This window comes from Geotrypetes seraphini, chromosome 6 (genome assembly GCF_902459505.1).
Source record: "Geotrypetes seraphini chromosome 6, aGeoSer1.1, whole genome shotgun sequence".
NCBI lineage: Eukaryota > Metazoa > Chordata > Amphibia > Gymnophiona > Dermophiidae > Geotrypetes > Geotrypetes seraphini.
Window position 1 is genome coordinate 156,883,202 of NC_047089.1, and position 144,158 is coordinate 157,027,359.

Here is a 144,158-nt window from a genome sequence, read left to right on the forward strand (position 1 = left end):
AGTGGATGCTGTATAAAACAGCAGCATAAAAGGCCAGCCAAAGAAGCATCTCTGGAGTTACTCAGTGGCTCAAGCAGCTGGCTGTATGCCACAGCTGCTTCTGTGGCCAGTTGCATAGCACACCATCCACTGCCACAGCTGTGGTACTACAGAGTCTTCTGTGGACACCTGTGTGGAGACCTATGCAACCACTTAAGTTCTCCAGAGATACCAGCAGCTGCTGGGATGGTACAGAGGCATCTGCAGACACCTTTGTGGGGTGCAGCATCAGCAGCCAAATATATGATATAGGAATATTAACGGTCAGCTCTGTGATAGTGCTACAGTTTCAACAGTGGCTATGTGTTTCTGAATGGTGTGCCTCATTGGCTAATATTGTGGCAGTCAGTTCTGTGGCACAGATATGCTCGTACCCTTCTCCATAGTGCTGTGATAATGACATTTGACTCGACACAGCTTCAGGGGCACCCAATCTTATTTCTCTTAGCTACAGTAGTAACCTTTAAATTCAGCTACAATGTTAGCCTGTGCTGTGCAATGGGATTGCAACACCTACCACTCCTATCATGAACATAAGAATAGCCATACTGGGTCAGACCAATGATCTATCTAGCCCAGCATCCTGATTCCATCAGTAGCCAATCCAGGGCACAAGTACCTGGCAGAATCCCAAATAGTAGCAAGATTCCATGCTACCAATTCCAGGGCAAGCAATGGCACCCCCCCCCCCCCCCCCCACTCTCCCCCATGTCTATATCAAAAGCAGACTATGGACTATTCTTCTAGAAACTTGTCCAAACCCTTTTTAAATCCAGATATGCTAACCACTAATTGATGACTTTAAAAAATATTTCCTCCTCTTTGTTATAAAAGTACATTACATTACATTAGGGACTTCTATTCCGCCTATACCTTGCAGTTCAAGGCGGATTACAAAAGAGCTAACTGAACATTTCCAGTGAAGTTACAACAGTTTTGGGGTGGGTTTTTTTTGGAGAGGTACCTGGATTAATTCCGGAAGAACTTGCAAATTGGATATTAAATTGACTGTACGTTACTTTGTGATATAACAAATAGATTACAGTTAGAGTACAAATAAGATTACGTTACATTTCAGGGATCTGAATACTTGGTTGGTGTTTTGGGGAGGAAGAGATTATTTAAGTGGAGGTTTTGGGGAGAATTTATCTAGGAGGAGGGGGAAGGCAGGGACGCAGGCAGTGACATACATGCTGCGTACCTGACCCGGAACCTTCGATGTCAGAATTGATGTCAGAGGGAAGGCTTGTGGGCCAGCCATATGCAGTGTGTGAATCGCTGCACGCGCCGTCCCTGCACAGAGTTGCTGCTGGGGGAGGATGGAGCAAGTCTGGCTCCAACAAAGTAACAGGGTCGGCTTCAAGGGTGGGGGGTAATGTGGCAGGCAGGGAAGGATCCCTGACAGTGGCTTCAGCAGGAGGTGGGTAGGCAGGGATCCCCGGCGGTGCCTGTGACTTTTGTGGACAGGTCGGCTTTGGGGGAGGGAGGTCCCCAGCGTGCAACTTAATTTTGGGACAAAGCTGGAAGGCAGGGAGGGGAGGGGGCATGAACACGACACAGAAGGAAGGGAATGGGCATGAACATGGGATAGAGGGGAGGGAATAGAAAGGGAAAATTGATGGGCATGTGTGTGTGAGAGATGGTGCACATGGGGAAAGGAAAATTGGGCATAGAGAGGAATGAGGTAGAGATGAATGGGGAATAAAAGGATGAGAGGGAGAAATGTTGGATATGGTGGTGGAGAGGGCAGATTGAAGGGGATGCAAGGGAGTGGAATGTTGGACATAGTGATGGAGGGAGAAATGTGGTATTGTGCTGGAGAGGGGTGATAGGAGAAATGGGCATGGGGCTGGTGGGCAGTGCTGAAAAATGCTGCACATGATCTGGGGGATGAGAGAGGGAGAAATGTTATATGTGGCAGTAGAGGGAGCGGGAGAGATGCCTGGATCTAAGACATATGGAAAGTGAGAGGGAGACATATTGCCAATAGAGGTGGAAGAGAGAGGAAGAAAAGTTGGACTCATGGAGGGACAGAGAGAGAGAGAGATTTTGGTTGGGGAAAGGAATGGGGTCCAGAGGAGAGGAAGTGTGCAGGAGGCAGAAAGAAATAAATATTGGATGCATAGTCAGAAGGAAATGCAAACAGAGACTCATGAAATCACCAGACAACAAAGGTAGAAAAAATGATATTATTTCCAATTTAGTGATCGAAATGTGTGTTTTGAGAATTTATATCTGCTGTCTATATTTTGCACTATATTTGTCTATTTTTCTATAGTTATTACTGAGGTGACATTGCATATTTTAAAGTCATCTGCCTTGACCTCTTTGAAAAAAAAACCCCTGAATATTAATGATAACTAACATTTTCTCTGTGTAGTGTGCTTTGTGAGTTAAAAAAAAAAAAAAAAATTTGTAGTTACCATTATGTATTAATAAGATTATATTGTGTGTATATGAAAAATGGATGGAAGAAATTCCATGACAATTAGTACTATAATTATGGGGGTGGGGTCAGGAGCGAAGCTTGGCCGGAGGTACTCGGTTGATATTTGTTAGGCTTAGGGGGTATTTGGCTTGAAAAAGTTGAGAAACACTGCTCTAAATCATCTTCCATCCATGGAAGTGTTTACTTTACTGAGCAGCAGTTTCTCATCAGTATGTTGTTTCCCTTATTGCTGAAATTAAGCCTCCTTTTCTCATTAGTTTCTGTTTACTGTTTATTTTAAAATTTGTTATACCGCCTAATCAGGTTTCTAGACGGTGTACATTAGTCAAAAAAACATTCAAGTTAAACATATTTGGGGATACAGTTAACTAAACAGACTTATACAAAAGGAGAGAAAGGGTCGAACTACAGTCTTATAGGAATGAAATACTGAAGGAGAGAACAAAAGGTAGGGGAGAGGCTTAAAGAAAGGGGCTCAAATTGTCCTTAGAAGGGCGATTGCGGCTCTCGAGGACTGGAATTGCCGACCCCTGGTCTAACTTAACAAATGTCCAAACCTTGCTTACTGCTTTTCTTCAGTCGACACATACCTGTAGTGATGCTTCAAACTCTTCAGCAGCCTTGTTGACTGTCTGGTGTATGCACATTCTTTGTATACTGATATGCTTCAGTTTCTACACATGGTGTTATTTCTTACCCTGTTCATTTGGGCTGCATATCTTCTTTTGATGCCAATTCTGGGGTTATCTTTTATTGCCTTAGTTAGAACTGGAGGCTGATCCTGGCCCTCCCACCTTTCTGATTCTCCCTTGTAGATAGGAATTCTTTCCTTTTTTGCTATGTGGGCCCAGGGCTCCTGTGCTGGTTCATGTTTGGATTCTATGTCAGAATACAGTTCTTTGGAAAACTAGGTATTTCTGGCACCTCACAATCCACCAATCTAACCATGTTTCAACTTTTAGATCTCAAAATCATTCCTTGCATTTAAGATAGCATTTCTAATTTACAGCTTCCAATTTTTTTCATTAGTTCTGGAATCTGTAACACCTCTAAGCCCATAGAGGGGAAATGTCATAGGGTGATTCTTTGTCTTGATTTCCTATTGCCACTTGTTGGACACTGCTTTGTTACAATCTAGTAGGTTGGAGTGGTCTGGTATGGGAGGAAAAACGATCTTACCTGAAATTTTTCCTTCCTTTAGTCCTACCAGACTAGTCCAGAGCCCCACCCTGATTGATAGGTTGAATTTTTTTTCTATATCGTATTCCTTCCTATTGGTCTTCATTGATAGATTTCATGTTTCATCATTTCAAGCTTCTTTAACATAAGAACATAAGAATAGTTTTACTGGGTCAGACTAATGGTCTATCTAGCCCAATATTCTGTCTTTATGGTGGCCAATTCAGGTCACAAATACCTGGCAGAAACCCAAATAGTAGCAAGATAAAGACTTGAATGGTCCATCCAGTCTGCACTGTAATTATATTGTCTTTTTTATTTGTTTCTTCTGGGCCACAGACCTTAGACGTCCACATGTTTCCCTTAGGTTCCAACTATTAGAGTTGCCATTGAAACTCACTCCAGCTGATCCAAACCATCTCCTTTGTGGAATTCAGACTGTGAAAGTTTTCCATTCATTGGAAGATTAGGTTTATACCTTTGATAATCTTCTTTCTGTTAGTCCCTGGAGGATTCCATATGTTAGATGTTCAATCCCAAACTGCAGTCCAGGTGTTACAGAAATCCACATCTTTTCTGAACACATGCTCCACCCCTTAGCCTGAGAGTTGGTAAATAATCTCAGTTAAGTTCTAAAGCTAAACACATACCTACAAATCCAGGACATTCTTTTAAGTCCCTTCCAGATTCCATATGCTAGGTGATGTACCAAAGCAATGGTAGCTAGGGAGGGACAGAAGAGCCTGCCCTCAAACCCGAGGTCCCGAAAACAGCATCAGAACGCGCTGCCACAACAACTCGGTATAACTGGACAAAAGTATGAAGAGAGGACCAAGAAGCCACCCCATAAAATTCATCAGGATGAATCACGAAGATTCCCCCCATGATTCAGCCACCCGTCCTGTCAAATGGGCTTTAAGCAAGATTGGCTGCTGCTTGCCACGGGCAAAGGAAGTCACGGAAATGGCCATTCTAATCCATTGAGGACTTGGACGCTGACCTACCACGGAGAGGCACAGCAGTGAGAACAAAAAAGTGATCAGACAGCCTGAACTCAATAGTCCCTTCCAAATAAAGGAGCAAGTCCCTCCGGTCATGTAATTCACCCAAGATATGATCTTTGCACTCTGAACTTGTTGGATGAAAATGCAGGCAATCTTACCTCCTGGTGGACTTGGAAAGCTGAGACCACCTTTGGCAAGAAGGAAGGTACAGCACGGAAGAAAACACCCATGTCCATAATATGGAGAAAGGGTTCCCAGCACGAAAGAGCATAAGTTCCAAAACACCGTGCTGAGACAATGATGACCAGAAAAAAACATCTTGATCATTAAGTCCAGAAGAAATTAATTCTTTAGTGGTTCAAAAGGGCCTCACCAAGGCCCAGCAAAATGAAGGGAAAGAAGACACCAGGGAGGATGCAGATGAAGTGCCCCCTTCATACATCTGGTCACATCTGGAAGAACAGTAACCTGCAACCTGAATAGTTCAGGGAGGCCACTGCCAGACTTTTGTCTAAACCATCCTGAAGGAAAGCCAGGATTACCTAACTGGGATCCTTCCAGGCTGTGGCAGAAGAAGCCATAGGAGAGGGTTACTTCTAGCACAAAAGAGTTGAGAGAACTACCTCCAAATAACAGGTTCCAGCATCCCAAAGACTAAGAGGCATTGCAAAATAGCTCTGTTACAGTCAATTTGCTAGAGTCCAAAAACCAAGCCAGAGGTAGGCAAAGGAGGACTAACAAGCATCTGATGAAAGTTGAGTCCGCTCCTAACAAAACTGTAGACGACAGCCTGCGAGGGAGGAAGTCATGCCTGACCCCTGGTGACACTGACACTTTCTTCTTTTCTTTTTTTTTTTTGTGAAGCATAGCCACTGCACAGAAACCTGAGGATGCCTGGAATTGGAACTGTGGAAATGTGGGCATAGCTCTTGGAATGTTTCTAGAAGGAAAAAACCTGAGTATCCCTGATAACACCTGCAGGAGGAACGAAGAGAACTACAATCTCCTTCTGAAGTCCAGCGAAACTGGTTCACAGGAGCAACGTAGGGTGGTGTTTGCAACACCTGAGTAGAGGACATCCAGACCTATACCTAACAAGAATCTGGCTCTTAAAAAGGTGGCTGCTGAAGGTGATCCATGAGGCAGCGTCCTCATCCAAAGATGAATCCAAGAAGTCTAGCACTCAGGCACTGCACCAGCAGAGAACGTACTAAGAACTCGAATGAGATCATAAAGGGTGCCTCCACACCAATCAGCACCAGTGGAGCACAGGCATGCACCTTCACAAAGGATGAATTGCTGAGGACAGGCATGCACCTTTACAAAGGATGCACTGCGCAGGCCAAAATGACAGGCATGCGCCTGGAAGTGGCCACTGCCACTCGGCTACCTGAGGATGCTGGAAGGAATAATTTGTAACATAGCATCCACCCAGCGATCCTGAAACCTCACCCCCATCACGGGGGGGGGGGGCTGTGTGCTGGGAAACCTGCACCATAGTGGAATCTACCTCAGGCTGTTCAGATCTGCCAAAAATCAGGATTAAGGTGATAAAGCATAGACATAGCTTTAGCAGATCAGTAAAATCTTTCCAGGGATCACAGTATTCTGAAATCAGACCATGGAGCTGTGGACTGAATGGAAAAGGCACAGAACAGACCGAATCCAGAGAATGGGAAAGTGGAAAATCCAAATGGAGCTCTTTCAGAACATCAGCCATAAAGAGGCGGAGAATAGCCCGCTGAAAATGTGAAAAAGATCAGTACCTCCAAATCCGGATGCTCAGGGCGTGTTAGGAGACCAGTCTCAGCAAAGGCATCAGCCAGATTCAAATTAAAGGTACACCGTCATTTACACACAGAACAAATGCGCAGTCAAATACATGGTGACAATTGCACGCAGAACATTTGCACGCAGGACAATTGCGTGCAGGAGATATAGGTTTTAGAGGGATAACTTATTTCACAAGCTCATCTTCCAGGCTTTGCTAACATGTACTCTTTACCTTCTATTCAGGAATAATCTTTGCTGGTCTTCTGTCTGTTTCCTTGTGGGGTTGTCATGCATGGAATTGTCGGCGCATAATTGACTGTGTGCATTTGTCCTGCGCGGAATTGACGGGAAACCAAATTAAATTACAGGGGTCAGAGACAGAAGCATTATAAAATCTGCATGGCAATTACTGCAATTGAGATCTGGCATGGCAAGACAAGAAAGCTCATGAACAGAAAGCTTTGCCACAGACCGAAAAGGCCCCGACGCACTCACAGGCTGCATCAAATGAGTGGGGTCTGAGGATATGCCGTTCAGAGGAGCTGAATAAAATCCAGTGAAAAGGCCCACTCTGCAACCAGGGCAGGGCTCTGTTGAGGTACATGCGTCTCATCAAAAGTCCCCAGACTCAGAACACAGACTTCCATACTCCAGAATGGCCACTGGGTAAGATTTTCTTCATAAGGCACGGACACAGGTCGGCTTCCCAGCCCATGAGAACATGGAGGAGGCAAAGTCTTCTCCCGCCCCCTCCTCCAATGTGCTACAGTATGTGGTACAAAATTGCTGATCTGGCACCCAACCGGCACAATAGATTAGGGGCTGGGGAGCCAATCCCAATCGATTTTAAAATCCATGATGGCCATCTCACGAATTTGCACCATAAATGGCAAAAATAAACAAAAACTGAACGTAAAAAATAGCAATTTGGGGTCTGGGGAAGTGGAAGACCTGAACCCTACCCACAGAAACTGTGAAAAACAAAGTTTAAATCGATCCACAAGCCATCCCCAAAGTTCCCACAGGAAATAATGGAGGTACTCAGAGTTTCTGTAGTGCCTTTGCCTGTTTTTAAAGCAGCTGAATGGAGCAAAAGGACTTTCTGCCTCAGAAACAGCTCCAAATGCACAGAATTGAAGATCTTTGGGCTGCCAGCCAGCCAGAGATCAACTATAACCTCTGCCCCCACGGATCCTCTGCCACGTGGTCGGGGGTGGGAAAGGCAGCCTGCGCTTTGAAACCTGGGAAGGTTTCTGTCCAGATGCACACAGCCTGCACTAGAAAACTGTGACAGTCACCAGCCAGCAGACTCTCATGGGAAAGGACCCCGGGTACTTGAAGAATGTAGCACACAGCAGGCTGGCTCCACAGATCCACCAGAGTTTTTCTGTGAAGCAACAGTCTGGCCCCCCCAGGACTGCGTCCTTTTCTCTGACAGAGGACCACTGGGAAGGGGTTTCAAGGCATTGAAGCCACCAAAATGAACTTTAAGCAAATTTTAAGCAAAAAAAAAAAAAAGAAACCGAAGCAGAGCAAGTACAAAAGGCTTCTACACAGACTGCTTGCAGAAATTGAAACTGGGATTGTTTATTAACTCTCAGGCTAAGGGGGTGGAGCATGTGTTTAGAAAAGATGTGGATTTCTTCAACTCCTGGACTGTGGGTTGGGATTGAACATATGGAGGGGTCCTTCTATAAAAAATTAAATAGCATTCTCACTAAATTTATTTGGCGGGGTAAGACTCCTAGAATTGCCCTAGTATCTTTACAAAAACTAATTACGGAGGGAGGGGTAAATTTTCCCAATTTTTATAGGTATCATCAAGCCTATATATTTGCGCCAAGGTATGTACTGGCTCCTCCTGGATCCCATTGAAAATATCCCAGATTGGTTATGGTTGGAATGGTGACTCATATTTCCTCTGCGATTATGCCATGTTCTCAGTATCAAAATGCCTAGATTATATAAAGAAAACAGAATTCTAGTAGATACATGGATATACGATATGTCAATAATTTAACACCTATTCCAATTTACAAATCAACAAATCAAACCATTTGGCTAAACTCCAAGATTCAAATTGGTGGATTTAAGGTCATCTGGAAGCACTGGATGATAGCAGGAATACGTACTTTAGAGGATGTCATATCTAATGGTAAGCTGCTTGACTTTTCACAGTTGCAACATAAATTTGGACTTAATAAATCACAAAGTTTAAGATGGTTGCAATTGAAGCAGGCCATTCAGGTGGGGTTCCCTGAATGGAAAAATTTAAATAAACAATATAGTTTGGAATTCTTATGCTTTCAGGTGGACTTTCTGGGACATCAGGCCGCACAGTGGTATAATTGATAGCTGGATTTATAAACAAGAAACCAAAAACTGGGCTTAGGGACATTTGGAGTATTGAGATTAAGCACCAAATTTCTGCATCTCAATGGCCACAAATCTGGACTTTGAGGTTGAGATGTACAATGTCAGCATCTATGAGACAAACTTGTTTTTTTTCTGTTACATAGAGCATTATGGACCCCTGTTCGTTTACCAAAGTTAGATAGCTCTAAGTCAAATAAATGTTGGCATTGTCATCTTGAAGTAGGGACTTTAGATCATTTATTGTTCTATTGTCCACTTATTTTGGCTTTTTGGAAATCAATATGGGATCAAATAAATTGTTTATTAGAAAATCATGTGGCATTATCCTACGATACTGTGCTATTTGGTGTATCAATGAGAGCTAAAAGTCAAATATCAGCTAAGAACAACAGGCTTTTATTAATAATGACAGGAGTTGCCATACAGCAAATTACAAGCAATTGGAAGAATTGGAAAAGACTTAACTATAGTTTTTGGTGAAGTTCATTGTGTCATATATATAAAATGGAAAGAACATTAGCCATTCAGAAAGGAAATTTAAAAAAATTTCAAGAGACCTGGGAGCAAAATATTGTAACATCTAATATTGTTTTCCCTCATAAACATGCACATCTGAGAGGGGGGAGGTTGGGGGTCTGATAGGATAATAAATTTGGATATATTAGAATGAGAGTCAATATAGAAATTTTATTTGTTGAATATTGTGATTGTTTAGGAGGGGGGGAATTAATTCTGAAACAGATATTAATAGAGTATTAAGTGTGGTATTGAAGAAAATGTTATATTTTATTGTTACACTTATTGTAAGTTTTGAAAATAATAAAGAATTGGAAAAAAAAGCAAAAAACCCCCAAAACGTCTAAGTCCACTATTGACCTAAGCCTCTAAACGCTGAAAGTAGCAGCTGGGAAAATGTCCATTCTCAAAAAAAAGTCCAAAATGAGGTTTTTTTTAGAATGGCCTACCTCTACGTTCAGCAGTTTAATCACCCAGAACACCACTATGTCTAACCTTAGAACACATTATCAACCAAAAAATTGCCCAAGTTCCAAACACCCAAAACAAGACCTTTTAGGCGAAGGAGGGGCCAGTCCTTCGCCTAAAAGCTGGATTCTGTAACCGGTGTCTGTCAAAAACAACACTGGTTACAGAATCCCTCCCCACCCCCCCGCAACAATCGCGGCAGGAGAGATGCCCAATCTCTCCTGCCAGCACCCCAACCCTCCCGACAATACCAGCAAGGAGCCCAAGCCGTCCTGACGAGGTGCAAACCCCTGAACCCCCCTGACAATACCGGCAGGAGGGAGCCCATCCCCTCCTGCCGGAAGGTGATCCCCCACCCCCCCTCAAATGCAGGCAAGAGGGATCTCAGGCCCTCCCACCCACGGCGCAAAGTCCCCGAACCCCCAACAATACCGGCAGGAGGGAACCCAAGCCCTCCTGTCAGAAGGCGACCCCCTCAACTTACTTTAAGTTGGATGGACGGGTTTCAAGCCCATCTAGCCGGTATGCCCGCCATCCTCCGAATTGCGGGCCTAGGGCCTGATTGGGCCAGGCACCTAAGGACCCACCCATAGGAGAGGCCTTAGGTGCCTGGGCCAACCAGAATTGGCACAGTTGCCAGGCCCTCCTGTGGACGGGGCCTTAGGCACATGGGGTCAACCCACAGGAGGGGCCTAAGGAAAATGGGACAATTCCAGTTGGCCCAGGCGCCTAAGGCCTCTCCTATGAGTGGGGTCTTAGGTGTCGGCCCAATCAGACCATAGGCCCGCCATTCGGAGGATGGCGGGCCTGCCGGGCTTAGTACCCGCCCAACATAAAGTAAGTTGAGGGGAGGATGTCAGGGTTGGGAAGATGTCGGGGTTAGGGGGCCATTCAGGGGTTTGGGGTGGGCGATCGGGGAAGTCACAGGGGAGATGTGCCATGGGCAGAAGGGCCTGGGATCCCTCCTGCCCCTATTTAAGAACATAAGAATTGCCACTGCTGGGTCAGACCAGTGGTCGATCACGCCCAGTAATCCGCTCACGCAGCGGCCCCCAACCTGTGCCTAACCGAGACCAGCTCTATCTGTGTTCGTTCCGGTTCAGTAGGGGGTTTGGGGGTTGCCTTTTGACAGGAGAGGTTGGGCTTCCTCCTACCAGTATTGTCGGGGTTCAGGGGGGTGTATCGTGATCGCGGCAGAAGAGATTAGGCATCTCTCCTGCCGCGATCATTGCAGTGGGAGGTGGGCAGGTTGCCGGGGCTGCTGAGCTGATTGCGGTAGCTGCGATCAGTTCAGCGGCCCCTATTTGGGACTAATACCTGTTTTGACTTGGTCTAAGTCAAAACATATAAGTTCCGACTGGGCAACCTTGTTAAACTTTTGGTTATACTTGCTGTACAACTAAGTCTAGGTCAGTCCACTTCCCGCCCTTTCCCCTCCACTAAAAACACCAGATAATAAAAATGAAATAATTGAAATAAATAGAAAACTAGGAGAAATCAAACATTAGCTAAACTCAAACATGTTAGCCCTAAACATCCAAAAATCCAAAGCACTATTTTTCCCTTGGAAAAAAGATATAAATTTAAATGCTCCATTTACTTTAGATAATGTACAACTAAACCTAGTAAGTTCCTTAAGAATATTAGGAGTCATAATTGATGATAGGTTATCTTTCCACGAACATATTACTAATACTGTCCAGAACATGTTTCTTTAAATTGCGCATGATCCGATCAACTGCTAAATTTTTAGAGCCAAAATCATTAAACATACTTATTCATTCATTAATTATTTCAAAACATGATTACTGTAACGTTTTACTAATAAATATCACCCAGAAAGAGAAAAAACGTCTTCAGATAGTTCAAAACACAGCTATAAAACTAATACACAATTGCAAAAAAATTTGACCATATCACACCACTCTTGATTGAATCACACTGGCTTCCTATTACTCATCGGATTACTTTTAAAATATTACTTTTAGTTTTTAAAACACTGATTACAAACGAACCCCAATTCATCAACAGTTTACTCATTCCATATAGTACTTCACGCTCTTTAAGATCCACTGATCAAAATCTTTTAACAGTTCCATCATTAAAAATTATTGGAACTCGTCGCACTGACATTTTTTCTGTTATAGCCCCTTAATTATGGAATAGTTTGCCCCAGTATCTCAGAGTAGAAAATGATTTGAAACAGTTTAAAAGTAGTTTAAAAAGTTTCCTTTTTAAAGACGCGTTTAATGTATGAATTTAATTTTATTGATTCTTTTTCTTTCCACTTTTTTATTTCTCTGATATTTCCCATACCTGTTGTTTTTTACCATTAATGTTCTTTTAATATATACAATTGTAGTTCTACCCATTCTTTCCTTATGTGTCCGTTAGTCTGTATGATTTTATTTATTAGTTTTAATGATAATGTATCTAATTTTAATTAATCTGTTATATATATTTTTATCTGTAAATCGCTTAGCAAATTAAATTAAGCGAGCCAACAAGTCAAAAATAAACTTGAAACTCTTTTCGCTCTAGGCATTTAGAGGCAGGGTAAAGGCCTAAGCTGGTTTTAGATACATCTAAAACCAACTTTGATTATCAGTACTTGGATGATCTGTCTTTTTGATCGTCCAAGCACCGATTTATGCCACTTTTTGAACTTTTTTTATTATGAGCCCCCTAGCGTATGGAATCCGGAAGGGACTTAACAGAAATTTTTGAGATCCTCTGGGTTCATTCCACACTTTTTTGAATTCTGTCCCCATTTTTCTCTCCAACACCTACCTCGGGAAGGCATCCCAGACATCCACCACCCTCTCCATGAAAAATTATTTTCTAACATTACTCCTATGTCTACCATCCCTCAACCTCAATTTATGTTCTTTTGTTTTACCAGTTTCCCTTATCTGGAAAATATTTGATTCTCTATTAATACATTTCAATAAATATATATATTCAGCAGCATTCACCAGTTATATGTTGTTGAATATTTGCATTGGACCCTGTCAGCGAGCGTTAACTGGAAAGAAGCTACTCCTACCTGGTTAACTCCCATTGAATATCAACCAAATACTGTACAAAATATATTATGATTGATATTTTTAATTTAATCAGTCCATTGATTAAACAAACTAATTTACATCATTCACATTACTTTACATCCCACAAGTTTTCCATACTATTTTTGAGGATGATTTCAACTAATGTCAAAAGATCTGCCCACATGCAATAACTTTAGTATAACTACTTAATTAGTAAAAAAAAATACTTACAAATCTGATAGATTTCTAACTTTATGAAAAATGTTCAGAAGAATGTATTTGTATTCTACCTTTAAATGACCTTAAACCTAGTGGAAAAAAATTGAAAGGATAGTTTCACTGGTCCTCTGAAAAAAACCTCTTTATTATTATTATTATTTTTTTTTTTTTTTACTACATTCAGAGTTAAGTTATGGGAAAATACAATCAATGTTCTTTTTCAAGTGCAGGACACTAAGATTTTATAGATAATAAAATTCACAGTTTAAAAAAAAATTGTTGAAGTTTAAAATTTTGATGGTGATATCTATTCTCCTCTCACATTGTTCCTTCTAGTTTGTTCAGATAGAATACTATTCTTTCTAAATCATATTCCATAGGCATGAATGTAATTTCCATGCTAAAATACATACATGTATTGCAAATGTCATCCAAGGTTTAAAATGTAGTCCCAAAAGCAGATAGCATGTAAGAGACTATGTCCTTCATATGCTGAGGCATTTCATAGCATCAAAACAGTTCCTTTGTTTCTGAATAAGGCTGGTTTTGTCTTTGATGAGTTTTTCATAGGACATGGACTTAGGACTTTGACATACTATTTTTGTTTCCGGTGATGAGAAAGAAAGAAGATGTGAACTGGCTAAAAAAAAAAAAAACAAAACCCACGAGAATCTGATACCAATGGCAACTGACTTAACAGCTAGAAAGTGAACTCCCTAATGCCATTCTAGGGAATCTGCACTCAGTTATTTTAAATATAACAATAAAACTTACAATGTAAAAGGCAAATGAGTCAATTATAAAACAATACAAGGAATGGTAATTTATACTTACTTGCTACAACAGTGAACCAGTAGGTAATGTAAAAACAATGAGGTATTGACATTGGCAATCATGCCACTCACAAATGTGCAAAGCCATTCTGTTAATGCTAATCACGGGACAAATCGAATATGCCCTGAATTCAAAGGATGCAGAGTTAAGGTTTTGTTTACTTAACTGCTTTGGAAAAAATAAACAAAAAAGTATGGTCTTGTTTGTGAAAACATGAAAAGTTGTTAAATGTTGCTTGGGAAGTGTTGGAGGTATTCATGGTCAGGGTAAGTCTAACAAGCTATTCAGCCACTGTAACTATGGATCAACAAGGAGTCTGCATCTACTCAGTGGTAGCACATTCAGTGCTTGAGCAGGAGTGTGTGCTGTCTTCACTTTAAGGTCACCTTTCAAAGCTCACTATTGCCAGTTCTTTCTATAGCTGGTATGCTTGTAGAATGTTACTGTAATGCTGTAAAATGTTTTATAGTACAACAATGAAATTTTATGAAGCTGCCACTCTGTTGTACTTTGTATCTTCACTCATTTTAGAGCGCCCGCTCTCCCCGCTGAATTATCTGCTTCATATATCCTGCCACAGACATCATCAGAGAATCACTTGCTGCAGTTGTAAGTTTTACTTGTAAGTGTTGTATGTGTTCGATTGTGAGCTCCTGGCTGGTATAACTGCATGGCTGGACGATCCTACGTAAAGAAAAGCATTCAGTGATTTTTTTTCCAGCAAAATAATAAATGATAAACTGCACATGTTTGGGGGGGGGGGATAATTTTATAAACAGGATAGGATGTTTATAGTCTAAGAAAGCACATATTTTAAGCCTATTTTAGAAAGGCAACACAGATGCTTATGTGCCTTTATGAAATAGATTGCACATTCAAATGTACAAATTCACATCTGTTCCAAAGTTGGAGTAAATGTGTGCATATATTCTATACATTGCAAATCTGCCTCTGCTCTACCCAACTGTGCTTTCAGGAATGAATACAAATGGTTCACATAAGATAAGGCACATTGTTTTCGTATACCTACTTTTTACATGCCTATGCAGATTTGCAATTTTACAAAACAAGTTTTACATATGGAAAAAAGTTAAATTAGATCTTACCTGCTAATTTTCTTTTCTTGAGTCGCTCCAAATCAGTCCAGGCGCTTGGGTTATTCTTGCCTGTCAGCATGTGGAGACTGAGAATACTGAGTTCTGGCATCACTATATAGTATTATGTGTTGCCCAGTAACAATCAGTATTTCTTACAAAGCAATGTACATAAATATTTCCCATAAACTAGAAGAAACCTGACACCAAACCAACTTGTATTATGAAGTCTACGTTAAGAAAATTCATCCTTCAAACCCAATCTCCAATTATAAATATAACTCTAATCTCCAAATTTATGTACAACTATGAAAAAGGGTTGGTTCTGGACTGATCTGGAGAGAAAATTAGCAGGTAAAATCTAATTTAACCTTCCTTATCGTCCCTCCAGACCAGTCCAGATACTTGGGATGTACCAAAGCAGTAAGATTCTAGGGTGGACATCCAATCTGTAATGCTTCACAAAGGAATACAAGGACACCCAAGTCACAGCTTTACAAATCTCTTTCTACAGAATCAGCCTGTGTTCTACTTAGGATGTGCCTTGAGGATAGTGGGAACTGGGCTGCCTGTCAAAATATATGCCAAAACGATCTCTTCTTTAATCCAGTGCACTACTGTACCCTTGGAGGATGCTTTTATTCTTCATGGGCCTACCCAATGAAATGAAAAATCTATTTGATTTCCTAAACTTACTGGTTCTTGACAAATAGCAATGGAGATATGCTCCATCTCCAATCTATGGGGTCCTTTTACTAAGACATGCTAGCCGATTTAGCGTGCGCTAAATATTATCACGAGCTAAATGCTAACTTATCCATGATAGTCTATGGACACGTTAGCATTTAGCGCGCGCTATATCAGCTAGCGTGCCTTACCCCCTCTTCTATTAAACTGTTCTAGCAGTTTTTAGCGCAGAGAGCTGCGCCGAATGCTCTATGAGTGTCGGGAGCAGTAAGGGCCATTCAGCGAGGCTCATTGCGCTAAAAACTGCTAGCGCAGTTTAATAGAAGAGGGCCCTAGTAAAAGAACTGATCTACACTCCATCATCTGACTCCTGAAACACCAGTATGGAAACCAACTGATTCAGATGAAATGGAGTCACAACCTTGCGAAGAAAAGATGGCACAGGTCAACAGACTATTTTCTCCTCAGAAAAGGTCAAAAACAGTTCTTGATGTAGATAGCAGGCAATTTACTTTTTTTAAAATTTATTTATGCAGTTTTCAATTATTACAAGTTTACACTTGATAAAGAAAATAGATAGCAGGCAATTTACTGAAGAAAAGATCAGTTAAACATGTGCCTAACATGGCCACATTTTATCTAAAAATAGGCTGCATCAAGAGCTTATAACTGTCAAATGAATACAAATACTTAAAAAACAAACAAACTGAAAAGAACAAATCATATGGAATCATTAAATAAATTAAAAATAATCAACCTCTAAAAAAATAATTAAACACATAAATGAATCCATAAACAATGATAAAAGAACCACAATGATAAAGTGATAAAGAACCACAATAATAATTATTAAAAGACAGACAAAATGATTAACATTTAAAATTGCTCATATAATTACTAATGTAATGTGAGCCTAAATTTTGAGCGTTATTTTGCTACAGTAGCTGAAATGAGTGATATTTCATTTCATTAAGTGCCAATTTGCAAAAATGAAATTCTCTCTTTTGACATTGTTTCAGATCATTGATTGAACCATATCCATGTCATTCTCTTCTTGGTTGGGATGAGAACATTTCAGCAACCTACCCAAGAATGTGAACATAGTGCTAAGTTTTATGAAGTGTACAAGTTGACAATACTTAAGTAAGCGGAGAAGTGCAAATGAATGCCACTTACCTAGAGTTAACAAAGGGGTCCTTTGATTAAGGCATAAGAACATAAGAAGTTGCCCCGCTGAGTCAGACCAGAGGTCCATCTTGCTCAGCGGTCCGCTCCCACGGCGGCCCATCAGGCCTAGTGCCTGAACAGTGGTCCCTGATTAATTTTGTAACTTACCTCTAATCCCATCCCTATAATCTACCTTTACTCTTATCTGTACCCCTCAATCCCTTTAATGCACGCTAACTGATTTAGCGTGCATTAAATGCTAAGGCGCCCATAGAATATAATGGATGCCTTAGCATTTAGCGCGTGCTAAATCGGTTAGCGCGCCTTAATAAAAGGATCCCTTAGTTTGGCTAAATCTAGAAATGCATAAAGCAGCACAATTGACTCATAAATCTGCATGTGAGCACAGTTAGCAACAACAGATAATTTAAAAAACATTCTTTTTTATTGACAAACAGTACTCAAAGCCACAGTAATCACAGCAGGGATCCATACAGTGTATTAGTAGAAGTAAAACCAAGCTTACTTGCCAAAGATAAGCCCCTGACATAGCCTGTTTCTAGGTAAAATGTGGCCACATAGGACACATGTTTAACTGATCTAGACCAGCTAGAAGACCCAGGGCACACATAGAGAAAGCAATGTTGCTTACCTGTAACAGATGTTCTCCATAGATAGCAGGGGAATGCAGCCACACTTGCTGAAGTCCTGTGACTGAGCCCGCATGTGGGAGCTCTCCCCTAGAATCAGTAGAATTTTTTTTTTCTTTCTACTGAGCATGTGCGGATTTCCTTGCCGCTGGGATTTCTGTCTTCCAACTGTCAGTTATGTAACTAGCTAAAAGAAATAGTGAAAAGAGGGATTGGTGGGTGGGCAAGTGTGGCTGCATTCCCCTGCTGTCCATGGAGAACACCTGTTACAGGTAAGCAACTTTGCTTTCTCCAGACACAAGCAGGGGTAATACAGCCACACTTGCTGGCGAGTCCCTAGCTGAAAAGTGAGATGGGTGGAGGTAAATCCTCTGAATCCATGGTTTCAATATCTGCAGATTCGGTTTTTCACTATTTTTTTTTTTTTTTAGAAACAATTTCCTTTTTTGCGCTATTTTTTAGCTGTCTGAGCCTCCCTGGAACCTTACCTGGTGGTCTAGCGGTGAAGCAGGGCAGGAGCGATGTTCCTATGCTCCTGCCCCATGCAGAGCCATCACCAAAATGGCTGCCGTGTGTTCCTGTTGTAGTCTCGAGACTACATAGGCATAGGAACATCACGCTCCTGCCCCACTTCACCGCTAGACCACCAGGTACGGTTCCGGGGATGCAGGAGGGAAGTGGGGTGGGTCAGAGCCGGCTGAAAAGTTATTCGCGGGTTTTCACACTTCGCGGTTTGGCCAGGGCAGGATTAACCAATAGGCCAAGTAGGCACGTGCCTAGGGCCCAAAACTGTCAGGGGGGCCCGATGAAGGAGGGCATCAACATTTTTTCCAAACGGCGATGGGCTCCTCCAGCATCGATCGGAAACGTGGGTCCTCCCAATCGGCAATGCGTAACCCACCCCAATCGGCAACGCAGCCCCCCCCCCATCGACAGAAAGTAAGGCAAACAAGTAATACGGGTAAGAAAGGCAACGGGAACTGTAATTGTGCAAGTGGTGCTGCTTGCCCAAAGGTTCCCTCTGACGCAGCTTCCTGTTTCCGCCTGGGTGCATGGTGGGGTGGGACAGGGCGGGGCAGGGGGCCCAGTGTACTTGTGTGTCTGCGGTCCCTCGACGAATTAATCCTGCCCTGGGTCTGTTTCTGCACCTAACCCCTGCGGATACGGAGGGAGATATGCAATGCAAATACATTTTGAAACACTGAATGTCCAAATTTTGTATCTTGTGCTGAACTGTGATCCAAACAATAGTGTTTTGTGAAGGTGTGAACAGAGGACAAAGTTGCTGCTCTGCAGATATCCGCTATTGGAACTGATCTTAAATTTGCAACTGAAGAGGCTGTAGCACTTACTTGATGTGCTCCAACTTGACCTGGAGGTGATAACTGAGCCCTAACATAGCAGAAAGAAGTGCAATGAGCAAACCATGAAGAGATACTGTATTCCCTTGAGTAGCTGAATTAAAGGAGACATAAAGCTGATTAGTCTTCCGGAAAGTTGCAGTCTTGTCCAGATAATAAAGCAGTGCCCTCTTGCAATCCAGCATGTGAAGACTTTGTTCAGCAGACAAAGAATGAGGCAGAAAAAAAAAACCGATAGTAAGACTATAGATTGATTAATGTGAAATCTAGTTGCAACTTTTGGGAGAAACTTGGGATGAGTGCGCAGGAGCACTTTAGTTAGAAAAAATTTAAGGTATGGAGCATAGATGACCAATGCTTGTAACTCGCTAACTCGTCTTGCTGAGATAAGAGCTACTCGAAATGCTGTTTTCCACATAAGGAAAGATAGTGAAGAAGATCCCAGTGGTTCAAAGGGATATTTCATCAAATTGTCCAAAACCACATTGAGGTCCCAGGGTGAAGGTGGTGTACGAAATAGAGGATGAAGGTTGTTGAGACCTTGCAGAAATCTAGATAGTAATGGATGTTGTGACACAGGTTTTCCATTTATCCAGGAGTGGTACTCAGAGATGGCTGATAGATGGAATCGTACAGAATTAGCTTGGTTTTCTGAAGAACCTTGGAGATCAACGTAGTTGGCGGGAAAGCGTAGAGCAGGGTGATATTCCATGGTATGGAAAATGCATCTCTAGTTGGGTAATTATATTGGAGGAGCCATGCTGTCTTATGGCGCATTTCGAAAAGAAATCAAGACTATACAATTTGATAAATTTATCTCCTAATTCAAAGTTTTATTTATAACTTAAAAATTTTACTGTCTTTTTTAGCTGACATGTTGTATTTACTCCATTAATATTTTGCATTTCGCTGATTGTCCAGTTTCTCTTTTGTGTAAACCGCCTAGAATTCATTTGATTGTGGCGGTATAGAAGAATAAAGTTATGTTATGTTATGGTGACTGCATGAGGAACAGGTATTAGGGAGCAATACTGGGTACATTGAGCATTGGTTGCCAATGCAAACAGATCTATCATGGTAGTACCCCACTGGTGAAAAATGTTGTGCACTACCTCTGGGTGCAAAGTCCACTCATGAGGATCTAGTTTGCAGCTGAGGGAATCTGGAATAGTATTCATTTTCCCTGGAATGTTTACTGCTTGTATGTCTATGGAAAGAGAAAGAGCGAGGGTCCATAAGTGGTAAGCTTCTCTGCAAAGGGGTAGGGACCCTGAGCCTCCTTGTTTGTTCAGATAGAACATGGCCACTTGGTTGTCAGGTCAAATCAAGAGTCATGTGTTGCAAATCCAAGGAGCGAATGCTCGAAGTGCATAATAAATTGCTCGAAGTTCTAGAAGATTGATATGAAAATGGGTTTCTTTGTCTGACCATAGACCCTGAGTCTGGAAGGAGTTGAGATGTGCTCTACAACCTTTGTTTGAGGCATCTGTTGTGATGGTGAGTAGCGGTGGCTCAGACTGGAATGGACAACCTTGCTTGAGTCATGGAGAATGTATCCACCAGGCAAGAGAGTCCTTGATCTTGGTTGGCAAAGGAATTAGGGTTGCCAAAGATTGAGTGCTCTGAGTGGTTGAGCTTGAGATGCCATTGTAGAGGGTGCATGTGAAGTCTGGTATGTGGGACTAAAGCCAGGGATGCTGCCATATGGCCCAGAAGCTGCAAGACTGCACGTGATGGTAGCGTTGCAACTTGTGTCATGTGCTGCGCAAGTGCAATAATTGCCTGAGCCGTTCTTCTGGTAGGTAAGCTCTGGTTGAGACTGTGTCCAAGCAAGCTCCTATGTACTTGAGATTGTGGGTGGCTGAAGATTGGATTTCTCGAAACTGATTTTGAATCCCAGCTGTTGTAGCGAGTGCACTGTGGCTTGAATTGTAAGAAGCAACTGTTCCCTAGTATGTGCTACAAGGAGATGGTGGATGTGACTGAGCAAGGGGGGTCATCAGACAGAAGAGGAGACTCTGGAGCCTCATACCAGTCCTGAGTAGGTGATATCTGTTGTTGCGATGCATGGCAAATCGAAGACCTTGGAGACCAGGCCATATCTGTGGTCGTGGTCATAAAGTCAGTGCTTAGTGTAGCTGGAACAGGTTGCTGTTCCACACACTCAAAACAATGAGATATTAAGTCTGATGTTGCCATAGAGGGAGAAGGATGAGAAAAAATAGAAGCACTTTCCCTCATTAAATTTTGGAACACATTGAAAAACTGTGTCATAGAAGCCATAGAAACCATTTGTTGCGGGGGCTCTGGATTTTCCAGCTCAAGAGGAGACAATGCTCTTTTTGAACATTTTTTATTAAACACAGAAGATAAATTGGTACCTGCAGTATCCAACGCTGTCTGAGAAAAGGACTGTGAGGCAGTACCAGTGCCAGCAGGAGGCCTCTCTTGTACCTGATGACAAGTTGAAGCAGTCGCTGGATGCTTGTGATGGCTCCGCACTACCTTCGATGGAGCTGGCGGGGGAGGTGTTTGGCAAGCCCCCAAAGTCAGTTTACACTTCTTTCTGTTAGCTGCTTGTCCCTTATTTTTTTTGTTTAGTGGCAACTATAGTGGCATCGTCGGATTTTTCTTCCCCGGCGGTACCTTACCTGGGCCCTGAGAGGGAGGAGCCGTGGATGATGTTTTTGCGGCTGGCGAACTCTCTGCCGCCGAAACTCACTGTGCCAACATCGGGGCTATCTGTTGAATCATAAGCGTCTTCACGGTCCAAGTGACCGCCGAATTTGAAAAGTGCTGGCGCTCTGATGTAAACTACAAAGGCAAAAACTGTTGTGAAAGGAGCAAAAACAAACTTGAAAAACCGGCGTTTTTTTCTTTTTTTTTTCTATTGTAGCTTGTTTTAAATTTAATATGGAGTCAGGTAAAATATTAATTCTACTTTGATCTTTTTTTTGACTGAAGAGGCAAGGAGAGGAGAGAGCCACAACTTGCACGACAAATGGTCAAAGAAAAAACTGACAGTTGGAAGGCAGAATCCCAGAGGCAAGGAAATCTGCACATGCTCAGTAGAAAGAAAAAAAAAATTCTACTGATTCTAGGAGAGAGTACCCGCATGCAGGTTCAGTCAAAGGACCTCACCAGCAAGTGTGGCTGTATTACCCCTGCTTGTCTCTGGAGCACAAGGCAATCCTTTGCTACAAACTGAAGGCCTTAGTATCCTTGAAGGCTAACCCCCCCCCCATAACTTTCTATTTTTATGTCACTCTATCTCTTCTTTGTTTGATTTTTTTTTTTTTTTTACAGCTAGAAGCCTTAGTAAGGGGACTCAAGGCCCCCTCCCAGAACCAAGGAGGGGGGACTGAGATACAGAAGCTTACCTCTCAATAAACGAGGGAGGACAGGGCATAGCATCCCAAGGAATGAAATTAAACCCAATTTAAGTGCAAGTCCAAATAGGTTTATTTTTAGGATCTGGCCTATCTGTCCAGACAGCACAGACTATTTCACTTACCACCTGCTGAAGACTGAGAACAAACCACTGTTACTAGGCAGCATAGAATACTATATATTGATGTCACAACTCTGAGATTCTTAGTCTCCAACTGCTAGCAGACAATAATAATCAAGCATCTGGAATGGATTAGATGGATGATTAAGAATCTTTATAAAATAACCACTATGGTACCCATAAAAGCTCCTGTCAATCAGTAGAAATGCTTAGTATCTGCAAAAAAATGATGTACAGAACCAAACCTCTCAGTGCCAGAGCTGTTTATTCCTGTGTCTAATCATATACAGTCTCCCTGATATTCAGCCCACAGCAGTAATTATGTTTTTTTAATGCCAGCTGCCACAGGCACTGTGATAAGTATTTCGCCATGATCCAGATAGCTTATCTGGATACAGTTAGGGCTGCTTTTTTTTTCCTAAAAACAAAATGGTGCTAAAAATCACTGCTAACTGGACAACTTTGGTCTCTACCCTGAACTGCCCTGTCCTTATAGTGCCACAACAGTCTGTAAAAATTTTAAGTGGTATTATCCAGATAGATGCTGCTAAAAAAGATATTCAGGGACACTATCTGGGTAGCAGGTGCTGTTACTTAGATAAATCCTTTTTAATATTGATCCCACTAGACAATGACATGGGGCAAATTTTCTCCATCCCCGCAGGATCTCTCTATCCCGGTCCCATTCCTTTGAACACTGTCCCTGCCCCATTCCTGCAAGTTCTGACCTCATCTGCACAAGCCTCGAACACTTTAAAATCATAAATGTTCAAGGCTTGTGTGGTTAAGGCAGAGCTTGCAGAAATAGGACAGAAACAGGGACAGAACTTGTGGGGACGGATTAGTGCTGCCCGATTCAGGAAAAATTTTTTTGATTCGATTCGATTCAGCCTATTGAATCGATTTTTCGATTCGATTCAATTTTCCTGCCCAATTGGGTGGTTTTTTTTAAACATCCTGGTGGGTTTATATGATAGCCTCTTCACCCCCTTTGCCTTCTCCTAACCACACTGGCACTGTGGTGTAAACAAAATAAACAAAACAATAAATTTTTTTCCTCTCTCTATTAAATCCTAGCTCACGTTTGCGGTCCAACACCAGCTTTGGAAGGATACACATTTCAAATCTGACATATTGTAATCACAAAACAGAAAATAAAATTATTTTTCCTACCTTTTGTTGTCTGGTCATTTTTCAAATGGTTGTCTTCTGATCAGGCTCTCCTTCTTTCTTCTTGCTAACCATCCATCTTCCATCTCTGTCCTCCCCTTCTGTTTCCCTTTCCTCCCCCAGAGGTCTGGCATCTTTCCTTTTTTTCATTTCCATCCCCCCGCAGCTGCAGCGATGGACACTCACCATCCACAGATCCACCATTTCTCCTTTTCTTAACTACCCTTTCATCCAGCATCTCTCTTCTGTGTCCCTGTCCCTATTCTCCTCTTCAGTACTGTCCCCGTTCCTATGCTCCCTTCATGCCCAGCATCTTATCTCTCCCCATATCCAGCTTCTCTCTTTCTTACCTCTTGTATCCCCTTCCCCAGGTACAGGCTTTCTCCTACTATCGCTCCTGCCATCCTGAACTCTGCCCACCTACTTTGGAGCAGTATCTATCCCTCTTGTACCCTTCCCCTTGTGATCTTGCATTTCTCTCTCCCTCTCTCCCTATTAGTCCAGCACCTCTCCTCTACTTTCCTCCCCATCTTTTTGGTTTGGTCTCTCTCTTCCCTTCACTTCACCCCAGGTCTGGCATCTCCCCTCTTCTCTCTTATTCCTTCCTTCTCCTCCCTCTGCACAGGCCTGCCTCCCTTCCCTGAAGGCCTGCTTCCCACCACGAAGACCTGTTCCCCCCACAAAGGCCTGCTCCCCCCAGGAAGGCACTTCCTTTCTTCCTCCCCGCGCGAAGGCCTGCTCCCAACACGAAGGCCTACCCCCCTGCTGCGAAGGCACATTTTCTTCTCCTCCCCGCCGCGAAGGCCTGCTCCCCCCGCAGCCTGCACCTTCCCCGCTCTTACCTCCTTAACGCTAATAAGGCAGTCTGCAGGCTTGCTGGTAAGATAAGAATTGCCGCTGCTGGGTCAGACCAGTGGTCCATCATGCCCAGCAGTCCACTCATGCGGCGGCCCTCGGTTCAAAGACCAGCGCCCTAACTGACCATTTAACCCTACTCTCTGTTTGCTACGTATCTTTTAAACAGATCTTAATCCATAATAGAACATTACCTCCTATCCCATAACTTTTTAAAAATTTCCTCAGAAGTCTTAGAAACATAGAAACATGATGGCAGATAATGGCCAAATGGCCCATCCAGTCTGCCCATCCGCAGTAACCATTATCTCTTTCTCTCTTTGAGAGATCCCACATGCCTATCCCAGGCCCTTTTGAATTCAGATACAGTCTCCACCACCTCTTCCGGGAGACTGTGGAGACAATAAGGCGATAACGCACCTATAAGGCCATCCTAAGGCCCAAGCTCCCGTAATAAGGCAGCGGCATGGCTATAGAGCCCAGTACTGACCGATGGTGACTCTCTGCAGTCTCAGTACGTCTTCGGGGCTGACTGCTCCCCGCCTGCGCTGCAACTCCTCTTCCTCGGTCCGTGGCAGCGGTGGGTTCCCGGAGGAGCTGCCGCCCTTCACCTGCATGTCCGTGGTGCTCTCCAGTGCCGGCTCCTGCGGCCTCCGGCTCCTGGCCAGAGAGTCGGCAGTACTGGGAGACGAGCAGCTCATCCTCCGGGCCTGAACCTGCCTCCCGGGTCTTCTTTCAGAGGGGGGTAGCTTTCCAGGGCTCGGGCCCAGCAGAGAGGATGCTCTCCCGCTATAACGCTCCGCCCTGTGTTATAGCGATCACTGCAGCTGCCCGTGGTCCTCAGCGGCAAGTTCTTTCTGCCGTGATCCTGCCCCTGACATCAGAGCAGGGGCAGGATCGCGGCAGAAAGAACATGCCGCTGAGGACCACGGGCAGCTGCAGGGATCGCTATAACACCAGCGAGCCTGCAAGCTGCCCTATTAGCCTATAGGAGGTAAGAGCGGGGAAGCTGTTGGAGGCAAGAGCAGGCAAGCTGGGGGAGGCCTTTCTGACCGACCCTCCCCCCCTTAAGCAGGAGCAGCAGCAGCTCCTGCTTTAGGAAGGCAAGGGGGAAGAGTCGGCCATTGAATCGGGAGGCTGATTTTTAAAAATTGAATCGATTCACCTGATTCGAATCGGTGAATCGATTTGAATTGTGAATCGGGCAGCACTAGGACGAATATTGAGATCTCATGAGGATAGGGACAAATTTGTGTCATTCTCTAAGAACCTTTTCTAAAGCATGAGAAAAATACAAAAACACTGGATATCTGCAGATATTCATCCATTTATATGATAGCCCCTCTAGTTTAGTAAAACTATATCACACAGCAAGCATTCTGAGCATGAGAAGCTAAAAATAAGAGGGTAAATCAAAAAGTAAAAGCAAAATACAATCAACGGCTTTAATAGAAGTAACTGTGAGCAATTGAACATATCACTTTTCCACATGGTCCCCATGCACGACGACATATTTGTCACGACGACAACTAGCTTCTGCATTCCTGCAGAGAAGTTTTTCAGTTGCTCTTTAAGCCAGGTGAGCACTGCTTCCTTTACTTCATCATGCTTTGTCTTTTGCTCTTCGGGTTGCAGTGATATACTCATGTCTATTCCCAGTGATAATTCTCTCCAGAATACTTGGATCTTCTTCCTACTGTCTCAGAATCTGGGTCGAAACCTCCACACACCGTTCCTCATGCAGATCAGTAAGCTGGTTTGGAACCCATCGTATGCACTTTCCTATAGCCCAAGTCATCATGCATTATGACAAATGCAGATCCATAGCTGATATCCAAATTTGCAGCTAATTAAGACACCGTTATCCGTTGGTCTTTTCTAATCAAGGCATCCACCATGTCAATGTGCCCTTGTGTGCACGATGTTGATGGGTAACCAGAACGACTTTCATCAGTTACACTTGTTCCTCCCACTTTAAAACTTTTTACCCACTCATAAACCTTTCATTGATTCATGGTGCTATGTCCATACTGGGTCAATATCCGATGATGAATTTCCACAGATTTCACTCCTTCTGCCCAAAGAAAGTGCACTACTGCATATTGTTCTTCGATGATGCAATCTTGCAATGTAGTATCCATGTTTCTGACCTCATGGCTGCCACCTGACTAAAGGCTGAGTCCTGCACTGTGCGTGGACAAACTATCTAACAGGCACTGTATGAGTACATATATTGCATTTCACAAGCTCTGTTCTGGTTACAGCGTAATTTAACAACTGCCTTTATTTTTTATTTACCCTCGTATATTATGCTACTTACCTGTAACTGTTTTTATCCAAAAGTACTATTGCCATGGATTCACAGTGAGGGTTGGATGCACAAAGCTCTGGGTAACCTAGCAAAGAAAGCCAGGTTGGTAGCGATTTTCTTTTGCTGGGCTATGTTCAGCACAATAGCATGCAAATCATATGCATGCTAATTGTGCAGAATACCCTGATAAAAGAGGGGCAGAACCATGCCTGGTGCCTACTCAGAAGAACAAAGCATTAGTACAGCTTCCCTGCATTCCTCCTGTCACAGCTTTTTTTTTTTGCTGGTTCTCCTGCTGCTGCTGTTCTCTTCTGCTGGCTCTTCTGATCAGGGTTCTAGAGCAGCAATCAGCTGAACAGGCAGGGGAAGCCGTGAACAACTGAGCTGCCAATCAGCTGAGCCGGCATGGGGAAAGAAGAGCTGTGATCAGCTGAGCCGGCAGGGCAAGAGCAGGGCTGCCGACTCAGCTGCAGAGTGTTTTTTTTTTAAAAAGCAGCTGATGTGAGTGTGTTGTGTGAGTGTCTGTGTTAGGTGCAGGACATATACTCATACAACACACAACAGTTATGGCAATCGTAATCCAATTTGACCAAAAAGAAGCACCAAAAGTAGAAGAGACGCTGACGCGTTCATATGCACAGTTCGTAGCACTTTGCAAGTTTATAACTGTCCCCTGAGGAAGGCAATGGTATTGCCGAAACTTGGATCCTAGTCGGGACTTTGTTTTTTGGACCTTTGCTTGTTTTAAGACTTGTTATAAAACTTTGATACAAACTGCAAATAAAGGATTTGTGACCATAGGTTGGATTTGACATCTCCAGTGCCTCTTTATGTTTGTTCTGCTTTGCCTCGAGGCTTGGTACCTTCTTTCCCTTTCAAAGGTTTCCTAACCACTCGGCACTATGTGATACGTAAGAATGGAGAACTTTCTGATAGTTGGCAACCTCCAAGCAGGGTCTCCCAAGGATCATCAGTGTTCAACTTCTTAATGGAATCCTTGGGAGTCAACCTAGATCTCACACAAATAAAACATTTCACTTATGTGAATGACATAACGATCATACTACTTGTAATGGCCACATTAGTCACTACCCTCGCCGCTGTCAAAAAATGTGTCCGTATCATGGAAAACTGGACCTTGACCCATTGCCTCAAACTAAATAAGAACAAAACCAAATTCCTTCGGCTAGGACCCTCAAATGACCCATGCTATGCTCCAAGGATCACAATATCGACACAGACTCTCCTTAGAATTACAATCCCAAATCTTAGGAGCAGAAATAGATAACCACCTATCCATGAAAAGCCATGTACAATCGATAATAAAACAATTTTCCTTGTGATGAGAAAGCTAAGATCCATCAGAAAATACTTCAAAATAGAGGCATTCAAAACTTTAGCGCAATCCTTAATCCTATCTCGACTAGACTAGATAAGTCCAATAAAAATACTCAAAATAATTGCATGTCGCTAAAAGAGATTTCTGGACAAGACTTTTGCATTTGCATTTCAGTTAGGAAAAATGAATTTCTGGTTAAGTACTCTGATTCCACAAGCACAATCATATTATGCTCAAATCAAATGGAATGCTCTTCTCCCCTACTAGAAATAAAACTCTTGTTTCCTCCATCTATCTCAAGTCTACCCCTCTTCAATTCACCAATAATACTAAGATCCTTGGAGTTATCGACGATGAATTATCCTTCCATCAACAAACTAAGAATGATTAGATCAATCATGATTCTACTAGAACCCTCCTCACTCAATATTTTACTACACTCTCTGGTAATATCTCAAATTGACTACTGTAATTCCCTATATCAGGGCATTTCTCAAAAAGAAATAAGAAGACTCCAAATTATTCAAAACACAGCAGTCAAACTAATATATACTGCAAAAAAATTTGATCTTGTCACTCTCCCCCCCGCGCCTCCCTCCCCCCCGCTTATAAAATCACATTTGGCTTCCGGTCAATCATTCAATCACATATAAAATTTCACTACTTATCTACAAAACTAAGTTAACACATTCATAGATAGGCTTCTTATCCCACACTGCCCAACTAGAACACTAAAATCTAGCAACCAGAATCTTCTGGTGGTCCCCTCCCCACGGCATTTATTCTATGATACCACAAGGAAAAAAATCTTCTCAGTTACTGCATCAACAATATGGAATTCCCTTCCTTCTCACCTTCGAGAAGAGATCTCACTGGACAAATTTAACAATAACTTAAAGACCTTTCTTTTTAAAGATGCATATGACAAGTAGATTCTAGATCGCATATAGAAGGAAGAGCATATCCCCTTCCCAGTGTGCTGACCTTTTACAACCTTTCTTTCCTATTATAAGTTGTATTTCCCCCTTAATCCAATTCGTATCTTGTAAGTCAGTAAAGTCTTGTTATTTGATGTCTTCCCCCGGATTTTAATAGTCTTAACATTGTACACTGCTTTGACAATTTATTTAAAGTGGTACATCAAATTTTAAATAAAACTTGAAAACTTGAAAAGTTTGTAAATTAATATTGTTGTATCTCTGCCTATATGTATATTTCACTGATTGTACAGTTCTTCTTTGATGTAAACTGCCTGGAACTCATGGTTGGGTGGTATACAAGAATAAAGATTATTATTATTATTATTTCTGTAATATAATGCTAGACCTTTGCTCTAAAACATTACTATCGCGTCTACAACTAGCTCAAAATGCAGTGGTAAGACTCATATACGGACTATGGAAAGCAGAACACCTGTAGCCCTACTATATGAAACAACATTGCCTGCCGATAAGTTGGCCATCCTACTCCAGGATGCCTCCCACAGATAATCAACCAGAAATCTTTTCCAATTAAACTCCCCAATATAAAGTCTACCAGGCAGATTACCCTATCCATCTAAGCGATCCAAAGCTCTATCAGGACGCTAGCGGCTGATGTAAATGGGAAAGTTTTACTTCACTTAAAGTTCCCCCGACCTTGATAAAGACAAGCGAAATGTGTCGGGAAGGGGAACCCACAGCGATAAAAGCTAAGTTTTGATAAATAATATGCATTAAATCACAATTTGATAAAATAGAAGTGAAGCTATAATGGGAATAATGAAGAATAACACCACCAGAAACATTATGATCTGGGTGGAAATCTGAATTCCCTTATAGTCTTCCATGTATGAAATTGAAAAAAAAGTGTTCTGTTTGAGTGTTATGGTGAATTAATTTATATTTTTGTGAACTGAATTGACTTGTATGAATTTTTGCGGATAACATATGACGTGCTGAAGTGCATTGAAGGGAGGATATTGTTTAACTTAGGTGAATGAGATTGTCCACTCTCTGCTTTGGAACAAAAGCTCAACCCTGAGTAGTAGCCAGGAGAGCTCCTATGAACCCCTGTGTCTGAGAAGGGTGTAGATATCACCTTTGGTAGCTGATGGCAAACCCGAGCAGCTCCAGAAGACGAATTGTTGAATTGATATAATGCTGAGCTGTTTGTAATGATGAAGCCTTGATCGTCTAGTCTAGGTAGGGAAATACATGAAACCCCCATGTGCAAAGGGTTACTACCATTATCACTAGGCATTTTGTGAAGACATAAAGGGCTGAAGCCAGTCCGAAGGACAAGACTTTGCACTGAAAATGTCCAGATCTAATGCGAAAGCCAAGATACTTTCTGTGAGCAGGTAGGATGGATATGGGTCATTCCATGGCAAGTGGTCCAGAGCTTCCCACTCAGCCATCTCAGAAATTGATGAAATTTTTTCAGGGTATATGTTGGTACCTCTAATGAAGATATCCAGTTTTGGGGCATGATCTCAACTAGGTCCAGAGGTAGGAGCTCTTTATTTGGGCCACTTTTTAATATCCACAGAAGATGTTGAATGGGGATCCTCCTTGCAATTAGACCAGTTGACATGGAATTACCCATATGTGAGTGTAGGCCTCTGAGATCTAGAGAGCATAGCCAATCACCTTTTTCCAATAGATGTATAAGGGTTCCCAGAGAGACCATGCAAAACTTCTCCTTCAACAAGTATTTGTGAGGCCCTGGAAGTCTAGAATTGGCCGAAGGCATGTGGTCTTTTCTGGTATCTGGAAATACTTTGAGTAGAATCCTGGCCCCTCTCCTGCAGAGGAACAGATTCTATTCCATTTAGCTGGAGAAGGGCTGAGAGTTCTTAGTGAAGAAGGGTCTTCTGAAGGGAGTTGAAAGAAGACTCTTTTATTGGGTAGTTTGGAAATTTTCTAATCAAGCTTAAGTTATAGCCCTAAGACAACTCGAAGCAACCATTGACAGTCACAAGGAGCACATGGGTCAGAGTAAGGTATCTCTGAAGGATATTATCAAAATGAAAGTTAGGACATCCTGATAGAGAAGCTGCAAAAAAGGCAAAAGTCAGTCAAGAGCTTTTAAGGGGGAGAGCAGAGTAAAGATTGCAAATAATTCATGCCAACTGCTTGTATATAAGATATATCCTTAATCTATAATGTTCCATTTAAAAGCAAATCGGTAACCAACTTTGTTTCAAATCCCTGCAAAACCTGCCTCACTTCTATTTCTAAACTTTGATTCACTAATCCTGCCATTGGTATATTGCCCCCATGCTCTGTTGGTTGTGAAAATGGAGATTCAAAGGTTTTCCCAGCTTCCTATTTTCCACAAGGACTGCCCCCAAGCTCTGCTCAATCATCTGGCTTCCTTTTAAGGCAATCAAAAAGCATGGCTCCCTATTACAAAAGTTGTGAACTTTAACAGTGATGGCAAATGCAAACAGCCATAATCATTTTTGCTTCACTTTGTTTTTAGAAAGTCCTATATTCCACTACTGTGGAATGCATCTGTTTGCTTTTCTTTCTGCCAAGAGAAAACCTGTGACCACCAGGTATATTTTACTAAATTAAATTATCCTCAAAGAATAAAAGAACCTTATTTCTTATGCGCTCCTTTTTGGATGGCATGTCATCACACTTGTCCTCTTTACCCAGTTTGTCTACTGTCTCCACAGTGAAGCTGTAGCTGTGGCTCCCTTTCTTCCCTCTGTCCTGGTTGTAGCTTTTCCCCCATTTCAGCTCATCTTCATTCCTTCGCACAAACTTCTCAAACTCATAATGAGCTCTGTGCTTTCTGCTGTCATCCATCCGAAACCTTTGTCTTTCTGGTTCTTTGTCTCGAAATCTTCTCTCCAAATCCCTTTGTTCTTTGTCACTATCATTTTGTGATCTGTGTAAAATGAGTCAATATGTTAATTCTACTAACTCTAGTAATAAAAAAACATTTTTGTCTGAAGTATTCTTGGACTGACATTAAGGGCTTGAGTTTATAACAGGAAATCTATGTGAGAAGTCCAAAAGGCACATATTTTAAGCTTAATTTACAATAACATAGGTACTTCTGGAAAAAGTGTCGGGCATGGTAGGTGCCTGAAAAATGGGCACCTACCGCATGTCAATCACCGGTAGGTGTCGCATCCAGAATTGCATCTATTTTTTGTACAGACGCCTTAAATGTAGACCAGTGTTTTACAGGCCTGCATTTATGACATCTGACTCATGCCTACAGAAGCGCTTAGGCACACTTATGGACACCTAAGGCCACTTCTGGTGTAAACCATGTCTATGCAGGCCTTAGGCATCCGTAGGTGTGCCTAGGCGCTTCCATAAGCATGAGCCAAATGTCCACATTGTAGGCATCCTTTGACATATCAATTTTTTTTTTTTTTATGTGACCCCGATTGGTCTGTTAGATGGTGATAGGACACCTACCGCCGCCTACAATTGGGACGCTATTTTGAGAATCAGGCCCTTGTTTTTATAAAAATAGGCTCCCAGAACCAGCTCCAACAGTCAGTACACAAATATTCACTTACTCCGAAAAAGGTATAAATTTGTGCATACTCTGCATGTGTAATGAGCATTTTATAAAATATGCACATACATCATGACTCTACCTTTGCTCCACCCAGACTATACTCAGGATCACATAAAAGCATAAATGCACTTTCTCCCAAATTCTACATATAACGCTAAAAATTGCATGTGCAAATTTAGGCATGCACCCAATTTGTGCACATAATTGTATGACGAAGCAATTAGTGCCATTAGTTGCGCTTTAACAATCAATTATTGTTGCAATTGGAATCACAAGTTATGCGTGCATATTTACATGCCTGGATCTATGTGTAAAATTTACATGCAGCCCCCAAAAGGGGGCATGGCCATGGGAGGGTCATGGGCAGATCAGGGGTGTTCCTGTACTTTATGCACACTCTTACAGAACAAGGGGGATCTGAGCCTAATTTAGGCATGAGGATTTATGCCAGGATTTAGTTACATATAGAAATGTAATAATGACAGTAGATAAAGACCTGAGTGGTCCATCCAGTTTGCCCATTAGTTACATTTATTATCAAGACAATGTTGAACCAACAATCCAGTATATTATTATATTTTACTTACTAAAGTCCATTATAAGATGTCTTCCCCTCCCACTGAGTTATGCTCCTGATCCATCCTTGTCATTTTCATGGATCAATCCGTAACAAAGGGCTCCTTTTACGAAGGTGCGCTAGGGTTTTTAGCGCACGCACAAAATTACTGCACGCTATAGCCGAAAATCTACTGCCTCCTAAAAAGGAGGCGGTAGTGGCTAGCGCGCTCGGGAATTTAACACACGCTATTGCACGCGTTAAGGCCCTAGCGTACCTTTGTAAAAGGAGCCCAAAGTCTGCCTTGTACTAGAGAGCTGCACGGGAACGGGGATGACGGGAATCCCGCGGGACCTGCGGGCATCCCGCGGGTTCCCCCTTCGGGTCACGGGGATCCTGTGGGGATGCCCCTAGGGTTGCGGGGATCCCGTGGGGATGCCCCCTAGGGTCGCGGGGATCCCATGGGGACGCCTCCGAGGGTCGCAGGGCTCCTGCGGGGCTGGATGTACTCAGTCGCGCGGCTCTTCTTCTCCCTACCTTCTCTGTTTGCAGCACAGAGCCGAACGGAAGTCTTCCCGACGTCAGCGCTGACGTCGGAGGGGAGGGAGGGCTTAAACAAAGCTTAAACAAAGCCCTCCCTCCCTCCGACGTCAGCGCTGACGTCGGGAAGACTTCCGTTCGGCTCTGTGCTGCAGGCAGGGCAGGTAAGGAGAAGGAGAGTAGCCTCGCGGTTCGAGTGGCTACCAAGGGAGGGGGCGGTCCGCCCTGCCCCGCCCCGGTTGCAGCACAGCCGGCCAGGTCCCCTTACTTTTATGGCACTTCCCCGACCGACTGATAACAGCCCGGGTCCAACAATCCTCCCTGCCCTGTAGCCGCGAATCTAAATTACCTTCTTACAGCAGCTGTAAGAAGGTAATTTAGATTCGCGGTTAAGGGCAGGGAGGTTTGTCGGACCAGGGCTGTTGTCGGTCGGTCGGGGAAGTGCCACAAAAGTAAGGGGACCTGGCCGGCTGTGCTGCACCTGGGGCGGTAGAGAAGGAGGGGGGGGGGAGAAGGATGCTGAAAGGCCATGGTGAAGACAGGAGGGGGGGGGGAAGGACTCTGAAAGCACTTGAAGACAGAGGAGGGAGAAGGACGCTGAAAGCACATGGGGGAATACAAAGGGGTGGAGAAGGACGCTGAAAGGCCATGGGAAGGGCGGGGGGGGAGAAGGACTCTGAAAGCACTTGTGGAAGACAGAGGGGGGAGAAGGATGCTGAAAGCACATGGGGAAGACAAAGGGGTGGAGAAGGACGCTGAAAGGCCATGGGGAAGACAGAGAGGGAGAAGGACGCTGAAAGGACATGGGGAAGATGGGGGGGGAGAAGGACATTGAAAGGAAATGAGGAAGAGAGAGTAGGGAGAAGACGCTGGCAGGGAAGAAGACAGATGCCAGACTATGGGGGGAGCGGAGAGAAGAAGATGGGTGCCAGACCAATTTGGAAGGGGGAAGAAAGGGAGAGGCACAGTAACAGAGCAAATGGAAGATGCAGAAGGAAGAGAGACAGTGGATGGAAGGAATTGAATGAGAACATGAGGAAAGCAGAAACCAGGCAACAAAGGTAGGAAAAGAATTCTATTTCTTTTTTTTTTTTTTTTTTTTTTTTGCTTCAGGATAAAGTAGTATATTAGTTGTGTTGATAAAAATTTATAAACATTAGAGGCTCTGGTAGAAACCCGTTTACAAAGTATGTATTCTTCCCAATTAATATTTTCAAATTAATAAAGTCTTTTTGCTTATTTGTAAATGGGTTTCTACCAGAGCCTTTAATTCAGTAGCATAATTAAATGAAATAACTATTTCTGAAGTTTATAGGGACGGGCGGGGACGGAGGGGATTCCTCGCGAGGACGGGTGGGGACGGAGGGGATTCCTCACGGGGACGGAGGGATTCCTCACGGGGACGGGTGGGATTCCTCGCGGGGACGGGTGGGACTTTGGCGGGGACGGGTGGGATATCTGTCCCCGTGCAACTCTCTACCTTGTACTTCCCTACTTTCCTAGCTACCAAGGAGCTGTCAAAACCTACTCCAACCCCTCCTGATTTGTCTTCCCACATATGGGACATAGACCATAGAATCCAACGGGCATGGGCTACACTGCCCCACTTCTGGAGCTTCTATTTAAGTATCAATCCTGCATATCGTAAATGAAGTTATAACTGTTAATCAGTCAAGTTATGTTTTGATACTATCCTCTTTCTATTTAGGCAGCCTTTGTGTCTATCCCACACATTTTTTAAACTCTGACACTATTTTTGTCTCTACCACCTCCTTTGGGAAGGCATTCCAGGCATCCACAACCCCTTTGTGAAAAAGTCCTTCCTGACATTATTCCTGAGTTCATGTCCTCTAGTTCTACCACCTTCCCTCTTCTGGAAAAGGTTTGTTTGTATATTAATATCTCTCAAATACTGTATTTCAGGGGTATCAAAATCAGTTCTCGAGGGCCGCAATCCAGTTGGGTTTTCAGAATTTCCCCAATGAATATGCATGAGATCTATTTGCATGCACTGCTTTCATTGTATGCTAATAGATCTCAAGCATATTCATTGGGGAAATCCTGAAAACCCAACTGGATTGCGGCCCTCAAGGACTGACTTTGACACCTGTGCTATATTTGAATGCCTGTATCATATTACCCCTACTTCTCCTTTCCTCCAGGGTGTACATGTTCAGGTCATCAAGTCTCTCCTTGTACAAGTTTCTCCTTACCATTTTTGCCACCAGTTGTTGTAAATGGTTCTGCCTAAAGTTAGGTACAGTTCTCAGCGCTAAGTGCTATTCTATAAATGGCAACTAATTTTGAGCACCTTTTATAGAATAGCACATAGTACGTTTTTAAGTTGGTGCTGATTTTTCAGCACCATTTATAGAATTCAGTCCTTTGTGTTTATACTTTTTGCACACAGATGCAGTCAGTCAATTTTACAAAAACCCTTTTTATGTGAGGAAAATTTCTATGCAGTTCTACCCAAAACATGCCCATGGGAAGGTCTCTCCTCAATGATCTAAAAGTGCATGTGTTGTGAAATAGGGCATACACTTTGATATACTTAAGAGCAAAGTTACTTACCTGTAGCAGGTGTTATCAGAGGTCAGTAGGCAGATATTCTCACATGTGGGTGACTTCATCCACGGAGCCTGGTATGGACAGTGCAAAAGTGTACTATCACTTTTAAAATGAAAAAATCTTGAACTGCCCGTACCGCGTATGCGCGCATGCCTTTCCGCCCACTGCCGGCATGCAGGACCATCAGTTAAGTTACAAAGCTAAGAAGCCAAACGAGGGAGGTGTGTAGGTTGTGAAAATACCTGCCTACTATCCTCAGATAACTCCTAAGAACATAAGAATTGCTTTACCTGCATATGTTCTGGTTCAGCAGGAACTTGTCTAACTTTGTCTTGAATCCCTGTCAGCCTCCAGAAGAGCGTTCCAGTTTTTTACCACTCTCTGGGTGAAGAAAAACTTCCTTAAGTTTGTACGGAATCTATTCCCTTTTATCTTTAGAGAGTGCCCTCTCGTTCTCTCTACCTTGAAGAGGGTGAACAACCTGTCTTTATCTACTAAGTCTATTCCCTTCAGTATCTTGAATGTTTCGATCATGTTCCCTCTCAGTCTCCTCTTTTCAAGGGAGAAGAGGCCCAGTTTCTCTAATGTAATCTATTTATGAAATATCAACATTTTTTAACATTCTGCAGTTTATGCATTACAAGTTTTACATCTGAAGTCCTAAATCAATTTAAAATGTGCAGGGTGATAGAGCATAAAATTCTGAACACATCATTATACAACATGCAGCAGTAGGCGTCAGAAACACCGCTGTGATCCAGCAAGAAAGACCGAACAATGCACCACTTGGAGGTGATGCAAAACTTTTGCACGGCTCTGTACATAAAAGGTTGTAACACTAAGTATAAAAATCTAGTATAAGAGCTCATTTGATCATTAATAGCTGTAAAAAAAAAATTGTTAAAATGGGAGAGGTCCAACGGCCCCCAGATCTTCAAAAATTTATTGTAAGACCCTTTCTGCAAAGCAATTGCTCTTTCCATCTTATAAATATAGCATAATGAATTCCACCAGAAAGTATAATTAAGATTAGTGTGATTTTTCCAATTGTTGGTAATATGTTGAATGGCGACCACTGTCATGATCAATAAAAGTTTATTATTACTTGATGATAATTGACTTTTTTTCCTCATAGCCATACCAAACAAAACCATATTATATGTTAAAACAACATGGTTTTCTAAGAGAATTTACTTGAGACCAAATTGAATTCCAGAAAATCATAATACAAGGACAATAAAAAAGTAAATGATCAAGTGTCCCTGCTTTGAGATTACAGTGCCAGCATCTATTAGATTTAGAGCTATGGGTAGACATCATTTTTCCTTAGATAATATGTGTATAATTAGGGGGGGTGGGGGGTTGTTTGGAATTTTTATTAAATGCTTACTTCATTATATTCTTTTAGATATGTTTAACTGAATTAATTGCAGTAGGGTGGGTGGGAATGGGTAAAAATTCAAGTATGTATGATATTATTAGAAAGATTTTCAGGTGTTTTAATTTGTTATAATGGTATATTACTGTACACTTGTTACAAGATTTAACATGAATAAAGAATTTTTTTTTAAAAAAAGGGAGAGGTCACAAAACAAGTCCCCCAGAAAAGTTCCACAAGAACAAAACACAAAGCAAAAAGTAATTTTGCTTTATCCGAGGACAAGCAGGCAGCATATTCTCACATGTGGACCTTCCTAGCTGCCAGTAGCATGCCTCTGAGAAGAGAGTTATTGACAACTACCATGAGCCTAGTGAAACCAATAGGGTTGGAGGGTTGGAGGCTTCTAAGTGGAAAATAAATTTTCTAGAACTGTTTGGCCAAACCTGCTATCCTTTCTGGAATGAATCTCCAGGCAGTAGTAGGATGTGAAGATATGAACTGAGGATCAGGTAGCTACTTTACAGATTTCCTCAACGGAAATGGAACATAGATGAGCTACTGAAGTCGTCATTGCTTGAACTTTATGTGCCATAACATAGCCTTCAAGCACCAGCCCAGTCCAAGCATAGCAAAAGGAGACATAGTCAGCCAATTATGTGGGACTGGTTCTTTTCGTGACAGGAATGACTAGTCTGTTAGATTGGAATGAAAGGAACAGTTGAGTTGAAGTCCTGTGAGGTTTGGTACAATCCAAGTAATAAGCAAGAGCAGGTTTATAATCAAATGTATAGGGAATGTGGTTTTGTAAAAAAAAAAAGACAGGGAGGACTATAGATTGGTTTAGATGAAATTCTGAGATGATCTTCAGGAGGAATTTCGGATGAGTTTGAAGAACTACCCTGTCATGGTAGAATTTTGTATAAGGTGGATCTGATACAAGTGCTTGAAGTTTACTGACTCAACAAGCAGACGTGATAGCAACAAGGAATGCCACTTTCCAAGTTAGATGTCTCAGAGATGAAGTTGAAAGGACTACATCAGAATTGAAAGTACAGCTTTAAGATCTCAAGCCACTGGAGAAGGTTTAATTGGATGCCTTGTATGGAGAAGGCCTTTCATGACTCTGGAAATTAATGGATGTAAAGACAAAGGACTTTTGTCTAGTTGAGTATTTTAGTCCAGAGTCAGAGAGATGCAGAAAGCGGTCTAGGATTGATGGAAGAAGACAGGAGATTGGATCTAGTGATTTGTTATTGCACCAGACTGTGAAATGAGTCCATCTGAAATGAGAGCAGCACTGAGTAGATGGCTTTTTAAAAGCTTCAACCATGGTTAACACTGGTGCCGATATTGCTAAGGCATTTAGTGGCTGAGAAATACCATGCTGTGAGAGCCAATGAGCGTAGATTGGGATGGAGAAGAGATCCTTTATTTGAAGTGTGATGGGTTTCTGAACACTGAGCTGTAAAAGGAGAAGGAACCATAGTTGTTATGTAGAAACAGAAATATGATGGAAGATAAAGACCAAATGGCCCATCAAGTCTGCCCATCCGCAGTAACCATTATCTCTTCCTCTCTCTAAGAGATTCCACGTGCTTATCCCACGTTGTAGCCACCAAGATGTTATTAGAATCTTGCTCTTTGCAAAGTTTGAGTAGAGTTTTTTTGATCAAAGGAATCGGAGGGAAAGCATAAAGGAATTTGTTTCGCCAGTTGAGGAAAAAATCATCCGACTCTAGACAATTGAGAGTGCTGAGTCTTGAACAAAAGAGTGGAAGTTTGTGATTGTAGGGGGAAGCAAAGAGATCCACTTTTGGGGTCACCCAAGTCAAAAAGATTTATTTTAAAATTTCTATACCATTTTTTTTCCAAAACAGTTTACAAAATGGTTACATACATAAAATATTAAAATAGGTCAGAACAAATAGAAACATGGAAGCGTCGGTTGTTAACATCTTTTGATGCAGTAATGTTTGAAATAGCAGAGATAGCCACCACTGAAGACACTATCACAGTTGGAAGGTTACTCTGATCTGTTGGGATAGTAGACCGGTGGCTTGAGACCACTGGGTCAAAAGTGTCAATTGAAGCTCCCTGAGATGTAAATGGGCAAACAAAATTACATGTTGTAGCATTTGTTGTGCTGTTATGGGATGGCATGAGGAAACCCTCTGGTATATTTGAAGTAGAGTATTGAGTCTCTGTTGAGGCAGGTAGGCTTGAGTTTATGTCTAAGATGGCTCCAATGAACTCCAGAGTCTGCGTGGGTTCTAGATGTAATTTCTTACAGTTGACTGCAAATCCTAGAAATTCCAGCAGATGAACTGTTGCATTCATGGCTTGGTGAGTCAGCTGAGGTGTGGAGGCCTTGATCAACCAGTCGTCTAGGTAAGGGAACACATGAAAACTATGTGAGCGAAGGACTGCAGCCATTACTACAAGGCATTTTGTGAATACTCTGGGTGCTGATGCCAGTCCAAAAGAGAGCACCTTGTAAAGATAAGTGTTATGCTCCCAGTTAAAAAGGAAGATATTTCTTGTGGGCTGGGAGAATGGGTTTATGTGTACAATATAGGCTTCCTTGAGGTATAAAGTATAGAGCCAGTCATTCTTTTCCATTAGAGGTAATAGGTTCCCAGAGAGTAGCAAGCAAAAAAGGCAAAGGAGATGTCTTTTCAACCAATGATATAGTCTTTATTGAGAAGATAATAGTCCCAACAAGGATCCCAGAGAGACCATTCAAAATTTCTTCTTCACCAAGTATTTGTTGAGGGCATGGAGATCCAGAATTGGACAGAGACCTCTGTTTAGGTATGAGAAAATACTTTGAATAGAACCTTCTGCCCTTATCCTGCAAGGAAACCTCTTCTATGGCATTGAGCTGGAGTAGGGCTGACAGCTCCTGGCAAAGGAGGGTCTTTTGTTGTGAATTGAGAAGAGACTCTCTTAGAGGATGATTTGGGGTTGTTGTTATTTTTTTGTAATTGAAGGGTATAGCTTAGACTCGCCACTTGAAAGACCTAGTGATCTGAAGTTATAAGAGTCAAGCATTGATGAAAACAGGTGAGTCGTCCTCTGACAGGTAGAGTCCGAGGTGAAAGTTAAGATATCTGCAGCCAATCTTGTCTGTGCATTGCAGTGGATTCCTATGGATGTGTTAGCATTTAGCATGCGCTAAGACGCACTAGCGTGCCTTACTAAAAGGACTCCTACGAATGTCAATTTAAGTTGCACTATAGTTATAAGGAGATCCCTTATTTGGACATCTGACAGGGGGCAGTTTTTCATGCCAGAGCCTACTTTTTTTTCTAAGTTTCCCAAGCCAGACCATATTTCTCTCATCCTGGTCTCAAGCAGGATGCCACTACGCTTACAAAAGCTCAGCATTTACCGTTTTCTCTTCCTCTAACCCAGGGGTGTCAAAGTCCCTCCTCGAGGGCCGCAATCCAGTTGAGTTTTCAGGATTTCCCCAATGAATATGCATGAGATCTATTTTCATGCACTGCTTTCATTGTATGCTAATAGATCTCATGCATATTCATTAGGGAAATCCTGAAAACCCGACTGGATTGCGGCCCTTGTGGAGGGACTTTGACACCCCTGCTGCAGAGCCTTGAGAAGTAATATTGAAGGTGTCAAATGTAGAACAAGCCATGTAATTCCTTGTCTTGAGGAGATCATTAACTAAATGATAGTACAAGTGAAAATGTTCTGATGGAATATATTGGTCATGAAAAGATATCTTGTGTGGCGCTACTTGGACATTAAGAGGAGATTCTCAGTTATTTAACAAAGCCTCTTTCAAGAGGTCATGGACTGGGACTTTTAGGTAGTCTTTAGGCCATTCTTTGTAGTCAAGTACATCTATATATTCTGCTTGCATCTGTTTTTCAGATTCCATTTTTATAGGCAATGCCTGCCCCATTTGTCTGATAAACATTGCAGATGAAAGACTTTCTGGGGGTGACCTGTAGAGTGAATTCAGCGGTGTGCTGTAAGAATCTTCTACTGACAGATCTGGACAGCTACAGGAAGAACAGATAGATAAATCAGTCTTATTTCTAGACAATAGATCTTGGAGATTGAGATGGTATGGGGGAACATAGAGAGTATTCAATCTTCCCATCCCCATGAGTTCTGTCACATTCCTGCAAGCTCTGCTTAAACCGTACAAGCCTCAAACACTTATGATTTTAAAGTGTTCAAGGCTTGTGCAGATGAGGACAGAGCTTGCAGGAATGGGGCAGGGATGGGGACAGAGCTTGCAGGGACAAGATGTGGATAAAAAGATCCTGCAGGGACGGGGACAAATTTGTCCCCATGTCATTCTGTATGTAATACAATGAACTCTGTTCCCTTGATGTGGATGCATGCCTTAATGGCGATAATGGACACCTATGACGTGCACCAACGTTATGCATTGATGATGAACACACACGATGTGTGTCTGTATCATGTGTACTTCAGCATCATGTACCAATGGATAGAGGTGATGTGCCTCGACCTTATACACCAATGCATTGAGGATGGATGCATCTGACGTGCGCCAATGTTGTGCATTGATGTCGGTGCTCGATGCTTGGACTGAACAAAGGCTTGGCATTTCAAGGCAGGAATTTGCACAGCATGCACCTGCAACAGCCCAGTTCGTCCTTCTGCAACAGTTCTCTGAACTGACTGTGCAGTGATGGCGCCAGTACTGATACTTGCAAAGATACCATGAGCGCAGGTTGTGTCAAGTGCTGAAGCAACTGTAACTCTAAGACATGCTTCATAGGTGATTCAATCTCAGTATGTTGGCACTTAGAGCACTTTGATGGTGAAGACTATGTGTATAGAGACCTAGAGGGAGAAATATGTTTATGCTTTTTTACCGGATTCCCATGAGGTAGACAGCACTAGAAAAACAGATGTTTGACCCTGTGCGTTGATGTCTGAATTTTCAGATGCCCTAAAGCTGACCCCCCAATTTTTTTGTATCTCAGCTTTCTAGCTTTAAGCGACCTCTTCTGCAGTTTAGAGCACAGCATGCAAGAAATGTCCCAGTGTTCAGGATCTAGGCCAGGGGTGTCAAAGTCCCTCCTTGAGGGCCGCAATCCAGTCGGGTTTTCAAGATATCTCCAATGAATATGCATGAGATCTATTAGCATACAATGAAAGCAGTGCATGCAAATAGATCTCATGCATATTCAGTGGGGAAATCCTGAAAATCCGATTGCGGCCCTCGAGGAGGGAGTTTGACACCCCTGATCTAGGCAATGGACACACCAGTTGTATGTGTGAAATGGTCCTTTGATATCAAGTGCACCATTTGAACCCACTTAAAACCTTGGATATGGACAGGAAAACTAAAAAAAAAAGACTTAATGGTGAGGGAGAGGTTGAGTAAAAGATAACCAAAAAAGGGCAGATGGTTCCCGCTGAAGAACAGGTTGAAAAAGGGGCTGTAGGCCTCAAAAATAAAAGTTAGGCAAAATCAAAAATTTTGATATCAAATGATAGGGATAAGAAGAAAATTAAGTTATGAGTAAAAGATGGGAAGGCACAAAAAGTATGCTTACAATATACGCAATAATTATGCATAAAAAAGGCACCCTTAGAGAAACTCTAACTCCCTCTTTTACTAAGGTGTGTTAACTGATTAGCGCAAGCTATTTGAATTAGTGCATGCTAAACGCTAACGTATCCATAAACTAACATGAACGCGTTATCATTTAGCAAGTGCTAATTTGATTGGCCTAAGAGTGTCTTCTTTGCTCCATGAAAAGAAAGAACTGATGGTACTGTGAGCCGGCAATGGATGTAAAGGCACTGGTGCATGCGCGGTATTGGTAGTTCAAGATTTTTTTTCTTTTTTTAAAAGTGACAGTACACTTTTTCACTGTCTGTACTGGGTTCCGTGGATGAAGTCACTCACATGTGAGAATATATGGCTTGCTTGTACTTATATAAGGGGAAGTTATCCACGTGGGCTACCATTAAGATGGGTTATTTTACTGTTAACCCAGGTCATGAGTAATTAGATTTCACCAAATAAAATGGGATCTGTGCTAAAATATCATGAGTTGTGGTACAATTAGACATCTTAATGGTAGCCCATGTTGATAACTCTCCCTCCCCCCAGTTACTATTAACCCAGGTTAACAGTAAAAAATAACCTGTCTTAACAGTAGCCCACATTGATAATTTTCACCCTAAATGTCTTTGAACATTAACCTAAAAAGCAAAGCTGCAAAACATTATTCTTAAGTCCTTTTCTAGAAATTGCCACAGTGAATTCCAGCAGGGTTTATTGTTTAGCTCTTTAAAACCGTGCAGGGCTAGATGAATGAAAAATATATCTACAGAAAACCTTACAACTCTGCCGTAAGTACTGAATTAGTTTAATTAGTTATACTATTCCATTTTTCAAGTTATTTGGCAATGATATGCTTAAATTCAGTTCAGCCACAGTTTATCTATTGGCAAATTAAAATGCTAGCATAACTATGTAATACAGAATACCCTCTCATTCAGAAGAGTATATATTTTATATTCTCTATCTCAGTTTATAAATTGCCTTTGTAGCCTTTAATTAAGCCGTGTTAGGTGCTAACTTGCGCCTAATGCAAAAAAATGGACTACTGCAAGATGCGCCACATGGTATATTTTGAATGTGTGCTCTCTAACCATGGATTAAATAATTTTCTATGTTTTTTAAGGGCATTTTAGGGTAGAAAATGGGTGCTGCTGACCTAACCAGTAACTGCATCTACATTATTACTCGCTAATTGTTTAGTGCATGGATAATGTGGGAGTCTTTAACACCTACAAAATAGATGTTGGTAAGTGCTCCCTTGGTAATTTTACAAAATGGCTGCACACTAAAGGAGAAATTAAGATCTTACCTGCTAATTTTCTTTCTTTTAGTCCCTCCAGATCAGCATAGACAGCTCCTCTGCCAGCAGGTGGAGACTGAGAAAACACTGAATTCTTAACAGTACATGTAGGTTGTGCAGTCCCTCATAGAATCAGTCTGATAAATAGCCAATCAGGAACTCAAAACTATAAGCTTTTGACAAATTCACAAAATTTTTGTAATTTGATTTCTTTGAACAAAGAACAGTGCAAAACCAAGCACAACTGTTGGAGAAGGATCAGAACAGATAACCAGAACTAACTCCACAGTCTGCCAGCTATACCAGAAGAACCAAATGTCGCTGTTCTATAAACACTATTTATACTCCCCAGAAAAAGAAAAGGCAAAAAGAAGAAAATCATGAGATCGCAGTACCATGACCCCCCCGCAAAAAAAAAACAATCCAACTCTTTACATAAGCACATGCAAAAACACAGGGTGGGATCTATGCCAGTCTGGAGGGATTAAAAGAAAGAAAATTAGCAGGTAAGAAGAACCTAATTTCTCCTTCTTTATCATCCATCCAGACCGGCACTGACGGATGCGATGTACCAAAGCAGTACCCATCATGGGTGGGACCCCCCAAGGGCCGCCACAAGAAGGTGCTCACCAAAAACAGCGACCCAATGCACCTGAACATCCACCCAGTATTGATGCACAAAAGAATGCAGAGAAGATCAAACTGAGCCTTACAGATATAAACCGGGTACACAATAGAGAGGACTAAGCTCAGAAAGCCACCTGACCCCAAGTGGAGCAAGCACTGAGAAAATCCAGAACTGATTTCTTCTGAAGAAGGTACGCAAAAACGATAGTCTCTTTGATCCAGCATGCGAGCGAAGCCTTAGAGGCACCTTCCCCTTTAGGACTGCTCACCAGGAGAATAAAAAGACAATCAGACTGCCTGAACTCCTGAGTCTGTTTCACATGCGTATGGAGAACTCTGTGGACATCCAACTTGTGCAACTGTCTCTGCTCCAAAGTACCCTCCTGACTACCCAAAACCAGAAGAGAAACTGCCTGATTCATATGTGCCGATTTAAGAACCGCTGTGCTTTGGTGTTGAATCACATGGCCATGAGCAAACTATCAGGTCGAAGGCCATCATCCTGAAGCACCATTCGCCAGGATCCAGAACATGACAGCTGAGGAAATCCACCTGGATATTGTCCACCCCCACTATGTGGGAAGCTGAGATGTCCAGAAGGTGATATTCTGCTCACTCCATGAGCAGAGCTGCTTCCTGTACTACCAGACGACTCTTGGTTCCCCCCTGATAATCGACGTAAGCCACTGCTGTGGGATTGTTGAAAAGAAGAGAAGAATAAGAAAAAGAAATCCCTAAAGGGTATATACCACAGAAAAATACTATAATATCAGAGCAATGTACTCAAATTACAAAGTTAGAAATATTGTACATATTTATTAATTTAAAATTTGCAAAAATATCACAAAATTTTCATGGAATAGCATACACTGAACACCATACAAACACTACAAACAAACCAAACAAGATATAACAACATATAACAAGCACTATCAAACCAGGCTGGAAAAGGCCACACAAAAAAATCATACAATGATATATAAATATAGCTGTGTTTAAAAGTTCATAAATTCGAAGTCTTCCTGGAACAATGTCCACGAGGAATAAAGCAAGCAAGATGATTGTGGGCCATCCAGAGAGGAAAAAAAATCAAAAAACCAGCATCCCAAACAGATTAGAGTTCAAATCCAACCTTCATATCACAAAGTGCAGGTGCAAGTGCAAACGTGCTAACAGTAAACAGTATAATAAGTTAGATAATCAAAAAAGTTTCAAACCAAGAGGACAGAGAGGATTTTCAAAGTCTTCACAAGCAGAGGTGAAATGCCATAACAGGCAACCAATCTTCTAACATCTCCTCACACTTTCTCAACACAGGCCGTGTTTCGATGAAATCTTTGTCAAGAGGAAGAAAGCAACTAAAATAAAATAAAACAAAAACAAGTGTACACTACACTGACATGAGCAGAAACAAAAGCATATCACAAAACACAGAATATAAACTGACTAATGGCTAACATACCAGGCAGGGAGCCAAAACCAAATGCAAAGAGCAACACTGAGTACACAGCTGCCACACTCAGCAGTATGGAGACTGAAAAAAGGCAAGGCAATAAGTAGCAGCTGAAGCCAAAACAAAAATAACTTTAATGAATCCAAAGAGAAAGACAACTGACAACCATATACTCAATGGGAAGTCAGCCACTAAATCTCTTTATTGAGACCGTTGGGGATGACAGTTTGCCATGTAAAAATCAGCCGTTGCTCCTGATACATAAGTAAGCGAGAGATATCCCCCCAGAGTTGACAACAAGCTGTTTGAGAACACAACAACGCAAATCAGATAAAGAATGATTGAATTGAACCCAGTGCTCATTCTTAAGGGTTCTAATACAACTAAGATGTTCAGCAATACGGATTTTAATGGCTCTTTTTGTTTGGCCAATATATTGTTGAAGAGAACCCACACTGTTTTGCCCTCCAGCAACAACTGAAAAACTGCTAACGCCAACCGAATGGCCCTGGTCTTCAGAATGTTGATTGACCAGGAGGCCTCCATTGGTGACCAGCCATTGGGATTCCCAGCTGAAGAGGCTGGCATCCATACAAAGAACTGTCCACTGTCCACCCTTGAAGCAGATTGGAGGACTGAAACCATCAGCTCAGGCTTTGATGAACGATCACACAAGAGGAACCGGAGAGTCCAGCTCATGAACCTGCAAAGACTATTGTTGAACAAGAGCATACTGAAGGGGTACATGTGAGGCTGAGCCCACCGGACCACCTCCAAGGAGGCCACCATTGACCCCAAGACCTTAAGAAACTCCTGCACCTGGGGACAATGATAACCCATCAAGGAGCAAATCTGCGACTGTAACTTCTGCACTTGGGCCTCGAGATGGAACACCCTCCCCAGAGCGGTGTCGAACAGAACAAAATACTCCAATCGTTGAGACAGAGTCAACCGACTCTTGAAAAGGTTGACTACCCAGCCCAATAATTGCAGCAACTCTATGACATGGGCCGTGATTCAGGAGCTCTCCTGCAAGGACTTCACATGAATCAACCAGACGTCCAGATAAAGATGCACCAAGATGCCCTCCTTGTGCAAGGCCACCACCACCACCACTATAACCTTGATGAAGTATGCGGGGCCGTGGCTACACCAAACGGAAGCACACAGAATTGATAGTGCTTTCCCAAAATCGCAAAGCGAAGGAATGACTGATGGGAATCCCAAATGGGAATATGAAGACAGGCCTCTGTGAGGTCAAGAGAAGTCAGAAATTCCCCAGTCTGTACTGCTAAAATCATGGACTTCAGGTCTTCATGCGAAAGGAAGGGACCCGGAGCACCCTGTTTACACCTTTCAGATCCAGAATTGGACGAAAAGACCCCTCTTTCTTGGGCACTACAAAGTAAATGGAGTACCTCCTGATGAGAATCTCTGAAGGAGGCACAGGAACCACTGCCTTGAGCTCTATCAACTGATGAAGAATCTGACAAAACACCTGCTGCTTCCAAGAGGCTTGACAAGGGGAAGAGAGAAGATCTGGCAAGGGCCAGTCAAACTTGAGAGCTTATCCATCTCAAATCACCTCCAGGACCCACTAATCCAATGTGATCTCAGTCCATCCCTGGTAAAACTCATGTAAGCGGACACCCACCTGATCTGGGGGAAGGACCTGAGCACTGTCATTGGGCAGGGCAAGTGGCAGAGAAGAGGGAGGAGGATTCTAGCATCCTCGGCGAGCACCCTGAGAGTACTGCACCTGCTGGAAGAAACGACCGCGGGAGGAAGCCCCCGCCGAAGACACTCGACCAGGTCTGTACCAGCAAAACTCCTGAAGATGACCTCAACCCAGACCCCCCTCTAGCTGACTGGCAAAGTTTGTCCTCTGGTAATTGGGGCACCTTGGAGTCCGCCAAACTCCGAACCAGCTTGTCTAATTCCTCCCCAAAGAGAAAAGAGTTTCAAGTTTAAGTTTTTTTTAAAATTTGATTGAGGGAAACTTACCGAGCTTGGATTTGGAGGCTGATTCTGCCAAACAACCACAGAGCCATATGATACATCTAGTAGCCACACCCAAGCCATAGACTTAGCCGAAGCATGTAGCAAGTCATACATGGCGTTTGAAAGATAAGAAGAGCCCAATTCAATTTTAGCCACCTCCTGATCTACCAGCGACCAATCATGACACTCCCGATCCAACACATGCTCGGCCCGGTAGAAACAGGCCCTGGCCACCAGACCACCACAAATCACCGCCTAGACCACCAGAGCTGCCACATCAAAACTCTATTTCGGAAGAGACTCCATCCTCCAGTCCTGGGGGTCCCTTAGGGCTGAACCCTCCTCCTCCAGAACATCATACCTCATGGCAATGGCCGAAACCACAGCATCCACAACTGGAGACCAAAAAGAATTCTTATCAGGCTCAGAAATAGGATAAAGCCAAGACAGAGACCGTGCCAACCAGGGCATCTGGAGTTTCCACTGAGCATGCACTATATCCTGGAGATCCTGATGAATGGGAAAGGAACAGGAAACTGTTCAAATCCACTTAAGAAGAGGATCCACCACACACAGAACCTCTTTGGTGTCCTCCTCAAAACGCAAACCAGAGGACACCTGAAGAATAAGTTCCTCACAGTGAAAAATGCGCACCACAGATGAATTCCCAGCACTGTTGGAAGTTAGGGAACCTCGGACCTCCCCACCAAAGGTGTTATTGGTTCCACAGGACCCCAGCTTAGTCCAACCAAAAAATAGGGGCAGATAAAAAAGGTCACTGCCTAACCTTTCCAACAGACCCTGCCAAGGCCTAAAAAAAGACTGCACAGGCTTACCACTCCACCTGCTGAAGACTAAGAACAGACTGATTCTATGAGGGACTGCACAGCCCACTTGTACTATAAGAATTCAGTGTGTTCTCTATCTACACCTGCTGGCAGAGGAGCGTAAACCCATCCATCTGGGCCAGTCTGGAAGGACAATAAAAAAAGGCAACATTAGCACATGGCCATTAATGGAAAAAAATAGAAAATCGAGGTTTTTATGACTGCAATAAAATGGTCTTGGCGCACATGTTGTACTAATGTCAGTTTACCACAGCTTACTTACTAAAAGGACGCCCTTTCTTGGGAGCTCTAGGAGATGAACATTCATGAGCGATACGAAACTATTATGCTATTAAAAACATCAAAACAGATAAAAGATGCAAAAAAAGAAAAATAAAACCAAACACGTAACATAGAAACTCATCAGTCTTTAACTTGGGAATGTCGTATGCCTTACTGATTGTATATTACATACTTTTCCTTAAGTTCTTTTACAAAACTTTCAAATGGTTTGGATTTTGTGTTCCCAGATCCAGAAGATTTTCCCCATTTCACTTCTTCAGCTTCCGTTTCATCCCCTTTATCTTTTTGTTTCTCTGTCACCTGTTCATCTCCTTTTTCAGGCTTCTTAAGAAGCTACAAATAATGGAAAAAACTCAGGTCAAAAAAGCATATTAACTTGTGTGCCATAATTTAAAAATCTTTGCTTTTGTAATGCACATGAAAATGTGAATACAGGTTCAGTGCATACAAACATATTTATTTAAACAGTTTTAGTTTAAAAGGCAGTGATTTGGGGTTGGAACACTACAATTAGATTCAGTTCTTCAGTATATTAGCATTCCAATTCATTTTATATTCTTGGTGCTTTGAAGATTATTTTCATTCATTTTAAGGGACTAAGCTGAGTTTTGTGTAGAGGGGCATTTTGGCTGAAGATTTGAAGATTGTCGCTCAAATCTACTTCTACCAGGATTTAAAGGGAGAAACGGTAAATGGTTATTTCAAATCCCTCTTTTTAAATGAGATTGTATAATTTAAACCTCTCTTTCTATTCTTCATCTTTGCTTATATTCAGCTAGGTAAATTTCCTTGAGCTGCAGGGCCAAGACTTTGAGTCCAAATGAAATTATTTTCCTTGCAATCCTAATTTTAGGTTGTATGCTCAAGGGATTTGTGCGCTTTCTTTTTCTGGAACGCTTCAATTTACTGCTATTTCTGCGCCTCTGTTGGGGCTTAATGAGATTAAAGGTAGAAAACAGCAGTCAGATATTCTTCTGAGGAACAATAACCTCCAATTAACATAATTTACCATATATACTCAACTATGTCGAGCAATGTTGACTAAAAATAATTTAAACACAAGCAGGGTCATCTTATCTATGTGCACACCATAATCCAGTTGGCAGTGCAATCCTTGGCCAGCACCTTTCTCTCTTTCTCTCTTCTTCTCTGGGGTCTAAAATTGCTCCTCTCTCCTACCCCTCCCCCTGCCAGCTGCAGGCTCAGCATGTCAATCCCCACCGTCATCGCTGTGTACTTTCAAAAGTAGCTGCTATAGTCCCTCCTAGGCTGCTTTATTTATGTATGTATATATTTAACGAACTTATAACCAGCTTAAACCTAAGCGGTTTCCAAGATACATACAAATTTATAATCTACCAAATAAAATTTTAAAAGACATAAAAAAGAAACATAATATAATATTATAAAAACAACGCATTAAGGGCTCCTTTTACTAAGCCGCGTTAAGGCATTAACGCGCGGAATAGTGTGCACTAAACTGCCACGTGCACTAGACGCTAAAGCCAGCATTGAACTGGTGTTAGTTCTAGCCGCAAAGCGTAGGTTTAGCGCGCGCTAAAATGTGGCATGCGCTAAAAACGCTAACGCAGCTTAATAAAAGGAGCCCTAAGAAATAACCTTCATCTACTTTCTTCTCTTAATCACTGCTTCTTCCTCAATCATAAAAAGCCTCAACCAAAAGGGCAGTTTTTAAAAGCTTTTTAAATCTTTGCATATCATCCTTCAGTCTCAGTTGCCCTACTAAATTATTCTATAACTTTACTCCTGCTATAGAAATAGCCTTTTTTCTAGTATTGGCATATTTCACTTGTGAAAGACCATCTGTAGAATTAGCATGCTAAAATTGTGGATTGCGGAAGGAGGAGAGGGTGAGTAGGACAGGGGTGCCCACACTTTTTGGGCTTGCGAGCTACTTTTAAAATGACCAAGTCAAAATGATCTACCAACAATAAAATTTAAAAAAAACACAACGCACACTGTACGCATAGAAAATGTTAATTATCATTCCTATTCCAGGGTTTTTCAAAGAGGTCAAAGCAGATGACTCTATGCACTATCACCTCAGTAACAACCATACAAAAATACCCCCTCCCTTTTTACTAAACCACGACAGCAGTTTTTAGAGCGCAGGGAGCTGCGCTGAATGCCCAGCGCTGCTCTCGACGCTCATAGGCTCCCTGCGCTAAAAAACTCTATTGCTGTTTAGTAAAAGGAGACCTTAGTATAAAATATAGACAGCAGATATAAATTCAGACACATTTTGATCACTAAATTTAAAATAAAATCATTTTTCCTACCTTGTCTGGTGATTTCATGAGTCTCTGGTTGCACTTTCTTCTTCTGACTGTGCATCCAATCTTTCTTTCCTTCTTTTAGCCTGTATGCTTCCTCTCCTCCAGACCTCATTCCCTCCCCCAACTTTTCCTTCCTTTCTCCCTGCCCTTTCTTTCTCTCTGCCTCCCTTTCTTTTTTTTCTGTTTCTCTTCTTTCCTTCTGTCTCCCTGCCTGCCCTTTTTCTTTCTTTCTCCCTGCCCTCCCCCAAGCCATTGCCATTGCCATCGGGGACCAGGACTCAAACGCCACCAATAACAGGCCCCAAGCTCTCCCTGCTTCGGCCAACCAGCATTCCTCTCCCCGACGTCAATTCTGCCGTCGGGAAGAGGAAGGCTGATCAGCCCAAGATCGTGATCAACCTATTGGGGGAAATGCTGCCGGGTCCTGCCTTCGCGGAAACAGAAAGTAGGCAGGACCCGGCAGGAAGAAGAACAAATGCTTCACTAACCTGTCTCCCGCATTAGCCCGTAGCGAACGCTTGCTTCAGGGCTCTCAACATGTGCGTGCCGGCTTCCCTTCTCCCCCCCCGGACATAACTTCCGGTTTCGGAGGGAAGAGAAGGGAAGCCGACACGCACACGTTAGAGCCACGGAGCATAAGTTCGCTACGGGCTGAAATCTCCAAGCCAGTTTTTTTGTTTTTTTTTTTAATGTTCAGCAGCAGATGACAGCTGGGCGGACCGCCCAGCTAAAAGGCCCTAGAGAGAACACTGGAGAGGAAGGCTGATCGGCTCGGTAGATCAGGACGGCAACACGAGTCTATCACGGAGCCCGGGATGGGCTCCGCGATCGACTCGCGTTGCCTTCCTGAGCTACTGGTCGATCGCGATCGACGTGTTGGGCACCCCTGGAGTAGGAGGTCAAAACTGCCCTCAACTTATGAATGGGATCAACTTGTAGTCGAGTACAGAGTGTATAGTAGTATCTGATGGATCAGTAATACTCCAAAAACAATTTCTCACATTAAATTATCCATGTACGTATATCATACAGATAGACATTGCAATCTGTTTTAGTATTCCCTGAGCTGTAAAATAGTTATACTAATCTAAATGGTCACAGAATACATAAATTAATGATGCTCTTAGTAGTCCAAGTGATCAAGTTTTTATAGATTAGCTTAGAGAGAACTCTGAGACTTAAACATACTAAGAACTCAATATTCAGACCCCCACAAAAGAGGGATATATATAAAAAAATACCAGCCTCAGCATCTAAAAACAATCTGTATATTCAGCATTATTATACAGATAGGTAACGATGCTTAATGCATGTAGAAAATGCTTACTATCAGCAGCTCTATGCATAGGAGCAATTTTCAACTTCTATACATTAAGGGGCCCATAATAAAAAAACATAGAAGTCCAAAAAGCATCCAAAATCATCACTTGGATGTCCTAATCGCCAGTGGCGATAATCAAAATTGTTTTTCTGTACGTCTTGCAAGGTGTTCCAGCCTCTGTAGGTGTATTGTGGGTGGGCTTTGGGTGGACTCGAGGGCGGGTTAAACTTGGATGCCTTGCAGCAATAATTATCAGAAAATAAAGGAAAACAAAAAAGAAAGAAGATATCTGCCTCAAAAATATAGCAATACAATCAAACAACAAGAGGCAGACGAGATGTTCAAAAACAACCAAACAGTTACTTCGTTAAAACCAATAATCAAATCTTGTAAAAGTCTATGGTTTGATGTCAATCATAAATGACAAGTCTTTCTATGAAAGTCACAAATCTGTAAATATGGACCTATCTTTATAAGACAGGTCTTATAATTATCAAACATTTTGCAAGACATCTTGGACGGAACTTATACGTTTGGAACTAAACCTGTTTAGAAGGGTCTAAGTACCACAAAGGTGACCAAACTGACCAGATGACCACTGCATGCATCAAGGTAAGACACCCCCATACTTTCCCAGATCTCACTGACCCCTTCCCCCACACAAAAATGAGAACAAAAAGGTACATACCTATCTCTAAAACAGAAGATCGGGTATGGTATGAGGAAGCCTAATAGAGCTGCACATAGGTGTCTTAAGTAGCCTGGTGGGTGGGCTAGTGAACCTTAGGGAGGAGGGCCCAGGCTCATAAGCCACTCTAACCACACTTATGGTAGAAAATATGAGCCTCCCCCCAAACCCTACTCTACTACCATAGAGGTGCCACCTGCAGCCATAAAAGCTATTGGTGTTGTAGACAGGTGGGTATAGTGGGTTGGGGGGCTCACCATAACCTAAAAGATAGTTCTGGTGAGATGTTTATCTGGCACCCTTTATGTGAAGTTCACAGCAGTGCCCTCTAAGGTGCCCCACTAATCTGTTGCTATGTTTGGGTGGCTAGTCAATTACAGGACTGGCCCCTTCGATGTCCAAATGGTCTTGTTCAGGGTGTTTGGGATTTGGACGAAATTTTGTTTGAAAATGTGGTATAAAGATAGACATCCTGACGGTCTGGGTATCCCAATGGCCTGGACGTCCAGACAGAGGATTAAAAAAAAAAATAAAAAAAAAAATATATATATATATTTCTAGACGTATGATGGTTTGCCTTTCGAAAATAGGCATTTTCTTACTGCTGACTTTAGACGTCTAGCGCCATACCTCCAAAACGGACTTACATGTATGTTTTGAAAATGCCCCTCAAAGCTAAGTAGTTTAATTTAGAACAACTTTATTCTGGAGTACATTAAACCACTTATCTACAGTATACAGATAGTGGTGTAATATTAAAGTGAAGCATCCTGCTCTAACTTCAGCAGCTGCTAAATGTATAAGTCCTTTGAAATACTGGTCTGTAAATATTTTAGATACTTCATTGAAGTTACCTTGATCCTGATTTCTTTCTCAGCTATTTTCTTCTGCTTCTCTGCTTCCTTTCTTTTCCGTCTTTCTTCTTCTCTGCGCTTCCTTTTTTCTTCCTCTCGCAGACGTTTTTTTTCCAATTCCCGCCGCCTTCTCTCTTCTCTTTTCTCTTCTCTGATTCTCTAAAACATTTTGGACAATCGATTGCAAGAAGCCAGAAGGAAATAAAATAGCTTTGAAATGAAAATGCTGGGCCTAAACATAAAAATTAAGACATACCTGCTTTTCTAATTTCCTGTTTTTAATGTATTCCAAAAGAGGTGTAGTTCGCCGAGCTACAACACCAAAAAAGAAAATAAGTTAGAATTTAGTTATTAAAACTGTATTTATGAATGCATTAAGGTTACAGTAAAAGTTATTCAAATTTCAAGTTTTATTTCACCTTATAAGGTGGCTTACAATCTAGGTTAAACAAAACACGTGGGGATCAAGGGATTATTATGAAGACATGATTGCCGTATATGTTCTAATATAAACCGAGATTTTTGGGCCCAAAAATGGGGGTCTCGGTTTATATTCAGGACAGCACCCACCTACCCCTTTCCCGGAGCTGTTGCAGGCCTCCACCAGGCCTGCCCACTAAATGTTGGCTCATGGTACCTCAGTTCCATGAGTAAGCTAAGAAGCCAACCAGGGGAGGTGGGAGGGATGTGAGAATATCTGTCTGCTGTCCACGAATAACACCTGTTACGGTTAGTAACTGTGCTTTATCCTAGAATAAGCAGGCAGCATATTTTCACATGTGGGACTCCCTAACTGAATATAATGGAATAGAGGAAGAGTTGGCCATTAAGAAGAAAATAAATTCTGTAATATTGCTTGGCCGAAACAACCATCTCACCTGGAATATGAATCCAGATAGTTGTGAGATGTGAATTTCATCAATGGGAGTAGAACCTAAGAAAACCACTGATGCTGCCATAGCTTGGACCTTGTGTGTTATAACGCGTCCCTTAAGCTGCGGCCAGACCTGAGCATAGCAGAAAGAAATACAGACTGCTAACCTTGTGGAAATAGTTTTCATAGTTACAGGCCGGCCCAGTCTGTTAGGATAAAAAGAGATGAACAGCTGAGGTGAAGTCCTGTGTGGCTTAGTCCATTGTACGTAGTAAGCCAAGGCACACTTACAGTCCTGCGTATGAAGAGCTTTTTTCTCCAGGATGAGAATGAGGCTTTGGGAAGAAGACTAGAAGCACAATGGATTGATTAAGGTGAAATTCTGAGACTACATTTGGAAGTAATTTAGGATGGGTCCGGAAAACCACTGGATTGGAGTCCAATGATTGAAGATCACTCACTTGACGAGCAGAAGTGACTGAGATCAAGAAGACCACTTTCTAAGTGAGAAAGTTAAGATGAGTAGATGCCAGAGGTTCAAATGGTGGCTTCATCAAACTGGTAAAAACTACATTAAGATCCTAGACAACTGGAGCGGTTTGAACGGAGGTTTGGAGTTGAAAAGCCCTTTCATAAACCTGGAAACAAGTTGATGTATGGTCAGAGATTTATGATTGACAAGAATATGAAAAGCACTTAAAGCACTGAGGTGAACTCTGACCGAAGTGATTTTCAGCCCTGAATTGGATAAATGGAGAAGGTAGTCCAACACTGAAAGAGAAGGAAGCATCTTGGTGATGGAGAGTACACTATGAATTGAAGCAAGTCCACTTCTGTTGATAGCAATGCTGAGTAGAAGGTTTTCTTGAAGCAGCTATAATGGCCTGTACTGACTCAGAAAGATTAAAATCTGCTTGAGTCAGACCGAGAGGTACCAAACTGTCAGATGCAGAGATTGCAGATTGGGATGTAACAGAGAGTCTTGACTCTGAGTGAGCAGAGATGGAAAGGTTTGCAAGGGAATTGGATCCTTGGCACTCAGCTGAAGAAGTAGAAGGGAGAACCAAGGTTGTTGAGGCCACCGAGGAGCTATCAGGATCATGGTGGCTGATTCATTCTTGAGCTTCACTAATGTCTTGAGAATTAGAGGATGTCACAGGCAACCCAAGGTGAAGGCTGTCTTGAGGGTGCAAGTGGTAATTTTCCCAGTGATTGCTAGGGGCACACTGGATATCAAGATACTGAGCTTGCTCAAAGGCTAAAACACCAGTGTGACAAGAGTTCATCAAGTGAAACAAAAATCAAGTTTATTGTGAGACAAATAAACTTCAGAAAGACATGTGGCTTTTCCAATAGCATTCAAACAATGTAAAAAGAATATCAAAGACACAAACCATTCAAAAAGGCAGAATTCAAAAACATAGGGTTTGTTTTTCAAAACACAGTAAGACAAGATGGCTTTATACAGCTGGTCAAGATGGTGATAAACCCTTGTATGTCAGAATAGCAGTCAGCTCTAATTCAGCCTGGAGCTTGTTTTCCAGCACAAGCCTCTGTGTTCTGCCCTTGTGTGTGTGCTCAGCACAGAGGAAAAAAGAAAAGTTATAAATACAGCATTCATAAAGAAAGATAAGTTCTATTTCAGGTTTTAACTTCCTTTGTAAATCCTGCAGGCTTAAAATAATGTCAGCTTAAGCAGGTTCAGTAAAACACAAAAGAAAAGCAAACGTTCCTTTTTCTGAGTGCTGGGACAGCCTCTTAATTAGTGCCCTTCCCCCCACCTGCACTCAGTTCAAAAAGTCCGTGAAATCTAGCAATCAGTTCTTTAGGCACAAAGTGGCAGTTCTTAGTCTTGGCAGGAAAAATAGTCACCTTTTTAGGACAGACACTATACACTATAACCTTTCCCAGATCTCTTGACTCAGTTCCTTCCTTCTCCAGTCAGTGTTCCTGTTCCTCTCACTCTCTTTCTCCTTCTTCAATGTCCTGCCCTCCCTTTCTCTCTTCATGCCTGCCTGTCCCTTCTTAAGGACCTGCAGCCCCGCCCCCCAAGCTACAGATGCGGGCCATTCCTATAGTGTCTAACAATCCAGAAGGATCCTGCAGTGTGCTGTGTGTGGGTGAACAAGGTAAGGGAGTAAAGCTGCTCCCCCTAGTGTTCCAGACCTGAACAGCACTAAATTGACCACAATGTGCTTTTAAATGTGAGGCTAATGTTGTGTGAACTGCCCAAATGCCTTTCTGTCACTGAGCCACTATTAGCAGGCATAGGCTTGCTCACCACAAGGGATTGATGCAAATGCATAGAGGAATTTGTTCATCCTATCCAGGCGAAATCATCTGCCTCAAGATGATGAGGAGAATACTGCCGTGAGCAGAACTGAGGCAATTTGTGATTGTAGGGAGACACATACAGGTCTATCTAAGGTGTCCCCAAAGTAAGAAGATGTTGTGTAAGACTTTGGAGTTGAGAGTCCACTCATGTGGCCGAAGAAATCTGCTTAGTTTGTCGGCTAGAGTATTCAGCTTTCCTTGCACAGACAGCCTTGAGAAATATGTTTCGAGCATTTACCCAGTTCCATATACATTCTGCTCTTGACAAAGAAGGAGAGAGCCTGTATCCTCTTGTTTGTTGATGTAGTACATCACTACTTGATTGTCTGGGTGAACAAGAAATACTTGGTTGGAAAGATTCTCCTGAAAAGTTCTTAAAGCACTCCAAATTGCCCGCAGCTCTAACAGGTTGACGTGGAAAGTCCTCTCCTGAGTAGACCATAGACCTTGTGTCCTGAGACCGTCTAGGAGAGCCCCCCAAGCATACATAGATGCGTCCGTGGTGAGTAATTTCAGATGTTGAGGAATGTGAAACAGCAGACACCTGGAAAGATTTGGCGCATTCATCCACCACTGAAGGGATTGACGAAGAGGTGAGGTGACTGTGATCTTTTGAGATAAGGGATCGAGAGCTTTAGACCATTGAGATGCTAGAATCCACTGAGCTGTAACATGAACTGTAGAGCCATATAACCTATGAGTTGCATTGTCTGTCTTGCTGAGATGGATTGCAGAGTAGAGACTTGAGTACAAAGATGAAGCAAAGTGTTCTGTCTTTGTTGAGGCAGAAACACCCTGAGGTGAATGGTGTCTAACAGGGCTTTGAAAAGAAGTAGTTGAGCAGGTTGAAGTTGAAACTTTGGGAAGATGACTTCAAATCCTAGGAGTTGAAGAAATTTTATTGTGAATTATGTTGCCAATTGTACAGCTGGAGGAGATGCAGCCTTTATCAGCAAGTCGTCTAAATATGGAAACACTTGTATCCCATGAGTACGAAGAGTTGCTGCCAAGACCACCAGATATTTGATGAAAACTCTTGGAGATGAAGTCAGGCTGAATGTATTGAAAGTGTTGATGAGCTACCTGAAAGCACAGAAATTTTCTGTGAAGAGGGTGTATGTCTATATGTATGTAAGCCTCTTTCAGGTCTAGAGAGCACAGTCAATCGTTTCATTCCAGAAGTGGGTATAGTGTCCCTAAAGATAGCATGCAAAAACTTTTCTTTGACTAAATATTTGGTTAAGTCTCGGAGGTTGAGAATTGGACGAAGACCTCCCATCTTCTTTGGAATTAGAAAATACCCCAGATTTTTCTGAGAAGGGGGAACCACTTCTATGTCATTTGGTTGAAGAAGAGCTTTGATTTCCTAAAAAAGAAGGGACGTCTGCTGAGATGTGAAAGAAGACTCTTGGAGGGTTGCTTGGGGGGAGTGGTAATGAAACTGAGTAAAACTTCCTTGATGACTTTGAGGACCCAAGAGTCCAATGTGATGAGAGTCCAACACTGGTGAAACAATTACAGACAACATTTGATAGGTTGGGGAAGAGATTGAAGAGGAGGGATCTTGGCTATGCTCTCTAAAATCACGTCGAAAAGATGGAGCTGGTTTTTGCGGGACTGAATGCTGAGACTTTAGAGGCCTCTGTTGTTTTTGCCTCTTTTGTGGTAGAGGCTTAGAAGAGGATGCTGGATACTTCCTTTTGTAGGAATAAGAAGTAGATTTTGCAGCAGGCTTAGACTGTTGACTCTTAGCTTTAGATCTGTTTAAAGAGTTCCAGTTTTGCTCTTGCTGGGTAAGCTTTTGAGTAGCCACCTCTATCCGGTCACCAAAGAGTTCTTCACCCAGACATGGGATGTTGGCAAAGCAATCTTGGAGATTAATGTCCATGTCAGAAACTCACAGCCAAGCAAGACGCCACATAGCCATAGACATGGCCGAAGCTCTTGATGTTAACTCAAATGCATCAAATGCAGTTCTTGCCATATACTTTCTGGTTTGTAGGATATTGTGATCTGTGTTCTGAAAATCCTCAAAACGATTTGAGGGAAGATGTTGCTCAAACTCAGACAAGTGCTGTGTCAGATGTTTAAGGTAAAAGGACATGTAGAAGTTATAATTTAGAACTCTGATGGCCAACATAGAATTTTGATAAAGGCGATGACCAAATTTATCCCCTCCCATCCTGATGGTGCTGAGGCATATACCCTGGATCTACTGAATTTTTTAAGGGTTGATTCTACAAGCAAGGACTGATGTTGGAGTTGTGGCTTGTCAAACTCCGGACAGGGTATTATTCTGTAGAAGGAATCAGTTTTTCATGGAGCTACAGTGACAGAAAAAGGAGTTTCCCAGTTTTTGAAGAGAGTGTCCTTGAGGAGTCTATGTAAGGGCAACTTAAGTAGCTCCTTAGGAGGTTCATCAAAATCTAAAGCATCCAGTAATTCGGCTCTGGGCTCAATGTCAGCCTCCAACTTGACAGGGAGAGCCTTTCACAACTATCTAATATATTTAGTGAAGGAAAGCCCTTCAGGTAGAGACCTTCTTTTAAGAAGAGAAGGAGACAGATCTGAAAGAAGACCATAAGATTCGGGAGCTGATAAAGTAGGCTCACATTCACATTAGATCAATAGCAAACATTCTCGACGTACCTTCTCGAAACACTTTAATCCACTCTCTAGTAATAGCAAAACTCAACTATTGTAACTCCTTATACCAGGGAATTACATTAAAAGAAATAAGAAGGCTACAAATTATCCAAAACACCACAATTAAAATCATCATAAAAACTAGAAAAAAATGATCACGTCACACCATTACTAAAAAAGGCGCATTGGTTGCCTATAAATCAAAAATTTACCTTTAAAATAGCCCTACTGACCCTCAAAGTCCAAATCTCTAAATCCCATCTATTTTTAGAAAAAGTACTTATTCCATACACCCCTTTAAGAACTCTTAGATCAGAGGACAAAAACCTTCTTTCAGTGCCATCTTTGAGGGTCGTCAATACTCATCAGAACACAATATTCTTAATCATGGCACCACAAATCTGGAATTTTTTACCAGCATATTTGAGGGATGAAAAAAATCTAGATAAATTCAAAGGTAAACTAAAAAGATTTCTGTTTAAAGATGCATTCAAATCTTAGGAAAGCAATTGAGGCTCTTCCTTGTATGTACATCCTTACCTTGTGTTAAAACCTTTTCCTCTTTCCTATAACAACTGTAGTTCTTCCCTTTCTCCTCTTGTTTAATTGTCATGTCTATGTAATTGTATATTATTTTAAGTTGTCTGTTTTCCTATTAACTTTAAAAATGTACATTGCTTTGAAACTCTGTAAAAGCAATCCAATCAAATTTTAAATAAACTTGAAACCTAGGAGAGGCAAGATGGCTTCTTGAGCAGGACGCTAAGAGGAGCACTCCCATCTCGAAGGAGATATTTTCCTCTTTAAACTTTTGAAATACAGTTTTTTCTATGCCTAAGAGAAGAGGGAAACCAAGGGGCATCCCTCCACCTACCTCTGGCTCCTCGACGCCAAGGCAGACTGTAATTACAGCATTTACAGTCCAACCATCCATTTCGGGCGTTTCTGCTGCTGTGGGACGGGAACTCCACAGCTTAGACGGCGAGATGTCACTCTCGTTGAGCCCACGAGGACTGCATACCCCTCCCAAACCTGGAGAAACGTCGGCAGAGCAGAACTGGCAGGAGGGCTCCCCCAGCGTGTGGGGTGAGGCATGTTCTCTAGCCGCGATGGATCCGGAAGTGAATACAGCTACGCTGACCCCGGTGTTGGAGACGCAGCGTTTAGGGGGAGAGGAGCTGTTGGAAGCTAGCGGTGGCGAGGTTGCAGGAGCCCAGAGTTTTTCTCTTGGTGCAGAAGCCATACAAAAGCCGGCTGATATCTCCCTCCTTAAACCGTTGGTGAGACCACAGGCTGTAACTCTGGATTCCATTTGGTCTGCGATTGAGAACCTTCACCTGGTATGCACTAACTTTGTTTCTATAACTCTAAATTCTACCTCCAGGATAAGTTCTTTAGAGACTATTACCCAGCAACACCAAGTGGATTTAAAAAATTTAGAGAAAGTGACAACTGAGACTAGGAAATTAATTACCAAACAAACGACAGATAAAATGATGATTTTGAGGAAGATTGAAAACTTGGAAAACCAGCAGAAAAATTTGAATTTGAGGATTCTTAATTTTCCGGTTGCCAAGTTTATGCCATCTCAAGAACTGTTTAAGAACTTCATGTTGAATGTTTTAAATATACCAGAAGCAAGTCTTCCCCCGATACCAAAAATTTATTATTTAAAACAATTGCAGTAGGAAAAAGCTGTAGTAGATGAAAATGTTCAATTAGATGTTTCTGCTATCCTGCAGTCCTCTGATATTGAAACTCAGGGGAGGGTAACATTATTGGTCTCATTGGTATTTCTTCAAGATAAAAAGATGTTGTTGAAATTGTATTTTAATTTAAAACAGATTACCTATTTGGGGGAAAGGATATATATATTTCCTGATGTTTTGAGGTGGACACAATCCAGAAGGAAAAAATTCTTGCTTTATAGATCAAAGGTTATTGCTTTGGGGGCAGGTTTCCAGTTGAGATTTCCTTGTAAATGTTTTGTCTCCTATCAGGGGAGTAAATATATTTTCTTTGAACCTGCCCAATTAGGTTTTTTCCTGGAAGGCAAAGGAATCTCTACACAGCCCGAATGATACAGGTTACTTATGTGGTATCAATTTTTGGATAGGATAAGATCTTAATACTGCTCTATTTTCTAATATTTTGATTTTCTTTTGTATATGTCCTCTTTCCCGAAGGGTTTTATTCATTTTGTCTCTTCTCCTCAGATTGTGGACTGTATTAGATGATTTGTTATAGTTGCTTATTTTTTTTAGTTCTTAGTTTGTATTATGATTAACTAAGAGAGTTCAATATTTCTGTATTGCCTTTAAACATCTTTGTATATAGGATGTATTAAAATGATAAATAAATAATAATAATAAAAAAAAGAAACCTGAATCAGAATAGCCACGAGATAGATCAGAGCCATATGGTTCAGATGACCTATGGGAAAGATGAGAAGAACTTCCTTAATGTTGGTACTGATCTGATGAGGATGATGAAGAGGAACGATGTGAAGATCTTCTATATCTGGAAGCATAGGAGTGAGAGCAATGATGCTTCGATGAAGAACTTCTATATTTTGATGAAATACGTCGACGCTTCGATGGTGATCTTTGAGATTTCAATGCAGAGTGATGATGTCTCGAAGAGGAGGAATGGTGCCTCGATGGAGAGTGTCATTTCTACTGCAGGAGCGCCGACAGGAAGCAGAGTGGCATGTCGGTGTAGACCTGGAATCGGTACACTGAGGCCTCAATATGCTATGCTTATACCAAGGGAGTCGATGAAAGCACCAGTGTCGAGTGCAATTTGAATATGTCACTGATCTCCCTTGTTTTGTTCCTTGAAAATTTTCACTGGTACCCTTTGGTCAATAGCTGGTACCATCAGTGCAGTAGGGTGTCAAAGGGTGGGTGACCTTGAAAAGGATGCACGTCCTGAAGGAGATACAGCCTGCACTGAAGGAGAGCATTGGCATTGATGCTTGGCCAGCATCAAGGGATTCAATGCTGTAGAGGCCTGTGACGCTTGCTAGGAAGAGGATGGCTTCTGAGCAGGCTTCCCCGATGCTAGAATAACTTCTGATGTTGATAGCAGTATCACCGGTACCAAAGGCTCGGAACAATCTGCAGAGTCCATGGTCGAGCCAAAGATCTTCTCCTGTTGGATGCGTTGAGCCTTTAACGAGCATTTCTGCAGGGCCCAAACACTGCAAACACCAGTGATGGAAATAGGCTGCTGATACCGACTGTATTTCTGAAACCCACTCAATTGTTTCGACATGGACAGGAAAATTGGCAAGGTTAAATTCAATTTTGGTAAAAAAGTAAAGCCCTCTGAGGGAGAAAAAAATGGCCAAAGGCCCATATGTACAAAATGAGGAAAAAGAACACCAAAATTATTAAAAGTTTTCTTTTTAACTGAATATAAACTAAGAAAGATAGAATGAAAAGAAATTGCCAAAAGCCAAGAAAAAGAAGACATTGACGAGAAGGCAATAATCGCACTGGACAGAGTCCTTAAAAAAGCACTTCGCTCCATGGAAAACAAAGAACTGAAGTACCGCGAGCCGAAGTCAGGCAGGAATGCATTTGTGCATGCACAGTGCGGGCAGTTGCGAAGTTTCTAAAAACTTAAAATGGTAACACACTTTTACCACTGTCTGTATTGGGCTCCATGGATGACATCACCCACATGTAAGAATATGCTGCCTGCTTGTCCTAGGATAAGGAATCTTTTTGAAGAAAACTATGATGGTATTGATGTTCCATTTCTTCATTGTAGCTTTGAGGACACTCTTAAAGCACATTCATTTTCCTCTTCTTGATATGCTTTGGTTGAGCAATAATTAAAATATCTTGTATGGGTGTCTGAACTCAGTCAGCTGGCATGGCTGGCTCAGCAAAGTTAATGTCCAGCCATCATTGTCTTGATGCTCATGGTATTTGTTTGCTAGATGATGCCAATGTTGATATGTTTTTCTTCTGATTTGATTCAATGGATCTATCTAAAGCAACATGGATTTTACTTCTCCAGTATCCTTAGGTTTTTCCTGTATATTGTCATTTCTCTGCTATGTTTAATAGTGTATAGATAAAGCACAGTTACTTACCGTAACAGGTGTTATCCAGGGACAGCAGGCAGATATTCTCACATGTGGGTGACGTCATTCACGGAGCCCCGATGCGGACAGCTTTTCAAGCAAACTTGATTGAAGATTTCAAGTTTGCTAGTGCTGCACCACGCATGTGTGTGCCTTCCTGATCCACTAGAGGGCGCATCCCCTCCTCATGGTCTTCAGTTTAGATAGCTAGCAAAGAAGCCAACCTTGGGGAGGCGGGCAGGTTGTGAGAATATCTGCCTGCTGTCCCTGGATAACACCTGTTACGGTAAGTAACTGTGCTTTATCCCAGGGCAAGCAAGCAGCATATTCTCACATGTGGGTGACCTCCAAGCTAACCAAAAAGGGACGGAGGGAAGTTGGCAATTCAAGAAAACAGATTACGCAAAACCGACTGGCCAAACCGGCCGTTGCTCCTGGACAGAGTATCCAGACAGTAGTGGGAGGTGAAAGAATGAACCGAAGACCAAGTGGCAGCCTTGCAAATCTCGATAGGCGTTGACCTGAGGAAAGCTACAGAAGCCGCCATCGCTCGGACTCTATGTCCCGGGACTCGACCATGCAGCGCGAGACCAGCCTGAACGTAGCAAACCAGCAGCCAACCAGTTGGACGAGGTGCGCTGGGAAACAGGGCGTCCCACCCGAGTAGGGTCGAAGGACAAAAACAATTGAGGAACCGTCCGATGAGACTGAGTGCGTTGAAGATAAAAAGCCAACGCCCTCTTACAGTCAATCGTATAAAGCGCCACCACGCCAGGATGAGAGTGGGGCTTCGGAAAAAAGACCGGAAGAACAATGGAACGATTGAGATGAAAGTCCGAAACCTTCTTGGGCAAGAACTTGTAATGAGTACGCAGGACCACTGCGTCCTGATAAAATACAGCAGAAGACGGGTCCGCAACCAGAAGTTGCAGCTCACGGACTCTACGAACAGACGTGAGACCAACCAGGAATACCACCCGCCAGGTGAAACAGATCAAAAGAGCGTTATCAATGGGTTCAAATGGAGGTTTCACCAATTGAGCCAGGACCACCCTAAGATCCCAAACCACCGGAGGGGGCTTGAGCGGAGGATGAACATTGAAGAGACCCTTCAGAAAGCGGGAAACCGTCGGATGGACGAAGAGCAGCTTCCTATTCAGCGGCCAAGGAAAGGCAACAATCGCACAGAGGTGGACTCCGATAGATGTCGATTTGAGACCAGACCGAGACAAGTGGAACAGAAAATCCAGCACTGAAGGGAAGGAGGCAGAGAGTGGATCCATGCAGTGCTCAGCACACCACGCAGCAAATCAGGAGCATTCCTGGGAAAAGCATTGCCGAGTGGAGCCCATACGAGAAGCCTCGAGAATATCCCCACTGACTGAGAGAAACAGAAGGAGGGAGGCACGTTGCGAGGAACCAAGCTGATAAGTGTAGAGACTGCAGATTGGGAGGCAACAGAAACCTCAACACTGAGACAGCAGAGAAGGGAACATAGGTAGAAGCAGAGGCTCCCTGACACGCTGAAGGAGCAGGGAGAACCACAGCTGTCAGGGCCACAGAGAAGCCAGCAAGATCATGGTGGCGCAGCCCGACAGGAGGTGCATCAAAGATCTGAGAATCAGAGTAAAGGGAGGGAACGCATAGAGGAACCTGCCCATCCAATCGAGAAGGAAAGCATCCACCTCGATGCGGACCCGGGAGAACATCCTCGAGCAATATCGAGGCAACCAGTGAGTGAGGGGCGAAGTGAACAGAACTACCTGTGGGGTTCCCCACCGAACAACCACATGCCGCAGAGTCTGAGAATGGAGCGACCATTCATGCGGCCGAGAAGGGCGACTCAACGTGTCCACCAGACAATGCTGCTCGCCCCGGAAATACACCGCCCAAAGAAATAAGTAGTGATGTAACGCCCCCTGCCAATAATGAAGGGCTCCCCTGCAAAGTAACAGGGAACCTGTACACCCTGGCTTGGTCACAGAATACATCGCCACCGGGATGTCGGGACGCACCAGGACCCCGCAATCTTGCAACCAATAACGAAAATCCACCCCGGCATTATAAATGGCCCGGAGCTCCAGCAGATTGATGCGGCTGCGACGGCCCGCACCCGACCAAAGACCCTGAGTTCGAAGGCCGTCGAGGTGCACCCCTAAGCCTATGCCGAGGAGTTCATCGGCAGAACCTTCTGATGCGGGGATACGAAGAGGTGGCACACCAACGAAACAAGCGTGTCAAGGAGGGAGGCACCACAATGTACTTGGAAGCGGGATCCCGATCCTGCCACCACTGAGATGCTCGGGTCCAGCGGGGAACACGAAGATGAAACCAGGCGAACATCGGGACATGAACCGTGGAGACCCATGATCCCAAAAGGATCAATATCAGCTCGGCCGAGGCCGAAGACTGCGGAGACACCAGCTGACTCAAGCGCAGACAGGCGGCCTGCTGAGGCAGAAAAGACCGGAGGCGGACCGAGGACAGAGGGGCCACCTTCTGGCATAAACAAACAAGGGCCACCCCCTGAGGCCGAGACAAGAAGGAGCGCAGACAAACTGGGTCCAGGTCCGCCCCGACGGACTCCAGAGACTGGGGCGGGCAGAGTCTGAACCACTCCCGGACTAGAACTAGTGCAGGTCACGAAGGGCCTGGACCAGACGCAGATGGGAGGATGGGAATGCCCAACCGACAGAAGCGAGGCTATACTCCCGGTGCGTAGACACGGAGACACCCCTCCCGAAGGGAGGGGAGGAATCCCAGAAGGAGAGCAGCCCGGAGGCTATGCGAGAATAGTCAAAAAGACGGCCAGGAGTCGCCGAAGCCGGCGACTTGACCATAACCCGGCGCTGCTGCAGCTATTGCAGCTGCTGCGAAGGAGGCCGAGAACACAAGAAAGGTATCCGGAGGGCCCCTCCGGAGAAGGAGTCCAAACCACCAAGGCAGACGGGATTCAGCTGAAGGCGTCCCGATAGGCGAAGGACCGGTCGCGTTCTGAGAGGCGGTTAGTGGCCACCGCAAGAGAGGCCTCAAGAAGCGCAGAACTCACACAAGTAAAAGTGGCGAGACGATCCTGGAGGTTCGGATCCTCAGCCACACTCTGCGCCAAGCGAGATAACGCATGGCAGAAGCAATAGAGCCGGAGCAGGGAGAGAGTCTCCTCCAGGCAACCAAACTCCATACTACAAGATTCCGTCACGGCTGCCCGGAATGAACCGAAGAGAAAGCGGGGAACCCTTTCGAACAGGAGCCGGAGACGCCGAGGCACAGAGCCCCAGACGACATCGAGACACTAAGCCCCCGTCGATAACGGGGCGCAAAGCCGCAGTTGACGCCGAGGCCCAAAGCCTCAGCCGCTGCCGAGATATAAAGCCCCCAGCGACGTTGCGGCACCAAGCCACAGTCGACATCAAGACACAAGGCCACCGCCAACCAAAGGGCAAAGCCCCAAGCGACGTCAAGTCACAAAGCTCCAGTCGACGGTGAGACACGAAGCCTCGGCAACGACGAGGCACAGATCCCCAGCCGACAATGAGGCCCCCAGCCTCAGTCGACGTCGAGGCACAAGCCTCAGGCACCGTCGAAGCACAAGCGTCAAATGACGCGGAGCACATGGCCGCAGCCGACGTCGAATGTACAAAGCATCCGTCGACGTCGAGACACCCAACCTCAGTCGACATCGAGACACCAAGCCCCAGTCGACATCGAGGCAGAAAGTCGAAGCACAAAGCCTTAGACGACATCAAGGCACCAAGCCGCCTCCTACGTCGAGGCACAGGGCCTCAGGCGGCGGGGAGGCACCAAGCCACAGTCGACGTCGAGGCACCAAGCCGCAGTCGACGTCGAGGCACCAAGCCGCAGTCGACGTCGAGGCACCAAGCCGCAGTCAACGTCGAGGCCCAAAGCCACAGTCGACGTCGAAGCACAAAGCCACAGTCGACGTCAAGGCACAAAGCTCCAGTCGACGTCGAGGCACAAAGCCTCAAACGACGTCGAGGCACAAAGCCGGAGTCGACGTCGAGGCACAAAACCCCAGTCGAGGTCGAGGCACAAAGCCTCAGTCGAGGTACGAAGCCCCAGTCGACGTCGAGGTACCAAGCCTCAGTCGACGAGGCACCAAGCCTCAGTCGACGAGGCACCAAGCCTCAGTCGACGAGGCACCAAGCCTCAGTCGACGAGGCACCAGGCCTCAGTCGACGTCGAGGTACGAAGCCCCAGTGGACGTCGAGGCACGAAGCCTCAGTGGACGTCGAGGCACGAAGCCCCAGTCGACGTCGAGGCACGAAGCCCCAGTCGACGTCGAGGCACAAAGCCCCAGTCGACGTCGAGGCACGAAGCCTCAGTCGACGTCGAGGCACGAAGCCTCAGTCGACGTCGAGGCACGAAGCTCCAGTCGACGTCGAGGCACATCGAGGTTCAGAAGTCGGCACCGTACCAATGAAACTGGTAATAAAGGTGCAGCAGTGCGCTCCATAAAGGGCAACCTCGAGATGAGTATTCCCATGAAAGGAGGCATGCTTCGAAGGTCTCGTAGAGGCGGGCACGACTGCACTCGATGCCTGGAATGCCCGAGACTCAGCCGGTGGCATTACCGAGGTAACGCAGCTAGAAGAACAGAAAGAAAGAAAGAAGACTTACCGGGGATCGAAGCTACTCAGTCCGATTCCAACGAAGGAAAAATGGTCCTGGCCATCCTGCTCACACGAGATGAGCCCAGAGAGAGGCCAAAAATACAGCTGCAGCCAAATGAGGCCTAGCTGCATGGCTGAGGCCCAAGAAGGGCCTGCCGGTGGAACCAGCAGAAACACAATAAAAAGTCCTTTTTTTTTTTTTTTTTGAAACAAAGAAATACACGATCAATCAACAAACGCACAGCGACTCCCTAACAAAATAAAGAAGCCGCGGTGCTAGAAAGGCACTTATAAGAACGCAGAGAAGAGAGACAGGGCTTTCTGGCTCCGTGGAAAACTAAGAACTGAAGACCATGAGGAGGGGATGCGCCCTCTAGTGGATCAGGAAGGCACACACATGCGTGGTGCAGCACTAGCAAACTTGAAATCTTCAATCAAGTTTGCTTGAAAAGCTGTCTGCATCGGGGCTCCGTGGATGACGTCACCCACATGTGAGAATATGCTGCCTGCTTGTCCTGGGATAATGACTGCTATATCATGAACTTGATTTGAAATATAATGTCACAGTTGTTGAGCACTTGTTTCTCAGGTGACTAAAGAAAGCAGTTACACATTTGAGACAACTTTAGATGTAAGCCTTCTGTGAGATACAACTTTTTAGATATAGGAAAAGCCAAATATTTATCAGTCACCCCATGAATATGAATGGCCAGAGCTACAGACACCTCATTGAGAATTTATTGATGGAAGTTCTTATTGATCCATTTTCTCTTATGCCTCAATAAAGACATCAATGATTGCATTAAGATCTGCTTCTGAATGAGAACGCACCACAGCATCAACAGAATAATCAAACTCAATGACTATAAGTTAGGGTGTTCTTTGCTCTGCATTAGTCAAGTAATGTTAAATAGCTCATCATCAATTCAATAGTTTAACTCAAATCTGATTGGAATAGAGAATGATGGAACCTTTCTCAACTCTCATGTTAATTTTAAATGGGTCTGTCATGGTACTGAGAATCAACATTTGGATTATTGTCATGAAGCAGGCAAAAAATGGTGATAAAATCTGGTGGGTATCTGTGCCTCAGAAAGATCTTCTACAGTGCTTCCCAGTTGACATAATCAAAGGACTTTGAGGATGACATAAAAACCATTTAAAGAGATTTACTTTTTCCTGACATCTGTTCTACAGCTGACAAAAAGTGAAAATCATGTCAGTTGTGTTTTTGGATAATCAAAGCAACACAGGGATTGCAAGGGGTAGCTTTCAGCAAATGGAAGGAACATTGTTCCCTCTAAGATGGACAAAAGTCCTTCACCTTCAGTCCTGCTAGTGGGAGGTGCTGTCACATTTTCCATAGTGAGGGACAGGCAAGCTATGCAGAACTCCAGGGAACCTGCCTTTCCCAGTGATTGAAAACTCAATATTGAAGCATCCCTTCATACACTCACTGTCAGCAATGCAGTTGGAAGACCCCTACTCAGATTAGAGGGAACAGAAAGAAGGAGTTGGTTCAGGAAGGTTCCAGGGCATTATCAATGCAAAAAATGGACATTATTTTGCATAAGAAAAATAAAAGAACAAAACAGAAAGGCATTTAATAAAACAAACCTATGAGTTCTCTTGTCTTGGCTTCTATCTCTCCCAACATTGTCTCGGGATTGGCACAGATTTTTTCTTCGTCAGCACAATAGCTTTCCAAAAATTTTCTGTATTCTGGATCTGCACAATAAAAAGGCATTACAAAGTTGTATATGTATGGTTTATGGTTTATTTGGTATTTGCTAAACCACTGTTAATACAATCATAAAGCAGAGTGCTGTACAAATTTTTAAATGTGAAGCAGAAAGGAACAACACAAAACGAGCAATACAAAAGTCCTTATTTCATAGTCCTATAATATTCCCAGGAACAACTTCACATTCAATTGTGATGGAAGGATACTGGGCCACAGTTGCAAGCCTCTGCCTCCTTTTTTCAAGTTTATTACAAGCTTGATATATTGCTTATTAGTAAAAACTTTCAAAGTGGTTTACAGTAATTAAAATCCTCCTTAGTCAATACAAAAGTGAAAACAGCTGATGTACACACCAATTAGATTGTAAACTTAGCAGATACAGAAGATAAAATTATTTTTAAAAAACTTATTTACAACAAATAGGAGTACTTTTATCACTACCCTTCTATTCTTGTCTGACAAGGCTGAATCCAAGGTTGAATCCAATGTGTTATCATACAAAAGGTGATAATTTAGTTGTCAGAAACTTAAATTTTAAACCCTATTTTAAACAATAAGGGCACCTTTTACTAAGGTACGCTAGCGATTTTAGCACATGCTTAGTGCGCGCTACAATGCTGCACGCACTAGACGCTAACGCCTCCATAGAACTTGCGTTAGTATTTTCCGTTTAGCGCGGGGTTTGCGCACGCTAATCTTCAGCGCGTGCTAAAAACGCTAGCGTACCTTAGTAAAAGGAGCCCTAAGTTTATGCAGGGCGATATTTTTTTAAAATTCTGTTTAGTTTCACATGTTTGTAAGAGTTTTTGTTTTGATTTTATTTTTTAAAATAGGCATGCTGTTTATAATTACATATATCAAAAATAAAACGACACAATGTAATGCATATACATTTATCTCTTAATTATATATGCTGGTGTTTTATTCATGATATTTGTATATTTCTATGTTTCAGTGTCCCCTGAAGAAGACACATGTGGATGATGAAACTAGGATCTTGTTGGGATTTTGTAATATCTATTAAACTGTTACATGTTGGATTTGACACTAAACTTCAACTTAGGCAATAATCTTTCTACATCCTCAGTATAACCTCTGTAAAAAAGAAAAGCTGTCACCCTCTAAAATTCTTAGATTCTTCTTGAACTTTATTAACACTTTCTTGATGACTTCCCTCTTTTTCTTTCTACTTCAAATACCTCCCTCCACCCTTATCTCACTTTTATCTCAAATATGCTAGCCCTCAATGTGGAAAAATCCAAAGTAATGATCTTCCCTATCAAAGAAGATCTGTCGATCCAGGCTCCCCTTAAACTCAACTCCTCAAACATTAAAACTGTAAACTCCTTAAAACTCCTAGAGATCACTTTTGATAGCAAATTTACCTATCATCTTCACATTAGTTCAGTAGTCCAGCGTTGTTTCCATAGATTGCGAATAATCAAATTACTTGCTAAATTGTTAGAACCTTCTTCTTTAAACATCCTAATCCATTCCTTAGTGATATCATATATTGATTATAACAAAAAAAGAACTAAGATGCTTCCAAATTGTACAAAACACTGCAATAAAAATTATATTTAATGCCAAAAAATACGACCTCATTTCCCCCCTCCTGTGTAAAGCACACTTGTTGCCTGTAGAACACAGGATTAGTTACAAAATTGTATTACTTACATTTAAGACACGCCAAAGTAACCAACCATATTTTAGTAATAGTTTATTAATTCCACACCACCCATTGTTCAAACTTATGGCGTCCCCCAAGGTTCTATCCTTTCTCCTTTACTATTTAATATTTTCATTGCTCCTCTTCTCACCCTAGCTCAGTCCATCGGCTTTACTATTTTTGCATATGCAGCTGACATTTAACTACTCCACCCTGTTGATTCTTCAAGAGTAAACGAAATACAAGAAATTAATACCAAACTGGACAAAATCAGTGATTCACATAAATAAACTTTCCCTTAACATCAATAAATCCTGTGGTATATTCTTCCCGATCAGGAACAACAAAATAATAAAAGGAAAAATCTCCATTAAATCTTGCCCAGTAAAAATGGAATCAAAGATAAAACTGCTCGGAGTAACTGTAGACAATGATTTAACCTTTCATGACCAGATAAGTTCCGTTGTAAAAACCTGCTTCTACAAACTTTGGCTTATCCGTACCCTAACTTCAATTCTCAAAACTCATTGGTCATTTCTCATCTAGACTACTGTAATCTATATATATATAAAATCGGAGGTATGTATGTGTGTATGTATGTGTGTGTGTATGTGCCGCGATCACGCAAAAATGGCTTGACCGATTTGAACGAAACTTGGTATGCAGATCCCTCACTACCTGGGATGATATGTTCTGGGGGTCTCGCGGCCCACCTGCACACGTGGGCGGAGCTACAAACATAAAATCAGATTTCACCCATTCATGTCAATGGAAAAAATGTAAAAAGCTGCCATTCTCACAGTAATTCAAAAACGGCTTGACCGATTTGAACAAAAATTGGTATGCAGATCCCTCACTACCTGTGGTGATATGTTCTGGGGGTCTCGCGGCCCACCTGCACACGTGGGCGGAGCTACAAACAGAAAATCGGATTTCACCCATTCATGTCAATGGAAAAAATGTAAAACGCTGCCATTCTCACAGTAATTCAAAAACGGCTTGACCGATTTGAACGAAACTTGGTATGCAGATCCCTCACTACCTGGGGTGATATGTTCTGGGTGTCTCCCGGCCCCCCTGCACACGTGGGCGGAGCTACAAACAGAAAATCAGATTTCACCCATTCATGTCAATGGAAAAAATGTAAAAAGCTGCCATTCTCACAGTAATTCACAAACGGCTTGACCGATTTGAACGAAACTTGGTATGCAGATCCCTCACTACCTGGGGTGATATGTTCTGGGTGTCTCCCAGCCCCCCTGCACACGTGGGTGGAGCTACAAACAGAAAATCAGATTTCACCCATTCATGTCAATGGAAAAAATGTAAAAAGCTGCCATTCTCACTGTGACCAATTTGGACGAAACTTGGTATGCAGATCCCTCACTACCTGGGGTGATATGTTCTGGGGGTCTCACGGCCCACCTGCACACGTGGGCGGAGCTACAAACTGAAAATCAGATTTCACCCATTCATGTCAATGGAAAAAATGTAAAAAGCTGCCATTCTCACAGTAATTCACAAACGGCTTGACCGATTTGAACGAAACTTGGTATGCAGATCCCTCACTACCTGGGGTGATATGTTCTGGGTGTCTCCCGGCCCCCCTGCACATGTGGGCAGAGCTACAAACAGAAAATCTGATTTCACCCATTCATGTCAATGGAAAAAATGTAAAAAGCTGCCATTCTCACAGTAATTCACAAATGGCTTGACCGATTTGAACGAAACTTGGTATGCAGATCCCTCACTACCTGGGGTGATATGTTCTGGGGGTCTCGCGGCCCTCCTGCACACGTGGGCGGAGCTACAAACAGAAAATCAGATTTCACCCATTTATGTCAATGGAAAAAATGTAAAAAGCTGCCATTCTCACTGTGACCAATTTGGACGAAACTTGGTATGCAGATCCCTCACTACCTGGGGTGATATGTTCTGGGGGTCTCACGGCCCACAACTCTATTTTGCTTGCTCAAGGGTGGGTTCACCCAAGAATTTATATGTTCTTGCTCCAGGAGGTGAAACTAAAATTGTTGTTTATAATCACGTTTTGCGTTAGTTGTATTGTATTCATTTTGTCAAATATTTCACTTTATAATTTGAATATTGTACTTTTTATTAAGCTGTAAAAAAATACTTTCATTCACCACTATAAAGTATCTTTATTTGAATCCATTTACAGTGTTATTGCTATAATTAAATACCCGTGCAACGCCGGGGCATCAGCTAGTTCTCTATAAAATGGAATTCCCCAAAAAGAACTACTTCGTCTGCAGCTCATCCAAAATTCGGCAATTAAACTTATTCATAAGGTAAGGAAATATGATCATGTTACTCCTCTTCTGAAAGAAGCCCACTGGCTACCCATTACACACTGTATCACTTATAAAACTTTAATGCTGGTCTTTAAAATCAAACTCTTGCGTCTTCCACCTTTTCTTGATAAACTCATCATACCTCTCTGCCCTTCTCGGACCCTTAGATCAGCAGATCAGAACTTATTGACCGTCCCTTCCATCAAAGAATTCTACTACACTAGGAAAACTAACTTCTCTGTAGTAGCTCCAACTTTATGGAATGCCATGCCACCTCAACTCTGCCACAAAAATATTCTCGACAAATTCAAGACTAAACTAGAAACATTCTTATTTCAAGAAGCATACCACAGCCTTTAAATACTTCCTCTCCAACAGCTAGCAAAATTTATCTCAGCCGCTTTTAAGAAGCGATCCTCGTTCCTGATGTTATACCCCCTGCCTTTTCTTTTAATTTTGTTTTTAATGATGTAATTATCGACCCCCCCTTCCCCTTTCTACCCTGAAGCTCGTTTGTATTTGTAAATTGTCTTTTAATGTTCACTCTTCCCCCACCTATAATTATTATTTTAACCTTTTATTTTTAGCATTGTAAACCGGCTAAATACTTGTCGATGGTCGGTATATTAAAAATAATAAAACTTGAATCCTGGAGAAGGACCGAGATTGTCTGGCAAAGTTACACAAGAAAATGGAGTAGATTCTGCGCCGTTCACAGAGGAGGGTGTTTATGAGCAACTTGAAAAACTGAAGGTGGACAAAGCGATGTGACCAGACGGGATCCATCCCAGGATACTAAGGGAGCTCATAGAGGTTCTGGCGAGTCCTATTAAAGACTTGTTCAACAAATCTCTGGAGACGGGAGTGATTCCTGGGGATTGGAGGAGAGCGGATGTGGTCCCTATTCATAAAAGTGGTCACAGGGATGAAGCAGGAAACTACAGGCCGGTGAGCCTCACTTCAGTTGTTGGAAAAATAATGGAAGTGTTGCTGAAAGAAAGGATAGTGTACTTCCTTGAATCTAATGGGTTACAGGATCTGAGGCAACATGGCTTTACAAAAGGTAAATCGTGCCAAACGAACCTGATTGAATTTTTTGATTGGGTGACCAGAGAGCTGGATCGAGGACATATGCTAGATGTAATTTACTTGGATTTCAGCAAAGCCTTTGATACAGTTCCTCATAGGAGGCTGTTGAACAAACTTGAAGGGCTGAAGTTAAGACCCAAAGTGGTGAACTGGGTCAGAAACTGGCTGTCGGACAGATGCCAGAGGGTGGTGGTTAATGGAAGTCGCTCGAAGGAAGGAAAGGTGACTAGTGGAGTCCCTCAGGGTTCGGTGCTGGGGCCAATCCTGTTCAATATGTATGTGTTATGCCCATGACTAGGGGGTAATTGAAACTACGTAATATGTCTCCTCAAGTCTGCTTATCTGACCTGAATGTTGTCCAAACAACATCAAAAGGAAAATCAGATGGGAAGCTGATTTCTTCAACACCTCTCTGCTTATCTGACATCCTGACTTCCTTTTGCCTGCGTGTCTCTCAAATAACATCAGTAAAGCCAGATGGGAAACCGGGCTCTGTAACACCTCCTTGATAACATCAAAGTCTGCTTTTCTGACATCCTGACTTCCTTTTGCCTGCGTGTCTCTCAAATAACATCAGTAAAGCCAGATGGGAAACCGGGCTCTGTAACACCTCCTTGACCTGGGTGTTGTCAAAACAAAGAACAAAAGAACAGGACCAGCTGTTTTACTAATCGTAATAGCAGGACCAGCTGTTTATGCTTTTGAACTCAACAACGTTCACCCTTTATAGGGACGGGATTCTGCTCCTAACATTAGAATCCAAGACGTCTCCAGGAACAGAATTAAAAGATGTCTAAAGGGGCAGTCTCCCGTGTCTACTCGCCTATCAATTGAGGGATTCCCAATTGTGAAGGAAGAGTGTTTGCCTGAGATACGGTGATGCTATTTTATTCTTATATTCATCTATATATATAAGTATAATAAAGTGTTATTGTTTATGCTTTATATTGTCTGTGTGCTTTTCTGAGTGTCACTGATCATCCCATTTGACAGAAATAAGTGGCGGAACATATTGGTACCAGAAGTAGGGTGATCAATGTGATCAGAAAAGCTACCTAGAAAACAAGGGGTTGAGGAGCAGGCTCCCAATCCCTCCATTCCGAATGGGAATGACAGTATAGGTAAATTAATGGCCACTGAGTGGTCTGTAGAAGCAGGATTAAGTGAATCCTGTACTTTTGGAAGTGGGGATCCACATGAATTATGTGCCTCCTTAAAAAAGGTGAAAATCTCAAAAGGAGAAGAGCAAGAAGGAATTTCTAGACAAGGAAGGATGATTTTGTCAGACTGGAGGAATTTGCATGAAGCTAAACAGGAATTACAATTGAAATTAGGAGAGCTGGGAAAGAAAAGGTGTAATCAACAGCATGCCATTAAAATGCTACAATGTAATGTAATGTAATGTAATTTATTTCTTATATACCGCTACATCCGTTAGGTTCTAAGCGGTTTACAGAAAATATACATTAAGATTAGAAATGTCAGAATAAGTTGTTAATGGATAAGGTAGACACCTATCAAAATGTAACAGAAAAGGCAGCGGTGCAATGTGCACAATATAAATATAAGAAACGGAGGCGGAAAGTGAGTTACAGAAAAGTTAAAATCTTAATTTATTATCTGCTGGATGATTGGAATCCAAACAAACGGGATGGGGATATTTGGGATTCAAATTCTAATAACAGTGAGGAGGATATATGTGTTGAAGGAGAACAGGCAGAAAGTTTAGAAGCAGAGCCTGTGAGGAGACAAAGATTACAGGGAAATCTGCGAACAGGAGAAAATCTAACTAGAAATAATGTTATGGAGGATGTTACTCCACATGAAATCATGGATACGATGGCACGCTTTACACAGCAGCCTGGGGAACCACTAATACAATGGGTAATTCGGGTGCAGGAGCTGGGCGCAGCAGGGATTATGTTGGATGCCACAGATGCCCCTAAATTTGTTCAAATTAGTCAAGAAGTAGCAGTGCAAAATGTGTTGCGGGAGGATCCTTATCCTGCAAAATATGCCCAATGGTCTTTATTAGAGATAATTAGTAGGGGTGTCACGAGGCGATATCCACTTGAATCTGATTGGCCCTCAAATGATAAAATTTGGTATACATTAAAAGATGCTCAAATGAGAATTAAGGAGGAGGCTATGAAGGCAGCCTTAGTAATAGGTCACGTTGACACATATATGTCATTACCTTTTACTGTGTCCATGAGAAATAAAATTATTAAGTATGCTGCACCAGCATACAAACAGGTAATGATAACTTTGTTGATCAATCAAATAGACAGGACTATTTTGGAAGCCTTAGAAGCGGTCCGACAGTTAGGAGATCAGGGGGACTGGGGACCTCAAAATACTTTTGATAAAAAGAGAAAAGGACAATCCAATTCAAACAGGGCTAATCGGGTGTCTCGGAGGGATATGTTTTTGAAATTAATAAAAGATGGTGTAAAGGGGGAAGAAATAGATGGGAAAAATACAAGGACATTATGGGAAATGTACAAAAGTAGAGGACTGGGAAAGAAATCTATGTCTCAAGCACAAATGAACAAAGGAGAGAGGGAGGATATTTTGGTGTCAACGGTTCCCCCTGAGGAAACTGCTTCCATTCTTTATCCTGATTTAAAAGGGTGGAAGTGTTGGGAGGATCAATAATGTGAATGCCGAGCCTCAGTGTTTGCCTGGACCAAATTAGAACAGCGTCTGCAGGTAGAGATAAATATTTAGTAGAAATCTGGGGAGCAAAAGGTACAAGCTGTAGTGGACACTGGGGTGGAGGAATATAAATATCAGGATTGGGGGGAAAATTATACAAGCAGGAAGAAAAAAAAAATTTACAAATTTTAAAATTGGACAATTACCAATTTGGGAATATACTGTATTAATCTATGGGATTCCTTAAAATATAATAGGGCTAGATATCCTAAAAGGGTTAACATTACAGCTTTCCGATGGAATCTATAGTTTTGGTAAATTGCCAGATATTCCTATGAGATCAGTAGTGGTGGGGAAATTATCCAAACCAATAGTAGTACCGATCTCCACTAAAATTGTAAACATGAACCAATGCATTTTTTACTATTCCTATAGTGGAGCTATGTCCAGAACAATTTGCATTCACTTGGCAAGAGAAGCAATATACATCTACCAGACTACCACAAAAATACTTACATAGTCCCACTTTCTATCACAAGATTATAGTAGAAAGTGGGCAAAAGGATGCTGAGAGGTGATAGAGAAAGTTAAACAGAAAATTGTAAACTTCCCTTCTCCCCAAAGTAAAAAACAGACTTGGGCCTTTTTGGATTCTGGAGGCAACATATTTCACATCTGGGGTAACATATGGGGTAGGTTGGACAATAAAAAAGTAGAAATATTGCTAAGTGACCTTTATAATGTATAAAGTTTCGTTAGATAGTATAAGGAAGTTGCACTCCAAGTGATTTTGCAAATGTGTCTTTTACCTCAAACACTAACATTGTGAACCACTGTACCTGCACGTAAACCTCTCTTGTATGTTTTATAGATGAAAACGTCCCTGCTTGCATTCTCTTATGATTGTGTGACAGAGCTTTGAAATAAAAGAAGAAAGAAAGGAGACCAGCAAGAACTTAAGTTTCTATCTCTCTTTTTTTTAGAAGCTTAGTATCCAGACATGGTCAGGAGAACCAATTTCACTGTGCCATATTTAAAATACTTCCAGCACTGTGACCTGATAGTGGGAATCCAATGGATACCAAATTTGTTTATGACTCTTTTGATTAATAGTGTGCTTATTTACAGATTAAATTCAACCCTGAATCATTACCGATGGAAGAAAGCATGCCGGAGCTCTGTGTTTGTCTGTTTCTGTTATGTGTTGTCTGTTTTAGCTTATGGGGTACACCAATAAACATCGCACATTGGCCATTTCCAGAGATTATTCCACCCCTTCTATTAGTCCAAATGGTACCATATCCCTTTCCAAAAAAAGATTCCCCCACATACAAGAAAGTATCTTATGAAAACCATGCTCACAATGATTTTATGCTATGGCTCATACAGCCCAATTATATTTTAGTTAGGGGTTATATTATAAGAGGATATCTGAAGAGAAAAAATTAGAAAGCTTTATACCTGGTAAAATGGTGCTCATTGGTATTTGATATTTGCTAAATAAAATAAAAAATGGTCTCTCTTTATTTAACTTACCAGGTATAAACAGTGCAGTGCACATCTCTGACATAAGTTATTTTGGTATTACCATCAGTACGTGTTTATGGTCTCTTTTAAGTGACATAATAATTATGTCCAGAACATAAAAAGGTGTATTTTCTGAATGTCCTACAGAATACCTTTAAGTGCATTAGTATTGTTTCTTTTATCTCAAACAAATACTACCTGTCTTGAAGCAAACCATATCCAACTGGATGGCTGCTTGCATCTCTTTCTGCTATGCTCAGGCTGGTCTCCCTCTGCAGGGTCGAGTCACGGGTCACAGAGTTAGAGCAATGGCGGCGTCTGTAGCTTTCCTCAGATCAACTCCTATTGAGGAAATCTGCAATGCTGCCACTTGGTCCTCGGTTCATACTTTCACCTTTCATTATTGTCTGGATACTTTCTCCAGAAGGGATGGCCATTTTGGCCTGTCCCTTTTACAAAATTTGTTTTCTTAAATTGCTCTCCCTCCATCCCATTATGCTTAGCTTGGAGATCACCCACTGTGCGGCCTGGTGTCCCAAGAAGTCCACCTGAAAGCATAAAAAGTCTAAACTATATTGCGTATTAAGATTTTTCCATTCAGGAAACCTTGCCTGAATGGCCTGCTTCAGTTACAACCATCTAAAGCTTTGTGATTTATTAAGACTATATTTATGTTGCAACTGTGAAAAGTCAATACAGTTTACCATTTGAAATAACATCACCTAAAATCCGTATACCTACTTTCATCCAATGCTTCCAGATGACCTTAAATCTGCCAATTTGAATCTTGGAGTTTAACCATATAGTTTGATTTGTCGATTTATAGATTGGAATAGATGTTAAATTACCTACATATCGCAGAGTTTTCCATGTATCCATTAATATTCTGTTTTCTTTATACTAATAAAACTCTTTATTGTTTATTAATCTTTCCTTTTGGCTAAGTCTTAATAATAATATTGTAATTTATAGCTAAAGCGACATATGATCAAGACAGTGTTTTATTTTACTTTTGTGATTAGGATAAACATACCAAGAGCCTCAAAATAGTACCTGGCGGGCCGCGGCCGCGAGTTTGAGACCAGTGTTTTAGGCGCACCATATTTATGCCAGTGTTTCTTGGCCTAAATGGCTGCGCCTATATTAGGCGCACAACAACACTTAAGTTAAAAACAGGTACCTGTCTCAAAACATGCCCACAATCCATCCCTAGGCATGCTCACTTTTAACTAGGCTTTTTAGACTAGGCACCTACTTTTTATAGAATCACACTTTGTGAGTTAGATGTCTAACTTTCAACTAAGTCCAATTAAGCCAATGTAGGTGCCTAATTTTAAGGGGACTTTATAGAATTGGGGGGATAGTGCAAAGTGAATGCAGCACATTCAGTACCAAATACTTTCCATGTTCATTTGGCAACAAGAGGAAAATCCACCCTGAAGTTTTTATTTCGTGGATTGATTTATACAGGCATTTGTTTGTTACCTACCTTTTTTTGCAGTTTGTTTCATACCTTATTTACCATGGACCCCTGAGGAAGGCGTGTTATCTGAAACACGGATGGTGTCGGGTCCCTTGGTTGGTAATAAGGTTGTATATTTACTGCATTGGTACAATAAACATTGCCTGCATCCTGTACATAGCCTGCAGTTTTTGTTTGGTTTTTCCATGTTCATTCATCATTCCCTGCCCAGTTCTACTCCATTTCAAATAATGGCTTAAACATGCTATTTACCACACACTAATTGTACATACACCATGTTGGCTGTTAACACCTTTCTGTGTTAGCTGTTAAAGTGCATCAAAATGAATGTTAACAGCCTTATGCACTTTAGTAAAAGGGCACCCAAAGTTTCTGAATGACGGTTAAATATAAAGAGGCTACCTTCTTCAATGCTCCCTGCTTTTGCATCTTTTTTCTTCAGTTTTTTTTTTGAAAACTTTTGGAATGGGGCAAATTCTACAACAGCTGGATACTCTTGACCTGTAGAAAGATGAAGCAACAAATGCTTTAATATTTTACATTCGTAAATGTTTAATATTTTTTTAGTATAATATTAATTTGAATAAATACATGTTACTTATTGAATTTTATGTTATGAAATCAATATTATAAACACACAAATATAGACCCCCCTTTTTAACTAAGGTGCGCTAGTCGATTTAGCATGTGCTAAATGCTAATGCGTCCATAGAATATAATGGGCGCGTTAGCATTTCGCACGCGCTAAATTGGCTAGCACGCCTTAATAAAAGGACCCCAGAATTTATAAACGCACAAATATAGAATTTCTTTTTTTAAATAAACTCTTAATTCATTTTCAAACTTACAATAAGTGCATCAACAGGTACAATCAATTGGACTTAAATAAAACACGTGGAGGGGCATAATCAAAAAAAACATCTAAGTCCCCTTTTGGCCTAAGGCCTTAAACATTGAAAGTAGAAGCAGGGAAACTGTCAATTATCAAAAAACGTCCAAAAGGAGGTAGTCATCCTGTTATTGTCACAAAAAGTTATGTTATTTCCAGACCATTGTTGCTCTGCTTTTATACCAATACCATAAAGCACAGTTACTTACCATAACAGTTGTTATCCAGGAACAGCAGGCAGATATTATCAACATGTGGGTGACGTCATCCACGGAGCCCTGTAGCAGACAGCCTAGCAAGCAGACTTGCTTGTAGAACTTCAAACAGTTCATGAATACTGCACCGTGCATGCGCGAGTGCCTTCCCGCCAAACTAGGTCGTGCGTCTCCTCTGGGTACCTCAGTTTAGATAGCTAGCTAAGAAGCCAATCAGGGGAGGTGGGTGGGTTGTGAGAATATCTGCCTGCTGTCCCTGGATAACAACTGTTACGGTAAGTAACTGCTTTATCCCAGGACAAGCAGGCAGTATATTCTCAACATGTGGGTGACCTCCAAGCTAACCAGAATGGGATGGTGGGAGAGTTGGCAATTTAGGAGAATAAATGCTGTAAAACTGCCTGGCCAAAATGGCCATCCTGTCTGGAGAAAGTATCCAGACAATAGTGAGAGGTGAATGTATGCAGATTTCCTCAATAGGAGTTGATCTGAGGAAAGCTACAGACGCCGCCATCGTTCTAACTTTATGGCCCGAAACTCGACCCTGCAGAGGGAGACCAGCCTGAGCATAGCATAAAGAGATGCATGCAGCCATCCAGTTGGAGATGGTTCGCTTGGAAACAGGATGCCCTAACTTATTTGGATCAAAGGAGATGAAAAGTTGAGGAGCAGTTCTTTTTTTTTTTTTTTTTAGAATTCTTTATTTATTTTTGTATATAACAACAAGTGTATCAGATAAAAACATATGAACTTATAAATACACACTTGATTATCTTTCATGTAATACATCAAATACAACATTCCAAACCATACTTATGTTCCACAATATCTTAATTATTATGTAATACACCTAATATCTAAACAATTATTTGGAAAACAATTATTATTAGAATAAAAACCCCTCCCATCCCCTCCCCTCCCCTCCCGTTACAGAAAATACCATCCCAAAATAGTAAAAATAGTGATATATTCATTTACCATATAAGATTAATAATACCTACCACAGGTAAATAGCAGTTCTGTGAGGTTGAGTGTGTTGCAAGTAGAAAGCTAAAGCACGTTTACAGTCCAGAGTATGAAGCGCTATTTCTCCAGGATGAGAACGAGGCTTTGGAAAAAACACTGGAAGAACAATGGATTGATTGAGATTAAATTCTGAAACCACTTTAGGTAAGAATTTTGGATGAGTATGGAGGACCACCTTGTCATGATGGAATACTGTAAAAAGTGGATCTGCCACTAAAGCTTGTAGCTCACTGACATGTCTAGCAGAGGTGATAAACCACTTTCCAAGTGAGATATTTCAAATGAGCCTAATCTATTGGTTTGAATGGAGGCTTCATCAATTGAGTAAGTACAAAATTGAGATCCCAAACCACTGGAGGCGGCTTGAGCGGCGATTAGATATTGAAAAGTCCTTTCATAAATCTGGAAACCACAGGATGAGTAGAGAGGGGTTTCCCTTCAATAGGCTGATGAAAAGCAGCAATGACACTTAGGTGGACTCTAATAGATGTGGATTTGAGGCCAGAGTGAGATAAGTGCAACAGGTAATTCAAAACTGAAGACAAGGAGGTAGATTGTGGCTCCTTGTGATGAGTAGTACACCAAGTAGAAAATCTAGTCCATTTCTGGGTGTAACACTGCCTAGTGGACGGCTTCCTGGAAGCCTCTAGAATGTCCTGTACATAAGAACATAAGCAGTGCCTCCGCCGGGTCAGACCATAGGTCCATCCTGCCCAGCAGTCCGCTCCCGCGGCGGCCCAAACAGGTCACGACCTGTCTGAATCACCAGAAGGGGCCCCCTTGCCACCTTGGTTTCTCATTGAAGTCCTATCTTCCCATCAAAGTCCTAACCCTCCGGTCTTGCACATGCACGGACCTGGTTGGGTTTCTATACTTATTACCTGGTTAGCTTTCTATACTTGTGTTACATCCCAGCACCTCTCTCAGTATCCCACGATCCCTTTATCCCTCAGGAATCCGTCCAATCCCTGTTTGAATCCCTGTACTGTACTCTGCCTGATCACTTCCTCCGGTAGCGCATTCCAAGTGTCCACGACCCTTTGGGTGAAAAAAAATTTCCTTGAATTTGTTTTGAACCTATCTCCCTTCAGTTTCTCCAAATGCCCCCTCGTACCTGTTGTCCCCTTCAGTCTGAAGAATCTGTCCCTATCCACCCTCTCTATGCCCCTCATGATCTTGAAGGTCTCTATCATATCTCCCCTGAGCCTCCTTTTTTCCAGAGAGAAGAGCCCCAGCCTATCCAACCTCTCGGCGTATGGGCAGTGTTCCAGCCCTCTTACCAGTTTCGTTGCTCTCCTTTGGACTCTCTCAAGTACCGCCATGTACTGAACGCAGTATTCCAGATGTGGACGCACCATCACTCGATACAATGGCATGATGACTTCCCGCGTCCTGGTTGTTATGCCCCTCTTTATGATGCCCAGCATCCTGTTGGCTTTTTTCGAGGCTGCTGCGCACTGTGCAGATGGCTTCAGTGATGCATCCACCAGCACACCCAAGTCTCTCTCAAGTCTGCTGTCTCCCAACAATGCCCCCCCCCAATTTGTAGTTGAACAACGGGTTCTTTTTCCCTATATGCATGACCTTGCATTTTTCCACATTAAAGCGCATTTGCCATTTGTTTGCCCAGTCTTACAGCTTGTCCAGGTCCCTTTGCAGGTCCTCACACTCCTCCCTGGACCTAACTCTGCCGCACAGTTTGGTATCGTCTGCAAATTTTATAACCTCGCACTTTGCCTCCTTTTCCAGGTCATTGATAAATATGTTGAAGAGTAACGGCCCCAGCACCGATCCCTGTGGCACACCGCTCGTGACTCCCCGCCAGTCAGAATATTGGCCCTTTACTCCGACCCTCTGCAGTCTACCCGACAACCAGTGCTTGATCCATCTGTGCACATCCCTTCCCACCCCGTGGTTCCACAGCTTCCTAAGCAGCCTTTCATGTGGAACCTTGTCGAAAGCCTTTTGAAAACGAGTTAAATGATGTCTATGGGTTCCCCATTGTCCACCCGACTGCTTATTCCCTCAAAGAAGTACAGAAGGTTCGTTAGGCACGACCTTCCCTTACAGAATCCGTGCTGGCTTGTTCTCAGTAGGCCATTCCTCTCGATGTGCTCGCAAATGCCGTCCTTAATCATAGCTTCCACCATCTTCCCTATAATTGAAGTCAGGCTCACCGGCCTGTAGTTCCCGGGGTCACCCCTCGATCCCTTCTTGAAGATAGGTGTGACATTCGCCAATTTCCAGTCCTCTGGTACCTCTCCAGTTTTCAAGGATAGGTTGCAAACATGCTGGATTGTGCCCGCTATTTCTTGTCTTAGTTCCTTCAGAACCCTTGGGTGGATCCCGTCCGGGCCCAGTGATTTGCCGCATTTTAACCTGTCTATCTGTTTGGGGACATCCTCCTTATTTACCTCTATGTGCTCCAATTTTTCGGCCTGTTCCCCACTCATGAGCTCCTCTGAGTCCGGTATATTAGATGTGTCTTCGCTCGTGAAAACCGACGAGAAGAACGTGTTCAACCTCTCAGCTACCTCTTTATCCTCCTTAATCACTCCCTTCCTATCCCCATCATCCAACGGCCCCAACTCCTCTCTCGCTGGTCGCTTCCCCTTTACGTAACTGAAGAATGCCTTGAAGTTTTTCGCCTCCCTGGCCAGTCCCTCTTCGTATTCCCCTTTTGCTTTTCTAACCTCTCGGTGGCATTCCTTTTGGCATTTCCTGTGCACCTGGTGATTTTCCTCCGTTGGGTCCTTTTTCCATCTCCGGAAGGATACTTTTTTGTCATTTATTGCCCTCTTTACTTCAGTTGACATCCAAACTGGGTCCTTTGACCGCTTGTTCTTGCAGCCTTTCCTGAAACTGGGGACGTACATTCTTTGTGCTTCCTGCAGGGTGTCCCTGAATAGGGTCCAGGCGCTTCCTACAGTCTCCATCCTAAAGATGTTTCTGAGCTTCCTCCCCACCATTTCCCTCATAGCAACATAGTTCCCTTTCCTGAAGTTGAGCGCAGTTGTTGCGGTCCTCCTTACTATGGGTGTCCCCCTTTCTAATGTGAATCTGATCGCGTTGTGATCACTGTTGCCTAGTGGTCCTCTCACTTCTACCCCTCTTGCAGGCCCCCATAATCCGTTTAGGATGAGGTCAAGAGTAGCACCCCCTTGCGTCGGTTCCCTGACTAGTTGCTCCATGAAGTAGTCCCTCACAGCTTCTACAAATCCTGTTTCCCTAGTGCAGTTGGAGTGACCCGTACTCCAGTCTATCCCCGGGTAGTTGAAGTCCCCCATCACTGTTACACTTCCAGTCCTGCATTCCTGTCTCAGTTCAGCTTCCAAGTAGTGTCCGACTCCTTCTGGCGTACCAGGTGGGCGATAGTACAGCCCCAGTTTTATGCCTGCACCCTTGTTTCCCGGCAATTTGATCCATAGCGATTTCAGCCCCTCTGCCTTCGTTGCCATATCCATCCCGACCGAGTAGATAGAGTCCTTTATATATAGTGCTATGCCTCCCCCCTTCTTGTGGGTCCTGTCCCTCCTGTAGAGCTTGTACCCCGGCAGCGCCACATCCCATTGATTCTCCTCTGTCCACCAGGTTTCTGTAATTCCAATTATATCCAGGTCCTCCCCCTTGGCCACGACTTCTAGTTCACCCATCTTGGCCATGAGGCTTCTTGCATTTGCGTATAAGCACCGCAGGTCCCGTCGTTTTTCCTCCACCTCTGCATTTACCTGGGCCGCCTCCCCTTGAATTTCGGGCATTTCTCCCGTTCCCTGTGCTTCTGCTTTGCCCTCAGCCTTTACCCTCGTAGCTTTCAGCTTCCCCACATTCCCGCCACCCCACTTCCCCGCTTTTCCTCTGGGTTTTCTAGCCCTACCGGCCCCCTCCTGGGCTATCATCCCTTGAGCCTCTGTTTGATCCCCCTCGCCTTGTGGCACCTCTATATTACCCTCAGCTTTCGCCCTCGTGCCACCCAGTCCCCCTGTGTCTCCATGCCCCTTAGTCTCCTCCCAGCAAGCTCCCTTTACCTGATGTTTCCCTCGCTTTCTGATCATAAGATCCACCCGTCCCTCTACTTCCTCCCTGCAGTCAGCCCGTTCAGCATCTGTTCTGGATACTGTTGTCCGAAGCGTCAACATCAGATCAGCTGTCGGCTTTCCCCCTCTCCTCAGTTTAAAGCCCTCTCGATCTCCTTCCTCACATTGGCTGCCAGTAATCTAGTTCCCGCTGTGCTCAGGTGCAGGCCGTCCCGTCGGTAGAGCTTGCTCTTTCCCCAGAAGGACGTCCAGTTCCTCACAAAGTGGAAGCCCTCCTCCTGGAACCATCTCCTCAACAATGCATTCACAGCCTGGAGGTCTGCCTGCCTCTTTGCATCTGCTCTCAGTACAGGCAGGATCTCTGAGAATGCTATCCTTCGTGTACTCCGCTTCAGCTTTCGTCCCAGGACCCTGAACTGGTCAGTCAGTGTGGCCATGCTGAAGTTCCTCCGGCTCACATCATTCGTTCCGACGTGGATTATCACCGCAGTCTCCTCTGTCTCTGCTCCGTCCAGGATCCTCTCGATCCTATCAGTGATGTCTCGTGTCTTGGCCCCTGGGAGACAAGTCACTAGCCGGTCCTCCCTTCCTCCAGCTACGTGACTATCTACCTCTCTCAGGATCGAGTCTCCAACCACAATAGCAGACTTCCCTTTCCTCAGCAACCTCCTCTGTCTCAGGTCCGTGTCCTTGGTGTAGTGCGGTGTCTCTCCCTCGGGGTCCCGGTGAGTCACAGTCTCCTCCTCTTGCGTGGTTCCTCCGCTAGGTCCTTCCCCGGTGTCGCCTTGTGGATCCTGGGTCTCGTCTGCCGACATCCGTCTGTGCAGCTGCTGGTCCTGTTCCTCCACCTTCCTATAGGCCTCCTCGATGAATCTCTCGAGGTCCCTCACCTGGTCCACAATGGGGCCTGCTCCGTCTGTGTCCTTGGTTGACCAGCTCATCTCCTCTGTGGTGCGCAGTCCCTCCAGTTCCTGGACCCTGACCCTCAATCTGCCGACCTCCATCCTCAGGCTTTCCAGTTCCTGACACCGACTGCATATGTACTCCCGCCTTCTCAAGGGGAGGTAGTCGTACATATTGCACTCTGTGCAGTATACTGGAAAGTACCTCTGGGATCCTGGGTCCTCCATCGCTCTCGTAAAGTGCTGGTGTGCTCCTGCTGTGGGTAAGAGAGAGAGAAAAGAGAAAAGAAAGTGATTACTTGGCGTTTCTGGCTCCCTCACAAGGCTCCTTCGTAAAGGCGCTCTCGCTAAGGCGAGCGCCTTTGCCGCTCGCTTTCGCCGCGCGCCAAACGGCTGATGCTGCCTCTGATGCGGTGGGGTGGGCGGAGCTTACTCTCGCCGCTACCCCCGCTGGATCGCCTGCCTGCCTGGCCTCTGCCCGACTTTGCCTGGCCTCTCCGCTGTTCCTCAGAACTCCCTGCTGCTTTCCTGCTTCCCTCAGTCAGAGAAGCAGTCGCGCTCGGCTCGACCCTTTTAAGGGGGAGCCCGGGCGCTGACGCTGCCTCTGATGCGGTGGGGTGGGCGAAGCTTACTCTCGCCGCTACCCCCGCTGGATCGCCTGCCTGCCCGCCTCCGCCCGACTCTGCCTGGCCTCTGCCCGACTTCGCCTGGCCTCTCCGCTGCTACTCAGAACTCCCTGCTGCTTTCCTGCTTCCCTCAGTCAGATTGAGAGAACTGTAGAGTGGCAGTTAGGTTGAGAGGTACCAAGCTGTTAAGTGTAGAGACTGTAGACCCTTCACTCTGTGTAAGCAGAGAGGGAAATACTGGTAGAAGTAGAGGCTCCCTAGTGCTGAGTTGAAGTAGAAGGGAGTACCATAGTTGTCTGGGCCACTGAGGAGCTATCGGAATCATGGTTGCATGCTCCTTCTTGAGTTTGACAAGTCTTGAAAATCAGAGGGAATGGAGGGAACGCATAGAGAAACTGATTCGCCCATTTCAGATGGAAAGCATCTGCCTTGAGGCGGTGAGGAGAGTATATCCTAGAGAAGAACTGAGGCAGCTTTTTGTTGTGGGGAGACGCAAAGAGGTCTATCTGAGGAGTTCCCCACTGAGCAAAAATGTGATGTAGAGGTGAGTAATTGAGTGTCCATTCGTGAGGTTGTAGAAGACGACTCAATTTGTCCACCAGACAGTTTTGCTGCCCTTGAATGTAGACAGCTCTGAGGAAGATGTTATGAAGGTTTGCCCAATTCCAAAGCTTCAGAGCTTCTTAACAAAGAGGGAGAAATCCCGTTCCTCCCTGCTTGTTGACATAATACATGGCGACTTGGTTGTCTGTGCGAAAGAGGACTACCTGGTCATGAAGAAGATGCTGAAAAGCTTTGAGAGCATTGAAGATTGCTCTGAGTTCCAGTGGCATACCAAGGAGGGGGATGAAAGGGTGCTCCCGGCTTTGAAGCCGTTGGCGTCCGGTTCCCCCCTTCCCCCGCACCATTTGCGGTGGAGAAGCAGTCTGCAGCGGGATCGCGATGCCAGTAATCCCTGCGCTGCTTTGGCGCTGCTTCCTCCACCGCAGTCCCGCCCCTCCTCTGATGGTGGTGCGGGAAGGCCAGGGGGATGAGCGGTCCTTCAGGGTTGGGGGGCGAGCGGTCCTTCGGGGTGGGGCAGGGCATCAGGCCTTCAGGATGGGGTGGGCAGGCAGGCCTTCAAGGGGGAGATAGGCCTTCAAGGGGGGGACAGGCAGGCAGGCCTTCAAGGGGGGTCAGGCAAGCAGACCTTCAAGGGGGGGATAAGCCTTCAAGGGGGGGACTGGCAGGCAGGCCTTCAAGGGGGACTGGCAGGCAGGCCTTCAAGGGGGGGTTAGGCCTTCAACGGGGGGGGGATAGGCAGGCAGGCCTTCAAGAGGGACAGGCAGGCAGGCCTTCAAGGGGGGGGATAAGCCTTCAAGGGGGGGGACAGGCAAGCAGACCTTCAAGGGGGGGAATAGACTTCAAGGGGGGAAAGGCAGGCAGGACTTCAAGGGGGACATGCAGGCAGGCAGGCCTTCAAGGGAGGGACAGGCAAGCAGGCCTTCAAGGGGGGCACAGGTAGGCAGGCCTTCAAGGGGGACAGGCAGGCAGGCCTTCAAGGGGGGGAAAGGCCTTTGGGGGGGTGCAGGCCTTCAAGGGGGGGGACAGGCCTTCAGGGGTGGGATGCAGACCTTTAAGGGGGGGGCAGGCCTTCAGAGTGGGAAGAAATAATTGGTCTGAAAATAGAGGAGAGGGAGAGATGATGGACCATGGTTTTTAGGGAGGGAAGGAACAGAAAGGGAGAGAAGTTGGACACAAGGGATGGTGTGGAGGGGAGATAGAGATACTGGATAGGAGGGGAGTTGGGAAAAGAAAGGGCGAGATGGTGGACCATGAGGTGGTAGGGAAGGAGGGAGAGATGCTGGATGAAAGGTTAGTTAAGAAAAGATGGATCTGTGGAGGGAGATGAAAAAAGAAAAGATGCCAGACCTCCTGGGTAGAGAAGGGAAACGGGGAGGACAGAGATGGCAGATGTATGGTTAGCATGCAGCAAGAAAGAAGAAGGAGACCCTGGCAAGCAAGTTATCAGAAGACAACCAGAGCCTTGGACCAACAAGATTTGAAAAATAACCAGACAACAAAGGTAGAAAAACTAATTTTATTTTCTGTTTTGTGATTACAATATGTCAGATTTGAAATGTGTATCCTGCCAGAGCTGGTGTTAGACCGCAAACGTGAGCTAGGATTTAACAGAGAGAGGAAAAGTCCTTTTTGTTTCTTTATTTTATTTACACCTCAGCGCCAGTGTGGTTAGGAGAAGCCAAAGGGGGGTGAAAAAGCTATAAAATAAACCCACCAGGATGTTTGAAAAAAACACCCAATTGGGCAGGAAAATCGAATCAAAAAACCAATTCAATAGGCTGAATTGAATCAAAATTTTTTTTCCTGAATCGGGCAACACTAGTTTGCGCTACTGTCTTAGACTTTAGGACCTGGGATTGGGGAGAGATGGTATCCTCAGTACTTTATAATGCAAATGAAATGAGGATTGGTCAGACTTTTGAAGGGTCTGCAGAAGAAAAATATTGTATAGGCCGGGGACATGAGACAGCAGGAAACGAAAACTTTTCTTCCTTCTATTTTTGTGAATGGCAAGGCTGAGGATGTCAGAGAGTTCAGTTAAAATATGTGCTTTATAAGAAAATATAATAATGTGTTTTAGAAAGTTTATAAGCATTGCTGGCCTACCCGGTGAGGTGTTCCTAATGGTGGTGGTGGTGACAGCGTGTCAATGTGTTGAGAGGAAGAGGTGGTCTGGGAAATTCTGCTGAGCAAACTCTGGGCCCATTTCCACCCCCCAGTTAGTCCACTCCACTCAACTGGTTCACACACTGAGTGGGTCTTTGGGTGTTGTGCCTGGGTAGTTGTTTTGGGATCTCTTCCAGTGGTAAGGAGGCCGGGACATAGAAGAAAAAATACAGCTGCAGCTGAACAAGGGCCGGAGGCAGGGCTTAAGCCCAAGACCTGCCGGTCAAAAACCGACGGAGAAAAAATAAAGTTGTTGGTTTGTTTGTTTTTTTAAAGAGACGCGCTGCATAGCGACTTGTTATAAGAAAGAAATAAAAGAAAAAGAAAGCCACGGTGCGAGAAGGCGAACTTGAAAATGGCAGAGCTGAAAAACAGGGCTTCTTGGTTCCGCAGAAAACTAAGAACTGAGGTACCTCAGGGGAGACGCACGATCTAGTTCGGCGAGAAGGCACTCGCGCATGCGCAGTGCGGCACTCGCAAACTGTTTGAAGTTCTACAAGCAAGTCTGTTTGCGAAGCTGTCCGCTATGGGGCTCTATGGATAACGTCACCCACATGTCAAGAATATGCTGCCTGCTTGTCCTACTGTTATTTGAGGTTGCTTTTGATAAATTTTGAAAGATGTGATTTTTTACCGTTGATGTGTATATGAAATTTTATAAATCATTCATAGCCTTTGGGAAAGGTAAAATTTAAAATTTAAATTAAAGGGCTCTTTCTCTAAACTGTGTTAAGTGCTAACACATGCTTAATGTGGGGGAAAAAAGGCACAAATGCGTTACATCATTTTGTAGTAATTTGCCCATCAACACATGGTAAATGCACTTTTTTTTTGTAATTTTTTCATGAAGGGGCATGTCATAGGCCAGGAATAGGTATGGAAGCATCATCCAGCTTGTGCATTCACATCAGATTACACTAACTGGACAATGCAGGTTTAATGCAGGAACACGTAGCCAGTGGCGTACCTAGCATATGAGACACCTGGGGCCCATCATTTTTGACACCCCCCCCCCATCTATATGAAAAATATGATTTTTAGTAACAATCTACATATCGCACAACAAGAGTGTACCTAGGAAAAGGCAGCATCTTAAACACTGAAGTAAGCACTAGAACACCAACACATACATTGTAAAACTAAACAAACCAGATCCTGCACAGTCAATTGATCCAGTACAGTCGATGCTATCAGAAAGCCATGTCCCTTTCATACACACAGACAGATACACCTTTGCCCAATATGGAATAATCACAAACTAAAAATATGTAGACAAAAGTTAAACTGAACTGCCAAGAAACCAGACTCTGCATACAATGCAACACCACAACACCACAAAAACAGTAATACATCCTCCAATACTATGCAAAATATAAAGACAGTAGATGTAAATTTGAAAAACTGATACATAACAATCACCACTTTACAAATTAACAAATAAAAATAAAACAAATAATGAGAAATATGAAAATACCATTTCATTGGACTAATCCCCGTAAGCTTGGTCCTCATCCCCACAAACCACCTGATTCCATCCACACAAGCCTTGAATTGTTTTATATTGAACTTATTATATTAAAGTATAAAAAGAAACAATATTCTGTACAATTGTCAATTTATAAATCAGCGTCTTCTCCCCACTCTCTCTTCCCCATTTCCCTTCAGCGTCCTCAGCCCACTCTCTCTCCATTTTCCTTCAGCGCAAGCACATAAAAACAAGCAAGTAATTTTATATCATTTTCATTCTATTCATTCATAGAAATTAAAGTCTAAATAATGCCAGTCACATAACAAAATATGATTTTACAAAAATAATTCCCTGCAATCAAGCCTGCAAGGATTACTAGATGTCTTTCAGCAGCTCCCCTCCCTCCCTCCCCCATTACCTTCGTGGCCAAGTCAAAATGATCTACCAACAATACAATTTTTTTTTTTTTAAATTCTTTATTCATTTTTGCATGTTACAACAAGTGTAGCAGTTAAACTCATATGAACTTAAAGATACACACTTGATTAACTCTCATATATGCTTTAAGTATAACATTTCATAACAAATTAATATTCTGTAATATTTTAAAAATTATGTAAGAAATCTAATATTTAAATTATTCTTATTGAATAGAATAACCTCCCCCTCCCCTCCCTCCCTACTCAATAATAAATAAAAGTATCATTACTGTAAAACTATTCAAATAGTCCTGTATTATGAAATAACAACAAGTAAAGCCCACCCATTTCCCCCTTAATCAAATATCTTATCATGGGAAAAGTTAATCATTCATTACAAAAATCAGTTAATGGTCCCCAGATTTTCTGAAATTTATTAAAATAACCTTTTTGCGACGCTATAGTGAGTTCCATTTTGTATATGACATACAGAATTCCACCAGAAATTGTAATTTAACCTGTCATACTTTTTCCAATTGTATGTTATTTGCTGTATTGCTACTCCAGTCAAAATAAATAAAAGTTTGTTGTTATTTGATGAGATTTGACTCCTTGCTCTCATAGTTGTTCCAAATAAAATAGTATCATATGTCAAGGCTACCGGATTTTCTAACATCCTATTAATTTGAGGTCAAATTGATTTCCAAAATGATAAAATATATGGACAACAGAATAAAAGATGATCTAATGTCCCAACTTCAAGATGACAATGCCAACATCTATTAGACTTAGAGCTATCTATTTTTTGCAAACGAACAGGGGTCCAAAAAGCTCTATGCAAAAGAAAAAACCAAGTTTGTCTCATAGATGCTGACACCGTACATCTTAACCTCCAAGACCAAAGTCGTGGCCATTGAGATGCATTAATTTGATGCTTAATCTCAATGCTCCAAATGTCTCTAAGCCCATTTTTTGGCTTTTTATTTACTAATCCAGATATTGATTTATACCACTGTGCGGCTCTATGATCCATAGAATCCATCTGAAAGCATAAGAATTCCAGACTATGATAATTAATACGATTTTTCCATTCAGGGAACCCTACCTGAATGGCCTACTTCAATTGCAACCATCTAAAATATTGCGACTTATTAAGACTAAATTTATGTTGCAAATGTGAAAACTCCAGCAGCTTACCATTATTTATTACATCCTCCAAAGTACAGATTCCTGCCAACATCCAATGCTTCCAGATGATTTTAAAACCGCCAATTTTGATCTTGGGATTTAACCAAATCATTTGAGTTGTTGATTTATTTATTGGAATAGGAGTTAGATTACTTATATACCTTAAAGTTTTCCAGGTATCCACAAATATTTTATGCTCTTTATATAACCTTGTACCAACAATAAAATTTTAAAAACACAAAGCAGAGGGGCGTGGCTTGGGAGTGCACGAGTATGGACGGGTAAGGCAGAGGCTCCGTATAAACAGACATTCATGACTTAAACTACTAAATCAAAAATTTCAATTTGAACTCAAAACGAAGAAAATTGACAACGTTATGGCTTCAGGAAAGCAAAATAAATCGGATATGGTGGTTTCTAATACCGGCAGTGTTAAAAGATCTAAGCCGGAGCCGGCAACACCATCGAAATGCCCGTTGTCAAGGGAGAAGAGCGACATCGACTTTTGGAAGGAAATCCAAGAAATAAAGGAAATTCTTTTAAAAAATGCCAAAAAACTGGATGAAATACAAGAAGAAGTAACAACTTTAAATAAACGAACCGAAGTGTTAGAGATCAAAACAACTAAATTGGAAATGCGAATGGACAGCTTTGAAAATGAAAAAAGTCAATATAAGCTGGACAGAGATAAAATATTTGCACTCACCAGGGAAATGGAGGATTGCCAGAATCGCATGAGGCGGAGTAACCTGAGACTTTTGGGCGTACCGGAAGGGGTGGAGAAAAGCAATCCGGTCTCATTGTTGAAAACTTTTTGATGAAAGTCCTGCCCCTCAAATCCAAATACCCGATAGAAATTGAGCGTGCACATCGCATACCAATGAAAAGACCTGATACTTTAAAAGGTCTTCGCCCTATAATTTTCAAGTTGTTACGGCATCAACAAGTTTTAGAGGTGTTAAGATTGGCTAAGGAACATGCAAATTTAAAATGTCAAGATGCCAAAGTACACATCGTTCCTGACTTCGCTAAAACAACGGCTGATAAAAGGAAAAAATTTCTAGACATGAGGCCGAAGTTGAGAGACATCGGAGCTAGGTTTGGGCTGATATACCCTGCGATTATGAAAATAACTATTGACAATAAAACTATGAGCTTTGATGAGCCAGTGAAACTAGAAATGTACTTAAATCAAAAGGAACAGCCGATGTCAGTTTAATTTGGCTTCATGAAACTGGAATAGGATTTTCTTTCTTTGTTTTTGATGTTATTGTTATTCATCTTGAAGTATTGAAAATATCCTAATTGACAGTTTGGATAGGTTTTTATTTTTGAATGGTAACTGTGAATTGGAACTTTGAAGGAGATGGCAGTTTATTTCTTTAGAATGCCTTTAATATCTTTTACTCAAATGATAACTGTTAAAGTTGTAGCTATTTTTTCCTTTACTTTTCCTTATCTTTGAATAGATATTATTGGAATACTTTGATATCTATTAGTTTACTATAATTTCTGAAGATAAGATACAAATGATTAGAGCTTATAGTGTCAGATTTAAGCCATAGGTTAATACAAGCTATTGGAGGTTATGATACAGAGTTTTGAAAAATGATTTTTGTTATAGGAGATTTTCAAATGACTCTAAGTTTGGTTTTAGTATCCTCCTTTAAGAAAATATTAATAAAAAAGGATAATATATTATTAATAATTACTTTATATTTTTAAGTATCTTACAAGTCTAACTCTTTTAGGAGATATATAGAGTTTGAGATTCTCTTTTGCCATTTATATTAAAAGTGCTAGATCTTTATTAATTTTTTTTTTTATTTTTAATATTTTCAGAATATTACATTTACTACATGGGAAAGTATATATGATTATTACATACAATATTGTGTTATATTTGAGGTCTGTATAGCGCTTTTTTTTTTTTGCTTTGCTTGGTCCTATATGTGCGGTTCCAGGTTTTATCAGTCATTATCAAGGGTGGGAGAGGGAGGGTTGGGAGGGGGTTTAAGGGGATTTGATAATTGGGGTAGGGATGTAGTAAGATGGGATATGAATGAAAATGGTGTTTCTTCATTTCAACTCATTTCAGTTTTTTGTTTCTATAAAATAAATAGAAGAGCTTATGTAAAGATTATCTGGAATGATGGAGATTAAAATCTTTTCACTCAATGTCAATGGCCTTAATCACCCAGTAAAGAGAAAAAAAATGTTAGCATTTTTAAAAAGGCAACATGCTGATGTGTATTACATTCAAGAGACACACTTGTCAGTGGTAGAATCCAGGAAGTTAGAGGATAATTGGGTGAAACACTGTTTCTTCGCTCCTGCAGTGGGGAAAAAGGCAGGAGTGGCTATATTAGTTAACAAAAAATGTTTAGCTTCATTTAAAATGATAGATTTTGATCCTTTAGGGAGATGGATAAAAGTGGAAATGAGTATGGGAAATAATACTTTGACTTTACTAAATATCTATGCCCCGAATTCGAATCAAAATGAATTTTTTACTAATTTACAAAAATTAATACTCCCACTGACTGCTTCTAAGTTAGTAGTAGCTGGAGATTTTAATGCTGTTATGGATCCTTTTTTGGATAAAAAACCAAGCAAAAATATAAAATCATTAGGGTTAGATAATTTGGTGAATACTTGTAATTTGAAAGATATTTGGCGTATTCTTCATTTTAATGATCAGGAATTCTCTTTTTGCTCACCAGTTCATAAATCTTTTTCAAGAATTGATTACATATTGGTATCAAATTCCATGGTACAACAAGTTACACAAGCCTCCATAGATCCAATTATTTTATCTGATCATGGAGGGGTGTGGATTACACTTACATTAGATAATAGTGATTATAATAGATCATTATGGAGGTTTGATAATGCATTGGTTTCAGATTCAACTTTTCTTGAAGAAATTAAGTTAAAAATTTTGGAATTTTTCCAAATAAATACTTCAGCAGATATTAATGCGGAAATTTTATGGGATGCATTTAAAGCTACTATAAGAGGTAATATTATTTCTTATTCTGCATATATTAAAAAACAACTCATTAAACAATTTTCAGATTTGGAAAAAGAAATTAAATTATTGGAGTCCAAATTAATAGATAAATGGAATCACGAAAATTTGCAAGCTTTATTAAAGGCTAAGGGTAAATATAATGAAATTTCTTCAAAAATGGCAAGGAAAGATTTGTTTTCTTCGCAAACCTTGTATTATGGAAAATCTAATAAGGCAGGAAGTTTACTTGCAAATTATCTTAAAGCAAAAAAGAGAAGAATAAAAATAATTGCAATAAAAGATGAGAAAGGAAATATGCATACTCAAACTAGTAATATTTTAAATCAATTTTTGGCTTTTTACAAAGAGTTGTATTCTTCCGAGTCTTCTGTTGATAAAGTTCAAAAAGGTATGGAATTTTTAAATTTTCTTGAGGGTCCAAGACTTCCTGATCATATAAAAAGAAGTTTAGAAGAACCTATATCATTAAAAGAATTAGAAACAGCATTGAAGTCTCTTAGAGTTGGATCCGCTCCAGGTGGGGATGGTTTTACTGTGGAATTCTATAAAACATTTAAAAATTCTTTATTACCCTATTTACTAAATTTATATCAGTTTCAACTTAATAAAGGTTGTATTAAAAGTACTATGGCAGAATCTGTGGTGATTGTTTTGCCAAAGCCAAATAAAGATCCCACTATGGTTTCAAATTACAGGCCAATATCATTAATTAATGTGGATGGAAAATTATTGGCTAAGGCTCTGGCATTAAGATTGGCAAAGGCTCTCCCTTACATAACTGATGTACATCAAACGGGTTTCGTTGCTAACAAACATTCTTCTAACAATACAAGACTGATGTTTCATACTTTAAATTTAACTAAAATGATGAATGAACCAGCTTTTGCTCTTTCATTAGATGCAGAAAAAGCTTTTGATAGGGTAGAATGGTCATTCATGTATCAAGCTTTGGATTGGTTTGGTGTAGGTCCTGGTTTTGTTCAAATGATTAAAACTTTGTATAACTCCCCTATGGCAAGACTATACATTAATAATAATTTATCTGAAAGTTTTAAACTACATAGAGGAGTTAGACAAGGATGCCCATTATCTCCTTTGTTGTTTGATATTGTTTTAGAACCCTTATTGATAGCTATTAATCAGACAAAGGGGATACAGGGTATTCCCCTGAAAGAATGGGAATACAAATTATCTGCTTATGCGGATGATATTTTATTATATTTGCGCAATCTAGGTTCAACTATACCATGTTTGTTAGAATTGATTGAAAGGTTTGGAATGTTTTCAGGATATAAAATCAATTGGAATAAATCTGAAATTCTTTCGCTTAATGTACATTGAATAAAATCTATGTTTGATTCATTTCCTTTTGTTTGGAAAGAGGATGGATTAAAATATTTAGGAATTTGGATTAAAAATTCAATAGAAGATACAGTAAAAGAAAATGAAAAACTTTTATTAAAAAAGGTTTCAGAATTATGTGAACAATGGAATCCGTTACATATATCTTGGTGGGGGAGAGTTCAAACCATAAAAATGATGATATTGCCTGTGGTTTGCTATCAAATGTGTATGATTCCGGTATTTTTTCAAAACTCTTTTTATAAAAAACTGAATTCAACAATTATTAAGTTTGTTTGGCTTGGCAAAACACCTAGAATTGCTATGGTATCTTTACAGAAATCAATTAAGGAGGGTGGGGTAAATTTCCCAAATTTTTATAGGTATCATCAGGCCTATATTTTACGTCAAGGTATGTATTGGGTCCTCCCAGATCTCATTGAATACACTCCAGATTGGTTATATTTGGAATGGCGACTCATGTCTCCTTTACATCTTTGTCACATTCTCAGTATCAAGATGCCCAGATTGTATAAAGAAAATAAACTTTTATTAGATACATGGAAAACTCTGAGGTATGTAAGTAATTTAACTGAAATTCCTATTAATAAATCAACAAATCAATCTATATGGCTAAACTCCAAGATTCAAATTGGCGGATCTAAGATTGTCTGGAGGCATTGGTTAAATGCAGGAATACGAACTTTAAATGATGTTATTTCAAATGGAAATATGCTTGAGTTTACACAATTGCAAAATAAATTTGGACTGAATAAATCACAATTTTATAAATGGTTGCAATTGAAGCAGGCCATTCAGGCAGGGTTCCCTGAATGGAAAAATCTAAATTCTCAATATAGCATGGAATTTTTATGTTTCCAGGCAGATTTTCTGGGTCACCAGGCCGCACAGTGGTATAAAGTTATTAGTGAATTGGTTAATAAAAAACCTAAAAATGGTCTTAGGGATATTTGGAGCATTGAGATTAAACATCAAATTTCAGCATCTCAATGGCCACAAATTTGGTCTTGGAGAATAAGATGTACACTGTCAGCATCTATGAGACAAACTTGTTTTTTTCTTTTACATAGAGCATTTTGGACCCCTGTTAGATTACAAAAGTTAAATAGTTCATTGTCTAATAGATGCTGGCATTGTAAGCTTGATGTAGGGACTTTGGATCCTCTTTTATTTTATTGTCCCTATATATTAGCCTTTTGGAATTCGATCTGGGATCAAATAAATTCTTTATTGGAAAATCCTGTAGCATTAACTTATGATACTGTGATATTTGGCATGTCTATGAGAAAAAAGAGTCAGATATCGGCAAGTAATAACAAACTTTTATTGATTATGACAGGAGTTGCCATGCAACATATTACTACCAATTGGAAAGATCACAGCAGACTTAACTTTAATTTCTGGTGGAATTCACTTTCTCATCTATACAAAATGGAACGTTCAATAGCAATACAAAATGGAAATTATAAAAGGTTTAATAAAATATGGGAGCCATTGACATTGTTTTGTAATGAATAAACACCATTTTCTTAACATTACTTATGAATGGAGGGGAAAGGGGAGGGATTGTATAAATAAAAGAAAAAAGGTAAAGAGAACTATGAAAAAGATTGATTCAATTAAGAAAATAGTATGGAAAGGGAGGGGGGAGAAGGGTTTAGATACATATACATTTTTTATTATTTTGATAGATTTATCAAGTGTTGTTAGTAAATCTATGTATTACTTATATTGTACACTTGTTGAAAGTTTAAAAATGAATAAAGAATTTAAAAAAAAAAAATAAAAACACAAAGCACATTGTACGCAGAGAAAATGTTAATTATCATTTATATTCCGCGGGTTTTCAAAGAGGTCAAGGCAGATGACTTTATGCAATGTCACCTCAGTAACAACTATACAAATAGACAAATATACCCCCTCCCTTTTTATTAACCGCGATAGCGTTTTTTAGCGCAGGGAGCTGCGCTGAATGCCCCACGCTGCTCTCGACACTCCCTGCGCTAAAAACTGCTATTGCAGTTTAGTAAAAGGGGCCAATAGCGCAAAATATAGACAGCATATATAAATTCTCAAAACAGACACATTTTGATCACTAAATTGAAAATAAAATCATTTTTCCTACCTTTGTTTGGTAATTTCATCAGTCTGGTTGCACTTTATTCTTCTGACTGTGCATCCAATATTTCTTCCCTTCTTTCAGCCTCCTGTATGCTTCCTCTCCTCCAGACTTCATTCCCTCCCCCAACTTTTTCTTTGTTTCATCCTGTCCCCTTCTTTCTTTCTCTCTCCATGCCCCCTTTCTTTCTGTATGTCTGTCTTTCTCTCTCTCCGTGCCCCATTTCTTTCTTTCACCCTGCCCCCTTTCTTTCTTTCTGGATCCCTGCCCCCCCTTGCTTTCTTTCTGGCTCCCTGGCTCCCCCCCACCTTTCTTTCTTTCTCCCTTCCCTCCCCCATGCCACCGTCGCTACCACCACCATGCTGCCACCACCGCTGGGGAAAGGCCGCCACTGGCCATCGGAAACAGGCCGGTGCCGAATTCACCCTCCTTCTTTTCCCGCGGGCCGACCAACTCTGGCTGCCCGATGTCAATTCTAACGTCGGAGAGGACGTTCCGGGCCAGCCAGGCAGCAATTGGATGGCCCAGAACGTCCTGTCCGACATCAGAATTGACGTCGGACAGCTAGAGTTGCTCGGCTCAGGGAAGAGAAGCAGCAGGGAGGGAGAATTCGGCGCTGGCTTCTTTCTGATGACGGCAATGGCAGCCTTTCCCCGGTGGCAGCCTATTGCCCGGTAAGTGGCCAGCTGAACACCCCCTCGGGCCTTGCACCCGGGGCGGTCCGCCCCTGCCCCCCTTTGTATGCCACTGCATGTAGCACCTCTTAAATAGGAGACAGTAAATGCTCCTGAGTTATTTTTGCAAGCCCACACGTTAATGGAAAAATTAACATAGGATCTGCGAAAATAAAGAAAGAAAATCTTCAAAATTCTGGCACCTTAAATATGGGCTTAGCACCCAGAAAAGTCCTGGGTTAAAATGCACTAAGCCTATGTTTTAGTGCATTTCAGTAAAAAGGCTCCTAAATAAATAGCCTGCATGACCTAATCAGATCTTGTTTCATATAAAGTTCTTTGTAACATTGCTCTGAATATGCCTGTTTGCAAGCCAACAAGCAAATCCCAGGGGATCACAATATAAAATTCTAAGAATGACCTAGGAATAAAACAGTTGATTCATAGAAGATGAGAATTATTAGAAGTAAAGCACAAAGACTAGAAGACAAAGCTATTGGTACATGATCTGACTGGCAACAAGGAAAAAAAAAAAGACCGGACATAGAAAAAGACATAGAATGGACGCGTTAGCATTTAGCGTGCGTTAAATCGGCAAGCATGCCTTAGTAAAAGGACCCCTATTTTGTAATTTCTCTTTGAAAACAGGTACAAAGTAGAGAATGACACGGTGAATAAAAACCCACGGTGGGCCACAGTTTGCCTGTGACTACGGAGACGCTAAAGCCTGAGTCGCCGTAGGCATGGAGACAAAACTTTTCACCGCGCGCAAGAACGGTGACAAACCTCGTTCCCACAATTGAAAGCACCCCTCATTGCTTACCGCTATTCACCGTGTCGTCGATGGCCCTTCTAAGTTCCGGCAACCATGTTGTCTTCGTCATTGCTGACCTGATGCCATGACCATCATCTTTCTGTTCTTTTCTGCCCTTGCCTTGACTCCTCCCCTAGAGCTCCCAATTGGATCTTCATCTTCTCCTCCCCCAAGCTATGATCCAATCGCTACTGCCACACACATTTTCAAAACCCATGTGGTGGGCGCTGTGCAGCAGAAGCGAGTCGCGGAGCACAGAGGAGTAGGTTCTGAAAAGGAGGTGCTGCCATACTACTACTGCGGAGTCAGCATCATTGGCGAGCCGCGAGAGTCCCACTCCTGAGCTAAGGTAAAGCCGCAATCGCAAACCGTAATCGTTTTTACCCAGTCCTACTGCACTTTTCTGGTATTCCTCCTGCTGGTCTTTGGTTGATTCGTTCTGATCCAGACGGAGTTAGAAGGAAACACACTCCCTCCTTCTAGTCCAGACGTAGTTAGTAGGATATCGGACTGAGTAGCCTTGATCGGTGCTTCCACTGTTGCTGGAGTGGCAACCAAAGGTGAGGCTTGTATGGATGCTGCGGGGGATGTTGGTTGCGGGGACAGAGATGGTGGTCGCGGGGACGGGCAATGACGGGGACAGTGGTTGCGGGGACAGGGTGGTGACGGGGACAAATTTTTTCCCCATGTCATTCTCTAGTACAAAGCCTGCAGCAGTACCACTCCCTATGACCTATACACCTGTGTGGGTAGTTTTATAAAATTTGCTTCTTCATTGTTACAAAGAGCATCACAAATGTTAGACTGACCATTGCATATGTCATTTGGATCATGCTGAACAATTTAAAGTTGTAAGGGAGACAGTGAAGCAACTTGGGCAATTTAAATATAAAAATGAACATTTCCTCAGTAGGCTCAATGGCAATGCTATGTACTGCTATTTAGAGGACTTTGTCTGTATTCTCAGCTCATATCATTCACTTCTTGGGCTGATGAAGTCCAGCTGAAAAAAATAAAATTTTCTGTTTCTTGTCTATCAGAATGCCAATCAATACATCTTCCAAACCTACTTCCAGTCATGTCATATTCATTACTAAGATCCCTTTTAGCTCATGTGTCATAGTCAGAGGTCTTCATTCATAGCTCATCTGGAATACCCATATTTTTCCCTTTGCCTCCACTACAAAGCAGTTTCACATTCCCTAGCTGATGGGCTCTCTCTAGAACCTTGGATAAGAATGCCCCTGGCTTGACATATGAGTATTCCTATTGAGAGACAATTATGCTGTCCTTTCCTTAGGTTGCAAATTTTGCCTTCAGAATGTTTCTCCACCTTGGAAGTCTGGTATAGGCTGACCAAATTTCAGTTTTGATTATCCTTTTTCTGCCGAGTTTCAATTTCAGCCAAAAGATTATTTTAATTTTTGGCCAGGGTTTTGGTGGAGCTGACAATTTATACTTGGTCCCTTTCTCCCTCAGAGGAGTTGCCCCTTTTCCCCCACCAGTAGGCTCTTTTGGACCTATTTTACAATCCCTTGTAACACTGTAGTTGGGGGCGGGAATAATCCCCAGTTACTGCTGCCCTGATTGATCTCAGAATGGCTGGGGCATCACTCCTACCCTGACAACACCACTAGACTACAGAGATTTAAAAAATAGTCTGGAAAGGGGACTACTATTTGTATTCTTTTTTTTTTTGTACTGCCATTGCAAGTATTTCAGTTATGATCTTGCACAGTAGTTCATATGCCCCCATCCCTCCCTTATACTAAGCTGCAGTAGAAGTTTGGTCTTGGAGAATGAGATGTACAATGTCAGTGTCTATGAGACAAACTTGGTTTTTTTTTGTTACATAGAGCTTTTTGGACCCCAGTTAGATTACAAAAATTAAATAGTTCCTTGTCTAATAGATGCTGGCATTGTAATCTGGGTGTAGGGACTTTGGATCATCTTTTGTATTAATGTCCCCATATCTTAGCCTTTTGGAATTCAATCTGGGATCAAATAAATTGTTTATTGGAAAACCATGTAGCGTTATCTTATGATACTGTGATATTTGGAATGTCTATGAGAAAAAAGAGTCAGATATCATCTTGTAATAATAAACTTTTATTGATCATGACTGGAGTTGCCATCCAACATATTACTAATAACTGGAAAGACCATAGTAGGCTTAATTTTAATTTCTGGTGGAATTCGTTATGTCACATATATAGAATGGAAAGATCACTGGCGGTACAGAATGGAAAGTATAAAAATTTTATTAAAATATGGGAGCCATTAACATCTTTTTGTCATGATTAAATGTCAATTTTATATTAATTATACACCACTTAATGTTGGGTGGGGGAAGGGTTTCAAGTGTAGGGTTTGTGATCTTATAATGAATAATGGGCTTTGAGGGAGGGTGGGGGGAGGGTTACATTTATATTTATAGGATACAATGATAAGATGTTCAAGTGGTCTAATTAATAATGTAATGTAATGTAATGTAATTTATTTCTTATATACCGCTATATCCTTTAGGTTTATTATGAATTTGATGAAACACTTGATGAAAGTTTAAAAATGAATAAAGATTAAAAAAAAAAAAAAAAAAAGAAGTTTCTACTATGGGCCAGAGCACTAAATGCTCCGATGCTCATAGAATTCCTATGAACGCCGGAGCAGCATTGGAACATTTAGCACCTTGGGCCATGGTAGAAATCTCCACTGCGGCTTAGTAAAAGAGGACCATAGTAAATAGTGTGTTCCAAATAAATACTTTTGATACAAAATTTTAGTAGGAATTTAAGTCTTTAAATTTTTGATGATAATCTCCTTAGGAATTATCCTCTCTTTTGAGTTATGATGTCAGCTGTCACTCTGATTGTAGTGCAAAGTCAACCACTGTAAAAGCACTATGGCTTTTAGCTTCAGTTTTCATTAGCTACGGTCCATGTGCATGCAGGCTATTTTGCTTGGAGGTACAAAGCGGTCTTATTTGAATTCTTAGATTCTGACTTGGATACTGTGAGTTTAGCAGAGGAATGCAAACTATATCCTCTGACAATCCCCAGTGACCCTCACTGGTTCACATTTATACAATCAATTCATTTCAACTTTGGCCGACACCAGGTGATGAATTTCGGTTGCAGCTTTATTTTCATCCCAAACTATAAAAAGCAGTTTTGGTTGGTCTCTAAAGTCTAGGCTGAGAATTAACTCTGGATTATTTTCTTGCTAGCTTTAACTCTGAGCTATTGGGCTGATACTATACTATTCAGAAAGGATTACAAAATACAAATATCCCAACCTTTGTTGTCGATGAACACATAGCCATCAAAGCGATCTCTAAACAGAATGATGTCATCAGGATTTCTAAAATTAATATATGCTCTTGAGAAAAGATGAGGATAAAGGCTGAAACAAGAGAAGATATTTTTGTTATTATTCTAAATTAAGGATAATTAAGTATCAAAATGAGGTTAGACAGTTTTCAATGGTTCTAAATCAGTATGAAATAGGAACTAACTATGATAATTAAGGGGCTGATATTCAATGATACTTATCCAGGTAGAAGCGGCTCCTACCCAGATAAGTTCTAGAATCCAGAACAGATTGCGGCTAATTGGACCAATGTTTTGGCAGTTCAAATTAACATTGAAGGGGAAGAGATTAAAAATTTGATGAAGGGCTTGAAAAAATTGTCTCAATCAGCTTTGCTTCAGAAACAGTAAAATAAATTTTGCTGAAACATTTTGTTCCCCCCACCCAATTTTTTTTCTTTTAGTCCTACCAGACCAATCCAGAAAACCTCCCTACTTGAATATTAATGAACATGCTTCGATTTTGAATTGTTCTCCTATTTTCTTATTTTTCATTTCTAACTTTTCACCTCATCTCTGGAAATGTATCCCCTCCAGAAGGCCAAATCTCACCCCCACCCCTAACTCACTCCCCAGGTTTACAAGTTCTTGGTGTCTAGTGGGGTGGAGTATTGCCCATTTATTCCTGCCTTGTGCCCCAAGCCATCCAAAATAGCTGTCAACATCTCTAGATGTAATATCACTCCTAGGGGGTCAGGCTTCCATATATGGGCAAAAGTAATACTGTGGTATTACCATTATGTTTATTAAACTTTTGATATACCGCTTACCAACATTTGGTATCCAGTGGTTTTAGCCTTATCCCTAGCAGTAATACTGTGATATTACTGCTAGGGATGGCCTGAGATATGAGGCAGGAGCAGGAGGGTATCACTCCTATCCCACTAGACTTCAGGTATCCCCAGTAGTTCCAGGGAGTAGGTTAGGGTGGGGGCTCCTGTGGGGGTATGCTTGTGGAGGTTGTGTCTAGAGGCGAGTTTGAACCTGGGGGAGGACATCACATGTCAGGCTGTTGCTCAAAGATAGGGTCTGCACAAGAGGGAAGACGCTGAAATGATGGGGTTAGGTGTATGCAACAGAGGAGTGCTGATCCTGAGGATGGGGTGTTATGGAAGGGACTGCTAGAATGGGGAAGTTGTATGGTGCAGAAGGGTTTTGAAAAGTGGGGGGTACTTTAGAGTTCTAATGGGGGGTAGGAAGCTGGCATTGGGTGATGTCCATGGGATGGTTTACCAATGCTGGTTTAGGTCTATTCAGGAGGAAGCAGCAACTGTAGAAAGCTGCTCCATCTATGTGGGGGATAGTTTGTCTGATGGTTTTCCTCATGTGCTATTTGCTTAAATCACTGCTTCCTCTGTCCATAGAGGGATTTTGCTATGTGGGCCTATACCTATTTTACAAGAGGCTCTATATTTGGAAGAGCCTCATATAAAACAGTATGGTAAGTCCCCTCATCTTGACTTGGACATGTGAATTCCTCTCTCCATTTTCTATCTAAAATCTGCCTTCTCATACTTTTATTTCAAGTTTAGGAATTTTGCTTCTCTCACCTGGGATCAGCTGTGCAAAATTCAAAGTAGTCATGAGAAGGCAGAGGTTGTAATTGTTCTTCCAGTTGCTTCTTGGTTATGGTTGGAGGCAATCGACGAATAACCACCTGCAATATATAACAAAATTTCAATAAACAGTTATCCAAACATGATTTCGCCTTTTTAGAAGACACTCAATAGGAATCAAAATATTATTGCATATTATATTGTTGAATATGATATTGATATTGTACAATAATATTTTGGCATACTTTATTGACACTTATTAAAATTTGAAAAATTTCCACTACAACAATTCTTTCTTTTCTTTCCTTTATAATTCTGCTTTGTGGAGGTAATTTTATAAGCCCCAGCAAATACAAACACGGAAGTAGGTACTCAGAAAATACAGCACCTGCTTTATATGATTTGAATATAATATAGGAGAACGATCAGAATGGGGGCAACTGGGATTCATACATGTACTCGTATTTAAACATATGCACCGACTCCCACTGGCACCTATACACATAAACTTATGCCTGGCTTGAAGCAGATGTAACTGTGTGGGAATTTTCAAATAGGCTGTTTTATAAAGACCACATAGGTGGACAATGTGCTTTCTCTGTTTAGGTACACTAAAGTATTGTCCACCTATACAGCATGTTTTACAAGTGCATCAGGGCTCTTATAAAATTGCATGGCTGAATATGCACACATAAGTATGTGCCTAGGCATTCCCAGGAGAATGGTTTAGGAAGAACAGGAGCAGAAGTGAAATGTATGTGCATTTTATTATTATTCTTCATTAATTTTCACTTTTACATCACCAATATTTTGGAGCCAAACAGAAATTCTTGAAATAAAATATAATAAAGCTGAAATACATTAAGAAATAATTAATACCTTTCACCCACAACATTTAGGTAATTGTGATCCAAAATTAGGAAAATGTATGTGCATATTTTACATAACATGTGGGTATACACATACTGTCCGATATTCAGCACTATTTAACCAGTCTGGAATGGTTCCTGGTCAGTTAAACAGCTTATAGTCGGCTAACTGCTATTATTCAGCAGGAGCTAGCTGGCTATCATTGCTGCACATTAGCACTTAGTGGCTACACCTTGATTTGCAGACCAGTCAGGTTTAGCGAACAAATTAGACCACCCAAATAGCTGGTATGCCTTTGGCCACTATAACAGCAGCAATTCTCCCACAGCAAATGCACTGAAGCCCATTCAAATGCTATGGGCTTTGGTGCATTTACCGTGGGAGAATTGCTATTGCAACTTTGTAAAAGGGGCTCTAAGTTTGGACTAGCCAAAAATAGACCAGATATTCAATGCTGGTCACCGGAAATGTCCTGGCATTGAATATCTGGGCTCAGTGTAGAGCATGGGAGTTAGCTGATCTCCCTCAAGTGGTATCAATATCAGCCCCATAAAGTATGCATACAGATTTGCATCTTCTTGAGCAGGTATAGCACAGTTACTTACCTGTTACAGGTGTTATCCAAGGACAGCAGGCAGATATTCTCACAAATGGGTGACGTCATCCATAGAGCCTGGTACAGACAGAGCAAAAATGTACTGTCACTTTAACTTCCTAGAAGTTTCAAGACTGGCCGTACCATGCATGCGCGAGTGCCTTCCCGCCTGATGCCGGCTCATGGGACCATCAGTTCAGTAAACAAGCTAAGAAGCCAACTAGGGGAAGAGGAAGGGTTGTAAGAATATCTGCCTGATGTGCTTGATAACACCTGTTAAAGGTAAGTTGTGACCAACCAGGCTCCGCGCCTGCCTTTGTCCCTTTCAAAAACCAAAGGAAAACCAGTTCTAGGGTGAGAAAAGCTCACCAAAAGTCCAGCTCACATTCCCTGACAGATCTGGCTGCCTATCCTGAGAGATGTGCCCCAGAGCAGGAACCCTGGTAGGAGGAGATGAGTTATAGTAAGGATGAAAATATTCCCAGGCAGAAAACAGCCTCATGCAGAACTTTGACCAGAAAGCAAAAGCAGTGCCCTATATTTAGAAAGCTTGGTAATCTGCAGAATGACCAGAGGGGGAGCTGAAGTTCCTAGACCAGGTATATGTAGGTTTGGGTGGGGCTCATACTCTCAAAAGCTGGGAACTTTCACACTAGAGGAGGCAGAGGAGAAAAGCTCCCTGGGGAGAGAACTTGGTCCTTCACAAGGTAATGATGTGGAAATGGAGCCTGCTCAGCTCTCTCAAGCAGAAGCCTTAAATCAGAAGGAACCTATGGAGGTTGCAGTTAAGCTTACTGCAGGAGAGGTTGAAATGGAGTTCATGGATGTGAGTTAAAATGGGACATATTATTGCTTGTTTTTGCCTTTGCAAGGATCCTGCCTGAACTCTTGTGAATGTTTTTGACTAAAGTGTGTGGACTGAAACTTGGAGGTTGTTCAATAAGTCCAGGTATATTGGAGAGGAAAAAGAAAAGGACAGCAATTACAGTGCCTGTTGCACAGATTGGGGGATGGGTACAAACCTGTGCTGAAGAGGAAACAGTTGTGTGTTTCTCAAGTGTACTTTTTTTTTCCTTTTGCTGTTTGTTTTGGCTCAGCAAGGAGCTGAGGATTGTTTTGGGAGGAATCTGCTATTTTACCTTGGGTAGAGATTTATGGGAGCTTTAAGAAGCCATTAAATAAGCAAGTTCAGCAATTCTCCCTGCCCAGCTCTAAGGAGCTGGAGGCTCAAGCTGTTTAAAAACAGATCCAGTGAAACGAACATTATGATAAAGCATCAATGAAATGAGTTGGAAAATATTCTTCTCTGTGTGAGTTTTGTTGCAAGAATATTTTTGTTGAAAGAAAGCCTGGACTATAAAGGAGACTTGGGCATGGCACTCTGCCTATAGTAAAACCTACCTTCAAGGTGCAGTTTCTGTTCTTGTTGTTTTTTATTTTGACTTTTGAAATATTGCTCATATTTTCTTTACCTCGCTGCTAATGCATGCTTTTGTGCTGGAGAATAAAGTCATAATATCAAGTTTAACTCAAAGACTGTTTGAGTGTTGTAAACTGTGAGTGAACTTTGAAAGCTGGGATTGGCAATGGTTCATTGCCAACACTCCCTTTAGGGCTATCCCCATTTAGGAAGCGCACCAGACTATTGAAGTGCCACCCAACAAGGATAATAATTTGTGTATGAGTATTTGTGCATAACTGGGAGTCATAGTGTAAGCCTATTTTACAAAGCACAGATATCTAACAGTAGGCCATATTATACCATGAATTGTACTCAGGGCTGGTGCAATGGAAACTTCTGCCTTCTACTTAAACCTGTATACACACACACTCTTGTGTTTCACTAAAAAAACTATATAAAGCTTGCTTTCTGCATAATTTTTATCAAAACCTGATCAATTAGGCATCCTGCTACTTTACCGCCCACCCACCCCCTGGAACAAATCCTCCGAACTCGTCCTAGAGACCATAACAAGGGCCTTCCTAAAATTCCAAAGACTATTGATCATTGGTGATATCAACCTCCACCTAGATGATAACACCAACAAGGATGCAACCGATTTCAAAGACTTCCTCACCTCCCTCGGTTTCACTGCCCCTCCACCCACGCCTACCCATGATAAGGGGCATACTCTAGACATCATCAGCTTCCTCGACCTGACTGAACACAAAACTTCTGCTGAAGATGTCCTTTGGAAACATGTCCTCTGGTCTGATCACCTTCTTGGCTCCGCCTGCCTTCCCATTTTCATGTCCCACCTGGGCACTCCTCCCCGAGCCACAAACTATATCACCTACCACAAAAAAATCACGAGTGAACTGTTCTGGTCCCAATTTCTCAACCATCTCCCTCCTTCTCCTGACCATACCGACCCTGATTCCAATTGGCACAACTGGGTAACCCTTTCTGAATCCACTTACCATGCTCTCGCTCCTCTCTCTACTAAACCTATCTCCCACTCCCGCAAAGCTCCCTGGTATCTTCCATATCATAGGGAATTGAAGCAGAAATGTCGAGCACTGGAGCGTAAATGGAAAAAATCAAAATCCCCTTCTGACAGACAATCCTGGAGAGACAACATCAAGTTCTACAACACGGTATTGACAAAAGCAAGGAAAAATTTCTATGGTGACAAAATCACCAGATCAAAAAATCAAACTAGTACACTGTTCAACATCTGGCGTAATTTAACCTCAAAAAATAACTCCACCTTCCCCTTCTCTCCCCCATCCGCAAACGACCTAGCCAAATTTTTTAACAAAAAGATCATTGCTATAAGAAGTTCTTTCCCCCCAACCATCTCTTACAATTCTCTACCTCCCAACGACTCCAACCCTATCCCTGCTGATAGATCCTGGACTGCCTTCGAAATAGCCTCCGAATCCCATATCTCTAAACTTTGTCTCAAATTGAAATCCTGCAAATGTATCCTAGATCCTTTCCCATCCTACCTTTACGATAATTCCTGCGCAGGCCATCTCCTCCCTTACCAATCTTGTAAACACTGCCCTACTATCTGGCCTGTTCTCCACAGAAATGGGACACATTGCCTTATCCCCTCTTCTGAAAAAAGCTGATCTCGACCCTTCCTCACCATCGAACTACCGCCCCATAGCAAATATCCCCCTCCTAACCAAACTGCTTGAGTCCATAGTCGCTACCCAGCTATCTTCTTACCTAGAGAGATTCTCCATTCTCCCCCCCATCAACATGGCTTTAGACCCAGCTTCAGCACCGAGTCCCTCCTTGTCTCCCTAATATCAAAGGTGCAACAACTACATTCTCGAAACAAATTCACTGTTCTGTTACAATTCGACCTCTCTGCTGCTTTCGATGTCGTTCACCACGACATACTACTTTATCAACTTTCCGAGATAGGAATTGATTCCACCGTTCTTAATTGGTTCTCAAACTTCCTTCGCTCTCACTCCTACACTGTCAACTCTAATGGCACCATGTCCACTCCTTGGTCTCCTTCTTGCGGTGTCCCTCAGGGATCACCCCTATCCCCTATCCTTTTTAATATCTATATGTCCTCACTGAAGCTCTTCCAACTTTCCCCCCTTGAAACAATCTACCCATACGCCAATGATATCCTTGTCCTTCTTGAAACAGACCAGAACCTCACCAACCTCCACAATAACATAACATCCTGCATAATGAGACTCCACTCCTGGTCCCTCTCGGTACAGATGAAACTAAATGAATCAAAAACAAAATTACTCTGGCTCGGCCCAAAGTTAGAACACCTGCCCTCCCTCTTCGCACTACCCTCAGGCGCTGCCTTACACCTTGAGTTCTCAAGCAAGGTCCTTGGTGTCATTATTGATTCCTCTCTCTCCCTCAACGACCACCTCAACTCCCTGACAAAATCATGCTTTTTCAGCCTCCACATGCTAAGGAAAGCAAGACCCTGCTTCCGCCAAAAACATTTTGCTGTCCTTGTCCAATCCATCATCCTCTCCAAACTTGACTACTGTAATGCCATTTACCTATGCTTAACAAAAAAAAGCCTCCAAAGACTCCAACTTATTCAGAATACAGCAGCCAAACTGATCTTTGCAAAATGTAAATCTGACCACGTCTCCCCACTCCTGGCCAATCTTCACTGGCTCCCAGTGATTTCCAGAATCCAATTCAAATGCTCTTGCCTGGCTTTTAAGATTATTCACAGCATCCTTCCTTTCCTAATCCCACTTTCCTTCAACTCCTCATGCCCTGACTCCACCAGGACCGCCCATAAATTAAAACTATCCTTCCCCTCCCTACATGGTATTCTCCACGCAGGTAAACTGGGAAAATCACTTCTATTCAAAATCACAGGTCTCTGGAATGACCTTACCATCCCGCTGCGGAACCTGAGCTCACTCCATTTATTCCGCAAGCAATAAAAACCTGGCTCTTCTCTAACATGTAATTTCTTTTTTCCCTTACTTTTCCACTCAACTTATAAACTTATGTAAACCTTTTCCTACTCTTTCTCATTTTTAAGTTCTTGTAAACCGTGCTGAGCTCTACTTCCGTGGAGATGATGTGGTATATAAACTTAAGGTTTAGTTTAATTTAGTTTAGAATAGATATATCATCCAGAATAAGGTTGCAATAAAATAACCCTACAACAAATATTCAAAATGGTCCCCATTGACATGAATACATGCTTGGAGTTATTTTCTCCACTGATCAACCACAGCATCATTGACACACTGACTTAAATTGACCTACACCTCAGCCAGATGCTGCTTGAGGTCATCAGTGTCACAAATTGATCTTTCATAAACATGCTAATGCCTAAGATCCCAAATCCTTTAATCAACAGAGTTCAGATCAGGACTGTTAGAGGGTCACGAGTCCAGTGAAATTAAATCTGGAGTCCTTCTCTGTAACAGCTGGATGGGTTCATGAAAACAATGAGCAGGTGCACTTTCTTTCTGAAACACATAAACATTGCCAGCAATATACTAAATGGTCGCTAGAAGTTGCTGTGATAGTAAAACTTCACAATAGTTCTTGCCATTAATCTTTGCATTTGGGTTGATGAAGAAAAGCTCCATGCATTCTATTTTGAACACTCCAATGGAGACCATGACTGATTTGCTGAACGTTGAACAAGTGCGCAGAAACAATTGGCAGCAATATCATGCTTCTTTACTATATGCATAAAGTTGACCATTTTGAGTGTTCATAGGTGGCTGAACCATAAAAAAATTTTCATCTGTAAACCAAATGAAGCCAGCAACATGTGGAGGAAACTTGCAAAGGAGTTGCTGTGACTGCATCATATGAGTAATGCAGTTGTTTTCGATTAGCTGTTGTGTTCACCCAGCTTATGACACTGTAGGTCAAGACTACTGCAGATGATTCCAAAAACCATTGACTGAGAAATGCCAGTTGCTTAACTAATTTGACAAATGAACTTATGAGCTTTAGGTGCATCCTCTAGACCTAGCACAAGTTCTTTGTCATTATGTTTTCTTCAGTGTGAACTAAGGCCCTGCCGCTTTCTGAATTGCAATCAGCTGAACCCTTCAAAATATAGTCTATACTTACCCTCTTCTACCTCTTTTCTATATCCTCTTGTAGCAGACTATGACAATCATAACATTTGCCAGATACAGAATTTTAATAAGGATCAGATCCTTCTGACTAAAAACCATGTTTACTATTTATGTTTAAAGCAAAATGGCATCTGCATGTACTACGATGATAATCACTAGATGGTGGTGATGTTGTTTAGGTGAAATGGCCAGCATGAATGTAGGCTTATTAAATCTTCAAAAGCAATTTCAATTGACAAAATCAGTAAAAAGTATTCCTTTCACATAAATATTTTAAGAATATCACATAGATAAGGTTTAATTTATTCAAAAATTTTCTAATGTTGTGACTATAGAAAATCTTTAATGAATAGTACCTGGGACTTTTCCCTTCAATGCTCCTGACTGTATGAGGAGTTGATTTCTCTTTATATGTGTCTCAATTAAATTAATATCAAAACTTTCAATTAACTGGTTCACCAATACAGTGATTTTGTGATTTTTCAGATCCCCCATAGCACACCTGATCTTCCTGTTTACTTTTATTTCTCCTATACCTCCTCTTACCTTTCTACTCTTTTCTGACTTCTTCCTTTGCCCCTTCTAATTCTCCTCCTGTTCTTCCCCTTGGAAAACATTTGTACAATCCAGAAACAAAAGTGGGTCATCAAACTATGCAAAATATGCTAGTACTGAAAATAAATTAGGATATTGTATACATGTGGGTATTAAGTTCATTAAAATTGTTATTAGTCACTCGTTCAGATAGAAATATAATGTAGGTCAATGAAGGCAAAAATATAGGTGTAGGAAAAGTGAGACTAATCTCACCTATTTTAATCTTAGTCAGGGCTTGATTTTAATTCACAGCCTCTGACTTATTTCGCTGTATGTTTTGCCTATCCAAAGAGTAGGGACTATCCATATGGGGACAAGTTCGAATGGTACTGCAGAGCTGGGATAGTCCAGTTAAAGTACGGTAGGATTTTTTTATCCCACATGTTGTATTTTTGCAAGTACATGGAGTAAGTCATGCCTATGGCACCTGCTAACCATCAAATTTAGAAGGAAAACAATTGGGAGTTGCCTTTCCTACAGCATATAACCTCAATAAGATGAATAAAAATACAGTAGCTCTCTATTTGGCTGTGTACACTAATTTGGTGTGCAGGCTACAAATTATAATAATAATAATCCCCTACATATTATGTCAGTCATACTGAACGTCACATATTTACTAGAATTTTAGGAGGAAAGGTGGACATCAGTGAATAGAGATGGGGTTCTGTTGCTGCCCTAATAATTTGTACCAACTCTTGGACTAGAGAATAAGCTTAGCCCATGGTACTCATGGGATGAGCCAAAAGTATTTTTTCACTCATGCACAGATAAACTATGTAATTTATTTCTAGAAGTAGTCAAGGCAGCACCACTGGATTTTAAATAGATTTAGACAGGTTTCTGGAGAAAAAGTCCATAAACTATTAGTCACCATATATATTTGGGAAAGCCTAAGAGTGAGGAACAAGAAATGAAGCTTTTCTTTAAGCTTCTGCTGGGTTACTTTGAACCCAGACTGGCCATTGTCCGAAACTGAAGGATGGGCTTGATAGACATTTGCTTATGAACCAGCATGATGCTCATGATGCTATGTAGGGACTGTTTCTTATGAGTAGATGTAGAGCACTGGATACATCTAGTAACACTACAGAAATGTGGTATCTGCTAAAGGAGAGCGAGCCTCTTGTTTGCAGAGAGTGAGGAGGTTAGTTGTCGGTTTTAAAAGTGTTTTGATATACCGCCATTCCCAAGTGGTTTACAATATTTAAAAAAATGGATTATACACGAGTAAATGTAAAACAGAACAAAAGCAACAATGGGGGAAACTCAATAGTAAGTAAAATAAAATAACCAGAAAACTCATACTAGACTTGGACGGGGGCTAACCAAACTCTTTTCCTGCCCCCTTTCCCCTCTGCCTAACAGCTGATGCTATATGAGGCAAATAGTTGATACAGCCGTTGCCTCTCTAGCCCATCTCATTCCACTTCCTATGATTTCAGACTGCAACTTGGGGTGGAAAAAGAATTTTACTTATAATTATCATCATCATCAACAACATCAAAGCTGGCCTTCAAAAGCGCGCCCCTTCGTGATTGCTGAGCCCCGGTCTCCCGTGCAAATCTGCGCCCGCACTGGCTGCTGTCCGTGGTGCTGAAGCACTCGGGACAGAGCAGGCCTGGACCCAGGGAGGGGGCGGCCCATGACGGGCCTCACCTTGGTGAGCGCCGCTCTCTTCTCCTCCTTTCCTTTGCAGGGCAGCTGCTGTTCCGACTCCCGGGGCGATGGAGGGGCTCGAAAATGGAGCTCGACGAGCCGCTTCTCCCTGCCCCGTGCCAACGACTCCTTCTCAGACTTCATGGCGGCCGCCACCGGCGGGCAAGCGCCGGCGAAAAAACAAAACAAAACAAACAAAAAAAAAAAAAAAACGGAAACCGCGCGAGACGGAAAGGCCTGCGCGCGCCTGCTCGGCTGCAATAATGCCGGCTCTCCCGCCTTTCCCCTCCCATCCTCTCTCTCTCTCCCGCCCTTCCTCTATCTTTACCTTAATCCGTCTCACTTTCTGGGTTTTTTCCCATTTCTCTTCTTCCCTCCTTCTCTTTTTGCCTAGTCTCTCTCTCAACTCTTTTATTATCCTGCCTTTCTATTTTTAATCTCCTTCTATTATTTTATCTCCCATCCCCTTCTATCCTCTCCCTCCTTTCATCTTCTATTTCACCCACCCTTCTCCCTCTCCAGTCCATTTTCTCCTTTCTGGTTCTCCTTCCTTCTCATCTAGTATCAAGTTTCAAGTTTATTTATTTGATATACCGACCATCAAACAAATATCTGGACGGTTCACAATTCCTAAAATTAGAGTTTAAAAAATGCAATAATAGAAATAAAATAAATAAATAGGGGAACATAAAAACCAGACAAAGATATGGACAGAGTAGGTACGATAGGCACTGAGGGAGGGGAAGATTTAAAATTACATCTAAGTCAAAAAAATAAAAGGGAGATAGGAAAGGAAGGGGAGAGGGGAAGGAGGTCACTTTATAAAAGTGGTTGTTTTGACAGAAAAGATAAAGTTTCAAGTACAGAAAAGATCTTTGAGAGATGGAACAGTCAATAGGTTAAGATCAGCGGATCTCAGAGCCCAGGGAGAGGCATAAGGAATGAGATACTTATCAAGAAAGAATGGGGAGTGGGTGAGTTTAATCTTAAAAACCAAGAGGAGAATTTTGTAAGTAATTTTGTCAGACAGGAAGCCAGTGTGCCTTATGTAGCAATGGGGTGACCCATCCTTTTCTGTTCTCTCTTTCTTGTACATTTCATCTTTTATTCCACCCTTCATTCTGCTATCCTCTTTTGTCAATTCCTGTTTTTTTGCATCTATCCTTAGCTCACTGCTCTGTCTGTTCTATCTGCCAACCTTCTCCTGTCTTTCATTCTTTTCTGTTTTACTTCTCTCTTCCTGTGCTTATTTTCTTTCTCCCATTCCACCTCTTCTATCTTTTTACACTTTTCTGATTTCCTTAGCTGTTTCTTCTTTTTCTATTATTTCTTTTGTGTTTCCATTCTTCCTTTCTTCACTTTCTTTGTTTGCTTTCGGTTATGTTTCCCTTCTCTGTTCTCTCTCTCATTCCAGTTCCTTTCTTCCTCTTCTATGTCTATCTTCTTCCCCTCACTATCTTCCTTTTTAAGTTTGCCCCTTATGTTTCTTTGCATAGGCATCACTATGGGGTGACAAGTATTCCCCCCCCCCCAAAAAAAAAAAAAAAAGCATATATGATCCTTAAACAAGCAGGCAGCATATTCTCACGTATGGGTGATGTCATCCACGGAGCCCTGGTATGGACAGTGAAAAGTGTAGTATCACTTTAAGCTTTGGCAAGCGCCCGTACCGCACATATGCGAGTGCCTTCCTGCCTGATGCCAGCTCACGAGATCATCAGTTTTTTGTTTTCTGCAGTGTGAAGATGACGTATCTCTACTTACTCCATCAAGTTGTCTTCCCGTTTATTTTTTATAAATCTTTTTCAAGTATTTCAAGTTTCTTTTTTCTGTTCTACTACTTTTCTTTTGAAAACAAGCAAAGAAAAGTGGGAAGGAAAATAAATGTTAGACTTTCAATGTTTAGCAGCCTTCACACAAATTTCCACCCTTACTTCCTACGTGATCATCGATGGATTTTCGGCCTTGTTTCTACTCCACCCCGGCTTGCCCTCTCCAACTGTATCTGACTCCGGGGGCTATAGCTTAGAAGAAGATGATTAACGTGAAAATTTTTCTTCTCTTGTTTCTTTATTTCTAAATATAGGACTGGAGTTGGACTTCCAGCAACTAGGACTTACCGGTACCAGTAGAAATCGATAGCTCTAGCTACTTGCATCGGTAGCATATTAGCATTGAGTCTATTTGATGCACACCTTCTGTAACCGATGTCTCAACCACAGATGAATTGCAGTGGACAGTGCCCTGCCAAATAAGCATCGAGTTTATTTGAAGCATGGTTGCTGGGCGATACAGGTTGTTGTTTCTGAAGCACATTGCCTTTTTAGGCACTTATGCTTTGACGCCTGTAGCACCATCGATACCACAATGTTATATAGTCATGGTGCCTCCCCATCATCAATGAACATTGATACAGATTATTGTTTTAGAGGGCATCGCCTTTTCTGGCACCCACGCTTCAACAACTATGACACTTTCGATACCATTTGATAATATATGGTGTTGGTGCCTTCTCTTCATCATTAATCGACATTGGTACCAATCCATGCTAACTGCAGCATATCTAACAATGGTACCTTCTCCAGGTCTTCTTGTATCGATGATCATCAAGCCTTAATGCAGTATTTTCTTGCAGTAGCAGATTTTTCTTCTACACCGATGATACCTGTCCTGGATTCAAGGATATGTGTGTATGTCGTCAAGGAATACTTTCACATTGACATCAGCGCTCTCATTCTGTGCAGGTTGTGTGTCCTACTGGGTGTTCATCCTCTTTGAGATCTCCCACCCCTCAACACCCTGCATTACCATTGATACTCAGTCTCAGGTATCGGTGCAGGATATTTATTCTGGGGTCGATGACTTTAGATTCAAACGGTGTTATTGAAGCAAACATCATCAAATACAACAAATATAACATAAAAACACTGATTACAAGAATAATGCATCAAATATAATAAAATAATATACATAATAAAATAAACATATTCCATTTTCAATAAACCCCCACTTTATCTATATGTGACTATGTGTTTACATCAACTATGACCTACTTACTGTTGACAGAGCATCACACCAGTTGCAGTTTGAGGGAATGCTCCTTTTCATCAAAGTGGTATCGAAGACACTGGGGAGTATCATCGTTCTTCCCTTTATATTCATCAGGTACCACTTCAGCCTCTGTTCATACATGTAGCTCTGCTTCGCATCGATGTTCCTCAAGTTGACGACGCTCATCCTTGGAGTGTCCTGCTTTCATAAGGTATCGACCCCGTTAGTGATCCTCTTAATTGTAGCATCGATCACCAGTGAAACACCAATGTACTTCACATTGAGGTAGCAAAGGTCTTCATCGAAGCACCAAAAACTTTTCATCAAAAATACAGCATAAATTTGAACTTGCCCTTAGCCATGGTACAGCATTCCAGCTCTAGTTTCTTAATTTCTAACAGTCTTTGAACATTATTTTCCTATGGACACTGCTGTGCAGGCTCGCATAAGAAGGGAATTTGATGTTATTTCACAGATGGCATTGCTGCTTATTTTGGAGTGTCAGTGTGGGTCCAAAAGGCATCGACTTCTTGTTCCCGTTGATGGTGATCTTCCTCTTGAACTTCAATCATCTTCAAAACATCAACGCCTTTCTTCACATCACTTCTTCACATTGAGATTCTGTCGGAATATCATGGGTGTAGAGTCTGTTAAGTTAGATTCCTTTTTGTGCCTCCATACTTTCAGGCAGACTGTTTTCTTTCTGGACATTCTCTTTCTCCATATTAACCAATGAAGCGGAATGGTTCACTGCTTTAAGCAGGATCAAACAGGTTTTTTTTTTTTTTACTGAAGCATGCCTCCCACTGTACCATCAATGTTCATACAGTACTTTCCAGGATGCTCATACAATTATTTTGAGGTATCTTTCCCAAAACATGTTTCTCCTATTGTTTAATGAACATTATACACAACACCCTTTACTCCATCTCCTTTTTTATTTTAAAGAAACCCAGAGTTTTGGGAGTGGCTGTAGGGGAGAAGGAGGTCACTACATCCTTTTTAGGATATTTTTTATTTTATTCCATTCCAGATTATCTCAAACAAAGTCTCTGGACCAAAGATTTCACACATACGGTCTAAAGTTAGAGGGTTGTATGTTCGAACGTCAATAATAATAATAACAACTTCTTTTATACCACCATAACCAAAAGTTCTAGGCAGTTTACACTAAAAAGAGCTGGACAATCATCGAAATACAATAATACAGTAAAAAATACAAATATTTGTAAAATAGAATTTCAATAATAAAACTCACTAAGTAATAAACTTATCAAACAAAGTGGTCTTAATTAATTTCCAAAAACTGCAATAGGATAACATAGCTTGCTGAATACATTTACCTAGCCAAGATTGTTGCCTACCAGCTTGAAATGCTAGGATCCTATCTAAGGTCTTATATCTACACCCATTAATTTTTGGATAAGCAAATAAGGGCTCCTTTTATGAAGCCACGTTAGCAGTTTAACGCGCACTAATTTGCCGGCCGCACTAGCCACTACCACTTCCTCTTGAGCAGGTGGTAGTTTTTTGGCTAGCGCAGGGGTTAGCACGCACTAAAAAGTTGCGTGCGATAAAGCCACTAACGCGGCTTCGAAAAAGGTAAGCTTAAAGCAGACACAGGAAAATTTGAATAATACTGTTGCCTCCAAAGGCAGCCAATGAAGTAAACAATAATATGGACTAATATGGTCATTCTTTTTTTAAACCAAAAATCAATCGAACAGCTGTATTCTGAATTATCCTTAATTTCCTTATAATTTTTTGGGTGCTTCTAAATAGATGATGTTACAATAGTCTAAAATAGATAAAACTAATGCCTGCACCAATAGTCTGAATAATAAAGGATCAAAATATTTTTTTATGGTTCTTAATTTCCATAATGTAAAAAAACATTTTTGTACCACTAAATTCGTGTGTTCTGCTAGTGTTAAATGTCAGTGCATACTACCCACATTCCAACAGAATAAGATTATAATTCTAAACCTGTTCCTGGCTCTGCATTCTACCAGATCACATTCCTATCTTTCAGTTTCATTTTCAATCTCTAGGTGGAGAAAATGGGCATGCTTGGGTGCAATGAGCGTATGCAAGTTTTTATAGCATCGCATAGTACCTTTGTCACAGGTCCTTGGGTTTTATATCGATCTTCTCTGTAGTATAATGGGATTTCATCTAACTTTGTTTACATGTTGTAACTTCTAGATTATCCCTAGGTCACCTCCTTTTTATCTCTCATACTGATAGCATATTCATTCCTGCTAACGTACTACAGTCACATCTCTTTGTAGGACTCATTCCTGTTTTCAATTTTTTTTATTCCTCATATGAAGACTCAGAACCCCTCCATGGTGGCACCAAAAGTCTGTAATTTTGATCCACCTTTGGAATCATTCTAAATAATCTAGAGGTCATAAAAAAAAATTTCTTAGTTGATGACCTTGTGTGATCTCTTGCTACAACCATTTCCTAATGGCCTTGCAGGGTTAATTTGCTTCTTGATTTTACCTAGAGAAGAAGAGTTCAGGGCTGCTGCGGAGGGGCAGAGTGGTTGGTCTGTTTGATGTTTATTTATGCTTCTATATTTCTGTAGGAAATATCGCAGTGTGCCTTTCATCCTAATCATAGTTCCTTCAATGGGTTTGGGTGCGGGAATGTTCTCACATATTTCTCTGGTTTCTATTTATAAAATTCACTTACAAGACCTTATATTCTGAGTCTACGTTGTTTTCTGGCTGACCTCTGGTATTATGCTTATGCTCCAGCAATTCTGATCTCATTTTGTTTTTCTCTATTGTGTCAACACTGAGGTTTTCTCCTACTGGTTGTCCATTTCCTCTTGTGTTTTCTGCAACTTGTGACTTTCCTTGAAGTACCTCTAGTGCTTCCCAAGATTCTATTCAGTACCTCAACTCTGTATGCACAGTGCCTCTTTTCAGTTGATGCCACTGGCTCAGAAGTAATTTATTTGATTTTTGGGGATACCACACAACTAAGCTCTATTACCCATGATCTCTCTCATATAGTAGAAACATAGAAACATAGAAAGATGACGGCAGATAAGGGCTATAGCCCATCAAGTCTGCCCACACTATTTACCCACCCTCTTAAGTCTACTGACCCCCTAAAGTATAATTGTAATTATACTGTCACTCTACTGACCCGCTCATTCAAGTCCTAGTGACTCTATCCCTTAGCATGACCTTGTAGGGATCCCACATAGGTATTGCATTTGTTCTTGAAGTCTAGGATGCTGCGTGCCTCGACCACCTTCACTGGAAGCTTGTTCCAATGCTCAATCACTCTCTCCGTGAAGAAGTACTTCCTGGCGTCTCCACGAAACTTCCCTCCCTTGAGTTTGAGCGGATGTCCTCTTGTGGTCGAGGGTCCCTTGAGAAGAAAGATATCATCTTCCACCTCGATCCGTCCCGTGATGTACTTAAATGTCTCAATCATGTCTCCCCTCTCCCTACGCTCTTCGAGAGTGTAGAGCTGCAATTTGCTCAGTCTTTCTTCGTACGGGAGACCCTTTAGCCCCGAGACCATCCTGGTGGCCATCCGCTGAACCGATTCAATTCTGAGCACATCCTTACGGTAATGTGGCCTCCAGAATTGCACACAGTATTCCAGATGAGGTCTCACCATGGCTCTGTACAATGGCATCATGACTTCAGGTTTCCTGTTGACGAAGCTTCTCTTGATACAACCTATCATCTGCCGTGCTTTAGATGAAGCCTTCTCCACTTGAGTGGCTGCTTTCATGTCAGCACTGATGATTACTCCTAAGTCTCGTTCTGCCGTAGTCCTGGTTAAAGTTTCTCCATTCAGGGTGTAAGTTCTGCAAGGATTTCTGTTACCGAGATGCATGACCTTACATTTCTTGGCGTTGAAGCCCAGCTGCCAGTTCAAGGACCAACTTTCTAAAGTATGCAGGTCTTGCTCCATAGCATCCTGTAGATTATAGCCGTTTACTATATTGCATAGTTTGGCGTCATCAGCGAATAAGGTTACTTTGCCTTGAAGCCCTTGAGTTAGATCCCCAATGAATATGTTGAAGAGGAGTGGGCCCAGGACTGAACCCTGTGGCACTCCGCTAGTCACCTCCGACATTTTAGAGAGGGTACCGTTAACCACCACCCTCTGAAGTCTGCCACTAAGCCAATCTTTAACCCATGCAGTTAGAGTCTCTCCTAATCCCATCGATTTCATCTTGTTCAGCAGCCTGCGGTGTGGGACGCTGTCAAACGCTTTGCTGAAGTCCAGGTACACGACGTCCAAGGACTCTCCTGAGTCCAGTCTTCTTGTTACCCAGTCAAAGAAGCTGATTAGATTGGACTGGCATGACCTACCCTTGGTGAATCCATGTTGGCTGGGATCCCGGAGATCTTCCTCGTTCAGGATCGTATCTAATTTATACTTAATTAGTGTTTCCATGAGTTTACACACTATTGAGGTGAGGCTTACCGGTCTATAGTTCGCAGCCTCAGCCTTGCAACCCTTTTTATGTAGAGGAACGACGTTGGCTGTTTTCCTTTTTTTTTTCAGTTCAATAATTTTTATTAAGTATTTTAAAGGATACAAGAATCATTTAAAGTACATAGAAACAAAATAAAGCTTTCTGTATATAAAATATATAAATCTATGTTTAACTGTATAGGAGCAAAGGCTCCAATTATTAAAAATGTATGTAAGGGATATATAAGATAAAGATGAGAGAGAGCAGAAAAGAAAAAGGAAAGAAAAATGAAAGAGAGAAGAGAGGAGAAGAAAAGGATAACAGGAGTGTCTAAGAAGATGAGCGTACATAGGAGTCTAAGAATGACCATGGAGATTTGTTGTATTTCAAGTTCATGCAGGTTCGGAATGTAACTCTCTTCTCATATGCATAGGATTCAAATCTATGATACATACTCAGAGAGTTCCACCAAAAGGTATAATCTAATAGCGAGGGTGATTTCCAATTTTTTAGAATGTGCATGAGAGCAGTCACCAACATGGTATCAATGAGTTTAGGTGGACAATTTGATTGTGTGAAACATGGGTGTTGAGATCGAAGGATTACAATGTCTATAGAGATTTCTTCTGAGCAGTTAGTAATAGATTGTATGGTGTTCCAGACATAGGTCCAAAAAGAGCGGACTAGAGTACAATGAAATAACATATGATCAAGAGTTCCTTCCTCTTTCAAACAATTCCAGCAAACAGAGTCTTGCTTTAAGTTAGCTTTCCACATGCGAAGTGGGGTCCATATTGCCTGCCACATAAGAAAGTACATTGATTGTGATACTCTAGAAGATAAAAGCGGGCGATTTGTTGATGACCAGAAAAGCTCCCAATCAATGTCAGAAAGCGGAGTGGTAAGTATAGCGTCCCAGTGCTTCATAGAGTGAGGTGAAAAAGTGAAGGAGTGATCTCTTAAAATGCTGTAGAAGGATGATATCGCCTTGCCTTTTAATAGAGACAGAGAAGACCAGTTGTAAATAGTATTTTTGGAAGTCATATAGTCAAATCGTATATGCAAAGAAGGCAACACTCCAGTGAGAGAACGCCATTGTGAATAAGTAGAAGGAGGCAGCGAGTATGTAGAGCACAGTATATCGAATGGAACTAACGAGTTGAGGGTAGATAATTGATGGACAGACCATATACCTGCCCGCTGCCACCTTTTCCATGATAGAGATTTATTGTGATTTTGAATTTTGGGATTGTTCCAAAGGGACATGAGTGGGCTAACATTAACTGAGATTTCAGTCAATGTATCTATAAGATAAAGAGCATGCTGCGTTGCACCCAATAAAGAGTATCTCTTTAAGTGCCTTGGTATTGACACCGTTAGTAAGCATGAGATGTGTAAAGGCGTACATAAAAAACATTCCATTTCAAACCAGGCAGGAAGATCTTGAGTGGGAAGATTTTGAGTGGTGGAGTTAGTGAGCCAGTAAGCTCCATATTTGGCTAATGAAGCAATATAATAGTGATAGAAATCAGGAAAGTTGAGACCACCGTTGATCTTAGAGGCTTTCAGTTTGGCGAGAGCAATTCGAGGTTTTTTCTTGTTCCAAATGAATTCAGATATTTTCATATTTAGCCAATTAAATAATGATTTCCGGCATAACAGAGGGAGCATAGAAAGGATATAATTAATTTGAGGGGCCAGAGTCATTTTGATGGATGCAATTCTACCCCACCAGGATAAAAAGAGTGGAGTCCATCGAGATGTAGTGTTTAGAACTAGATTTTTGACTTTAGATATATTAAGATCTTGAGCATGAACCGAATCTTTATGTATTAAAATCCCCAAGTATTTCACAGCTTCATGTGACCATGAGAAAGGAAAATGAGCCAAATCTGATGGAAGTATATTATCATTTAGAGGGAAGATCTCTGATTTCTCCCAATTAACAGAGTATCCGGAAAGGAGGGAGTATTGAGTGATAATGTGAATAAGATTGGGAAGGGAGAGTAAAGGGTCTCTCAGAAAAAGTAAAACATCATCAGCATAAGCTGCTAATTTGAAATCTCGATCAGAGGAGGGAATACCTTTAATTGAGGGACTTTGTCGTATAGCTGAAAGGAGTGGCTCTAACACTAAATTAAATAGCAATGGTGAGAGAGGACAGCCTTGTCGAGTACCTCTATGGAGGGGAAATTTATTAGATAAAGAATTGTTAATCCTAATACGAGCTGTGGGTTGATGATATAGTGTTTTTATCCAGTTTGTAAAAAATGGGCCAAAATTATACCACTTCAGGACATGGAAAAGGAAAGGCCACTCCACTCGGTCAAAGGCTTTTTCAGCATCAATAGCTAGGCCTATTACAGGGTCTGACATTGTTTTAGCATGAGCGTTAATATAGTGAAATAGGCGCAGGTTGTCTCCTATATATCTTTGTTTAATGAACCCTGTTTGATCTTTATGTATAAGCAATGGGATTATTTTGGTAAGTCTTAATGCAAGTAATTTTGCCATTATCTTGTAGTCTAAATTGAGGAGAGAGATGGGGCGAAAGTTTTTAACTAAAGTGTCATCTCTGTCAGGTTTAGGGATTACTACAATGGTGGCCTCGGTGAAATTGAATTGCTTGTCCGGAGTGGAGTGGAGGAAGTCATAATATTTAAGGAGATGAGGAGCTAGTAGGGTGCGAAATTGTTTAAAGAATTCGTTCGTGAAGCCGTCTGGGCCAGGGGCTTTCCCAGCAGGTAAGGAAGATATGGCAGTTTCAATTTCTAATATAGTTATTGGAGAATCAAGTTCCAATTTAACAGATTCTGGAATGGTCGGATGAGTTAAGGAGGTAAGAAATGAGTCTATATCTGCTTCAGGAGTGGTTTTCCAGTCTAACGGAACTTTCCCCGTACTTAGTGAGAGATTGAAGAGCACTGCCAACGGTTCCGCCAGAACATCTCTCAATTCTCTGAGCACTCTTGGGTGTAAATTGTCCGGTCCCATGGCCTTGTTTACCTTTAGCCTTGCCAGTTCGTTGTAGACGTCCCCAGGTGTGAACACAAAATTCTGAAACGGGTCATCCACATCTTGTTTTATCATCAACTGTGGTAAAGTAAGAGGGTACAGGAGTTCAACTAAGCTCTATTACCTATGATCTCTCTCATATAGTAAAGTAAGAGGGTACAGGAGTTCAATGACAGGAGTTCAATGACTTTGTTTTTTCTGTTCACCTTCTTGGTACACGTATTTTCATGTGGCACTTATTTACTACTCAGGGCCACATCTATCATGACTCGTTTCTCTGTTCCTTATTTTTACTGAGGTAAAATTTTATATATTATTATTCCCAAGTTTCTAACGCGCTGTCAACAGGGGACAGCAGTTTGAAAGTTAAACTACTTTCCTTCTAGAAATATACTTTCATGGGTTTAGGTCCCAATTTTAGTAATGTATTTTAGTAATGTTCTAACCTTACTAAGCTCCTTTTTCAGCACATGGGGAGCCTTTAAAAAAAAAACTATTTTTTTCAAAGATATTAAACAAATCTGTTCACACTTTCCTTACTAAATCTCTGAGGGGATTTAGTGTTTACTAGCATATTTCTTATGCAATATGCTTCCTCTTCTTGTTCTCTTCTGATTTTCTCATTTTAAGGCTTATTACAATCCTTTCTCTGCCTTTGCAAGATTAAATATATATCTATAATACAAATATTTTTTATCAGGAGGCTTTTTCTCCACAGTAAACCACTATGGGCTCCTTTTACTAAGGTGCGCTAGCGTTTTAGCACGTGCTACAATGCCGTGCGCGCTAGACGCTAACGCCTCCATAGAGCTTGCGTTAGTATTTTTCATTTACCCATATTGCACTGCCTATAGTCTGGCTTTCTTGGATGGAGGGGAGTATCAGGTGAGGGTCTGTTCATGTTCTGCATGTGCGATTGAGTTGAAGGATTCTGCTAGCTTTTAGTGTCTGGGTAGAAATTGGTAACAGTACTACTTTTAGTTACCCAGTAATAGGTTTACTGATGCTGTAGGGCCCAATGTTATATTTACAAGTGAAAAGTGTGATAAAGACATTTTTCTTTAACTTGCGTCCACTTAGGGCTATTAAATTGTCATTGACTGAGCAGTTTTAGACTTGTTGCTCAGTTTATTTCCACAACTGGATTATCGCAATTCCTTTTATGGATCAATTTCAGTAAAATTGTTGGGAGGACTTCAATTAAACAGCGCTAGATGTTTTTAGTGCAGGCTAGCAAAGTAAATGCTCCAATGTTCATAGAATACCTATGAGAATTGGATCATTTAACTTGCAAGCCTATGTTTTTATGTAAAAACCTCTAGTGCCATTTAGTAAAACCCAGCAACAGTTTCTAGATTAATATTTCCTCAAAGTAAATTTGAATAAGCCTCTCTATTATTGGCTACATTACATTGGCTCTCAGTTTTTGAGAGTGGAATTTAAGATTGCATGCTTTATTCAAAAAGCTTTTTTTTTGGTCTTATTCCAGAGGGTTTTATCGAATACATTCTATTATTAACTAATTGACTGATCTTAAGAACTGTTCAAAAGTAAAAATTGGGGTTTCCATCAGCAAAAACTTTAATAAATAAATAAAAGGCATTTGGAGAAATCATATATCTTTGTGGGTGCTAGAATTTGGAATGATTTCCCTTTGCAATTTAGATTGTTACCATTCTATTTAAGGTTTTGCAAAGCTATAAAAATGTATTTTTATCCAGAATATAGGGATGTTTAATGCATTTTATGTTTCTGATATTGCAGGTGCTGAATTGTACTTTATTATGTAATGTTCCCTCAGATTGTTAGAGGTTTGTTGTTTTTTAAAATTATAATCCGCCTAGTACTCTTTTTGAAATAAACAGAATATAAAGTAAGTTGCATATATGTGTCTTAGCTAATTTTTTTTTTTTTTAAAGGTTGGGGAAGGGTATGTGATATGGTGGAGGGCACGATGTGCAGAAATGTCACTTTGGCTTGCCCCCCTTATCTAGCTTGCTACCCCCAAATATTTGCCTAGACACCACTGTTCCTTTCTCTTTCTAACCTCATTTTTCTCTCCATTCTCTCTTTTATGCACGGAAAGTCTTTCCCCCTTTTTTATCTCTCATTTTCTTAACTATTTCTAAGAACATAAGAATTGCTGCTGCTGGGTTAGACCAGTGGTCCATCGCGCCCAGCAGTCCGCTCACGCAGCGGCCCCCAGGTCAAAGACCTGTGCCTTAACTGAGACCAGACTTACCTACGTTCGTTCCGGTTCAGCAGGAACTTGACCAACCTTGTCTTGAATCCCTGGAGCATGTTTTCCCTTATAACAGACTCCGGAAGAGCATTCCTATTCTCCACCACTCTCTGGGTGAAGAAGAACTTCCTTACGTTCGTACAGAATCTATCCCCTTTTAACTTCAGAGAGTGCCCTCCCGTTCTCTCTATCTTGGAGAGAGTGAACAACCTGTCTTTATCTACTAAGTCTATTCCCTTCATTATCTTGAATGTTTCGATCATGTCCCCTCTTAGTCTCCTCTTTTCAAGGGAAAACAGGCCCAGCTTCCCTAATCTCTCACAGTACGGCAACTCCTCCAACCCCTTAACCATCTTAGTCGCTCTTCTCTGGACCCTTTTGAGTAGTACCGTGTCCTCCTTCATGTATGGCGACCAGTGCTGGACGCAGTATTCCAGGTGAGGGCATACCATAGCCCGGTACAGCGGCATGATAACCTTCTCCGATCTGTTCATGATCCCCTTCTTGATCATTCCTAGCATTCTGTTCGCCCTTTTCACCGCAGCTGCGCATTGTGCAGACGGCTTCATTGACTTGTTGACCAGTACTCCCAGGTCTCTTTCCTTGGGGGGGGTCTCTCCAAGTACCGCCCCGGACATCTTGTATTCGTGTATGGGATTTTTGATACCGACATGCATCACCTTACACTTATCCATGTTGAACCTCATTTGCCATGTCGCTGCCCATTTCTCTAGCGTGGTTATGTTGCGTTGCAGATCTTCACAATCCCCCTGCGTCTTCACTACTCTGAATAACTTCATATCGTCTGCAAATTTAATCACCTCACTCGTCGTACCCATTTCCAGATCATTTATGAATATGTTGAAGAGCACGGGTCCAAGCATCGAGCCCTGCGGCACCCCACTGGTGACGTTCTTTCAGTCCGAGTATTGTCCATTTACCCCCCACTCTCTGTTTCCTATCCGCTAGCCAGTGAGTATTTCACCCTTTATTCCATGGCTCTCAATTTTTCAAAGTAGTCGTTCATGTGGAACCTTATCGAACGCCTTCTGAAAATCCAGATATACAATGTCGACCAGGTCACCCTTGTCTATCTGCCTGTTTACTCCCTCAAAGAAGTGCAGTAAGATCATCATGCAAGATCATCCTTTGTTGAAGCCGTGCTAACTGGTCTTCATCAGATTGTATCCGTCAAGGTGATCAATGATGCGGTCCTTTATCAGCGCCTCTACCATATTTCCCGGTACCGAGGTCAGACTCACTGGTCTGTAGTTTCCCAGATCTCCCCTCGAACCTTTTTTGAAGATTGGCATAACATTCGCCACCTTCCAGTCTTCCGGAATCCTTCCCGATCTGATCGACAGATTGGCTATTAGTTGAAGCAGTTCAGCTATAGCCCCTTTCAGTTCCTTAATGACCCTCGGATGGATGCCATCCGGTCCTGGGGATTTGTCACTTTTAAGCCTATCACTCTGCCTGCATACTTCTTCTAGACTGACTGTCAACCTTGTCAGTTTCCCGTCTTTGCCTCCAGTGCCTGTCAGGTTCCGGTATGTTGTGTATGTCCTCTTTGGTAAATACAGACACAAAAAATGTGTTCAGTTTATCGGCGATAGCTTTGTCCTCCTTTAACACTCCCTTTATTCCATTATTATCCAACGGTCCCACCACTTCCTTTGCGGGTCGTTTCCCCTTAATATATAGAAAGAACGGCTTGAAGTTTTTCGCCTCCTTGGCTATTTTTTCCTCGTAGTCTCTTTTGGCTCCTTTTTCCTCTTTATGGCACTTGCGTTGATGCTGTTTGTGCTTTTTCCAGTTTCCGTCCATTTTTTACCTTTTCCATTCCTTAAACGAAGTCTTTTTGTCTCCGATCGCTTCCTTCTTTGCTACAGTGAGCCACGCCGATTCTTTGTTCTTTTTCCTCTTGGCTCCCTTGTTGATACGCAGTATATATAGATTTTGAGCCTCGGTGACTGTGTCCTTAAAAAGGGACCATGCCTGTTCTAGTGTTTTAACAGTGCTTCTCCTCTTCTTGATCTTTTTCCCCACCCACCATGAGTATCATCCCTTCGTAATTTCCTTTTCGGAATTCAGTGCCATGGCCATCGTTCTGGATCACTGTTTCACCCCTGCATCCATGTCGAAGCGGATCGTATTGTGATCACCGGTTCCCAGCATCCCCTCTACTTCTACATCTTGCGCTTGTCCTTGTAGTCCATTTAGAATTATGTCCAGAATTGCATTTCCTCTCGTGTTTTCCTTGACAAGTTGTTACAGGAAGCAATCACCTACAGCATCCAGGAACTTGGGTCTCCCTACCACAGCCGGAGGTGCCTAGATTCCAGTCTATTCCCGGATAGTTGAAATCACCCATGATAACTGCATTGCCTCCCTTGCAGTTGCGTTTGATCTCATCTATCATTTCTCCATCCATTTCTTCAGGCTGCCCTGGGGGTCGATAGTAGATGCCGATCTTCATTTCCAATCCATTGGCTTCCGGAATTTTGACCCATAGAGACTAACTTATTCATCATTTCAGGCGTGTTCTCTCCAGTAGATTCAATTCCCTCTTTGACATATAGGGCAATACCCCCCACCTTTGTGACCAATCTGTCTCTGCGATATAGTTTGTATCCCGATAGCACAGTGTCCCAAACATTTTCTTCGGTCCAACATGTTTCCGTGATGCCGAGGATGTCAAAGTTATCCTTTTGTCATAGCTTCTAATTCACCCATCTTGTTCCTTAGGCTCCTTGTGTTCGTGTACATACACTTGAGTATGTGGCCTGTTCCTTTCTTACATTTCCTTCCCTCTTGTATCCCTTTAGATCTGTCTTGCCTGAGATCTGGTGAGTCTTCCCCGCTATCTTTCTGCACGGTATCCTCCAGGTATACTGGTTCCCGAACCATCGACTCTCTCTCTCAGTCGACTGTTTGTTTTCCCCTTTTTCCTAGTTTAAAAACTTTGCAATATCTCTCTTGGTTGCTTGCAAGTAGCTTCATTCTGTCTCTGCTGAGGTGGAGTCTGTCCTTCCTGAATAGCTTGCTCTTCCCCCAGAACGTTGTCCAGTTGCGCACGAAGTGGAATCCTTCTTCCTCACACCAGCGCCTCATCCACGCATTGACTGCTTGCAGCTCCATCTGTCTCTTCTCATCAGCTCTGGGTACCGGCAGGATCTGCCCTCTGTTGATGTGACTGCTGGTGTCTCCCCTCTGTCAGTGTGGCTGCTGGTGTCTCCCCTCTGTTGGTGTCTGCTGTGGTTGCCCTTCTTAAGGCCCTTCGCAAAGGCGCCTTTAACGCTCACCTTCGATGCACGCGGAATGGCTGCGTGCCATTGACCCCTCCCCTTTTAAGGGGGAGCTCTGGATCCGAGCGCTGATGTCAGAGGGGTGGGTGGAGTTACCTCTCGCCGCTGGCCCCTCTCGCCTGCCTTTTTCTCCTGCCCTTCTCCTCCTCCTCCCCGTGCTCTGATATGCAGCTGCTGGTTTGCTTTTCACTCCTGTCATCTCCCGACTTCTCCCTGCTGGTGCGGTGTTCTGCCGTTGGCCCCTCCCCTTTTAAGGGGGAGCTCCGGATCCAAGCGCCGACGTCAGAGGGGTGGGTGGAGCTACCTCTCGCCACTGGCCCCTCTCACCTGCCTTCTCCTCCTCCTCCCCTCGCTCTGATATGCAGCTGCTGGTTTGCTTTTCACTCCTGTCACCTCCCGACTTCTCCCTGCTCCCTGCTGGTCTTAGTTCTAGTTCTTCCTCTACCCCACTTCTTCTAAAGAAGCATCTACGGAAGGCAGGAAAAATGCATTGTCATTGAGGTTTTGTTTTTTGTTTTTCTGGTTTATGAAATATGGCACCATTTTCAGAAGCATGATGCTCTTTAAGCACTTATAGAACAATATGGGACTCATAATTGAAACTTAAATACATCTAAAAACTCACCCAAGTCAGCACTTGGTCGTCCTAAAAGATAAGTGCCGATAATAAAAACGGCTTTTTGGATGTATCCAGGGACATTTTAGGTCGCTGAATCCTGCTGTGTGCCCAAAGCTGAACAGGGCATTTTTAGAGGAGTGGTTAGGGTGGGATGTGGGCTGACCTAGACTTAGTCATCCTGCAGGGATAATCAAATGTTTGATGAGACTGCCTAGGCAAAACTTATACGTTGTGAGTTAGATGATGTAAGGACAGGTATAAGTGTCCAAAAGTTATCCAAAGTGACCAGATAACCACTGCAGAGACAAAGTAAAGACCCCCATGTTCACTGACTCCATCACACCCCCACAAAGTTCAGAATAAAAATGTACATACCTGCCTCCAGAACATCAGCACCTGGCATAGGAAAGCCTAGTAGAGCTGTACAGAGGTCTCTTAAGTAGTTTGGGGGGTGGCTAGTGAACCATAGAGAGAAGGACCCAGGCCCATAAGCCACTCTAACCACTACATTCATGGTGGAAAATGTGAGCCCCCCTCCTCCAAACCCTACTGTACTTCCGTATAGGTGACACCTGCAGCTATAAGGGCTATTGGGGTTGTAGACAAGTGGGTATATTGGGTTTTAGGGGGCTCTGGTGAGATGTTTATGTGGCTCATCCAAAAGGTCTGGTTTTGGGCGTTTTGGACTTGGCCAAATTTTTGGTTGAGAATGTGGTATAACGATAGATGTAGTGGCAGTCTGTATGATCAAACGTTTGGATGTACAGATACGACGATTTTCGGGAAAAAAATATTTTTAACGTACTTTATGAGAATGGATATTTTGCCACTGCCGACTTTGGGCGACTAGCACCCTACATCCAAATCAAACTTAGACGTATTTTTTGATCATGCTTCTCCATGTTTACTCAGATTCTCTTTGCTTAATATTTAATTTTTTGTAATGATCAAAAAACATTCCGTGCATTGTGACACATTTATGTACACATCATGACTTGCACAGCTGCTTTCCTACCTTAGAAGAAGCATCGATGGCAACTATTTTTTTCTCTTGAAAACACGTCAACACTGGAAATCTAAAATATACATTTGAAAGCATGTGGCCTGCACTTCTTAATGTTGTCACCAGATGAGTGCAGCGGTCTCTGGTAGGGGAAGAACAAAACATTGACATCTGAAATCATTGTTTTATTTACAAGTAATAAATGTTAGCTGTTTCACTAAAACCAAGCTCACAATCAGCTTGAGAGTGAGTATGTTTAACTGTTAATATCCTTCATGCAAGTAGTACTGCAGAAATGACATTCACAGGGTGTCCCCCACAAACTGGAAGATGCACAAGGCAGCCTAGGAGACTACTTTGAATCAACCCTCATAGCTTATCTTGTGTTCTCTCTGAAAATCTTTTTATAAAGACAAACAAACAAATATTAACATTTGATTTGTAATGGGAAGTATAATGTTGCTCAGTGGAGACAAGTGATCAAACCTTTTTGCATTATGTAATAATTTTAACACAATAAGTTGCAAGATCTGTGTCCATTTCAGATGATAAAAGTTGGGCTCTCAGCAAAGAATCAGATTCATGCACTTATTGATTGCTAAATTTCAAAGCTCTATAATCCAGGCAGGAAGATTCGATTCTAAGAGCAAATAAACATAACATAACATGTTATGTGGCACACTGCTCGTGACTCCCCGCCAGTCAGAATATTGGCCCTTTACTCCGACCCTCTGCAGTCTACCCGATCGAGCACTGGTTGTCGGGTAGACTGCAGAGGGTCGGAGTAAAGGGCCAATATTCTGACTGGCGGGGAGTCAAGAGCGGTGTGCCACAGGGATCGGTTCTGGGGCCGTTACTCTTCAACATATTTATCAATGACCTAGAAAAGGAGGCAAAGTGAGAGGTTATAAAATTTGCGGAAGAGTTAGCTCCAGGGAGGAGTGTGAGGACCTGCAAAGGGACCTGGACAAGCTGGAAGACTGGGCAAACAAATGGCAAATGCGCTTTAACGTGGAAAAATGCAAGGTCATGCATATAGGGAAAAAGAACCCGTTGTTCAACTACAAATTGGGGGGGGCATTGTTGGGAGACAGCAGACTTGAGAGAGACTTGGGTGTGCTGGTGGATGCATCACTGAAGCCATCTGCACAGTGCGCAGCAGCCTCAAAAAAAGCCAACAGGATGCTGGGCATCATAAAGAGGGGCATAACAACCAGGACGCGGGAAGTCATCATGCCATTGTATCGAGCGATGGTGCGTCCACATCTGGAATACTGCGTTCAGTATTGGTCGCCACACCTCAAGAAGGACATGGCGATACTTGAGAGAGTCCAAAGGAGAGCAACGAAACTGGTAAAAGGGCTGGAACACTGCCCATACGCCGAGAGGTTGGATAGGCTGGGGCTCTTCTCTCTGGAAAAAAGGAGGCTCAGGGGAGATATGATAGAGACCTTCAGGATCATGAGGGGCATAGAGAGGGTGGATAGGGACAGATTCTTCAGGCTGAAGGGGACAACAGGTACGAGAGGGCATTCGGAGAAACTGAAGGGAGATAGGTTCAAAACGAATGCAAGAAAGTTTTTCTTCACCCAAAGGGTCGTGGACACTTGGAATGCGCTACCGGAGGAAGTGATCAGGCAGAGTACGGTACAAGGATTCAAACAGAGACTGGACGGATTCCTGAAGGATAAAGGGATCATGGGATATTGAGAAAGCTAACCAGAAAATAAGTATAGAAACCCAGGTCGTGCATGTGCAAGACCGGAGGGCTAGGAAGGGAAACCAAGGCGGCATGGGGGCCCCTTCTGGTGATTTAGACAGGTCGTGACCAGTGTTCCCGCTAAGGTGCGTTGGCCTGCGCGCGCGCACAAAATATTACATCGCAGCGCAAAGTTTCTCTTCACAGCGCACACACGCGTCGCAAAGGTAAGGGGAGGTAAGGTAAAGGGACGCATTGGGGGGATTGCACTTCCCCACAATTGCCATGCTTCGGTTCCTCTTCTTCCTTCCTTCCTCCCCCCCCCCCCCGCGGGACCCTGCGGCACCATCAACTCTTACTCCCTCTAATGTCGGCCCTGCAGCTCCAGACTTCCTCGCACCTTCTCCCCTCCCCCTTTGGATCGCTATTATTTTAAATGTTATAGCCGCGGAGCTGTATCCATCAGTGGAGATGTCTAACCTCGGCCTGCCCCGGAACTCTTACTGCAACAGTGACTTCCTGTTCCTGCCTAGACGGGCGGCTGCTGCAGTAAGAGTTCCGGGGCAGGCCGAGGTTAGACATCTCCACTGATGGATACAGCTCCGCGGCTATAACATTTAAAATAATAGCGATCCAAAGGGGGAGGGGAGAAGGTGCGAGGAAGTCTGGAGCTGCAGGGCCGACATTAGAGGGAGTAAGAGTTGATGGTGCCGCAGGGTCCCGCGGGGGGGGGGGGGAGGAAGGAAGGAAGAAGAGGAACCGAAGCATGGCAATTGTGGGGAAGTGCAGAGCTGCAGGGAAGAGTGTTGCGGTACCCAGCTGGAGGGAGAAGGAAGATGAGGGAGGGAATTAAAGGAGATGCCAGGGCTTGGAGCGTAGGAGGAAGGTATGCCAGTCTAAGGGAAAAGGAAGGGGGAGATGTGAGAGCATGGAGGGGGAACGAAAGATGGAAGAAAAGGAAAGGAGAGAGATGCCAGAGAATCAGGGAAGGGGAGATACCAGACTATGAGGAGAGGTGTGGGAGAGGGAAGGCGAGGAGAGAGATGCCAGACCAATGGGGTGAAAGGAGAGATGGAAGGGGGAGGCATACAGTTTCTGGAAGGGGCATAGAAGGAGAGAAGATGCCATATAGGGGAAGAGAGACGGCAGACAGTGAATGGAAGGAAGAGAGTTACAAGAAGATGAGGAAAGGAGAAACCACAGAAGACAAAGGTAGAAAAAAATTTCTATTTATTTATTGCTTTAGGAGACATGTGTCACTGTTTCTGTGAAGCATTGTATGCAGAGTCCAGCTTCTTGCTGGTTCAATTTAACCTTTGTCTATGTATTTTTATTTTATCCCCCCTTTTACAAAACTGTGAAGCGTTTTTAGCACCAGCCTTGGTGGTAGCAGCTCTGATGCTCAGAATTTTATGAGCATCAGAGCTGTTACCTCCGTAGCTAAAATCCACACTACAGTTTTGTAAAAGAGGGAGGGGTTAGTTTGTGATTACATATTCCTTACTAGGCGAAGGTGTTTTCTGTGTTCTGTGTGTTCGAAAGACATGGTTTTCTGTTAGGATTGACGGTGTAGGATTGATCTGTGCTGGTCTGGCTTGTTTAGTTTTACAATGGGTGTATTGATGTACTGCTCACTGCAATATGTAAGATGCTGCCTTTTCCTAGGTACTCATGTGTGACGTGTGGTTTGTTACTAAAAATCATGTTTTTCTTACAGATGGGGGGGGGTGCCAAAAAATGATGGGCCCCGGATGTTACATATGCTAGGTACGCCACTGTATGTAAAGATACCAGAAAGCTGGCGTAGCAAAAACTTCTAAGTTTTGAGTATTTAACCCTCCCACAATCTCACGGGCACTCGTTTCAAGTTTATTGAGATTTTGATTTAAACGCAATATCAAATATTTTCAATGCGTATAACAAAAATAAATTTGGGGAAATAAATAAAACCATTTGAACCAGTGTTCCCGCTAAGCTGCGCTGGCGTGCGCTGGCGCACAAAATATTACATCGCAGCGCACACGTTTCTCGTCACAGCGCACGATCGGAAGAGGCGTACGGCAGATGGCAGGGCGGCGAGAGGAGAATCGGGCGAGTTGGCTCATAACTTGCTGGCGCCCGATATTTTTGGCTCACGGTGAAAAAAGTTTGCTCACAACACCCGCCCGCTTAGAGGGAACACTGGTCGTGACCTGTTTGGGCCGCCGCGGGAGCGGACTGCTGGGCAGGATGGACCTGTGGTCTGACCCGGCGGAGGCACTGCTTATGTTCTTATGTTTATATACCGCTTAAAAAGCTCTTGATCAAAGAAGAAATATGAGAGACAAAGAAAAGCTTAATATTCTATAGAACTCCAAGATTGTCTCCTGTACCAAAATCAAAGAACCAGAAATGCAAAAATTATAAATATTTATTTATTTATTCAATTTTCTATACCGTTCTCCCAGGGGAGCTCAGAACGGTTTACATTAATTTATTCAGGTACTCAAGCAATTTCCCCTGTCTGTCCAGGCAGGCTCACAATCTACCTAATGTACTTGGGGCAATGGGGGGATTAAGTGACTTGCTCAGGGTCACAAGGAGCAGCGTGGGTTTGAACCACAACCCCAGGGTGCTGAGGCTGTAGCTTTAACTACTGCGCTCATTATTTTGGGAAAAATAAATGGCTTTTAATTTCAGAGGTTGAATTAATCTAGTCCACACTATACTCCAAACTCTGTTGTAGAATATGTTGAAATTCAAGATCCCAAAGATCATGAACAATAAAGATAAGAATATCATCAACACAAAATTAAGCACTTATTCCCATATCTTAGATTAAGGCAGCCAACCGAGCCAGGAACACATTAAAAAAGGTCAAGGCCAAAACAAACTCCTATGGAGTCCTACATAACAATAAATAGCAGGGGAAAGGATTATCTGTAATTTTCTGAAAGGAACATTAAGATCTAAAACAATTACTAGCCTTAGAAAGTCCTATTTCTTCCAATCAGTTCAAACAAAGAAAATGTGAATATCAAAAGCTGTGCTCAGAGTAATTTGTAACAGCAGCATACATAAAACTATCAAGAAAGCCAACAATATCATTTAACATAAAACCAGCCATACTTTTTTGCATTTTAATTACATTTAATTTCCCTTTTAAATATTTTGTTAACCACTTAAAGGCATATTTTATATGATTTGCAGTATATAAAAAATAAAACTGGTTCAGAGCAGTGATCCATTTAGACCAGTGCCCAGTATCCTGTTTCCAACAGTAGCCAATTCAGACCACAAGTACCTGGTAGAATTCCAAATAGTTGCAAGATTCTATGCCATTGATCCCAGGGACAGTGTCTATCTCAATAACAGCCTATGGACTTTTTCTTCAGGAACATGTACAAACCTTTTTTAAACCCAGATGTGTTAACCACTGTAACCACATCCTCTAGCAATTTGTTGAGTGAAAAAAATATTTCCTATTTGAATTAAAAGTACTACCATGCAACTTCATTGAGTGTTCCTGTCTTTGTACTTTATGAAAGAGTAAAAATATCTACTCACTTTTACCTGTTCTACACCACTCAAAAATTTATATCTCTATCATATCCACGCCCCCCCCCCCCTTAACCCCACCTCAGGCACCTCTTTTCCAAGCTGAAGAGCCCTCTCTTTCCTCATGAGAGGAGTTCCAACCCCTTTATCATTTTGGTCACCCTTTCTTTGAATCTTTTCTAATTCTGCTATACCTTTTTTGAGATACGATGACCAGAATTATATGTAATATTCAAGGTATATCACCATGGAGTAATACAGAGGCATTCTTATTTTCCATCCTTTCTTAATTCCTAGCATCCTGTTTGCTCTTTTGGCCTCCACCACACACTGGGGAAAAGATTTCAGCGGATTTCAGTGTGATGGCACCTAAATCTTTTTCTTGGGTGAGGATTCCTAAGATGGATCCCTAGCATCAAGTAAGTATGATTTGGATTTTTCCCAATGTGCATTACTGCATTTGTTCACATTAAATTTATTCTGCCATTTGGATGCCCAGTCTTTCAATTTCCTAAGGTCTCCCTGCAAATTTTCACAATCCAAATGTGTTTTAACAACTTTGAAGTGTTTTGTGTCAACTGAAAATCATTTCACACCATTCCAATTTCTAGATCGTTTATAATTATGTTATATCACACCAGTCCTAGTACAGATCCCTGTAGTGCTCCACTATTCACCTTTCTCCACTGAGAAAAATAGTCATTTAACACTACTCTCTGTTTTCTATCCATTAATCAGTTCCTAATCCACAACAGAATATTGTCTCCTATCCCATGGCTTTTAATTTTCTCAGGAGTTTCTCATAAGGGATTTTGGCAAAAGCTTTCTGAAAATCTTGATGCACTACATCAACGGGCTCATCTTCAGCCATGTTTATCCATGCCTTGAAAGAAATGAAGCAAATTAAGTGAATATTAAGGGAGAAAGTTATTAACATGGGCTACTGTTAAGATAGTGTGGCTTGTGGTAAAATAGCCAATTTTAGCACAGGATCAATTGCATATAAGGGGACCCTATACTAATACAGCATGACTTCTGGTAGAATAACCATCTTCACCATAGCCTACATTGATAGCTACCTCTATTAGTATTCTGTTTTTCCTTTTTTTATTGTAGGAGATTCACTGTTTGCTTAAGTCAAATCATCATCCATGTTTCAATTGTCTTCTTATGTGCTTTTTGATACCAAAGACTGGGAATCTTTATTAACTGTAATTTTCTACTTACATGCATGTTTCTGCTGATAATGGGGCATTGAAGAGAAGCTGATTTTTAAGGTTGGATGCATAAAAAAATATTAAATATCCATTTGTTAATTAAAATATCAGTTTGGTAATCTGATTACTTGATGATTTTTTTTGCTAGGCAGCATTGCAAGTCTATCCTATAAAGCAACTTAGAACTGTTAAGATTTCCTGCTTGTCTTTTTATCTATTTTATTGTACACTGCAACATCAATTTTTGTTAGTTTGGATATAAATTTTAATGTAAGTATTAAAACAAACAATCATACATATTCACTATAGACTCCAATCTAGTCAAGTGACCCTCATAGTCCAGGTTCAGAACCATTCTTCTACCTAAAAGAAATGAGGGAAACTTTTAAATATATTCCAAGTTTATATTATGTATGAAATGCTCACAAATTCGTTAAAAAATCAGTTTGAGGATAAATGATCATAATATAAAGTTCTGGAAGAGGATAAATTACTGAATACTTATTGCATATTTCCTTGAGAAAGCAAAAGAACAAGAGGTTAAGTTGGGAAAAGTGCAGAGGGTGGTAAGGCAAAAGCAAAAAAAAAAAAAAAAAAAGACGAGGTGAAGTTCTACAATTAGAATGGTTTCATAAACTTGCCAATCAGACAATGCTTCTGTTCTTTTAAAGCTGTGTGTACAGTTGCACACAACTTTAATATCTTACCCACATTGCGATTTTTCCTTCATGAAGGTCAGGACTTGATTGTCACCTGCAGCCAATCAGTTAAGCTATGCTACATGAGTAAGGGGATACTAGAGCAGTGTTTCTCATGAGAATTCATGGGAGCCAGTCAAGAAGCCATTCAGCGCCGAGCAGCAGTGCCAAAGCGCGCTCCTGCTCGGTGCCGCTCAGCGGCTGAAGAAACCCGATCTCACAGCAGCCACCACCGACCAGGTTAGCAGCGGGGCAGGAGCGCGGAAAGCTCGCTCCTGCCCACTGCACCTCTGGATCACCAGGGATCGGCAGAGGAGGTATGAGGGCAGGGAGGGGGGCTGGGTGCAAAGCCTGACAGGGAGGGAGGGAAGAGGGCTGGATATAGTGCCTGACAAGGAAGAGAGGGAAGGGGGCTGGGTGCAGTGACTGGCAGGACAGGGCACTTGAATATTAGGCCGCCTGACTTATATTCGAGGCAACCATTTTTCCTCCTTTTTTTTGGGGGGGGGGAGTGGGGGTCTTGACTTATATTCGGATCGCCTTATATTCAAGTATATACAGTGGAGGAACTGGGTTCAATTCCCACTGCAACTCCTTGTGACCCTGGGCAAATCACTTAACACTCTTATTGTCCTAGGTACCAAAACGAAAATTTAAAAAGGCAGATTGTGAGGCCACTAGGGACAGAGAAAGTACCTGCATATAATGTATATAGTGCTGTGTACATCTAGTAGAACTATAGAAATGATGATTAGTAGTAGTAGAGAAGTATGTATGCAGATCTTGCTCATGTATATTTATTATGTCTTATTTGTAGCTCTTCCGAACTGAATTTGGACACCCTTGCTCTTTTTTTTTTTTTTCTTTCTTTCCTTTTCTATTTTTGAATGGAGTTCTTTTCTAAATTGTTTTGAATTATAAATTGTAAACTGCTTGGATCCTTTTTTGGCTATTATGTGGAATATAAAGTTTTTAATAAACATAAACATAGTGTAATTAAAACACACTTGTCCTGAATAGTATTTAATCTATGAACTATACCATAACTTACAGTGCCTTCTACATTATTGCTTAAATATCATTTCAATAATCCAATTTTTATAGAGTCCCTGGACCAATATCCCACACCAGTGATTATCAATCTTTTTGTGGCTGTGACTCAATGATTGCAGCCAAATAAGTCTGTGTGACACCCCAAAGGTGCAGAATAATTATGCACTTACTAGTGTTTAAGCCCGTTACATTAACAGGTGCTAGAACAGAGTAGTCTGATCCAGTATGGCTATTCTTCTTATGTCTTACCCCTATATTCAGGCTCCCATTTCCCCTTTTACCTTCTCTATTTCCACCTTGTTTCACTAACTTAAAAATCTGTCCTCCAGCTCCATAGAACTCCCTCTCCATTCCCCCTTTCACAATCAACCTTTGCTTCTGCATCTTTACTTGTTCTTCCAGCTCCTATCTTCAGCCCCTTTCTCTCACATGCCCCATTTTTAGCCCCCAGCTTCAGTCCCAGTCCTTTTCTCTCATATGTTCCCTTTTGTAGCCCCCTTCTCCCACCTCCCCCTTTTTCATCCCCAGCTCCCTTCTCTTACACATTCCCTTTTTATATCCCCTAACCCTCTTCTTATAATTGCTCTTCCAGCCCTCAGTTATAGCCCCAGTCTCATCAC

At 42.1% G+C, this 144,158-nt stretch overlaps 1 protein-coding gene across 2 annotated transcripts; it reads right to left on the bottom strand.

Moving 5' to 3' along the window:
- Positions 1–12,560: 12,560 nt before the first annotated feature.
- Positions 12,561–117,801, bottom strand: UPF3A (UPF3A regulator of nonsense mediated mRNA decay). Of its 2 annotated transcripts, none has more exons than XM_033949559.1 (10): positions 117,641–117,801; positions 108,358–108,464; positions 106,735–106,841; positions 82,342–82,440; positions 71,072–71,182; positions 55,130–55,185; positions 54,874–55,032; positions 49,886–50,046; positions 31,690–31,928; positions 12,561–14,588 (listed from the first exon to the last, which is right to left on the bottom strand). In XM_033949559.1, the coding sequence occupies exons 1-10, from the start codon at positions 117,782–117,784 to the stop codon at positions 14,521–14,523; spliced, it is 1,251 nt and encodes a 416-aa protein (XP_033805450.1). In that variant the 5' UTR covers positions 117,785–117,801; the 3' UTR covers positions 12,561–14,520. The 2 variants fall into 2 exon arrangements, with proteins under 2 accessions (XP_033805450.1, XP_033805449.1); XM_033949558.1 differs by having other exon boundaries at positions 31,634–31,928.
- Between the last annotated feature and the right edge of the window lie 26,357 nt (positions 117,802–144,158).

Bases quoted from the DNA above. Each gene is read 5' to 3' on its own strand.
- UPF3A (XM_033949558.1), bottom strand. From the start codon at position 117,784: ATGAAGTCTGAGAAGGAGTCGTTGGCACGGGGCAGGGAGAAGCGGCTC. The intron at 82,441-106,734 runs GTTGGGATATTT...ATCTTTCTACAG, and splicing joins TGTGTTCATCGACAACAAAG to GTCAAGAGTATCCAGCTGTT. The intron at 55,033-55,129 runs GTATGTCTTAAT...AAAATGTTTTAG, and splicing joins ACAGGAAATTAGAAAAGCAG to AGAATCAGAGAAGAGAAAAG.